A 134,769-nucleotide genomic window follows, 5' to 3' on the forward strand; every position below is an offset into this window, starting at 1 on the left:
TGCCCTAGGTCCTGTACACACACAGAAAGAGAAAGCAGCATAGAACTCAATGAATTTAGTGAACTGCTGCAAAGCCATTGTAGGTCCCAGATAACCCCTATTATTTTCCTGTGGTTAAGCAGTGGCTTTATTTTAATTTATTTACAATTGATAGGACATTCCCTGAACAAATTATAACATTATTTAAATATCAGCTTTGAGGGGCTTGTGTCCCTAAAGATTTGTTTTCTAACTAAGGCTCCCAATAAGGAACAATCAACCATATTTTCCCCTCTCTTTCTTCTTCCCTCTGAAGCGACTGTGTTCCATTCATCTTGAAAATGGAAGAACGCCCAAAAAATGTGAAGTGTTTTGGGTGAAAAGTCATAGTATGGAGCAGCAATGGTAAGAGGGTGTAATTGTCCCAAAAGGAATGTGGTACTGTGAAAAGAGTGCATTTTTCAGCGACCAACACAAGAGAAACCAGTCTTTCTGAGCATACACTAGCAGCTTTGCTTTCTTTTGCTACTTCATTTCAGTCAAGTACTTAAATATTTGCTTTAAGTTAAAGGCCGTGCCCCTGGGTGGATTGCCAGCAGCAGGGATCGCATTGGTACCACTGGTTCTTAAACCATGAGCCTCCATTGCAGGCCTGCACAGCATGCAGCCCGCGGGGGGTGAGTAGGGAAGAGGCAGGCTGGGGCAAGCCAACGGCTGGCTGGCCGGCCGGCGGGTGGGCAGGGTGGTGAAGAGGCCAGTGGAGGGAGGCCAGGTGAGCTGGCGGCGGGGGAGGGGGGCTGAGGAGGCGAGCCGAGCAAGGGGGTTGGGGGGAAATGACGAGCCAAGCGGGCGAGTGGGCACTGGTTGCAATACCGGATTTACCATGGCGCCCCTGGCGCCGGGGTCCCAGCCCGGCCCGCTCCTCTCTGTCCCCCTGCTCTCTCCTGTGGGGGCAGAAGCTTGATGCTGCCGGCAGCTGGGGCTCCTGCTGCAGCAGGGTTCTGCTGGCAGCCAAACTCCTCCCCCACCTCTTCCCCCAGAGTGCTTCCTTCCCTCCCCTCCCTGCCACCGATCAGCTGTTTGCCAGCAGGAGGGAGGGGGAAGAGCGGAGCCTCAGCACGCTCGTTGCTCCAGGGAGGAGGAGGGAGTGTGGCCTTGGGGAAGAGGCTGGAATCGGGGCATACCCCCTCCAGGCCCTGCCGGGAGCACCCCCATGACCCCAGCCCACACCCCCCGCTCACCCTGACCCCTGCACCCCCTCACACTTGGTGGCCGTTTGGCATTTGTACTGATGGGGCTCCAGCTATGTACGGCAATAATGTTGGAGCAGTTACTCGAAGAATTTATCGGGAGACAAATAACCAAACATCACTGCATTATACATCAGCCGGTTTTGTGTAGCAAAGTCTTAAAATTTGAGCGTGTAATGTCAGTGGTACTTTCCATTGTAAACTACATCCGTTCTAGAGGACTGAAACATAGGACATTTCGAGCCTTTCTTGAAGGGGTAGATGCCGAGTGCAGCGAATTAATCTACCATACGGAAGTGAGGTGGCTGAGTCGAGGAAGAGTGCTCCAGCGTTTCGTTGCTTTGAAAGAGGAGGTAGCAAAATTCCTGGAAAAAGGGCCAATAAAATTCCCAGAGCTTGAAAATGAGTCCTGGAGTCAAGATCTCTTTTTCTTTTGTGATATTACAGCACACCGGAATGATCTCAACATTCAACTTCAGGGGAAAAAATCAACCTATACTTCAAATGTGTGCAGCAGTGAAAGCTTTCGAAATGAAATTGAAACTTTTCAGAAGTCAGCTGTCAAAAGGCGAAATGTGCCACTTTCCCACTTGTGCACAGCGTATCCCTCAGCACAAACACGCCGCGTTAGGAGCAAAATACGCAAAGCACACTAATCTTTTGATTGAAGAATTTGACAGAAGACTTACTTTGTCTAAAGAAGAAGACGTCCAGTTGAAGCTGATTGAAGATCCCTTTTCTGTGGATCCAGAGGAAGTGCCACTAGATTTGCAGCTGGAGGTTATTGAACTTCAGTGTTCGGCAGTTTACCGAAATAAGCACAGAGAAAGCAGCCTGCAGGACGTCTACAAAAGTCTGGACAATGAAAAATACAAGAATCTTATCGAAGTTGCACTGAAAACGTTCAGCATTTTTGGAAGCACTTACATATGTGAACAAACATTTTCCATCATGAACACGAATAAAAACAAGCAACGTTCTTCTCTGACTGACAACCATTTGGAAGACATTATGAAAATATCCACTTCAAATATGTCCCCTGAATACGACAAGCTTGTTGCCAAAAAGAGATGTAATATCTCTCATTAAATTTGCAAGGTAATTATGAAAAGTACAAATGTTTTCTTTCAACGGAACAGGCGTTTTTCATTTTTCCATGATTCATGAAAAAAATTTTTTTAAAAATTGTTTGCTTTAATTGAAAAATTCTTAATAAAGTATCACCCCCACCCAATCTTCCTTTTCAGCCCACAGCTGTTTCAGTGGGGCGGCGCTGGGGAAGGAGGGTTTGTTTCCGCGGGGTGGGCGGCGCGGGGGGGGGGGTGTTTCCGTGGGGCCGGGGGTTTCGGCCCTCAGCTGTTTTCTTTGGAGTAATATGGCCCTCGCCGCTTTACGAGTTGTGCAGGCCTGCTCTATTGCATGAGCTAAAAGACGCAGCTCTCTCTCTTATCCAAGGTTGTAGCTGGCTCATCAACCTCTATATGTGGCCTACCCACCACTAGAGGGGGACAGAGCACCACCCTGAGTGGGTATGGGTAACATAAGCGCATACATCAGCATAGCAAGAAAGCCTATTACAAAATTCATCACATGTATGCAGAGTGCAGATTCTACCAGCTCATCACTCATTGACATCTAAACAATTTTCATCACAGCACTGAAAGACACTTCTCAATGGGAGCTGTTTCCCTACTATGGCCCCAATCCTGCAACGAGATTATGTCCCAGCACCTCTATGTGAGTGGAAAGGTGTGACTGAAATCATCTCATGGCAGGGTCAGGGCCTAAATTTTGGATTTTTACTCCTATCTCACTTCTGCTGCAAAGCTGTTCAAAAAGAATATGCAAGCATTATTTTATAATTGTGTGTGTGTGTGTGTGTGTGTATGTATAACATATATCTTTTTGCAGATACAGACTAACACGGCTGCTACTCTGAAACCTATATATAATATATATATATACTTTCCCCACTCTCTTGTTTGAAAATGGCTGAAGAATTTTTGTTCTAGCTTTCCAAAAAACAACCCGCAAAAATTTAAGTGTGCCCATGACACAGAAAAATTTCAGTCCGACGGGGGAACATTTCAATAAGTCCTCAGAGACTAAAGACAGGAGCTTAGAATGGCAACTGCCATGCAATCTTAACTATAGTGGTCACTACATTACAGCAGTGCTCTGGAAATGAGATGTGTATGTGTATATGTAAATAGTTAACAGATAAAATGCCAGTAGGTGCCACTTAAGACTATGTAGCATAGTTCCTGAATTATGTAGGACGAATGAATCTTGTTATGCACTATGAATTGATCTTTCTAGCAACTTATTTTAGTTTCTAACAGCTACTGCATCCACTATAATAGACATTGAGAGGCATTTTTAAAAATAGAAAATGAGGAAAGTTGTGGTTTGCCTGTGAGTGTGGCTGGTCGCTGCATTAAGGCCCCAACTCAGCAAAGTATTTAAGCACATGCTCAATTTTAAAGACAGGGGACCTAAGCATGCCACAAGTCCCACTGTCATCAGTGGGACTTTAGCATATGCTTAACTGCTTTGCCGAATAAGGATGGACTTGAGCACATGTTTAAGTGCTTTGCTGAATTGGGGAGTAAAAAAGGGAACAACAAGGATCAAACCTCTTCATGACAGCAAATAAGTGGCTGTTAATTTTAAACAGCAGGATGGCAGAACATCAAGGACACTTAATCTAATAATCTGTGTGTGGCTGGGATTTAAGAGTCCAAGTTCATTTCCCAGCTGTGCCACAGAATTCCTGTGGAACCTTGGGCAAGTCATTTAATCTACCTTATGCCCCAGTTCCCCATCTGTAAAATGGGGATAAAACATCCCCAGCTCACAGGGATGCTGCGAGGATAAAATCCATTAATGACTGTGAGGTGCTTGGATACTCTAGAGATGAGGGTATATAAACAGAAGCAGAGAAAGAAGATCCTTTCTGTTGGTCAGCAATTGTGAATATGGGGACATGAACTAGTGCGAAGCTACATAAAATACAAGCCGCTTTGTAGTCCTCTCCCCCTCCCACGCCCCCGCCGCATGGCGCAGTCTCTGATCTGCTCTGTGCTGGAAGGAGCGGTATTGTACACAGATGTCTCCTTTGTAGTTAAACTAGTGGGAAGGAGAAGACAGTAAAAGCTCAGCAAATAAAAGCTTTGTCAAAACAGCTATAAATGTGAACAAAAATATTTTTTAAATGTCTTAATGTTCAAACAGGCACTCCTCCAAGCCTGGAGCTTAATCCTAGCTCATTTTGTCTCTGCTCTGGAGATGCCTTTTTTTATAGATTCCTAGATTTTAGGGCCAGAAGGGATCATTCTGATGGGGTAGTCTGACTTAATGCAGAACACAGGCCATAAGCCTTCCATGAATTAATTCCTGCTTCATGTCCAGTAGCAATGGTTGAACTAGAGCAGATCTTTCAAAAAAATCCAATCCTGACTTTCAAATATCCAGTGATGAAGAATCCAGCACAACCCTTGATAAATTGTTCCAATGGAAATTACCCTCACTTTAAAATTTGCACCTCATTTCCAGTCTGAATTTGTCTAGCTTCAACTTCCAGACATTGGTTCTTTGTTTGGATCCTCAGAGTCTGGACTGACCGATGGCTGGAAAATTTCCAATGCAGAAGTTTTTCAATGGAGAGAAAAAGAAGAGCCAAACTTTTGGCAAGAAATTTTCCAATTTTTCCACTAATTCAGCTCGTCCCCTCGCTATGACCTATAGATTTGAATGCCTAAAGGCAGACCTGTGCTTCCTGAACTTGGCTTCTCAGGGTAAAAAACAATCATTAAAAACTCTTCAAATAGAAAAGAGAACCTGCAATCCTAAAAAGCTTTCAATAAATCCAACCTGTTATTGGATACATCCGCCCCAGTCTCTGGCCGCCAGCTGGCAGGCACAATGACGTACACACAACAGCCACTTAAAACTAAATCGGAGCTGCTGAGCACCTCCCGCTCCAATGGGTGTTGAGTGTAGCCAGGGGTGCTGAGGGCATCTGAGAATCAGGCCGTTACAACAATAACTCCCCTTCCAGAAATAAAACCTCTCCCCTAGCAGTTTTCACCCCATAAAGGGAGAAGTGTCTGACACTACATGGAGTCCACTGGGGCCATCACTCAATTCTATGTGGAAGGGGCTCAGATGGAAGCAGGATAAACCCCTACGATAAGATATGACTCCAGCAGAGTTGGGAGGTCACTGCTGCCCATCCAGACAGCAAGAGTCTGGGCCAGCCTGAGCTGTGATTAGCAGCAGGGGGAGGACAGACTTGACATTCATGGCAGCCTTTCAGATTGCAATGACATCTTCCCAGGCTTGGGCCATAATCTTTCCGTTTGTATAAACATTGGTGATAACTCCCCCTCGCCTGCATGGTCAGGCTGGGGCCGAGCTGTACGCCAAGCACATGGGAGGGGGAGGACAGCACCAGCCGCTTGCAGGCCTGTCTGCCCAGGCAACGAGGCTGTGTCTTGAAACAGCTTTCGAGAGCCTGATTCTGAAAATGGATTCAGGTAACCCAGCTGTGTCAGATGGTGTCACCGGAAATCACCAGGTCCTTGGAACCCTTTCCAGGACATGGGCGTGTTTTCTGTGCAGATGGGGCATCAGACCCATGCGAACCAGCCTTGGCCATGGCCTCTGAGGCAGCTGCTTTCCGTACCCCTGGGTGCGAAGTCGGGGAAGGGAGGAAGAGGCCATTATAAACTGTAGGCCTTAGACTATAGAGGTGGACTTCTCCTGAGTCTATCTCAGCAACATCCTACAGGACTTTGAATAACCCAGCAAGGCTGCATCATTTATCCCAGTGCTTTGCCCTTCACCCCTGAGGATCCCCATGGGCTGTAGGGACAGGAACGAATTAAGCCACCATTTCAGAGAGAGGGACACTCGCCGGTGACTTGGCCAGAGTATCAGCCTGACAGGAACAGAACGAAGCTCTCCTGATTCTCCGTGCTGGACTGTGTCTCCCCTTTTTCAGAGCCTCACCAGGCTGAGCACAGGGCTCGCTTATGAACTCAGCACGTGCTACATCCATGCATGGAAAACCACCAGGGACTCAACAAGTGTAGCCAGCGTGTAAGGCAAAATAAGCCCGTGGCCCAGCCAGTGCATCAGACCCCTGCAGAATGCATGTTCTGATGGTCCCATTGCTCAGAAAAGGACGGTGGCATGCAGGGCTGTAACCCTGGGAAGGCAATGCCTCACTCTGGTGGTGGTCTTCTAATATGCCTAACGCCAGGGGATCAAGGCAGATGGGTTGCATCATTGTAAAGTGTGAGTGCCTGATAATTTTATGCTTTTTTTTTTTTGCCTCTTCCACAAAAGAGAGATTAGAATGAAAACTCTTCAGGGCAGGAACTGCCTCTTCCTTTGTATTTGCTGTAGCTACCTGCTTTCCAATCTAAAGAGTGATAATAAAGAGGCAAAGAGAATTATTTTGTTGGATACCCCGGGCTGGCTCTGTAGCCTGCCGAGGTCATATAGCCATGGCAGAATGAGCTGGATTCCCTGGTGGCTCATGCACCATTAACACTTTCCCTCACCATCACTTGTACTACTTGGCTGCCACCATACAGCCCAGAGAAGGCTGCGTTTCAGTGATGTGTCTGTATGTAGCTTACAAAGCACTTTGGATTTTTTTTTTCCACAGTGAAAGCTGCTGCATGTGTTCAAACTATTTCTCATGGGAAGACTTGATAAAGTTTTCTGAATGGTGAAAGCCATCAGTAACGCTAACGGGTTTTTTTCTTCCACTGGAGCAGAGTTAAAAAAACAAAGGGACTTAACAAATTAAATCAGGAAACAATAAGTACAGGACGTGGCTAGAATGACATTATGTAAAGAGTAACACATCTGGAGTAAGTTACTGCACAGGACAAGCAAAGCAGAATCTAAACATGTGCAAGACGTAACCATGTTTGTGTCAGGAGAAGGGTGTGGTTAAAACAAGTCAGGAAGGTGGGACTATGATAAAGCAAATAGCGAGCAAGCATGTTAGCCTAGATAGCCTTTTCCAGCTCCTGCTGTTTGTTATTAACAATTTCCTATTGAGTTGCAGCAATTTCTTTAACTCTCTGTGCTAGATCTACTGGATGTTTCAGCTATGGGAAGACCAGGCTGTAACTGTGAGCCGTTCGGGGGGGGGCGGGGGTGTTAAGTGAACTCCTTTGCCCTTGCTCAGATGATCAAGCAGATTTGCCTGCAGTTTATTTTGTACACACGCACATGACCCTTCACAGCCTTCAATCCCCTTTGGTGAATGTGGCGTCAATTTGGATTCTTCCCTGAGCTTCCTCCCAAGGGGCCCGGAACTGCAGACCGTATGCCAGGCAAGAGCCCACTGAAGAAATGGGAATTTTGCCAGCATGAGAACGGCAGGGCAGAGCAGAGCTTCTAGGAGAGCAGGTAACTAAGACACAGGTGGAAAGACATAGGGTAATCAAGAATCAGGCCCTAACGACCCTTTATGCTGCTCCCAGCACCTGTACCTGCTCACAGACCTGTTGGAGGTATGACTGGCATGCATTGCATTACAGCTGGCCCCTGGGAAGTACAGCATAATTTAGAGCAGCCCTGAGGTTGCTCTAATGTGCACCAGTGACCAGGTAGGCTTCTTCATGGCAGAACGCAGGGGGTGCATGAGTGGTTCACTAAGGGCCAAATTCAGCCTTAGGTTATGCGCTGAGATCAATGAGTGCATGTAACCAAGGGATAGAGTTGGGCCCCATGTCATTTCAGCACCGTTCATTTCCTCAGGCTTTGGAGGCAGGATCTCTGTATATGAATATTTACGACCCGCTTTCCAGCTAAAGCAGGATAAAATCTGCTTTCATAACGCGTTCCCTTTGAAAGATGACAATAAAAAGAAAAAAAATTCCTACCACCCACTCAGTCTCATGCAAATTAGAGCAGAACAAGAGATACAAAATAAAAAAAAAAATCCACCTCCGACTTTGGGAATGAGATGAGGGGGAAGTGAGTGAGCATATCCCTCCGAGACATGCTCTAAATCTTGTTACACAAAGTCACTGCTGGCCTTTTGTAATTAGCAGGTGCAGTCAAAGCTGCATTTGCAGGGATACCGACAGCCAATATAACAAGCAAGAAGTGATTGAAAGCCCACAGGCCTCTGCCCCATGACTGCCAGTAAATAAGGCACTCCTTCTGCAAGCCTTGTTAGCAATGCAGAGTGACCAGATCTCTTCCTGTTACAATATTTGGTATATCTACAGCATTCCCCATCTGAGGATCTCAAAGCCCTTTATAAACTTTTACTAATTAAGCACAGCAATAGCCTTGTGAGGGAAGTCAGGGATTGGTCTAGCAGCTCGGGTATTGGAGCAGGACCCAGTACTGGAGCACGTGTAGGATCTTGGCAAACCACTTCATCTGTATGTGTCTCCATTTCCCCTCTTACCCTCTGTCTGTTTAGATTGTAAACTCTTCAGGGTAGGGACTGTCTCCCACTCTATGTTTGTACAGCACCTTGCACACTGGGCCCCTGATCTTGGCTGGCACCAGCAGGGGCTATGGTAATACAAAGGATAATAATAGAACGATTGTTTTAACCGCTGTGGAAATACAGCTGCAGCGTAATCAAGAAGCGAAGAAGTCAAGGAAACGGTGTCCAATGGAAGCACAGGGAAAATATTAGGCGGGCAGGATGTAATTTGGCCCGGACATTAGTGTCTGTTTCCCCTACACCTTGTGCAGTCATTTTGGCCAGTGTAAGGCGAACACACACCGCTATCAGATCAGAATGGTTGTATTTTACACTCCTTCTGCACCGGTGTGAATAGCGACACACGGCAGTGAAGAATCAGGTCCCGGGACTCTCATTCTCTCGCAGAAGATGCTGTTGGATCTTTTACCAACACAAAGAGGTCAAACTCTGTGCTTTACTTCCTCATCCAGGAAACAGGTTCCACAGTATTGCCCAGATTAAAACTGCTTGTGCTAACCCTCGGAAGGTCTGAGCTGAATCCCCCACTCCATCCTCCCCAGTCTTCTGTGGTTTGATGAAATAACCAGCCTTGGTACCTGGCATGGAGTGTCATAGCCTCTCAGGAGACGTGTCCCTGCATTTCACTGTGAACAAAGACTCACGGGATCCGGAGTGGAGTTTGGAACCAACCAGGATCCCCTGTTTCCAATCAATAGAAAAGCAGCAGTGGAGAAAAGACAATGAGGTTGTGATGTAAGTGTCTTGTCACTGGAATAGGAGGAACCAATATTGTGCGCCAGGTCCTGCCCCTTTAGATTGGTGGAGCCCCACTGAAGTCAGAAGATCTGTAGGGGTGTAAGAATCTGAGATGAAATCCTGGTCCCACTGAAGTCAATGGCAAAACTCCCATTGACATCAGTGGGGCCAGGCTTTCACCCCCATGTCTAGTTTAAGTAACCCATAGACCACTTTTCCCAGGCTCCAGCAATCTTCACTGAAGGGAGGGAAGGGATATTTAGAAAGGGAAGAAACTTGTGCCAACTGGAAACTTACTGCAGCTCTTACAAGGTAACCTGGAAAAAAAAAGAAAGGGAAAAAAAAGCTATTTCAGAATGAAAGCCCCGAGAGACACGGACATTGAACACATCCTTAATTATACAGACCTGGACCTTGTTCTAAATGCATTAGGGAGCTTTGTGTTGGCTATACAAGCATTACAAGGAAAAGCTCTATGTTCCACAGAGAAACCATTTGCAGGATTTCCAACCCCCAAACTTCAGCAATTGTGAATTTTCACCAGGGAGGGTAATTAACCATTGGCACAATTTATCAACGGTCATGGTAGAGTCTCCATCACTGGAAATTTTTAAATCAAGATTTGATATTTTTCTGAAAAATCTGCTCTAGCAATTATTTTGGGGAAGTTCTCTGGCCTGTGTTATGCAGAAGGTCAAACCATGTGTTCACAATGGTCTCTTCTGGCCTTGGGATCTATGAGTGAACCCTCCTGTCCCCCCAACCCATGAGATTGGCTTAAAAACTAAGAGATTTAAAAAATAATAAATTTGGGATGGGGGTGGTGGTATTTGCCTTCTGGGTTTTGAGCCTTTAGGGTTCATGTTTCCAAGCTTTACTCTGCAGCCAGGAGAACTGGAATCTCACCAAAAAAAAAAAAACAAAACCCCAAAAAGCTGGAGTCTGATGGGATCACATGACTCCAGGAACTGGGGCTTTAAAGAAAAACAGCAAATATTAAACTAATGATGAAATGGCAGAGTTGGCAGCACTGTGGGAGATTCACCCCTCCAAAAAAATCTGCTAAAGTTATTCAACAGTACAATGCAATCCATTCTCTAGGGAGGCAGTGTGGCCTAGTGGATAGTGCCCTGAGTTGGTATTCAGGTAGACCTAGGTACGTTCTATTCCTGGCTTGCCTGCTGGGTGACTTTGGCAAAGTCTTTTCCTCTGTGACTCAGTCTCCCCATCACTGAAATGGGGATACTGCTATTGATCTCCTTCGTAACTCGCTTTGAGATGTACTGATGATAAGAACTGGGGGTTATTATACTGCAGCAAAGTCTGGTGCCCAGGTTTAATAGCAAATTACACTGACTGGAAGGAAGTCCCACGTTTACAGTTCTGCCAACACATCCGTCACGTATGGAAGGATGGTCCAGTGACTAGGGTGCTAACGCCTGACTTAAGTGATCTGGGTTCGAGTCCCAGCTTTTCCACATACTTCTGGTGTGAGTTTGGGCAAGTCACTTAATTCCCCTCTGTGCCTCAGGTCCCCATCTGTGAAATGGGGATAACTGCCCTGGCCTGCCTCACAGCGATGGTGTGAGGATACATACAGTAAAATCTGAGGTGCTCATCTACCATGGTGTAAGTACCAGAGACAGCGAGCCATGCACAGGAACTCAACACTAGAAGGCCCCAAGTCAAAGCATCACCCATTCCAATATCTCCTCACTGATCTCCCAGCGCATGGAGCAAACAACCTCAGCAAAAAAAGAACTTGGAAACTGCTCGAGATACGAGAGCAGCTGGGATAGAACAAGTGGAAGCCAAGAAGCTAGGCTGTGGCAGAGCCCTGCAGCGAAGTCTCTTGCGACAGCAGCCCCACATCCCTGCAGGAATATTCAAAGCCAGGTCAGACTCATGCCAACTGGAGCCTCTGTGACCATCACCTAGTGGTGAGACATAAAGTCCACTCTAAGCCACGAGGGGAACGGGCGTGCAATCAGTGGGCCCAAGGAGAGAATCATAGAATCATAGAATATCAGGGTTGGAAGGGACCTCAGGAGGTCATCTAGTCCAACCCCCTGCTCAAAGCAGGACCAATCCCCAATTAAATCATCCCAGCCAGGGCTTTGTCAAGCCTGACCTTAAAAACTTCTAAGGAAGGAGATTCCACCACCTCCCTAGGTAACACATTCCAGTGTTTCACCACCCTCCTAGTGAAAACGTTTTTCCTAATATCCAACCTAAACCTCCCCCACTGCAACTTGAGACCATTACTCCTTGTCCTGTCATCTTCTACCACTGAGAATAGTCTAGATCCATCCTCTTTGGAACCACCTCTCAGGTAGTTGAAAGCAGCTATCAAATCCCCCCTCATTCTTCTCTTCTGCCCACTAAACAATCCCAGTTCCCTCAGCCTCTCCTCATAAGTCATGTGTTCCAGACCCCTAGTCATTTTTGTTGCCCTTCGCTGGACTCTCTCCAATTTTTCCACATCCTTCTTGTAGTGTGGGGCCCAAAACTGGACACAGTACTCCAGATGAGGCCTCACCAATGTCGAATAGAGGGGAACGATCATATCCCTCGATCTGCTGGCTATGCCCCTACTTATACATCCCAAAATGCCATTGGCCTTCTTGGCAACAAGGGCACACTGTTGACTCATATCCAGCTTCTCGTCCACTGTCACCCCTAGGTCCTTTTCCGCAGAACTGCGGCCTAGCCATTCGGTCCCTAGTCTGTAGCGGTGCATTGGATTCTTCCGTCCTAAGTGCAGGACTCTGCACTTGTCCTTGTTGAACCTCATGAGATTTCTTTTGGCCCAATCCTCCAATTTGTCTAGGTCCCTCTGTATCCTATTGCTACCTGCCACCGTATCTACCACTCCTCCTGGTTTAGTATCATCCGCAAATTTGCTGAGAGTGCAATCCACACCATCCTCCAGATCATTTGTGAAGATATTGAACAAAACCGGCCCCAGGACCGACCCTTGGGGCACTCCACTTGATACCGGCTGCCAACTAGACATGGAGCCATTGATCACTACCCGTTGAGCCCGACACTTTAGCCAACTTTCTCAGACATGGAGACCAAGAGACATACACGGGTGAGAAAGAGGTTTTCTCAATCTTAAGCCTTCTTGTCACCAGGCAATGAGGGGACTCTGGGCCTGGCCAAGGGAGAGAGATGGCATGGGGATCTGGAGCAGTACTGCCAAATGGGCTCAGGGGATCAAGCCCCAAAGACTGCGTGCCTCTCTTCTGAGGGGCCTGCCATTTTCTTATATTTTGGCAACAGAAGTATAGCTTGTTTTGCCATTAGAGTCTCATAGGATTGAACTGCCTGCCTCCTGCATGTGAGTGTGTATCAGATACATGTATGTGAGGTGTGTCAAATGCATGTGTGTGTTGGGCTGTGTTCAGAGAGGTACCTGTGTCGGATGTGTGTGTGTTGGGCTGTGTTCAGAGGGGTACCTGTGTCGGATGTGTATGTGTGTCTGAGCTGTGTTCAGAGGGGTACCTGTGTCAGATGCGTGTGTGTTGGGCTGTGTTCAGAGGGGTACCTGTGTCGGATGCGTGTGTGTGTCTGAGCTGTGTTCAGAGGGGTACCTGTGTCAGATGCGTGTGTGTTGGGCTGTGTTCAGAGGGGTACCTGTGTTGGATGCGTGTGTGTGTCTGAGCTGTGTTCAGAGGGGTACCTGTGTCAGATGCGTATGTGTCTGAGCTGTGTTCAGAGGGGTACCTGTGTCAGATGCGTGTGTCAGCTGTATTCATAGGGGTACCTGTGTCAGATGCGTGTCTGAGCTGTGTTCAGAGGGGTACCTGTGTCAGATGCATGTGTGTGTCAGCTGTGTTCAGAGGGGCACGTGTGCCGGATGTGTGTGTGTGTGTGTGTGTGTTGGGCTGTGTTCAGGGGGGCACCTGTGCCGGATGCGTGTGTGTATCAGCTGTATTCATAGGGGCACCTGTGTCGGATGCGTGTGTGTGTCAGCTGTGTTCAGAGGGGCACCTGTGTTGGATGTGTGTGTGTCAGCTATGTTCAGAGGGGCACCTGTGTCAGATGCGTGTCTGTTGGGCTGTGTTCAGAGGGGCACCTGTGTCGGATGCGTGTGTGTTGGGCTGTGTTCAGAGGGGTACCTGTGTCGGATGCGTGTGTGTCTGAGCTGTGTTCAGAGGGGTACCTGTGTCGGATGCGTATGTGTGTGTTGGGCTGTGTTCAGAGGGGCACCTGTGTCGGATGCGTGTGTGTGTCAGCTGTGTTCAGAGGGGTCTGTGAGCTGACACATCTGTCAGAGGGGTGCGTGCTTTGTGCGACTGTGCATTTGTGTCATAAAGCCGATGTGTGCAGGGAGGGTAGGTCAGAGGGGGGTTGTGTGTCAGAGGCATAAGTGGCAGGCAGAGGAGAAAGAGAAGTGTGTGTGTGTGGGTGTGTGTGGGGGGGTATTGAGTGTGACAGAGCCAGCAGAATAAGTGCCCTGTCTCTTTAAAGGCCCAGACACAGCCCCATCTGATGCGGCGGCTCCAATCAGCAGCCCCTGGGCTCTGGCAGCAGCAGGAGCCTGGGCTCTGCATTCCTCCCTCTTCCTAAAGGGCTAACATGGCGATGGCAGGATGAGGGTGAGGTGAAGACGCAGGGGGATGTGAGAGCAGCAGCTGCCCAGACACACACGCGGGGCGGACAGCGCAGCAGGGGGGATTGCAGCTGAGGAAAGGAGAAGGGAGAGGAAAAAAAAAAAAAATAAAAAAAACACCCAACCCAACATTTTCATGGAGAGCAAAAATCCCATGCAAGCTGGGGAGGATCAGGACTCCTTTGAGCTGAGACCCTTGCATCAAAATGGTAGAGCTGCAAACCTTTCCTTTCTCTGATTCTTCCTCTTGTTGATTTCTCCCCGGGCTTTGCAGACTTTGCAGAGGCCTCTGAAACTTGCCTAAATAATTGCAACCACGTTGGGGGAGGGGGTGGGGGAGGGCTGAAAAAGAGGTGCATGGTTTATTTTATGTGCATGCTGCAGCCACAGATTGTGTGAGGGGAAATACAGATCTGTGCACACTATCAAGAAGCAGGGTTGGAGGGGAGTGCGCTCTTATTTCTGGGGGGGGGGGAGGGGGGCTTTGGAAAAACGATGCCAAGAGAGGGGCATCTCTGGATTTTGAAAGTGGATTTGCAAAGTGGGAATGCAGCTGGAGCAACGATAGCTGTCTTGTTGCGTGCAAAGAGTTAAATTCCTTCATAGCAGGCTGATGCCTTTGCAAAGGGTTAGGTCACAATCCAAGCATTTTAATTATAAGTTGATTTTTCTTAATGCCCCGCTGCCCCCCCACCCCCCAAAATGCAGCATTGAGAATTTTGCTTGTAGGTGGGTGCAATAAAGGTAATGACACTCCCACCCCACCCCCCCCCGAGGATCTTGAATTAGAAAGGGCAGCTGTTTGGGAATGAGACTTAGGCTGGGTTATTATTTTTCCGTTGGATTTATTTGCCCTCCCCTGTTTGTAACAATGAGCAAGTTTGTACTGGGTTCCCCCCCTCCCCTTGCAGGAGAGGGGAGGTGGTGGAACTTGCATTGCAGATGTGAGCAAATGGAGGGTGTTGGGGCCTGGGGGGAAGGGGTCAGGTTTCTGCTCAAGGGCAGGAATCGAAACAGTTACTGGCTCTGGCTGTGGGGGGTTTACTTTGCAAACGGGGGATCTTACCTGCAGGCGTCAGAGCTTGTTCTCTGGAATGTGGAAAATATTCAAGTTGGATTTATTTTGTCCCTTTGTGCTTAACACTCCAATAGAGAATTCATTCATCAGCAGCTCCCCCTGTGCCCCCACCCCTTCCATATGGTGCCCTCATTTAGACAACTTTCTTCCCTGCTTCATCCCCTTCATATGCGGTTAGCATTTTTCCATCTGAGTCCTAAGTGCTGGGGAAAGTTCTCTTCTCTTTTCTCCCAGTGCATCTGTGGAGGTGTTTGAGATTTAAAGCCCTGACCGCCACAGGCTTGCTGCCCTGATCTGGATAGCAAGAGGGGCATCAACACTCTGCCATGGGTGGAATGTATGGAGTTGAATGTGGGTTTACATATATCCCCGTGTCATGCAGTGCATTTCACTTTCCATTAGTGTCTGATTTTTAAGTTGATGTGAGATTCGAATCTAATGTGTTGTTCCATAATGGCTGACTTAAGGGCTTCATTCTGATTTCACGCTGGTGCAAATCAGGAGTAAGCACAAGGAAGTTGGTGGGAGCGCAATTGGAAATTGGAATCAAGTTGCAGATGTATATGAGTATGTATAGGCCAGGGGTAGGCAACCTATGGCACACGGGCTGATTTTCAGTGGCACTCACGCTGCCCGGGTCCAGGCCACCGGTCCGGGGGGCTCTGCATTTTAATTTAATTTTAAATGAAGCTTCTTAAACATTTTAAAACCCTTATTTACTTTACATACAACAATAGTTTAGTTATATATTATAGACTTACAGAAAGAGACCTTCTAAAAACGTTAAACTGTATTACTGGCACAGGAAACCTTAAATTAGAGTGAATAAATGAAGACTTGGCACACCGCTTCTGAAAGGTTGCCGACCCCTGGTCTAGGCATTTATCACACAAGTGGTGCTGTATGGATCTGTGTCAATAGCTGCATCGACTTGGCTGGGCTGTTTTGACTGGGGCTGCTAGGAATGCAGATTTGGGCCCAGTCCGAGCAGCAACAAACTTCCTTTGGGGTTGGTGGGAGTTCAGGGTTTGCGAGGGGTGTAGGTCCTGGCCCCGTAATGGTGACATGCTTGAGGTGCAGACTTTTACAGCTGGGTAGTTTATCCTTGCAGAAAGCAGGCCTTCAACTAAGTACTGAAACATGTAAACAGAAATCCAGTTCCCCTCATCTAAAGACAGCTCGGCAGCATATTCTCCGGGAAATCTGCTACGAATGAGGCCAATAATCCATGGATCTCACCAAACAAATACTCTCTAGCTCCTTTTTTTCCTCTCTTTCAGTAAAAGTCTACTATTATGTTATTGCCAGAGCGATGGCACCATGCCCATAATAACACAGACGGCAATTTGAGTAGCTTTTAGGAAATAGCAATAAAGTGCTAGGTTTGAAAATAATAACAACTTGGGCATATGAGTGTGCCCTGCTCTGGTGTGTGTGAGATAATTATTGGGATGTGCCGAGTTGTTTCCTTAACAAGCCTGCTGTTGAACCCGCTCAGCAGTGCACTGACCCGCACTACGGCCCTGATCCTGCAGTGGGGCTCACACAGAGAGGCTGTGTGGTCACTGGTGGGCTCCGTTGAAGTGGGTGGGTGGAAAGGTTGGTCCATTATTAGTATTATAGTAGCACCTAGCAGTCAACCGAGAATGGGGCCCTATTGCGCTCAGCGCTGTACAGAGTAAGAGACAGTCCCTGAAGACACTGTCCTCTGTGTAGACAAGGCAAGAGTGTCAGAGCCTAATCGTAGTGCCTGATTCCTTGCTTACTAAAAATGACCACTGATGGTGCAGTGCAGGAGTGGCCTGGTGAGATTCAGTAGCCTCTTTAGGAGCAGCATTTAGAGGAACGCTGCCGGGTCCTTTCGTGCCCAAGGATAGAGTCCATGAGGTTTTACACAACAAATATGAATAATGTTTTATGACTTTTTTTAATAAACTGAAATGAGAGAAACTGTTTTGGACCCTGATGCTGCAGTCTTGGCTTGAATGGGAGTCTTCGTGGGTCTTGGGCCCCGCCACACGGATCAGATTGCAGGCTTGGTTTGGATTGAAGCATTCCCCCTGCAGAGTCTGCCATCCAAACACCACGGATCCAGCTAAATCCCTGAGAACTGGGAAGTGAAACTGACCAGTTGCGTTTCACTGTCCGGCGGGAGTCAGAGTCAAAAAATAAGCAAATGGTGAAAAGTAAACCAGATTTAAAACACAAAATCTGCTTTATTCGCAAGATCATTAAGTAACGTAGGAAAGCTGTTTTATGGGAAGGATTTTTTTCTAAAATCTTTTAATGTAATGTTTCTGGACCTGAAATAAAACTTTCTGCAATGCAAATGCAATGCTAGCACTCCTACTATTGCAATTTATCCAGTCAGTTGGATCTGGTTTTGAGCTGTAAGTAAATGCAGGGGCACAAGCTTGTGTTGATGTGTTCCCAAAAGGTAACCTAGCAGACTTGTACAATCTTTTGCTTCCTTCTTAGAAACGCAGGTTATCTTTGTTCTCTTTGCAAGGAATTTATCACATATTCGAATGTTGTAAGGCAAATGCTAGAATAATAAAAGTCAAACAGCCCAGTATTTCCATTCCCCTGTGTATAGGAAAGCCAGGTAATGTAGTTTACAAAAGTAACATGGTGCTCTCTGTGAAATTTCTAGTGCATGAGAGATGGGGGAGATTGTTGCTTGTGAGTAGATTAAATATTGGTTATTTTTAAGATACGGAATTAATGTACAGGAGATCTGCTTAAGAAAAATAAGAATAAACCTTTTTGCATATGAACTGAATGTGTCAAAACATCAGCCGTTCTTTGAACATCTTGCATGAAACGCTTTCTGACTGCGTGTACGTGATCCACCGTATCTCACTAGACGATAAAACTAATCAGTCTTTGGAGCTGTTGCATTTCAGTTTGTCAGCTTAGAAGGGCATATGGGAAGGGTGCATCGCTTGGTCTCTCGCCTCTTTATGTATAAACTTTTTTCTTGTTTGTTTTTTTTTTTAAATGCAGCCCAGAGGAAATGGGGAAACTCCCACATCTCTCTGTTACTTGTATCGCAGATTACCTGAGCCCGTGCTGTAGCTTCCTACCCTCTAGTAGTCCCTCTGACGGCATGAGTGAAACTGAAGGATGAGCACGACAGCATAATGTTGTTGCTTTTAGGGTTTGATCCTTCATCTGTCTTTGTCTGTGATAAAGCTCCTATTGACTTCCTTTGACGCTTGGAGATGAAATACTGTATGTGTGGGGAGAAGGGGTGCTGGGGAAACCAGGTATTGTCTGTAGCGTTCCCCCCTGCCCCCCCAACCTCGTGACCTATAGATTCTTCTCATCCCTTCTCCTGCCTGAACAACTTCAGTCTTGATCAGGCGTCTCCTGATGCCCGCTTATATCCAGCAGTTAAGGGTCCATGAAGATGGGAACCCTGGGAAGGGTGATGTGTGTGAGTTGTGGGTGGAGCAAGGAAGAGGTGAAAAGCCAAAAGCTCTGGGGGCTTGCATTTGCACTGTTGAAATCGGAGAGAGTCTTGCCCCTGGCTTCCATGGGAACAGGATTGGTCCTGGGAGAATCTGGCCCTAGCTCTGCAAGCTCTGAGCGCATGAAACCCCCTTTGGAAAGAAAAGGTTTCCCTGGCATAGCTGGGCACCACTCGCTGTACTTACGTGTAAAATTCTCTTGTAGCAAAGAGGACCAGCATCTGGTCTGAGCAGGGGGCAGGGTGAGTCGGGGGCTCCCGAGATCAAATCCTGCCTTTAACTCCTTCAAGTCAGTAAGGTCTTGATCCAGCAAAACTCTTGAGCACATGCTTAGTTCTAAGCATGTGAGTAATGCCACTGAAGTCAGTGGCACTGCTCAGACTTATAGCTAAGCCAGAGGTCCCCAAACTCTGGGGTGTGCCCCCCTTGGGGGGCACTGAGGAACGTTCAGGGGGGACATGGCTGGGGCATGGGCCAGCCCCCACAGGGGTAGGAAGGGAGCTCCACTCAGTTCTACTCCTGGCCCCGGCTGCCAGCCCGAGGCCCCAACTGCTGGCCTCAGCTCTGCTCCCACTTCTGGCTGTGGCCCCAGCCTCGGCCCCCTTGCCCCTGTCCGTGACCCCCCTGCCCCCCGGAGCTGCAGCCGTGCTCCCGGCTCAGGGGGGAGGGGGCGTGCGAACCAGGATAAGGTAAGGAGTGTGAGGTAAAAAGTTTTGGGACCACTGAGCTAAGCACATGCTTAAGTTCTTTGCTGGAGTGGAGCCCTAGCTGCTCTGTGCCTCCGTTCCCCCAGTTGTACAATGGGAGAGATGGTTTGTATTTGACTTGCAAAGGGGCTTGGAAGGTTAGCTCACATCTCACAACGGAGGTACGTAGCGCTGGAAAGCATCACCATTGATTATGCATTTGCTCTGTACAATGTGCAGCAGAAAACCCAGATGCTGAGGGATATGTAAAATGGTGAACAGCAGCTGGCTCACAGACACAGTGGCTGGAATAGAGAAATGACACCGAACCTTGAGGTAGGGGTGGGGCAAACTGGAGAGGGACGGGTGGGGGGAATGATGCTCCGGGGCAAATGCTCTTAACCAGCTGTGCAGAGTGGTTAATTGCAATCAGTAAGAGGCTTTTTTAAATTGTCTTTTCCAGTACCATGCGGCAGTCTGTCCTTTTCTGTGGAGCGAGGATTGTTAACCGATCTGATTAATGTCTCTCTTTCAGAGTTGCTGAATTTGCTGGACAGTGGCAATAAAAAATAAGTTACTCGATTTTTATGTGCCGTCATAAAATTGTTAAACCGTTGACTGGCAGGGGCTGGAGGGAGGACTGGATCATCTTCCAAATACTTCTGCATAGTGAAGGGAAATCTGATTTACATACCTTGGTAGAAAAGGGAGGCTGGATTTTGGATCCTAGCAGCTAGAGGTGGAAAATACCTATTAGGTTAACTCCATTCCACTCCAAGGGCACCTGCAGTCCCCACGTAAAGACGTATCCAATGTTAAATTAATACTCTGGTTGATCTTAGCAAACTGGTGAGTCAGTCCTCTGAGAAGCATCAGCCAAGGTGAAATTAAAATGATGATAAATGGTGTCAGTAGCTGAGACAGATTCCTGTTCTGGGATAGAAAGTTCTGAAGGAGACAAAAGGCCGTATGGAAACTGCAGGCAAGATACCTTTACCTGACACATTCTGTGCTGTAGCTGCGTGTCTGGGAAATTCTGCGCTCAGTCTTTCACCGCTGTAGCGATTTTGTGGCTCTTGAATAGTATATTTTAGACACCAGATAACAGATCTCGGCATTAACTGGCATGTAGCCCTAATCAGAGCCCTAATTAGGTTTGTCCAAACCTTTGATGCATGGAGGCAAAATAAGAACATAAGAACGGCCATACTGGGTCAGACCAAAGGTCCATCTAGCCCAGGATCCTGTCTTCCGACAGTGGCCAGTGTCAGGTGCCCCAGAGGGAATGAACAGAAGAGGTCCTCATCAAGCTCATTCCTAGCTTCTGGCAAACAGAGGCTCGGGACATCATCCCTGCCCATCCTGGCTAATAGCCATCGATGGACCTATCCTCCATGAACTTATCTACTTCGTTTTTTTTTTTTTTAAATCTGTGGTTTAAACATATTTGTTTTAAAAGGACTGAATAATACAGACCATTCTTAGTTGTAATGATGATAAACAGCAATTTAAAACCAACCAACAATTGCGTCTCTGTACGCTGGGAGTGAAGGGAAGGGAGAGCTGTGTGTGTTAAAGAAACGTCTTTGTCTTGTTAAGGTTCTTGGATACCAGAGTGACAAGCCCAGTATAACTCCTTAGCTAGAGGAGTAGTTAAGCCTCATTGCTAGTGGGGGTTAGGAATGAATTCCCTCTCCCTTGCCCCCGCAGCCCTGTGAATAGCAGCATGGTCTAGTGGATAGGGCATCTGGCTATGAGTCAGAAGATCCATAGTCTAGTTCCAGCAATGCCATTGTTCTGCTGTGACATTGGGCAAGTTAAGACCTTCTCTTTGCCTGTCCTGTCTGTTTAGCTTGTAAGTCCTTTGTGGGTAAGGACTGTCTTGTTACATCTCTGTACCTCTCCTGGCACTGTGGAGTCCTGGTCTTGCTCGGGGCTTATATAGACAATATCATAATACAAATTGACCTGGATCATTACACAGCAGGATGGGATTTCCTTCTTACCGTGCCTCACTGACGCCTCTTCCTGCTTCGTATCTCATTCCTGTACCGAACAGGCTCAACCCTGCTTCGCTTGAGATCCCATTCCTAGACGGCCGGGCTACTGTGCTGTCAGAATTGGCGCCTTTGTCCGGTCCACTGGCGGTCAGCAGATCTGTAAGAAGACAGTGAGCACAGAGTCTTACCATGGCCTCTAGTTTTCTCCTTTACCTCCCATCCCTGGCATAAATTCCAACTTAAGCCACTGTAACGCCTTAGGCTGGTAACTAGAGGGGCTGGCATTTCTTTTTTCCGATTTCATACCCTGACTAGCCAGTGGCTGATGTGAAGAATGGAGCCCTTAATTGAGTACCCCGGGGCAGCACTGTCCTCCTTCCCAGCAGGGAGAATTGTAAAATGAAGGCCCAGAGGGGATAGGATTGTGCTCTCTAAATATCACCGGGCAGGGCAGGGGAGCACCAGGGAGGGAGAAGAGATATGTAAGCTAAAGGACAGTGCTGGCACAAGAACAAATGGGGATAAACTGATTATGAGTACGCTGAGTCTGGCAGTCAGAAGGAGGTTTCTAACCATCAGAGGAGTGAGGTTCCGTGAACGGCTTCCCTGTAGGAGCAGTGGGGATAAGAAACCTCGCTGGTTTTAAGATGGAGCTGGATCAGTTGTATGAACAGGATGATATGACAGAACTGCCTGTCAACTTGTGGAACTCATTGCCAGGGGATGTTGTGAGGCCAAAACTATAATGGGGTTGAAGAAAGAATTAGATAAGTACATGGGGGGGATAGGTTCATCAATGGCTATTAGTCGAGACGGTTGCAACCCCATGCTTCGGGTGTCCCTAGCCTCTGACTGCCAGAAGCTTGGAGTGGACAGCAGGGCATGGATCCCTCTATGATTGCCTGTGCTGTTCAGTCCATCTGAAGCACCTGGCATTGGCCACTGTCGGATGACCGGATTCTGGGATAGGCGGACCATTGGTCTGACCCAGTATGGATGTTCTTGCAGCAGGGGACCTGATTCAGTGAGCCAGGAGGTCCCTTCCCGCCCTAGGGAGCTTTCAGCAAACCTAGTCTAAGCATGTCCTCAGAATTCATTGGCTAACGTATGCAGCAAACACCGGTGTGCAGCATTCGTCCAGCTTGATACCCTTAGTGGGCCCGCCAAGCTATGTTTACGCTGCCAGTGACCATCTCACTGGAGCACAGGTAGGTTTTGATTTAGCTAGCACATGGAACAATTATAGTGTAGACATGGCAGCATGGGCTAGCAACCAGAGTATGTTCCCAGATTGCTAGCCCATGCTGAATTCTAAATCCGCCTCTAGGCTACATTTGTTACCCTGCTCGTTAGATTAAAGCCAGCACAGGTATGTCTACCTGTACTACAATCACCCCTTCCCTTGCAGTGTGGCCAGAGCCTACGTGTTTGAATGTATGCTTAGAAATACCAGTGATATTCAGCACATATTTTCAACAAATCTCCTTTCCTGCTTGTTGACGGCGGCTGGCCAGAAAAAAGGAATCATTAAAATTTTCCCCCAAAAACGTATATCTTTTCCCATTTTCTTTTAGCTGATTTTTTTGTTTTCATGGGTCTTTTCTAGCCAGCCCTGGAAAGAAGTTCCTCTTGATAAAAATGAATTAGAAAGTTTGATGCTAATGTCTAATAATGAAGGCAAAGAACTTGGTTGAGTTTACAGAAGTGCCTAAGTGAGTTAGATGCACAAGTCACATTGACTTTCAATAGGGCTTGTGTGCCCAAATCACTTGGGTGCTCTTGGAAAACCTCACCCTTATGCGTTCGCTTAAGTGCATTGCTGAATCAGGGCTTCATGGCGAGACTCCCCCCTTGGCTGCTGGAGAGGACATTTTGTTTTAATCCCCTTTCTCTCTCACATCCCAGCCTTGGGGGAAAAGAGCCATTTCCCTGCTGACAGGTAGTGAGCTTATGAACTGTTCCCTCCTGTTTAGGTGCGTGTGTGTGTGTGCACAGGGTTCTGGTTTCCCTCAGGAGGGGCCAGTGCTTCACACACACTCACAGGGTACATCTACACTGCAATGTGGTGCCAGGTCTTTGAGCCTGGGGCAGCTGACTCGGGCTGGGGCTGCAGGGGACATCTAAGCTGGAGCCTGGGCACCCAGTCTCCCCGCTCCTTGGTTTTCAGAGCCCAGGCTCCAGCCCGAGCCCGAATGTCTACACTGCTGTTATTAACCCCGCCCATTGACCTGGGCTCTGAGACTCAGCACCGTGTAGACATGTGTGTGCATACACACAGCCCTCATCCTCCCCAGCAGGGGGCAGTGCTGCTCACCTCGTTCCTGGCCCACTGACAGCAGGGAGGGTTTGATTTACCAAGGACAAGTCTACATTTAAGAAGTGTTTAGTTAGGGGTGCGTGAGGCTTTTTACTGACACAGCTGTGCTGTCAAAACCCTCCAGTATAGACACAGTTATATCAGGATAGCTTAGGCCAGTCCATAAGCTATATTGGTGTAACCGTGCCCACACTAGAGGGTTTTGCTGGCACAGCAATACTGGTGAAAGCCACATAGATGAAGCCCTCCTTGTGTAGTCAGGATCTTGGGGTCTGCAGGGTTGCTCCCTCAAGCTACAGCCCCCGCGGGTGGCCCCATGACAGCCATGCTGCAGTACATCTCATGGTCCAGCCTGCTTTGCCCGGCTGGCTGGGCTGAGACCTGCACCGGGGTCTCTTCATCAAGTTGTCGGTGATGAGGGAACGCTGGTGTCCTGGTTCAATTTCTGGCTCCATTGACTGCGTGGTCAGAGTCTGCTCCTGTTCCCGCTGAGACCAGTGGCCCAACTCCCCCTGACTGTGAGGGGACTGGGATTAAATCCGATGTGCTCCCTGCACGCATTGCCTTTGCTGTACACACGTAGCCCCGCACTTGTACACGCAAGTCTGAGCAGCTTGTCTGCAGGGTAATGATGCTCACTTGGCCTGTCTGGGCTGGGGGCTTCTGGGGCCGCTGGCCACGGGGATTTTCCCTGTCACCCTGAACTGCAGCCCCAGCTCCACTGACGTGAGGGAGCCATTCGTTTCAATGGGCTGCTGGTACAGCACAGGAGAGATTTGCTCTGTGGAGCCTGCCTAGGAGAGGGTAAAAGGACTGGGACAGACGATTAAGGGGGGGATATGACAGAGGTCTATACAATGATGGCTGGTGTGGAGAAAGTGAATAAGGAAGTGTTATTTACTCCTTCACAGAACACAAGCACCAGGGTCATCCCTTGACATTCATAGGCAGCAGGCTGAAAACAAACAAAAGGCTTCTGTGTTTCTTCACACCACGCGCTGTCAACCTGTGACACCCGGTGCCAGAGGATCTTGTGAAGACCAAACGTGTAACTGGGTTCAAAAAAGAACTAGGTAAATTCATGGCGGAGAACGGTCCATCAGTGGCTATTAGCCAACATGGTCAGGGATGCGACCCCCGTGCTCTGGGTGTCCCTAAATATTTGACTGCCAGAAGCAGGGACTGGATGACAGGGAATGGATCCAGGGGCACCGGAACAGGGGGCTAAGGGAACACAGCTGGGGGGGGGGAGGGTGGAGAGGAGCGGGTGAGGCCTCGGGAAGGGGTGGCACGGGGGTGGGGCCTTGAGGGGAGTGGGCCGTTCAATGGCGGAGACTCTGCGGGGAAGGGACGGTAGTTCGGCACTGGTGGGACCTCCCACTTTTAGGGAGCTTCTGTCACTCCTGGATGGATCACTTGATAACTGCCCTGTTCTGTTCATTCCCTCTGGGGCACCTGGCACTGGCCGCTGTCGGAAGACAGGATCCTGGGCTAGACGGACCGTCGGCCTGACCCAGGATGGCCGTTCTTACGTTTTGATCCTTTTGATGCTTCCCTGTCCGCTGTCTTGTTCTGCTGTCGCAGAGGCTACTTTGGTGCCTAATGGACCCTGCAGGGAGACTGCCACGGTTTGGGAAGCTCTAGGATGGCCATGAGAAGGTTTGTCCCCTGTGGCGTAAGGAGGGAAAATGCTTGAATAGAAATAGCGAAGCCAAGAAATGCAGCTAGGAGAAAGGGGGAGGGAGGATCGCCAGCCGCTGAGCAGCCCAGCATGGTTTTGATTACAGCCCAGCCAGCGAGTGCTGCTCCCCTGTTCTCCACAAGCGCTAAGTGTAACTTGGATGCAGCTTTTAAGTCACTGCAATAAATGGACACCTCTCCAACTCTGGGCAGAGGGCCCAGGATCTTCCTTTGTCTGCCAGCGGCTCTGTAGATTAGACGATGCTTATCTCTGTGTGCGCTGTTAGTGCCCTTTTTAATGTGACTTCTTTGGTTTGGCCTTGGTGAGGGAGGATGTCGCATGCTGCCCCTTGCCTCGCTCTCAGATGCGTCTGGGCTCGGTAACGCTGCGCTGACCTGCTGGAAGAGCTGGGTGCTCAATACAGCTGTTGCAATCTTCCTGTAGCGAAATGAACGTGTTGGAATTCGTCCGGGCGCCAGGTTAAAGGCAGAGTCACGTGGACCTCATTGACTGAGGACTTTGTTGATTGCAGGACGTGACAGATGCTACTTAGGCGGCTTCCAGGAATCCATTCAATTCCTCAGTGATGGGCGCAGTAGGAGAACCATAAATCTGTAAAAGCCACGGCCTTCTCCTCCTTTTAAATCCTTCCTTAAAATCTTCCTCGGCTCTGGTGCCTACGATTGCATCTGTTTGGCTACTGGTCAGGCAAGTGGTGAGCTGGGACTTACTTTGTTTGTTTCATTAGCTCACCCGCTTGCCTGTCCCTGCCCCCTTTGCCTTCTTGTCCCCCCTGTCATGTGCTGTCTGACCGAGGGTGACCAGATGTCCTGATTTTTATAGGGACAGTCCCGATATTCAGGGCTTTTCTCATGTAGGCGCCTATTTACCCCCCTGCCCCCGTCCCAATTTTTCACATATGCTATCTGGTCACCCTAGTCTGGCCCCTCCATGGTGAACGTTCTGGGGTGGGGACTGGCATCTTTATTACATGTCTGTACAGCGCCAAGCACAAGCTAAGTTATCCTTCATGGGGATTCCTAGGTGCTACCCTACTACAAATAATAAGACCCTGAACAGAAAAGGGGTTTGCAAGAATGGGGCTTGGGTTTCGCTCCACAAGGGTTTGCAGCCTCTAGCCCCACATCCTCTTCCCTTGACTGTGAATTCACAGATCTCGCAGTAAAATTCGGTCTGGCTCTCAGAGTTCCCATCTGATTCTTGAGCTGAAACCATGTGGATCTGTGGACACAAGTGTTGTTTTGCTGCAAAACCCCGTCCGTTGGCTCCAGGGTAAGAAGCCTTTTGCTTGAAGTTGGCCTGCGGTTCGTGTGGCTAATGAAAGCAGGCAGGCTCTGTGTGATCTTCGCTTTCTTGGAGAGAGGAGAGCGCAGCTTTAGGTAATGTCCCTAGCGGGACAACACGTCTCCAGGGCTCTCAGTTGGGCACCGTCCAGCGTTTGCTCACTAACAGATGATCAGCACGGGGGTCGTTGATAGGGTGATGGGCTGGGGATGGCGGTGAGCATCGGGCATGGACGTCGCCTCAGCGTGCTGCTATCTGGGCCCTCGTTACAAGGTACCCAGCTGGAGCCTGGGAAGGATTCTCCTCTGCTGGGGCGCACAGGCTCTGTAAAAACCCCGCGGGGGTTCCCCAGAGCAGGCCCTTTGGCCAGCTCCTCCAGGGCTGCATGTGCTCTGACTGCTGCCAGCAGACCCAGAAACTCTGCCTCTGCCTCTGTAACGTGATGGGGGTGAGGAACGGGGTGGTGGTTAAACTGGTTGTGACTTTCGGAGACTTTCCTGACTTTGCTCAGGCTGCGAGAGAGCTGTGGGAGGCCTGGCCCCACGTCCCTTCCTGGCCCATCGCTTTCCAGCACGGCCCCGGGCCGGGAGGGAGGGGCTGGCCTCCTGCTGCCTCTTCCCCGCTGGCCTTGGCCCGCCTTCTGTCAGGGATGGCTGGTGAGCCGGCCTCTCGCTCAGACACCTGGCCCACGGCCCAGGTGGGGGAAGTGCCTGTTGGGTTTTGTCCTCGTTTCCCCCCTTGATCTCCCTCTGCTGCTAAACCTGGTTTTTCTTGGTCCATTAGGGACTGGCCTTTTTGCCATGGAAGGCAAAACGTTCGCTGCCCTTTGTGGGGGCAGGATCTGGGCCTCTAATGCAACAGAGCGGAGGGGGTTACTTGGGGAAAGGGAGCACTGATTACCAGAAAGCCTGTGGTTCTCAACCCTCTCCCAGCCAGCAGTAGGGGAGAGCAGGGTGATCATGATCCCCCCCGCCCCAGACTGAGCACCCCTGAATAAGTGGGTTAAACAGGAGGGATCGCCGCACCTTTAGGGCTCTGTCTGTACTGGCCTCCTCCCTTAAAATGTCCCGCGTATGGTAGCAGTGGGGCAGCTCCTGTGTAGACGGAGAGTCGCTCGTGTGTTCACCCTGCATCACTTAGCTTCCTTCCGCACCCAACTGCGCTCCAGCGGCCAGATCCAGAGCCCACGGAAGCCAGCCGGCTTCCTCCGATAGACTGGAAGCAAATGCAGCTTCTTAATAGCAGCCATATTTAGCACTCCCATAACCGACTGAGTTCAGGGCCCTTCCTTGCCCCCTCCATTTGGCTCCTTACATTCTGGGGACAAAAGCGTTGGCTGTTGAGGTCTGACCTCTGTGTGCCACCCCCTGAAATCTGGGTGGCGACTTCAGCGGCCCTTCGCTGTCCAAGGGTTGTGTACAGGAGCCGAAGCTAATGGGAGCGCTGCCGCAGATTCAAGTGGCATCTGGGTCGGACCCGTGGTTGCGACTGCTCCCAAAACGGGGAATCTCTGCCCACAGCCAAGCTTACTGCACTGGACACAGGAGCATTCCCTGGCTTCCCCCCAAGGATACGGAGACCAGGGGCAGTTGGCATCCACGCCTGCCGATGGGTTCTGAACCCCGCCGCAAGGGGATGGAAAGCCGCTCTGGTGCACACGGGACGAGAGGCAGCGATTTGGTACTGACTTTTGAGCCCGTTTCAGTGCCCTCAAGTAGAACTGTGAACCCCTCCTGTCTGCAGAGGAAGGGTAGCTCACTGGCTAGGGTGCTCACCTTGCACTGGGGAGACTGGGTGCAAGTCCCTGCTCTGCCACAGGCTTCCTGTGTGACCTTGGGCAAGTCACTTAGCCTCTCTGTGCCTTAGTTCCCCATCTGCACAATAGGGACAGTAACACTGCCCTGCCTTATAGGGGTGTGGTGAGGATAAATGCATTAAAGAGTGTGAGGGGCTCAATCCCATGCGATACGTACCAGCAATTTGTGTGTGTGTGTGGAATGGCTAAGCTGCCCGTTCTCAGGCATGGAGAATTCCCTTGGGATGCCAAAGGGGATTTGGGTTGCCTGTTCCAGAACTGAACAAATACTTATTTCTTGTACACTCTCTGTGACAAGCGAGGAGTCCTAGCTAGAGCCAGCTACAGGCCCGATCCAGAGCCCAGTCAGGTCCGTGGGAGCCTTTCCATAGGGCTCGGTGGGCTCCGGCTCAGGCCCTCAGTCAGAGTTCCTGGAGGATGGGCAGAAATGTGTAGCCCTGGACATGAGAAGCAGTTTCTTGTGCGGGGAGCATCTCCGTCGCTGACGAGACGGGGTGTTTCTCGGCTGCTGTGGCTTAAGGTTAATGTCACTTTGGCGACCTTTACAAAATACATTGCAGGCACCTGTAGCTTAGGGCTGATGTTGGACTCCCTGGGGCCTGGATTTCCCTTTCTTGGGGGTTTGGAAACTCTTCCTGCTGGCTCAGTCCTGGGCAGATCCTGCCGGTCAGATACATGTCACTGCTCCTTGTAGGGCTTATTTTGGGATCTGCGCTGCAGGAGCTGCAGTTTTGGCCGGAGCTAGAACTCCGCCCCGACCGCTTCTCACGGCCCTGCTCTTTGCATTGATCGTACTCCTAGCCCTCCCTAGAGTGGCGTAATCACAGCCCCCTGGAGGAAAGTCCCCGGGGGGGGGCTCTGGACACTGACCCATCCTCCCTCTCCTGTATGTGCCTCCCTGCCACGACAGGGCTCTAGCTGGGCACCACACTGGCTCTGCCCTGCTAGGATGGGGTGGGTGTGTAGCCAGCATGTGCATGGTTCCGTGAATTCATTGCTTACAAACTCACGTGTCTGGGGGGGTAAATGGGGGTCACAGCCCCGATTCCAGCAGGGGGTCCAGAGGGGCGGCAGGAGAGGGGCTGCAGAGCACTGCAGTACCTGGGGTGCAGCCCCCTCTTCCAGCTTGCGCAGGCCTGGAGCAGAGGGAGGGTCCTATGCCCCTCCACGTTCCTATAGCGAAATTACAAGATTTGCCAGAGCTCGTGCTCTGTGTGCCGACCCCCAGCCGGTGCAGCTCTTTCCTCCACTGCTCGCCGGGGGCCGGCCCCCCCAACATGACTCTGGCCTCTCACCTTTCTGCTCTGGCTGCGTGGAGGCCACCTCTGAGCTCAGTCTCTCCCCCCCGCCAGTCTCAGTCTCTCCTTACCGCTGGCCTCTCCAAGAGGGGGACCTGCAGGATCAGTTATGGGCAGGGTTGGGGAGCCGTGCAGCTTCCGCGGGCAGAGGGAGGGAAACACCACCTCCGCTTAAAGCCTAAAAAGCCTGGGGGGAAAACGTGGCTCTTAGTCCTGTCTTGCTCCCTTCCCAGGGCTTTCAGCTCCCAGTAACATTGTCAAGTGCTGCCCACCCACAGCCACCTCATTAGCAAGGGGAGTGTTACTGGATCAAACTGGAAAAGTCTCCTACCCCAGATGTGTCCCCCTGGGTATGAACTGTGCTTGGCCCCACCCTGCATTTGCAGCCTGAGAAATAACTTAGGGGCTTGTGAGATGAGAGGGCTTATCCCCATGAGTCCCAAGCCTTCAGAAATCCCGTGGTGTTGGCCGCTGGAGGGACGTTTTGTGCAGCTTTACGTGGACCCTGGCCTTGCAACAAAACAGGATCTCCCAAACGATTCTGTGGAGAGAGCGAATGTTGTTCCAGCAGCACCTAAAGGCCTCCGTTGTGCCGGGTGCTGCACACATGCAGAGCAAGTGACAGGCCCTTGTTTTTTATTACTGTAGCACCTAGGAGTCTAGACATTGGCTGGGACCCCATTGTGCTCGGCGCTGTACAAATGGAGGACTAAAAGATGGTCCTTGCCCCAAGGAGCTGACAACTCAAGATAGATGAAGGTTAGGAGACAGGAAGTATTAGCCCCATTTACAGATGGGGAAACTGAGGCCCAGATTGCTGGACTGGTGACCCGTCCCCATCTCCAGAGAGTTTGAGGGAGTCTCATTCAGTCTGCAGAACCCAGACTGGTCTATCCCCTTGTTACTGCAGCCCCTCAGTATTGTACTGCCCTGCCTGGGTTTGTTCTGAATAACATACACAGACGGATAACTGTGGCTTGGTTGACAGCGGCCTCTGTTCTAGAACTTTCCTATGGGAGGAGGAAGGGAGAGGGAAACAAGTTTGTGGCGTGGTTTAGATGCTCTCCTGCATCCGGGAACTTTGAGGCCAGGGATCCCATGAGCAGAGATGGGCTTGTATGTGCCAGTCCATTCCTACTTGTGACCCACTGGTCCACAGTCCCTTTGAAAGCAGAATTTAAACAAACCCACTCCGTGGGTTGAGGTGTTCCCCCCCCGCATCCCTGCACCCACACCAGCCACTGCCGCCTCCACCCCGCACTTCCCCCAGCTACTTGTGTGCCTGGCACACCATTATAATAACACCCGTCCTGTTCACCTGGCAGTATCCAGAACCTGGGTTCACCAGCACATTGGCCATCCGCACTTGGGAGCCTGCACGGGCCTCGTCATTGTCCACAGGAAAGAAACGTGTGTGGTAATTAGTGTAGTGGGTGTGGCAGGACGGATTTCTCATGAGGCTGGGATTGCTGCATGTATGAATGAGTTATGCAGGTCACCCCAAACGAGTGTGAATAACACCTTTCGTACCACACCGCGCTGCCATGGGGAGAGGTGGCAAACTGACAGAGCTGGAGACGGAAATCTCTCCACAAAACGAGTCCGGATGGACAACTGCGGTGTCTCCTGGATGCCATTGTGTTTCAGCACTGATCTGGAGGGACCACGTCTGTGGCTAAGCTGGATCAGACTCGGTGGCTCATTGAGTCTTTGGCCTCTGCTCCTTAGATGCAGCCTCCTGTACAGTAACCCAAACCGGGCATATTCGTTCAGCCCAGAACGGAGGTTTGGAAGGCTGGGAATTTCTGGATATAGGGAGGAAGGTATGTTTGGGTGGGGAGTGGCTGTTACGATGGTGGTGGATAAATATTGGGACAGGAGTCTTTATTGTCAGATTTCAGTGCTGAAAGCACCTGCTTTCCCAACTATACATATAAAATGATGGGGTCTAAAGTAGCTGTTACCACTCAGGAAAGAGATCTTGGAGTCACTGTGGATAGTTCTCCGAAAACAGCCACTCAATGTGCAGCGGCAGTCAAAGAAGCGAACAGAATGTTGTGACTCATTAGGAAAGGGCTAGATAATAAGACAGAAAATATCATATCGCCTCTATGTAAATCCATGGCACGCCCACATCTTGAATACGGCGTGCAGATGTGGTCGCCCCATCTTAAAAAAGATATACTGGAAAAGGTTCAGAAAAAGGCAACAAAAATGATTAGGGGTATGGAACAGCAGCCATATGAGGAGAGATTAATAAGACTGGGACTTTTCAGCTTGGAAAAGAGATGACTAAGGGAGGATATGATAGAGGTCTATAAAATCATGACTGGTGTGGAGAAAGTAAATAAGGAAGTGTTATTTACTCCTTCTCATAACACAAGAACTAGGGATCACCTGATGAAATTAATAGGCAGCAGGTTTAAGACAAACAAAAGGAAGTATTTTTTCACACAATGCACAGTCAACCTGTGGAACGTCTTTCCAGAGGATGTTGTGAAGGCCAAGACTATAACAGGGTTCAAAAGAGAACTAGATAAGTTCATGGAGGACAGGTCCATCAATGGCTATTGGCCAGGATGGGTGGGGTTGATGTCCCGAGCCTCTGTTTGCCAGAATCTGGGAATAGGTGACAGGGGATGGTTCATTTGATGATGACCTGTTCTGTTCATTTCCTCTGGGGCACCTGGCATTGGCCACTGTCGGAAGACAGGATACTGGGCTAGATGGACCTTTGGTCTGACCCAGTATGGCCATTCTTATGTTTTCCATATGTACCTGGGGTGCTAAAAAGGAGTTTAATATAAAGAAGCAAATCTGCCAGCACCTATTTACAATATGAAACCACCCAGAATGACAAGCATTGAATCGACTGTTGTAAGCTCTTTGGGACAGGGAACATCCTTTTGTTCTGTGTCTGTTCGGCACCTAGTGTAATGGTCCCCTGGCCAGGACTGGGGATCCCAGGCACTGTGGAAATACAAATAACTATGTAGAGGTGCCGTCCTGCATTCTGCAGACTTGGGTGCAGGAGTGGGCCCCAGTACTGACGGGTCTTCGCTCTGGCTCCCAAGAGGAATGGCTGGGGCAGTTAGATTTGGGGAGGGGAACTTAATCGGGTCTCTGAGCTCTGGCTTGGCTTGAGCAGAGAAGTCGGAGCTCAAAGCTGTCCCTGCCAGCCTGGATTGTTTCTCTGGCTCCTACCACAACAAAGCGTTACTGTGGCTCGGGTGCCCTGGGCTGTCCATGCAGAACAAAAGGAGAAAGATACACAGAAGAGCTGGCAAGGAAACGGGGCTTAAAAAAAAAAATGTAACCGACCCTAGTTAACCCTGTGCAGATCACGCTGCTGCGAGATCTCAGTGTTGCTGCGGGCGCTCCCAGCTGGAGTGAAGGGGTAAAGTTCCTGCCTCTAAAACCTTCACCCCCTGCTGTGCATGCAGTTCTAGGGACGGACAAGCTGGCTTAGATAAATTAGCCCCACCGCAACTCCAGCTGTGCGTGAACCTTTCCCCATTTGGATCAGCAGCTCTGGCTCCCCCTCTCCCAGCCCCCCGAACAGGCCTCCTTGCTTTGTTGAGATGCCAAGCTAGATTGCAGCAGGGCTGTCAGCCTCTGCTGGGCTGGCAGATCTTGTGTGTCCTGGGGCTGCATGGCTCGGAGTGCTTGGCAGGAGCTCTCTGACTCACTGCGCAGGAGGGGAGGAGGGGGAGCATGTGTCCTAGAAAGGCTTCGCTTCTCAGGGCCTGCCCCGTGACCCTGTCAAAAGAGGGGAGGGGGCTTCTCCTGGAGGGTCCAACCTGAAGAGCCGGTGGAGCCGAGCCCGCCGGAGCACAGCGTTCTCCTCCCGTTCCCCTCGTGTCGCCGGTGCCCTTGTGCACATGCTGGCGGGGTGGCACTTTACACCCCCACCTTGCACGGGGGTAAGCGACTGTGCCGGGCGAACAGCAGTGGAGGACTGGCCCTGCCGCGCCACTGTCCTGTCCTCCTTCACACAGCTGTGGGAGCTGGTTGATGCTGCACGAAAACGGCTTGCTTGGGGCGTTCGAATTCCAACCCAGTTCCCCTCCGTCTCTTTCCTGCTCCAGAGCTGCTCCAAGCCCTGCCAGGTTGTTTCAAAGAGAGCTTGGCCACCCAACTCCCCCTTCTGCACCCTTCCCACTCTCCCTGCCACGCACCTGCTCACCCTCGATGGCAGGGGAGGACGGCGGCTGTGCTTTGACTAGCACCCCCGCCGCCCCCCCCCCCCCCCCCAAGCTGTGTGGGGAGAAGAACAGGGACCTGTCCAGGTTTTGCGGGAGACAGAACTCGACGGGCTGAGGCCAAGGGCAGAAAGATGGGATCTGGCACAGGGAAGGAAGCAGGGGGACCTGCTGTAAGCGACCAGTGACGAGTGACCCTCTTCTAGGAGCTAGATGGACGTGTTGAGGTTTTGGGGGTGGTAGGGTCAATCAGCCAAAATCCTTTTGAAGTTGGAGAACAGACTTGTCATGGCCAGACCCCAGCAGCCTGTCTCCTCCTCTTCCCCTCTCCATGACTGGCGGGTGAGAGCCACAGAGTCCCCAGGCAAGGTGATCTCTGCCATCCGTTTGTGCCTGCCCTGCGGCTGATCTCTCGGTGAAGAGAGCTCAGTGGAGGCCAGGTTCCTCCTAGCTAGTGTGGTGGGGAAGATCAGGGCTTCCAGCCTTCCGCAGTCCCACCTCTGGAAGCTGGGCAAGCCCCAAAGGCGCTTCAGTCTTTCTTGACCCCTGTGTGTGGTTCCCAGTGGCACCTTCAGCCTTGGAAGTCCCTAGCCACAGGGATCTGAACCCCTTCCTCAAGCATACCTTGAGCAGTGGCTCGCCACCTTGCCAGATTACGGTACCCCTCTCAGGAGTCTGGATTTGTCTTGCGTACTCCCAAGTTGCACCTCACTTAAAAACTACTTGCTTATGAAATCAGACACAGCAATACAAGTGTGTCACAGCCATGCTGTTACTGAACAGTTGCTGACTTTCTCATTTTTCTCATGTAATTATAAAATAAACCAATTGGAATATCGATATTGTACTTACATTTCAGTGTATAGCAGAGGTGAAAGTGAGGGTACGCCCTGGTACGGTGTACCGGCAACAGCCGGTGCGCCGTACCGGGACCGGCTTTCCCAAAAGGCAATTTAAAGCCCTGGGGTAGCGGTGGTGGGGCTCCGGCGGGGATTTAAAGGGCCCCGGAGCTCCAGCCACTCCTACCACCCTTTAAATCCCCCCCAGAGCCCTGCCCCCGCTACTGCCCCGGCCCTTTAAATTCCCGCCGCCGCTACCCCAGGGCCCTTTAAATCTCCACCTGAGCCCTGCTGCCCAAGCCCTGGGGTAGCGGTGGCGGGGCTCCGGAGTGGATTTAAAGGGCTGGGGCGGTAGCGGCGGCTGGAGCCCCGGGGCCCTTTATATCCCCGATGGAGCCCGGCCGCCACTACCCCAGGGCTCAGGCGGGGATTTAAAGGGCTCGGGGCTCCAGCAGCCGCTACCACAGTGGAGCCCCAGGCCCTTTAAAGCTCTGCCAGAGCCCAGAGCCCCGGGGTAGCAGTGGCAGCCGGGAGCCCCCAGGGCTCCTCAGTGATTTAAAGCGCCTGGGGCTCCACTGCGGTAGCGGCAGCTGGAGCCCTGGGCCCTTTAAATGGCCCCCGAGCCCCGGGGTTCCCAGCTGCCTCTGCAGCTGGTAGCTCGGGGGTGATTTAAAGGGCTCCAGGCTCCCGGCCGCCACTACCGCAGCTGGAGCCCTGGCCCTTTAAATCAAGATTTAAAGGGCCTGGGGATTTAAGGGCCTGCCTCTTCCGGTTGAGGCCACGCCTCCTGCTCAGGACTCCGGTGTACCGGTAAGTCCTCTAACTTACTTTCAGCCCTGGTGTGTAGTATATAGAGCAGCATAAACAAGCCATTGTCTGTCTGAAATTTTAGTTTGCACTGACTTTGCTAGTGCTTTTTATGTAGCCTGTTCTAATACTAGGTGAATATCTAGATGAGTTGATGTATCCCCTGGAAGACCTCTGCATACCCCCTGGGTGAGAACCACTGATCTAGAGTACTCAAATGGCACTGATCAAATCACTTTACCTGTTCCCATAGAACTGATATGGGGAGAGAGGGGTGTTCGCCGAGTAGTTTGCACAAATAGGGGTGCTGATACCTGGCACTGATTAATGCAGGCTCAGATTTTCAAGTGTGCACGCCTATGCACCCGCTCAGCGTGCAAATGAGATCTGTGCATCGGGCATTGCAAAAGTACAAGCAGGCCGCGAATTGTGCCTCGTCCCAAAGTGCTCTGCCATGCCAAGCAGCCTGGCTTGTGTCAAGTGTGCTTACTTGCTCGCATTGACTGCTGTGGCTCTGTGCTGGAAGGCTGAGACCACCTGGGTGAGCAGAGGTTGCAGGATTGTTCCCGTAACTTTCACAGCAGTGACACAATGCAGCCAGTTTTGATGCAGGGCATGGCAGCGGCTTAGAAGCCCATGGCAATGCTGCGCAGTTTGAGAGGACTGAGAAGCACCTGAAACTGCAGTGAGGGATTTTGGGAAGCAAAGTATAATTCCCTGAGTTGGGCTCAGGATCCCGAAGCAGCTAACCTCCTTTGCCCAACCAGCCCCACCCACAAAGGGATCTTCCAAGCGTCACCTCCAGCTGCAGGACCATGTTCCCGACCTGGAATGTCCTGGAAGAAACACTCCACTCTCAGTTCTCACACACCGCCTGGCGCCGTGATCCCCGAGCGTGCGGGCGCATCGCTAGACCTGGAGAGCGATCCTGTGCTTTGCTGACTCCTCCTTTGTGCTCTCCTGTGGGTAAGGTCTGGGATAGCCATTGCTGGCCCCTTCCAGGGGATGGATGGACAGACAGACAGACAGCTACTGTCATGCAGGATCTGTGCTACACTGAGGAGGGAGTTCTCCCCTTTCTTCCTCAAGCTGTACGTGGGGGGAAGTGGCCAGACCACTCAACCCTAGCCCAGCTTAGGTGGGGGAGGAGGAAGGGACCAGCTTGCCGGAGGACGGTGCTGCTGTCACAGGAGACGGTCAGGCAGTCGTACCGCTCTGCTCTACGGAGGGCGAGGGCTGGTGCGGTTCAACTTCTCCGGCCATAGCGGGGCTCCGGCTCCTAGCCCATTCCCTGCCCTAGGGCCGGCTCTGGGCTGGAGGAGATCCTGGAAGGCACAGCCCCCGCTCACTCCAGTCCCACTTTACGACCTAAAGTAGCTTGACAGTTCTGCCCCAGCAGAGCTGTGTTTGCCAAACCAGGGGGTAGCCAAGAGCCACACCCTCCCCTTTCCATGCCATGTCCCCCGCTAAGAGGCCGGCAGGCTCCTCGACTGGCTGGGGAATGCTAGACCCTGCTCCCTCTGGAGCCCCGGGGGTTCCTTGAGTGGACTGGCCCCAGGGAATGGGGCTGCTGAGAGGCCAAGATGAGGTGTTTCCCCCGCCCTGAGAGCCTAGGATGAAGTCTGACCCCACTGGCCCCAGCTCTCTCCCTCCCTTCGTAGCTTCCTCTGTCACTGGAGTGAGCAGAACTGGAAGCACTAGCGTAGGGCCGGCCATAGTGTCATCCAGGCACGTCACCTGCCCTCCCTGTACCTCAGTTTCCCCATCCGCAATACCTCCCTCCCCCACCGCAGGGGAATGGTGATTCATTGATGCTTGCTGAGTGCTTGGAGATCTCCAGCTGGCAGGCTCTCTTAGGAGGGCCCAGAGTGTCACAGGAGAGGCACCCGCGCCCCGTCAGACCGTCCTGCCCCGGCCAAGTCACCCTGTCCCCTCGGCCAGATGAACTTTGTGGTGCACAAGAGGGAGAATGGCTCGGATTGGCTGCCAGGCTTGGCTGAGGCGGGCTGGCTGAACAGGCCACTTGGACCTCTCTCCCACTCCAGAGCCAGCCCTGCTCTCCAAAGGCTGTTTATTTTCACACCTGGGACCTGGCTGGAAAAGTTCCTGCCGCACGATAGCTGGCCCGGGTCGAGTAAACAGCAAACCTGCTGGACTCGGCTTTTGCCTGGGGGTCGGGGGGAGGAGGAGGTTTCTCTTGGCGTGAGAGCAGGTGTCTGTTTCCAATCCGCTTACTGGAAAGACGTGTCTTCAGCTGAGCCCAGGGCTCTATAAATATTGAATTCTGGGAAGTAGTGTCCAGCCCCGCCCTGGCCAGCCGGGGTAAACCCAGCTCTCTGTAAAGCAAGGACAAGAGGTTGAGAATTGTTTCTTGTCGTTGTGCTATTCACGGTCGGCAGGCCCTCAATAGCCTTCCCTTCTCCTGCCTCTTATCCCCTTTAGCCTTTCATGGCCAAAGGCAGGCTGGCTGAAACCTCCCTTCTGGGCCACTTGGCTTGGCCGCCGGGGGGTCACTGCAGAGCCTCCCAAAGGGTTCCTTCTCCCTGCTCGCCTGGGAGTGGAGCGAGAGGCCCCCGGGGAGTGAAATAGCTCCAGGGTCTTCCACGCTCTCCAGAGGGCCAGCAGCTCTGCTTGGATCTTCCATGGAATCCGGCCCCAAAAGCTCGTACTGCCCGTAGCTCACGCTGGCTTCGTCGCACCCCGTGTGAAGCAGCTGATGGCCTCCTCCCCAGACGCAGAACCTTGTAGGCACAGAAGTGGGGTGGGGAAGCACATGAAGGGTTGCGCATTCCCAGCACAATCTCTCACTCTGAGCCATTGCTCCTCTCCCGCTATCCCAGATCCACCTATGCTGTTCCCCATAACTTCCCACAGCCAGCCTGCCCTGGGACCCCCAGGTCTAAGCCTGGACCGTGCCTGTCTGCCGGCAGCAGTGTCTGCGGGCAAGACCTGTGAGTGTGGAAAGTCCTGCACTAGGTGCCGAGTGCCCTCCACTCCCCTTGATTTCCTTGGGACTCTGCAGGTGCTCAGCACCCTGCAGGATAGGGTCCAAGGTGGGTGCAAGTTAGGGGCGAAGGAGCAGTGTGTTACGTGGCTCAGCGGGCTAATCGGTTTCCTGCTCTCAGACGCGAGCAGACCCCATTAATGGGGCTGAGGGGAATGGGGCATAAGGCAGCTCGGAAGGTTACGGCTGAGCTGCCTTCTGCATATCCCCTTTTTAAATCCAGTTTTTCTGGAAGGCCTCCATTGGTTTGTCTCCCCCGTCCCGTGTCCTCCCGTTCCCATCGATTCTGTCCCTTCCCTTCTGTCACAGCCTCTGCAGGGGGACCCTGGCTCCCTGTGTGCACGGGCCGGCCCACACGAGATATAGGGTCCCAAACGGGCTGAGGGCCCTTAGCTCCCACTGGCTGCGTGGGCTGAGTGCCGCTGAACATCAAGCCCGTAGCTTGAAGCCCTGATACCTGTTCAGAGACGCTCCCAGCAAAACCCATAGCCAGCCGTAGCTAGTCAGTAACGTGCTCCACTGCGTGTCCGCTGCCTCTTTTACGACCGCCAAAAGTGGCTGACCTTGGCGTGACTGCAGAAGCGCTGAGCTGTCCCCTTTTAACGAGCAGCCCGTTGGTATTCAATCAAACTCCAGTGCTAGCTGCGTTAATGCCTTTCCCAGTCGCCATCTAGATGATTTACTTGTGGACCCATCAATCCACTCCTAAAACTTCCTGATTTTGATTTTCATGTTCAGCCCAGCTAGGATCCGATTCCAGGGCACAGACAGGCATGCGCGCGCTCCATAGCAGCTCTCTATGGCATAAGAAATTCCCTTCGGCTTCCTATGAGGTGGTTGAAGAACATTTCACATTGAATGTTTTGCTGGTTCTGCATACTCTGTGGGGATGTGAGGGGTGGAAGCTGGGTTCCTTGCCTTGAATCCATGGCATAGTCAACCGGGGGGGTTGGTAGTCGCTGCTCTGAGGAGTTTTGATCACCTCTCATGTCTAGAGAACAGCTTCGTCTAGTCATTTAAGACTTAGGCCTCCAGCACTTTGACTTATTTGATCGGTGAATCTGAATAGAAATTAGGGGTGGAAAAGGCCTATCATGGGGAGGATTGTTACCTGCAGTCTATACTGAGGGCTAGCAGAATTGACCCCTCTGTGGCGTATTCCCCAGGCTCTGCACCCCAGCAGGTGATGGGACAGGGCAGGAGTTTCCCCTGTGGTGGATTGTCCAGTGTTTTGTCCAGTTTGGTTTTCAAGTGCTCTATGCTCTGGAAAATGACTGTGTCAGAGGCCCCTGGGCTCCATGCTTAGTGTCTCTCCGGGACTCCAGAGCCTGGGGTGTTCAGCTCCCATGTTTAATCAAACCAACCAGTCATCCCCCTCCCCCTGCCAGCTCTGCTGGGCTGAGCTGAGTGCAGCCCCGTCCATCAACCATGGGTAACGGAGGGCAGGCTCTTCCGCAGGCTTCACTAACATGGGGCTGGAGCCGCCAGAGCCTTGTCTACACTAGAGCTTTCACCGCTACTGCTGCTGGTTGATGGGATGCAGGCCCGACAGGGAAATAACGCTCCACTCTCTTGCTGCCTAAACCCTTCCATGATGAATGTGTGCAGCCCTCTACATTGCACCAGCCTTCTTTGAGGTGGTGTCTCACTGAAAGCCCTGGCTGAGTGTCTCTAATGTACCCATCACCCGGTTGTCAGGATTGAAAAAGTATAGTCTTGTGGTTAAGACCCTGGACTGAGTTCACGGTGTCGCTCTGTGCCTCAGTTTCCCCAGCTGTGAAATGTCTCCTGGGGTGTTGTCTCACATGTCTCATATCCTTGTCTCCGGGGGTGTTGTGAGGATAAGTCCATGCATACTTGGCAGGTATTTGGATCTTACGGTGATGAAGGGGCCTGGGCAGGACATAGGTAGAACAATATAAAATTAGGGCTTGCTCCTGTCCACAAAGAATCCAGATTTGCACGTAGTGTGTTGAGCTATCAGAAATTACACTGGGCTGGTCTCTAGCCCTTGTCTCTGAGGGAGGGGGCTTGTGGGAGTCTGTCGCATGTCACAAGCTATAGTGGCCTCTTCTGATCCTTCGCAGTCAGAGGCCCCTCTCCCTGCATCCCAGCGGTCTCACCGGTGGCTCAATCACCCTCGGCATCCCCGCTGATGGTCTCGCAGATGATGCATATGACCCGTGAGGCATGTTGTCGCTGAGTCCTTAGACACTAGACACCAGAGACTCCAGCTGAAATCAGGGTCCCATTGTGCGAGGCTAAATAGACTAGATGGCGGGTAAGGAGAAAGGGGAGCTGAGGTACGGAGGATAAGTGATGTGCCCATGGTCTGCCGCGGAGTGTGTAGCAGAGCTAGAAATCAAACCCAGCACTCCCGAGTCCCGTTGCTGTGACATAACCCCAAGACGACCCTTCGCCTCGGAACGCGGCTTGTGCCCCGTGCACTGTTCCTGGGACAGCATGAGCTGGTCAAGTCTGAAGACACTGTTGCTGCATTTGTGAGACTGAGACTAGAGCAACTCGGGCAGCCTTTAAAACGGCTGCACATTTTGGTCTCTTGTCTGTGTGGACTTCCCTAATGTGAGCTCCAGCTCTTCCCTGAAAAGCAAAGGGCAGAATAAGCCAGCAGCAGCCGCGGCAGCTAGACTGGGGAAGGATGGAGAGTGACTAACTGTGAGCCACCTGCACGCGGGGGTGGGTGGGAACAGTTCACATCCTAGCAGTAGAGACCACAGTAATTAGCAGACTTTCCACTGCTCTTCACGCTGGGTGTCTGTTCAGTCATGACAATAGCGTTCCCCTGGGAGCAGAGCTGGAGGGAGGCCGGGGTGGAAGTGACCTTGAATGCCACCAGGGGCTCGGCTAGAGCCGACTTTCAGCAGCCATCACCCCATTGCTGCTGTTACTCAGGGCTCTGAGGGGTGGAAGAAAGGCCTCAGAATCACTGAGAGGCTTTGCAGAATTTTACTCCCAGTGCTCTGTGGCCAGCACCTCCCACCTCAGCATCCGGAAGCGCTTTCCCACGGTTCATCAATGCTCCTCGCCCCGCTAATGGAGGAGAAGGGCCGGAATCGTTATCCCTGCTTGACGAATGGGGGAAACTGAGGCCCAGCGAGGGGGAGTGACTTGCTGGCGATCACACAGCAGTTCTGTGGTAGCGTGGAACCCAGCAGTCAGAGGCGATGCTGGGTGGGTGGGTGGGGGGTACATGGGGTCACATGCCCCCCCAGATTTTTGCCAGGGTTTGCTGGCCCCGCTTAGTCACATGGTGCAGTGAGCCGGTCTCATCAGGCACCATCATCTTTGCCAGGAGTCCTGCTGTGGTCTCCCTTTAGGATTGTTGTTTCCCTGTGTACTCAGTACCTGGTGCAGCTCTTGCTGCTCAGCCATTGGTTTTAACCCCTCTGTCCATCACTGTCCATCAGCTTATGAGGCTGTGATGTTCCCCTCTGGTGTTATCTGGACCGGTGATCTGCTTGGTCACTCCAATCCTTGACTCTGGGAGCCAGCCTTCCCCTGCTCTGCTGTGAGAACCCCCACACCTGGGCTGGTCACGCACAGCCTCTGGCATGTAAGCTGCTCCTTGGATCGTTTTGTGCAACTGAATGACACTAGTCAATATCTCCCATCCCAGACCCAACCCTGGGAACCTCCGTCTTGCAGTGTCCAGTTAGGCCCCCTGGACGCTGCAAGCTTATATGAGTTTATCAATTTAACAAAGAAATTGATATGCACCAGGCTTCTTATCCCAGGGGAGTCTCTGACACTCTTCAAACCAAACGCAACTGCTTCAGGTAGAATAAACAAACAGATTTATTAACTATAAAGACAGATTTTAAGTGATTATAAGTCAAAACATAGCAAGTCAGATTTGGTCAAAGGAAATAAAAGCAAAATGCATTCTAAGCTGATCTTAACACTTTCAGTGTCCTTACAAACTTAGATGCTTCTCACCACAGGCTGGCTGGTTGCTCTTCAGCCAGGCTCTCCCCTTTGATCAGCACTTCAGTCGCTTGGTGTGGTGTCTGTAGGTGGAAGAGAGATGAGAGGTGTAGGTGGAAGAGAGAGAGAGAGCATGGCAAATGTCTCCCTTTTATCATGTCCTTTTTTCCCTCTTGGCTTTGCCTCCGCCCCCCACCCCCAGCCCACCGGCTTCAAAGTCATAGAATCATAGAATATCAGGGTTGGAAGGGACCTCACGAGGTCATCTAGTCCAACCCCTTCTCAAAGCAGGACCGATCCCCAACTAAATCATCCCAGCCAGGGCTTTGTCAAGCCTGACCTTAAAAACCTCAAAGGAAGGCAATTCCACCACCTCCCTAGGTAACCCATTCCAGTGCTTCACCACCCTCCTAGTGGAAAAGTTTTTCCTAATATCCAATCTAAACCTCCCCTACTGCAACTTGAGACCATTACTCCTTGTTCTGTCATCTGCTACCACTGAGAACAGTCTAGATCCATCCTCTTTGGAACCCTCTTTCAGGTAGTTGAAAGCAGCTATCAAATCCCCCCTCATTCTTCTCTTCTGCAGACTAAACAATCCCAGTTCTCTCAGCCTCTCCTCATAAGTCGTGTATTCCAGTCCCCTAATCATTTTTGTTGCCCTCCGCTGGATGCTTTCCAATTTTTCCACATCCTTCTTGTAGTGTGGGTCCCAAAACTGGACACATTACTCCAGATGAGGCCTCACCAATGTCGAATAGAGGGGAAAGATCACGTCCCTCGATCTGTTGGAAATGCCCATACTTATACAGCCCCAAATGCCATTGGCCTTCTTGGCAACAAGGGCACACTGTTGACTCATATCCAGCTTCTCGTCCACTGTAACCCCTAGGTCCTTTTCTGCAGAACTGCTGCCGAGCCATTCGGTCCCTAGTCTGTAGCGGTGCATGGGATTCTTCCGTCCTAAGTGCAGGACTCTGCACTTGTCCTTGTTGAACCTCATCAGTTTTCTTTTGGCCCAATCTTCTAATTTGTCTAGGTCCCTCTGTATCCTATCCCTACCCTCCAGCGTATCTACCTCTCCTCCCAGTTTAGTGTCATCTGCAAACTTGCTGAGGATGCAGTCCACACCATCCTCCAGATCATTAATGAAGATATTGAACAAAACTGGGCCCAGGACTGACCCTTGGGGCACTCCACTTGATACTGGCTGCCAACTAGACATGGAGCCATTGATCACTACCTGTTGAGCCCAACGATCTAGCCAGCTTTCTATCCACCTTATAGTCCATTCATCCAGCCCATATTTCTTTAACTTGCTGGCAAGAATACTGTGGGAGACCGTGTCAAAAGCTTTGCTAAAGTCGAGGAACAACACGTCCACCGCTTTCCCCTCATCCACAGAGCCAGTTATCTCGTCATAGAAGGCAATTAGATTAGTCAGGCATGACTTGCCCTTGGTGAATCCATGCTGACTGTGCCTGATCACTTTCCTCTCCTCTAAGTGCTTCAGAATTGATTCCTTGAGGACCTGCTCCATGATTTTTCCAGGGCCTGAGGTAAGGCTGACTGGTGTCTAGTTCCCCGGATCCTCCTCCTTCCCTTTTTTAAAGATGGGCACTACATTAGCCTTTTTCCAGTCGTCTGGGACCTCCCCCGATCGCCAAAGAGTCAGGTGAGCATTACCTCATTGCAGTCCCAAACTGATCAAAGGAAGGGGGGTGACTCACTCGAGAGTCCAACAGATCCTTTTGTTGCTGCCTAGGCCAGCATCCTTTGTTCCTGTGAGACCGGGCTGGGTTTGTCCCATACATGCCCTGATGAGGTGTGAACTGCCTCTCTGCTCTTGGAGAGTTTTTGCCTGGACTTATTTTAAGCCATGAAGACACATTTTCAGCCTCATAACTATATACATGAAATTATAACCTATAACATTACTGTAACAACAGTGCTCAGTGCATCATGAGCCTTCCAAAGACTCCCGACATGACAAACTTTGCATTGGATACCACACGGTCATTTTACAAGGATGAACATGGGGGTGCTGGGTGTTCCCCTGAGGTTCAGAGCGTAACAGAGGCCCAGTGCCCCTCTCAATGCCTGGCTTGGACTGAGTTCATTCAGTTTCTTCCAACCATTTGGATGACTGGGTTTAATGTTCACTAACTTTGCCCCTTAGTCGTTAGGGGGATTTGGGTTTGGGTGGCAGAACAGCCAGGGGCTGCTGGGAGTTGAGAAAGTGGCAGCATGGGTAGGCATTGGCTTGGAAGGTGGGAGAGCTGGGTTCTAACTGCAGCTCTGCCACTGGGCTGCCGGGTGGTCTTGAACAAGTTGCTTCATGGCTCTGTGCCTCAGTTTCTCCATCTGACGATGATGCTGACCTCCTTTTGTAAAGTTCTTTGAGATCTACTGATGAAAAGTGCTACCTAAGAGCTATTATGATCATCTGTGCTCAGGGTGGGGGGCTGCCTCTTGCTGTATATCTGTACAGCACCTAGCACAATGGGGCCTTGATCTCGGTTGGACCCTCTGGGCACAGAGTCCAGAGGCAGGTGGTGTGCCTGGCTGAGCAGTGTTGACTCGGCTGGGGTGGTGGGCTGGCCCTGTGCTCGTCCTGAAGGAATCCAGGCTCTCGGCGATGACCCCCTCAGGGTGAGGAGCCTGGTTCTAAGCCACCAACTGAAATTCCCAACCCCACAGAGCTCGTTGTGTGAGCGGAGCTGATTTTGTTCTGGCCTCCTCAGGTGACCCTGGCCTTGGCCTTCCTTGGGCAGCCCTGAGACTTGAACTGGGGGCGTGGAGAAGCACTCGATGCAGGGAGCAAAGAGGCAGCCCCTCAGCTGGGGCTTCCTTCCCTTGGATGCCATCCTGCTGCGGCCCCCTTTTCTAATCCCCATGCTCCCCGTTAGCCCGGGGATGCTTTTGTATTAAACATGGGGCAGGCACAGGCAGAGTCTCCGGGAGGTGGGATCTAGCTCACACCATGTCCTGGTGATTAACCCTGCACAGCTAATTGAGCTCAGGGAAAACCACCCGCTGCTCTGTTGTGCTACACGACTTCCTTCAGGTTTCAGGGCTCCCGCTGTGGCTGCCCAGGCCCTGGATTTCGCTGTAGACACAGAGCCCTGCCCTGCCCTCAGGATCCCATCAAACAATATTGGAAGGGCTCAGGCGTAAATCCCCCTTGTATTTTTTTTTCCCCATCCAACTTTTCTTCCTTTCCCTTTAAGCGCTCGGCTGCTCTGAGTGTTGTTGGTAAACATTTACCTGAGCGAGATCTGAAGTGAAGCAGCAACAGGTGTGACAATAGGGCGCACGGTCGAGGGGGATGCCCTTGAACAAGATTGCTCTGGGGCGCTGCAGAGGAATCCTAGCTGAAGAGAGACCGATTGCTGACGGAAGCCGATCTCTCACTCCTTAATGAGACAGCTGGCTGTTTTGTAGGGGCACAGGCACCCAGTGTGGGATTTCTACCCCAGGATCTGCTCCCACGTGAAGCAAACTCACCCCCATTGTGCCCCTCCACATTCTGCTTTCCAGTTTCCCTTGCACCGGTTCGCTTGTGAATTCACTGTTTGACTCCGGTGCAAACGTAATTCTTGCTCGGAGCAAGGCAAAGAAAGCCTTCATCTGTAGGAAAGCTTGGGATGCTGGGAAATCCCAGCAAAGATATTCAGTCAACTGGGCTCCTGACTTGCAATCCCAGCCCTGATGCTGGTCTCCCTCTGCCTCAAAACATACAGTTCCTTAAGAAGAAGGAAAATCCATAAGGGGGCGTTTTCCTTTGATTTCGTTATCACAGGGAGAGAACAGGGTGAGCCAGGGCTGGGAGCCGGGAACTCCGCAACCCTGAGTGTCAAGTGCTGACCTTGGCCAAGTGACTTTTCTTGGCCCTGTCTCTGTTTCTCCCCCACCCTCCGTGCAGACAATGCTGATGAGGCCCGACTTCAGTTCTGAATCACTGTAGTGCTGGGAAGGTGCTTGGAGGAGGGAAAGATGCTGAAGAGGTACAAAGAGATGCTGCTTGAAACAAACCCTGTGACTCTGGACTGAGCCTTGGGGGCCTTTGACCCTCAGGCCAGGAGTTTTTTTACTACCATGGCAGCTAGTTACATGTGTCCTGTTTAGAAAGGCACTGATTTTGTTTTTGTGGTAGGTTCTAGCCGTAAGGTGTGGGTGGGAGGTGATCCAGGAGTGGGCAGGGGATTTTAACTTCTAAGTAGGATACTTTAGACTGTCTCCTCTTAATACATGCACAAAGCTTTCTGCAACCTTGGTTGCATGAGTCACGCTTCCTGAGCTTGAAATCCTGTGGAGTAAGCAGTAAAGAGCAGCAGGCCTGCAGGGTCCTGAGGTGAATCTGGGCCTTGCGGGACCCTGTGCGAAGGAATTCCAGCGTGGATTTTTGCTGGCTTTCCATTCTCTCTCCGTACCGGCCGTGCCGCACCATCCCCTCTCTTTGTCGTAAGCAGTCAGATTGTTCCTTCCTGTGCTGAGCAGCTAAGCACAGTTCAGGGTCCCCTGTAGCCTCCTCACTTCTCATCTGCTCCTTCTCCCACCGCGGCTTGTCCAAGTGCTGAATGCTGAGAAACCCGCCACCTGTGACCGGAACTCCCTGTCCTTTGTACAGCTGCGCTCTTTGTGCAAGGAGGAGGGTAGTTTTGTGGCGACAGCCCTGGCCTGGGACTCAGGAACTCTGGGTTCAAGTCCCAGGTCTGCTACAGACTTTCTGTGTGTTCTGGGGCAAGTCACTTAATTTCTCTGTGCCTCAGTTTTCCATGTGTCAAATGGGGATAGTACTACTTCCTTTGTCTTGTCGAGACTACAGCATGGACCAAATTAATCCCTGACAGCCAATTGCAAGCAGTGGGGTTATTATACCAGGAATGAATTTGGCCTCAAATCTTTAAAGTCTCTCTCTAACCAAACATCAGCTCCTCCCATAGCCAGAGCTATTAGGCTGAGTGAATGACCAGGTTAACTAGTTGCCTCCTTCCGCTGATGGACTGTCCTATGGTCAGATCCTAATGATCTCAAAACTAGTTGCTGCCTCAGTCTGCTTGAACAAATGCTTGACACAACTCTTCCTCCCAGGATGGATCTTAGATAGTGTCCTGGTTCGCTGGACTCAAAATTTCAGCTCTGCTGGTTAGCACTGCTTGGCAACATAAGTCATGTGCTGTTGTTTCGTTCTGTTTCGATCTTGAGAGCTGCCAAACTGCAGAATGCTACTAGGTCAGTGTCCACGACCCATTAAATCCTTGCTCTCCTCCCGAAGGGTGGGGTGGGAATTTGGTCCCATTTGTGATCATGACTCTTAATATATGAGGCTGACATCTGCCCCACTGAGGCTTGGGACCGAGACCACCAAGCTAGTTTCGTTTAGGTGCGGGTGTATCATGGTGGTGGGTACCTTGGAGACCGTCAGCATGGGCACCAGGTGCTGCTGTGTTGTCTTAAATTAAACCTGGTAGTTCACTTGGAAATATTGACTGCAACTGTGCTTGTGTTCCTGTCTCTTAGGTAATTGAATGGCCCCCGTTGCTTGAGCGCCTCGGTGTTTAATGTAACACCCCTGTGAAGCAGGGCAGTGCTGTTACCCCCATTTTACAGATGGGGAACTGAGACACACAGAGATTAAGTGACTCACCCAAGGGCATACAGGAAGTTGGTAGCAGAGGAAGGAACAGCCGCCAGGTCTCCAGCTAGAACCCTACCCCTTGGAACGTTCTTGCTGTGTCAGCTGCCTCTTAGCCTTTCATGTTGTGGAGCTGTAGATCCAAAGGTCAGTAAGAGATGGGAAGGGACCTTTCAGCTCTGGGGTCTCTGGTTTTCTCCATCACACTGAAACAGCCAGAAAGCTTCAGTGTCGCTCTCACTGCTGGCAGCAGGACAACAAAACCTGCCCTTGTCATGGGCAGCCTCTGTCTAAACGAGCCAATGGCCTCACCTCTGACTTTCCCCTCCGCTTCCTTTGGTTTGTAGCTTCTGTGTTTTGAGATCCCCTTGTCCTGGGAAGGCTTAAAAAAAAATCATCCCACACGCTGTGTTTCAGCAGCACTTACTAAGCTCTTAAAAGTTACTGAAGACCTAATGCTTTGCTTGTCGAATCCTTGCCTTGTTTGCCGGGTGTTCCAGAGCCAGCGCTGAAAGCAGCCCGCTGTGGGCGCTCTTCACCGGGAGCTCTGAGAGAACAAGGGTGAGCGTGCCTCTGAGAGAAGGCAGGGCGATGCAGCTCTTGTGGTTGCTAGGAGATGGCGGGCCTAAGTGAAACGTGCCTCTGTGTTCCCACCTGTTTGCACCTGTCTATAATGTGTAAGGGGACGACAATCTAAACTGCATGATCATTGGGGATTTCAATTTGAGAGACACATGCTGGAGGTCTCCTAGTGTCAGTGCTAAAACATCCTTGGAATGTCTAAATATTATAGATGACAATTTTCTACTGCAAAAAATTTTTACAGCCAGTGTGAGGACAGAGGTGATGCGTGGGAGGGGCCATGCGGGCTGGATGGCCTAGTGGCTAGAGCCAGAGTCAGAAATGAGAGTCATGGGGCAATCCGGGGTCAGGGTCTTTTCATGTACTTGTGTATATATACCTGCTACTATATTTTCCACTCCATGCATCTGATGAAGTGGGTTTTAGCCCACGAAAGCTTATGCCCAAATAAATTTGTTCATCTCTAAGGTGCCACAAGGACTCCTCATTGTTTTTGCTGGTACAGACTAACATGGCTACCACTCTGAAACCTGTTGGAAGACAGGATACTGGGCTAGATGGACCATTGGTCTGACCTGGTGTGGCCGTTCTAATGTTGTAATAAGCATTAGGAAAACATTTTCCTTGTGGCAGGTTATTCCATAACCACCTTATTCAGGATTTCTTGCACCTTCCTCTGAGGCATTAGGTACTGGCCACAGTTGGAAATGGGCTGCTGGTCTGATCTGATGGAGCACTTCTTAAGTCCCAGTGATATATATTTCAGATTAGAAGTCACTTAACTTTTACGTGCCTCAGTTTCTCCAGGGTCACATGTAAGTCAGTGGCAGGTATGAAAGATATTCAGCTTTCTTGATATTTTGTAGGGTTCTTTTTTTTTTTTTTAATTTGTTTTGTTTTGGAGCCTGGGGCCATGTGAACATGTAAGAATCTCAGCTTTCATTTAAAAAAAGAAAAGTTAGTCTTTCGCCTTCATAGTTGTGACAAAATGCCTCATGACATGACCTAAAGGCTTAGAAAGGAGAGGACAAATAAAAAGACCCCCACGCTTATTGTTTTTTTTAAAAGGTTCGTGGTTTTTTTTTTTAAATCCAATCTAATTTTTCAGGGCCTGACTCACGATTTTTGAATGCTGGGGGGTTGACAGTACTGTAGATGGTGCATGGATTTCCTTGCCTGAGGTCAGCTCTGTAGTGGAGTGGCTTTTTATGCACATGCATCATACCAGGGAGAAATAAACTGCAACAGGAAATTGTATTTCTATTAATAAAAGTCCTGCTTATAGGACTAACAACTTGAGCCGGTTGAAAAATGTTGATGGAACAGTTTTCTACTGAAAAATGTAGCTTTTGTTGAAATCAGAGTGTTTTTGCAGGAACATGGTCATTTCTATGACATTTTAGAAGAGGAAGGGGAATCAGAATGTTTTGTTTAAATGTTTATGCTGTACATATTCATAATATATATAATTATAACATATTCAAGTAATAGTTGCATGTAATATAAAAGTCTAAATGAAGTATTTTGATGTTCCTGAATCGAAGTTTTTAGGATTTCTGTTCTGCGGGAAATTCTGAATTTCGGCTTTTCATTCCAATTCTGAATGGATTATTCTTCCCCTCCCCAGTAGGCAGAACTTCCTGGGGAACAGGAATTCTGGTTCCTGACCACCTCTGCTAGCAATTGTATTAAGAACAGAAAGTGAAAGTTTCGCAGCAGCCTACCCCTGTCTGTGGCTCTGTGTTAAAGCCAGAGCTGCACTAATTTTGCCAGGAGAGGCAAATTAATGTTACTCTTGGGTCCTAACTGTTGTATCCCTTTATTTTACCGTTTAATCCAATCATTTCATTTACCAAGTGGGGTATAATCTGGGCACCCCCTTCACAGGCGGTGTTGAGGCTTGTACCCCATTTAGTAACTTCTGATGTGACTCATGAGCTCCATGTCAAGGGGTATTCATGGTCTCAGCTGCCATGGTGATGAGTGCAATAGTCTTGGCTATAAATAAATAAATATGCAAGCAATGGAGATGTTTCGTGGAGTTGCTTCACCTTTCATGGAGGTAGTATACCTGCTCTTATGTCTTGCTTTGTTCCTGCTGTTGAGATTCATTGATACTTGGGTTTGAGGAGGTTTTCTCCGGGTCACAGTATTTACCACTGGTCACAGACTCCTTGTAAGGAGCAACCACAGGTGCGCAGGCCTGCTGGGTAAGCACGGTGGACCCACAGGGCATGATAACCCTTCATGTATTAGGGTGTAGTTTTTCAAAAGGGCCCACAATTGGCCTATCTCACTCACCTCCCATTGGATTCCCTGGGCTTTTTACCACCATGGGAGAGGTTTGAAGCCGGGGCTGAGTGGTTTTGAAAATCCTGAAGTGTGAGCAGCACTTAATGTTTGCAAACTACTTTGTTGATACTTGCAGTGCCCCTGTGAAATGGATAGGTGTCAGTATGTCCATTTGACAGATGGAAAAACTGAGGCACAGAGAATGACATTTCCAGGTGACATTTTCCATGGGTGGAGAGGAAGCTGGTGTTAGAGCTGGGACTATAACTCAAGAGATCCTAATTCCCAGTCCTGTGTTCAGACCGCTAAACCGGGCCTGTCTCTTGTGAAAGAATAAAATCCTTTAGGAGAACGTATCAGTTTGTGTTTAAATTTCAACTCTTCTCAATGCTCTAAAATCTGCATGGTTGCTTGGATTGCCTTAAAATTTGGTGTGAATCATAGAGCTGCAGGGTTCTGTCAGCGCTCCAACTTTGGGGCCATTTGACTAAGGGGTTCCTGAGATACAACCCCCTGAAAAAAAACAGCTTTTCTTTAAATGTATATAATGTGCCAGTTGGGTCACACCTGGGCTTTGCTTTCTCTGCACCGCTAGCAGGGGTAGCTTAGGTCTGTCAGTGCTGGAGGGGCAGCCCCTGCCCGGGGCAGGCTCCGATCACAAGAACTCAGTCGTGGTTTCAGAGCTCGCCCGTCCCCTTGGCAAAGCGTTGTCTAGTGCATCCCCTGCGGCCACTGCAAGAGCGTTCCCTGCAGTGCATTGCCTCCTGTTCTCAATGCCCTAGCATGGTGGAAGCGCTGGGTGCCTTCTGCTTCCCCAGGAGAGACTCTCCCAGGATCAAATACGTGTCTCCGGTAGCAAACATTTTCCCGATATTCAGCTTTTGCTTTTTCCCTTGTCATCCTGTCGCTCCTGGGCTTTTCTCCCTGTAAGATTAATAGGAGCCAGCTTCCTCGGGCCTCCAAGAGAAGGAAGGAAATCTGGGACTGTCTGTACATAAAAAAATGAAGGGCAAGAGAAATGTGAGTCAGAGCCTGCTCAGCAGTTTGTCCGTAAGTTCACAAGGAGGGTATGACCTTAGCTAACCCCTGGTTGGCGCCCCTCTGCCACCCGAATGCTCTGAGGTTACCCCGAACGTGCAGCAATATTTGGCTTGGCGTACTCTTTCCCTCCACCCTTCTGTGTGTTTCCCGTCTCTCTCACCCGGCCACACTTACATAACGCACATGCATGCATGGAGCTATGGATTGTTTCTCTGCCGTTGGGTAGCATGAGTGTGGAAGGATGGTTATTGCTGGCTCTGATCTGGGTCCCCTCAGTTTCCACATCCGCAATTAACCCCCCCCTCCGCCCCCCACCGCAGGGTGCAGGGGGTATGTGATCCAGGCTCTGCAACGCTGCAGCTTGGGACTCAGAAAGCAAAATGCAAGCAGCTGGACTCACTCAGCTGCCTGCTGATCCAAGGGCTTCAGGCTCCCTTCTCATCAGTTGGCTTTGTCCACGCTTCCTCTGGGTCCTAGAGACTGTCGTTTTTCCAGGTTTGACCTGCTGGGTGTTCTCTGGGTGTTAGCGTCCATGTGGTAAGGAGAGGAAGAGTCGGAGATGGTTTGGGACAGACAGTCAAAGAAGGTTGCACAGATTTGAGTGGGAGGATGGCTTGGAAATGCTCTCACAGGTAAAACTAGAGCTGCAAAGCAGAGATAAATGGATCTTGAGAAAGAGCGCTTGAGGGTCACTGGGTCGGTGCCCTTCCCCTCTGCCCTTCCCTTTGGATCCAGGCTTCTATAGTTTGTTTATTATTGGCTGCCCCCGGGCATGGCGCTGCTTTTCAGTCCCTTTCAGGGGACTTCCAGCTTCCGTCTCCAAAGTGTCAGCACCATGGAAGTACTCAGCACCTTTGACAATCCAGCCTCCGGTTTTGCTGAATTGGGGTTAAATTCCCACTGATTCCAGTAGTGCAGGGTTGCTAGTGAGTTGGAGGGGCGGTGGGGGGATTGGAGGGGAGAGCAGGATTTAAACGAACAGTGCTGGCTGCCCATTTCAGCCTGGTTGGTGTGGAAGTGCTGGGTCTGTTGGTGCAGATCAGGGAATCTGGAATCTACGCCAAGCTGCCGGGGTTTTCAGAGAGTTTGTTTGGTTCATGCTAGTGTGATGGACTGGGAACAGCTCTGTAATAATGCGTGGGTTTGACATGTTCTGTCTGTCATTGCGGTGTTTACTACATGCATAGAGTGAGTGAATTCAATAGCAGGTTCAGCAGAAAATGCAGGCAGGTAGCCCAGATAACATCATCTTTGCAAACACCCGTGTCCTTCGTCTTGATGCCCTGGTGCAACCATGTGGGGAGCTCGCCAAGCTGGTTTTGGGTCCCCAGGCCAAGCGTGGGACCTCTGGCTGGATTTGAAGAGGCCACAAGGATTTGAGGGGCGGAAGCAGGTTGTTGGGGAACAGACTGATGCCCTGTGGTCAGGGCCTGGGATAGGATATCCTTGCTCTTATGTCTTGCTTTGTTCCTGCTGTTGAGATTCAATGATACTTGGGTTTAAGGAGGTTTTCTCGGGGTCACAGTATTTACCACTGGTCACAGACTCCTTAAGGAGCAACCACAGGTGCGCAGGCCTGCTGGGTAAGCACGGTGGACCCACAGGGCATGATAACGTGCAACATGGTCTCAGAGTGGGAGATGCAGGACTCCACTGAGGGGCACAGAAGCATGAGGCCTCTGACTGTGTGTGGGGTGCACTCAGAGAGACCAGGGAAGGGGTCAGAGGTGCAGCTAGCCCTGTAACCATGATGTCAACAGTAGGCCTGGCACCACACAAGCACAGTATGGAGAGAGAGTCCCTGGCCTCAAGAGCTTGCCACTTGAGGCAGGTGTGACGTTATCTGATTAAAATATGACCATGCAAATCAGCCTGTAACGATCCACTCCCACTCTCAGCCGGGGGCCCCTTGTGACTTGCCATTTCTAGAGCTCACAAGAAAATAAAACCCAAGATTCTCTCAAGTACCTAGTGATTTTTGGGTGCCCCATTTGAGATGCCTTTAAAGGGGACTGGCTATCCGAGGGGGGTGCTAAGCACTTTCGGGAATTAAGGCCCTTTTAAGGTGTCTCACGTTGGGCACCCGAAATGATTAGACCCTTGAGAAAACCTTATATACACTGGCATGGTGAATCTGCTTGTCTTGCTGTGTATTTCCTAGTCGCTACCATGCACTGACACCGAACAGCTCCCCTCTTTGTTCTGTATTCAAGAAAAACTCCCACTTGTTCAGTGTGTGCTCTTGAGTGTGGCTTTGCCTTTGATTCTTTAGCAAATGTATTTTTCCACTCTGTAGGTTTCCATTAGTAAATGTACTTTGGCCCCATGTCAGGCTGATATTCAGTAACTGGGCCTTTGCACACTTTTTGTGCACCTGTTTTCATGCACGCTGCTGTATGTGCATTTGCAAATTGGGAATTTGGGTAGGCCAGGTAGGCATCAGTCCGGGCTTCTGCAAACCCATTTCCTTTGCAGGCTCGGGAGTGTTGGTGTGCAATCCACAGAAACAAAGCATTTTTCTCCCTCTCTAATGACTGATCTGTGTCAGTCCTTTTGCTCAAACAGGGAAGGCTGATGCTGTTAGCTCTGAAGGATCTGGGTTCAAATCCTGTTGTCAACCAAGCATGGTCAATTACACATGCAACTTCAAGGGAAAGCAAAATCAAATAGAAATGTTTTCATTTATTTAATTTCTTAGTCCAATAATATTTTAAACTGTCTCCCTCCAGCACTGGCTACAAACAAAACGACTACCACAGGACATGGCTACAAACAAAATGAAACTGCTGAGTCTTGTTTCACTCTCCAGTGCAGAAAGAAAACTGCCTCTGATAAGTAAATTGTCCAGTGCAGTTCCGCTCTGAAAAGCGACCTGGGGAAAAGGTATCAGGGGAATCCACATTGACTGGACCAGATCGTCACCTCGTGTCTGTTGGCACAGTGCAGTGGGAATCACTGGCACTACGCTGGTTTTTTGCACCAGCTGAAAATCTGGTTCATTATTTCTCTGTGACTCCACATCAAACGTGTTTAGTTTACAAGCGAAGCAATGCTTTGTGATAGGGTTTAAATCGCCAGGCCTGGAAGATGTGAACGTCGAGCTGTGCTCTCTCTAGCGCGTAGGTAGCAAAGATTCTGCAAGCCAAATGCTCTGTTACTCCCGTGCAGACCACACAACCACACAAAATATGTGCTGGGCGCCTCACCATGACAAGTGCTGTCACGGCCCTACCCGAAAGAGCGTGCTAACTAAATTAAACATTGCAGGTGAGGATCAAAGACAGGCACATGAGTGCCGAAGTGAGACGGAGGTGGCACTCCCCAGCGGTTAGGACGTTAGAGCAGGGCTTGGAAGACCTACATTCTGTTTCCAGCTCCGCCGCCGACTTGCTGTTTAGCCTTGGGCATGGCATTTTACCTCTCTGTGCCTCTCTTTCTTCTATGGCTTCTTTGTCTTGTCTATTCAGATTGTGCGCTTTTTTGCGCAGGGCCTGGCTCTTACTGAATGTATGTACTGCACCTAGCACAATGGGGCCTGGTTTCCGACGGGGGCCAGCCTCTAGGTGCTACAATCATACCAATATTAGATAATACCAAGGATACGGTGGCAGTCAGACCACATGGTTACTGGGTCAGGCATGTGCCCATGGTGACAATTCAGTTCTTTGTTCCCTGTCCTCCCCTTCTCGTAGGGTTAGCCACAGATGTGAGTTTTCAGCAGGGATCTGAATGACACAAAGGAGGTGGCTTGACCTAAAGGCTTCGTTGAAAGCCTTCCAGTCATAAGGGGGTGGTGTGGAAGTGGGTATGGTGATCCCTACATGAGGCCAAGATGTAGAGTAATGAGGCGGGCTTGCTTGGGGAAGGGAGGAAAGACTCCATGGAAGACCAGGTGGGAGCTGGAGGCAGGGGCCACGTGACATAGGGCAAGGACAGGAAGAGTGAAGCTGAGTGCCATACAACAGGGAGCCAATGCAGTGACTCCCCGTTGATGGGACGTATGCCATGGTCTACGTGATGCACGAGGAAGCAGCAGCATTATGGATTGTCTGGCGAGGCAGTCAGCCAGGTATCAGTGACCCGAAAGAGGGAGCTGTGGATGTGGATGAGCGATTTGGCCGTCAGGACAGGGAGGAAGAGGCAGAGTTTAGCAGTGTGGAAATCAGTGACCTGATTTGTGAGTGGGCCAGGAGAGGAAGGAGTTGACGATAACGCTGAGGTGCTGAGCCTGGGTGGCAGGTAGGACACCGGCATGTTCAACTGGGAGGGAGGCTGGAGGAAGTGGAGAAGGCATGGGAGGAAAGCTGATGAGCTTGGCTTGAGCCACGCTGAACATGAGATGATGATGAGCTAGGTGAGGAGAGGTAGGGACAGAGGGATATGGAGGCAAGAGGTATATTTGAGGGTCAGCACAAAAGTGCAAGCAGGTGAGGTCACCCACGGGTAGGGAACAGACGGGGCCTGAGAACCAAGACCTCTGGGATTACTGCAGCACAGGGGAAGAGGAGGAGGAGCCGCTGAAAGGATGAAGGGCTTAACACACGGGAGCCTCCCATCCACCGCCATCGTGCCCTCGAAAGTCCCCTGGAGCAGATCTTCAGCTGCTCTTCATGACCATAGCCCTACAGACTTCAGTGGCGCTGTGGCCAATTTGCACTAGCTGAGGCTCTGGCCCTCTGGCTTTAGAAATGTTCCCTTGTAACAGTCTGCTCTTGAATCTCTCCTGACTTGCAAAGTAGCCTCCTCTTCCCATCACTCTCCCCTGGATCCAGCTTGATGCAAACTGCCGCCTCTCCCCTCCCAAGCCAGCACCGTCTGGCTCCCTGTGCTCCAGGAGAGAGAGTTCTAGCGTTGTCCTCTTTCACCCCTCTTGATGTTAGCGCTCCATGCCTGTTACTTCAGCTGCGCGAGGGTGTTTTCATATCATTGCCTGCCACGGCAAAGCTACCTGTGCAGTGGTCAGTAGTAAGGCTGCTTAGCGCTTGTATTGTTCATCTCCGAGTGCTGCATGAAGATGAATGCCCCCCAGCGATAGGTAAGGAAGCAGCATGACAGATATTTTACAGATAAGAGACCTGAGGAAGGCAGGTTGAGGGCCTTACAGAGGCTCCAACGGTGATGTGTATCGGAGCTGGGGCTGGGAGTTCCTGGATCCCCGTTTCCTGTGCTTGGATCACATCGGATCCTCTGAGGGGAGGGAAGAAGAGCTGGGGAACCCCTCAAAACCAAGGTGTAGTAATGCAGGGCTGCCACGAGCATGTCTGTTGGCCAAAGTTGTCACAGCCCATCAGCCCGCCTGTGGCCCAGCCACCACGGGAGGGTGACGGCACTACACCGAGCGGGTTATGCTCACTGATCGGAGGGGTGGCGTGGGTGGTAGCTAGGGCTGCTGATTTGGCAGAAATCACAGCGCCCGCATGGAAAATTCAGTCAGAGTCATGGGGTCTGTGACTGCTCTGCAGGTTCAATTAAAAAATACCTTGACAGAGGAGGAGGGACTGACTGCTTCAGCAGTGTCCTCTTCCCCAGCAACCTTAATCCCAGCCCCATGCTGAGGGGAGAGGTGGCCCCGGAGTGGAGAGGGCTGGATTGTGAGCCTGTCCCGCACTCACTCAAGGCATGGGCAGCAGCAGCTCCTGTGTTCCCCCCGGCTTGGGTCCAGCTCCCCACTCTGGGTGTTGCGACCCTGGGCCCTTCATGGTAGAGGGGCAGCTGGGCCAAACTTGAGTGGGGCTGCGACCCTGAGTGCCAAGTCACAGTGCCTGGAGTGGGGAGCCGGCAGGACCCCTGCAGGACAGGAGCTGCGGAAGCCACCGCTGTGGGGTGAGTCATGCAAAAAGGTCACAGCCAAATGGGAAAATCTCACTATATGTGACTCTCTTCCCCACCGTGACATACTTGCAGACCTAATGATATCTCTGGTGTCCCTCAGCACCAGACACGCAGGTCTCTAATCCACTGGGTTTACAGAGCTGCTTGTCCTACCCATCACGGTGATATCATCACAGATGTTGGGCTGAAGTTTTATTCATATACCAGGCTGCACCTAACTCCTGTTGATTTCAGTGGGAGCTAGGCGCCTAAATACCTTTGAGGATTTGGGCCTTCTCTATCTGAGACATCTTAATAACTTTCCCAACCCTGCAGAAGGAGTTAAAGGCAGGGTTAGAACTCGGGATGCTCCCAGTACCTAAGAGCTGTTTCCAGCTACATTAGTGAAATCTGGTGTTTCCAGTGAGGGAGTCCAGATGCCTAGATTGGGTGATTGGTTACAGATTCTGTCCACGCCCGTGCAAATGTATCATGTCTCCAGGATTTTCATGATCCTTTCAAGGTTAGATCGAACTGGCATCAGGAAAGGCCTGCTCAGCAAGTTTGACATCATCCAGGGGCGGGGGATGAATATACAGATCAAGAGTTAAGAACAAAAATTATATGGTATTTTTTTCTTTTATAAGGCACAATATGAAAAAAAAAATCTTTCTCTAACCACAAATGTTCATTGGACATCCCATCAGTGCAGACAGAGTCACCTAGGCTGCTTCGGGAACAAATTTCTCCTGGGAGGAGAAAGTAATTTACTGTCAGAGGTGATTCCTTGGTTGAATCCCTCAATCCTGACTGTTCCTTGGTACATATTCATAGGGCACCAGTTGCCATGCTGTCTGTTTGCTAATGAGGAGCTCGTTGTTTTCTACTGAGTGCAGCGAGTGATGGTTTGATCTGATAGTGCGTATAATAATTTTTTCCCCTTTTATTTTTATATTGTTCTGGCAAAACCTGATTGCAGATTCTTTTCTGTTGTATCCAGCACTCCCTGAGGTAAACTGGCCATAGACCCTGCTGTGTGGTTCTTGTTTGGAAAAACAGAATAAAAATTCTTCTTAATCTAAAGAGAAAAAGAGGAATAGATTTGTGGTCTGGGGTTGCCGTTGGCTGCTATTGGCCATTTGATCTGTTAGAATCCATGTGATGGCTTACCGGATAAATAATTATAGTTCCTTTATCTACACAGAAATATGTTTTAAAGAAATGTTCTATAGTGACATGGAAGTGGTCAAACTCAGTGTGAGCTTATGTTTTAACTAGAGCTAGTCGGAAAATCATTTGGGGTGTTTTTCAGTGAAAATCTGAAAGCTGAAAAATTTCAATTTGGAATTGCTTCTGCAGTACCTAGTGATTTCCTTCCCCTCTCTAGGCTGAGCTGCCTGGTCTGACTGCATTTCCCAGGATGTAACCCAGTCCACCCTTTTAGAGAGAAGAGGTGGTGCATCATGGGAGTCCCCAGTTGTGGTGTATCATGGGAGATGTAGTCCAGCTAGGGAGCCTGGCAAATCAAGGAAAATGGGGCCATGAGACAGACAAACTACAATACCCATGAGTGACTAGCAACATATCCAAATAAAAATATTTTGGATGTTGGCTGCATTATTTAGGTTTTCAGGCTTCGATTTATTTCAAATGTATTTTTCTGGTGGAAAGCAGACACTTTGCACAAAAAAATACTTAGTTTAGTCGAAAACCTAATTTTCCATCAAAAAATGGTTTGGTCAAAAATTTTCAACCAGCTCTAGTTTTCACTTAAAAATGGCAGAGAGCATCCTTGGAGGTGAGTGAAACAGTAAAGCAAGATATTGCTGAGCCCAGATCTCAAACGCGCTCGAGCGTCTTTCTGGGCAGCACAGAATGCTGGGAAAGCCGCTCCGGTTTTCATCCTGTGCCAGAACACCTCTTGCGGATGGTCCCTTGTCACTGGACTTACCGGGGATTTGTGAGGCGTCCATGCAAACAAAGTCAGGGTCTGAGCCTGACTTTCTGAGCACTCCGCAGCTACCCCGGGATGCTGATGAGAGCTCTGAGGGCTCTAACCTCCCCGGGATCAGGACCACTTCTGCATTTCAGCACCCAGAACTGTGCCCCGTGACTATAATAAACACAAATGTCCCTTGGCTGAAGGATGTCCAGAGGGGCACATATTCTGTGATGCAATGGGACTGGCCAGGAGGAGTGAGGGCCTGTGGCTGTGAGCTTATCTCCTCCATTTTCAGGTGCTGGCAAGCTGCAGTTATGCCGCTGCTCTTTCTTGTGGCTCGTTTCATAACACATGCTGGCGGCGGCTCTTTCTTTCTGCAGATGGCTTTAATAATTCCCTCCCGCCTCTTCGGGTTGAATGTATTCAACCCTTCCCTCCTGCCCAATATTTAACGTATTACATCGGTCCCCAACAGAACAGAGTTATTAGGACTCCTGGGAATAGCGCTGCAGATCTGGGCAAGTCATAACATTTTGACGGTGAAGTCAAGTCAGGCCAAGGGGGGAAAACTGGCCCAGCTCCCTCCAAACAAATTGCCAGCAAAGCTCTTAGCTCCAATGCAGGAGGCATGGTGAGCTCAGAGGTCACTAACTGCCAGTGAGAGATGCCAAAAAACCGCTTGCCCCCGGCTCTTCCTTGCTTTGCCTTTTACTCATAGAATATCAGGGTTGGAAGGGACCTCAGGAGGTATCTAGTTCAACCCCCTGCTCAAAGCAGGACCAATCCCCAACTAAATCATCCACATTTTTTTTCTTTTTGCCCCAGATCCCTAAATGGCCCCCTCAAGGATTGAACTCCTTGAGCAGGCTAGTGCTCAAACCACTGAGCTATCCCTCCCCCCCCATAGACTCAAGCCAACGCCAAGCACTGGGCTCAGACCCTGATTTAGTTTGGTCTGTCCTGCACCTACTGGCAAAACCTGCCTGTTCCAATTCGTTTGAAGCTAGTTGGGCTTGAGTTGGTGGCACTGGATTGGGAATGCCCCAGGACGAGGGAGGGTGAGTTGACAATAAAAATAGCAGCACTGGTATTTTGGGATGAATTAAGCTGAGCTGCACTGATTGTATCTCCTAACAATAAATAAGTTAAAAGTAGCTTCTCCCCTCCCATTGTTTCCATGACCTGTATGGGTCCTGGAGATTGGAATCAGTGTCTCTCCAGGTCATGGTGTGGTGGGGATTTGTGGATTGATCTTAACGCTGCCCCAGTCCATGATGCACTTGCTCTGTGGATAGAGAGCTCTTTGGTCTCTGGGGCTACCAATCCAGGCACTGATTTTTTGTTGGTATTGCCAGAGGCTGGCGAAGTCCATTGCATAGAACACAGGTATATTCTCTCACCTGTGAAAGTGACGGGAGGGTGCTCCAGCCAGCTTCCACCGCTTCACCAGGGTTGTTGCTTCTCTCGAGTCAGATGTTTGGTTTATGGACCGGATGGAGGTTCCCTTCTGCCAGGGTCGCCGTGTTCCTGCCAAACTGAAAGACGAATCAAAAGCAGGAGACGGAGGCATAACAAGATCAGTGGCCAGAAAATGAAGTCAGTAAATGCCAAACTAGAAACAGGACCCATGATTTTTTAACGGTGAGTGTCATTACCCATTGGAACAGGTTATCGGATTGTCCCTCACGTGGGTGTATTCCAAATGGAGTGCAATGTCACAGAGACCATGAAAGCATCTGATATTAATAACGAGCAAATCTGTTGCTGAAAAGCAAAGCTTAGGTCATTGGCAGGACGCAGCTAAGACGTGCGTTGTCATCGCTGATTCTGGGATTGATTAGAGCTGCCTGGTGGGATAAAATACGAGCGGGGGTTGCAGATTTCATGTGTGCAGAATGAATTTGTTACGAGGAGCAAGGCAGCACCGAGATGGCTGCAACTGTGGAGGTCGACTTATATCAGCATCACTTGCTTGTTAGTTTCATCCTCACTCAACAGGAGGTTGGCTTATATGTGGGATGAGTTTTACACAGGTCCATTCAGTAAGGTAGGGTCCCCCTCCACAACTCACATAGCATTCCAAGTGTTTCCCTGGCAAGCAGTCTGCATTCTAGATTCTAGTGAATTCCTGTTTTAGTAATGACACAGCGCCTTGCACACGGACAGTGCTATCCAAATAACGATCCTTTTTTAAAAAAAAATACAGTTTATCATCATAGATAGATCCACAGATCTCACCGTGGGTCTGCAGCCTGGTTGCAGCTTTGCGGGCAGAAACCAGAGCTGTCAGGCACTGTCAGTGAGACCTGTCACTCTCCTAAAGAGCCTGCCCGTCTGCTTCTGCCTTCATAAGCTGCAGTGGGGTGGATGATGGATGCCACCCTGGCCCTTTCCCTGCTCCCCCACAGGGCCCTCGGGTCTTTCTTTAAATCCACCCCAGTATTTTCAAAACAATTTCTTAGTGCGGTTGGGCTCGGATTGTTTTTAGTTTCTGGGAGATTTAATCAGCCTCAAGTATTTTGCTTCGATCGGTAAGGGCCTGCTGCTTCACGCTTCTGGCACCTCTTCCACGCCCGAAGCCGCTAAAGGAAAACGGGCAAGAAAAGCTTTGTTCCTCTCCACTAACTGAGAGTACTGGCCTGCCGCATGGACATCCCCTAGGTCTCCTTTGTACAGGTCAGAGTGGAGCCAAGCAGACGTGGAATAGGGCGGCTTGTCCTGTCCCCGCTTTCTGGCCTTCACGCTCGAGCTGCTCAAGAGATGATTTTTATTCCCACCAAAAATGTTGATGAAAAAGTTCGAGTCGTGGAGTTTAAGGCCAGAAGGGACCCCCAGTTCTTCTAGCCTGACCTCCTGTAGATCACAGGCCACCACTGCCACCCAGCACCCGCACACTGAACCCAACAACCAGAATGAGACCCAAGTGTTATAGCCCACAGAAAGCTATTATGTGCCACAGGAAGGACTGAAGTGCCTGAGGCCCCCGCAGTGGCAGGGGAATCCTTAAATGAGATGTACCCAGATAATCCTGGCAGGCGACATGCACCCACACGCTGCAAAAGTGTTTCATTGAAAACCCGACAATTTTTCTGCCCCAAAATCGAAATTTTTCAGGTTTGTGTTTTTTTCCAGCCAACACTCCCTCCCCCCGCCCAAATTCGCACTGAAATGTCTGTTTTGACCAAAAAGCCATTTCTTTTGTAACCCCCTTCCTGCTCCAAACATTTCAAATGAAACCTCTGCTTCAAATGTTCTTCTGTCAAATACGGGAGACAGTGCTGCCTAGTGGATAGACACTGGCCTAGAGGGAGAGGGGGGTTTCTATTCCCAACTCTTAAACTGCACTGCAGTGTGATCTTGGGCTGTTTCCCCCCGATCCCGTTACCTGTCCTAACTATTTATGTCGTGCACTGTTTGGGGCAGGGACTGTGTCTTATTACGTGCTTTGCAGAGCACCAAGCAGGAGTACTTCCAGGCATTACTGTAATGCAAATGAGTAGTGAAGGGCCTCAGAGCAGGCCCACCCAGAACAACTGTCCTTTTATTGGCATATGAGAGGGTCTCGCGCTCTGCAGTAGGCAGCGCTGGTTGTCAGTAGCAGATTTGAAGGTGATAAGGAAAAGGCATAATGAGATTCTTTGGCTGGAAGCTGAAGCTTCAGACTAGAAATAAGGTGCAAATTTTTAACAGCGAGGGAAATTAACCATTACATAAGAATAGGAGCATAAGAACGGCCAATATGGGTCAGACCCATTGTCCATCTAGCCCAGGATCCTGTCTTGCGACAGGGGCCGAATCCAGGTGCCCCAGAGGGAATGAACAGAACAAGTAATCATCAAGTGATCCATCCCCTGTCATCTGGCAGTCAGAGGTTTAGGGACATCCAGACCATGGGGTTGCGAACCTGAACATCTTGACTAATGGCCATTGATAGATCTATCCTCTGTGAACTTATCTAGTTCTTTTTTGAACCCAGTCACATTTTTGGCCTTTACAACATTCCCCGGCAACGAATTCCACAGGTTGACAGTGTGTGGTGTGAAGAAATACTTCCTTCTGTTTGTTTTAAACCTGTTGCCTGTTAATTTCATTCGGTGACCCCTGGTTTGTGTGTTATGTGAAGGGGTAAATAACACTTCCTTAATCACTTTCTCCCCACCAGTCATGATTTTTCCTCTGTTTTTTTTCTGCGCCTCCCCTTTCTTTCTTTTCCTTCCCCGTATATCCTCCCAAGTCCATCGTTAGCCCAGTGATCACCATTGAGTTGCTCACAGTCCCCTAACAGAAAGTGTTTAATTGCTCATAGCTGAGCCTGCAGCCTTCTTCATGCTGCAGCAAGGCCAGTTAGTGCCCTGTCTCGGCCTCTGACAGTCTCTTTTACTCGGCTGCTTAGCCAGGGTGGCATGTTTGGCTCCCTTACTGGTTTTGTTGATTTGGTTCGAGCCTCTATTTTGGTGTATTTAAAGTTTCCATGCAGCTCGCAGGCATTTCACTCTTGTAACTGTTCCTTTTAATTTCCATTTATCTGGCTTCCTCATTTTGATGGAGTTCCCCTTTTTGAAGTTAAATGCAACTGTGCTGGGTTTCTTTGGTATTTTCCCTCCTACAAGGATGCTAAATGTAATTGCATCGTGGTCACCTTTACCGAGCAGTTCAGTATCTTGGACCAGATCCCGTGCGCCACTTAGGACTAAATCAAGAATTGCCTCTCCCCTTGTGTGTTCAAGGACTCGGAGCTGCAAGAAGCAGTTACTCATGGTGTCTAGAAACTTTATCTCTGCATGCCATCCTGAGGTGACACGTACCCAGTCAATATAGGGATAGCTGAAATCCCCCATTATTATGGAGTTTTCTGTTTTTGTAGCATCTCTAATCACCCTGAGCATTTCACAGTCACCATCGCCATCCTGGTCAGGGGGTCGGAAGTATATTCCTGCTGCTACACTCTTATTAGTCAAGCATGGAATTTCTATCCATAAAGATTCTATGGTACAGTTTGGTTCATTTGGGATTTTTGCTATATTTTACTCTATGCTTTCTTTCATGTATAGTGCCATTCCCCCACCAGATTGATCTACCCTGCCGTTCCTGTATATTTTGTTCCTGTATATTTTGTACCCTGATATTACTGTGTCCCATTGATTCTCATCATTCCACCAAGTTTCTGTGGTGCCTGTTATATCTATATGCTCATGTAAGATCAGAAACTCAAGTTCACTCATCTGAGTATTTAGATGTCTAGCATTTGTATACAAGCACTTATAAAATGTGTCAGTATTTAATTCTCTGCCTTCATGTGATGTAATTGAATGGGACTGTTTTTCATTTGACTGTTTCTCTTCAGTTCCCACCTTTACATTACCAATGTCTATCCTCTCCTCTTTACTAGAATACAGAGTATCCTTTTAATAAATCCTCCCCAAAGGGATGTCTCTGTCCAAACCATGTGATCCTCTGCACCTGTCAGCATTCCCTAGGGTTGCCAGTTTTGGTTAGGCGTATTCCCAAAGGTTTCATCATATGACACCATCTTTAATTAAAGATTAATCTTTAATTCCTGGAGACTCCAGGGCAATCCTGGAGGATTGGCAACCGGACTTTTTAATTTTACATGTCAGGAATCTGTTGTTTTAGTTTAGGTGGTGCCCGTTGTTCCAGAGAGACTCCTCCTTTCCCAAAATGTTCTCCAGTTCCTAACAAACCTAAATCCCTCCTCCCAACACCATCATCTCTTCCACATGCTGAGACTCTGCAGTTCTGCCTAATAGGCCCTGCGTGTTTCACTGGAAGCATTTCAGAGAATGCTACTATAGAAGTCCTGGACTTTGCTCTCTTACCTAGCAGCCTAAATTTGGCCTCTCTGTCCTACTTTAGGGTTGCCAACTTTCTGCTCACACCAAACTGAACACCCTTGTCCCGCCCCTCCTCCTAGGCCCCACCCCTTCTCCGAGGCCCCGCCCTCTGCTCACTCCATGCCCCCCCCCACCCCCCGTCGCTCACTCTCCCGACCCTCATTCACTCGCTCATTTTCACCGGGCTGGTTCAGGGGTTGGGGTGCAGGAGTGGGTGAGGGCTCCGGCTGTGGGTGCGGGCCCTGGGGTGGGACTGGAAATGACGAGTTCAAGGTGTGGGAGGGGGCTCCGGGCTGAGGCAGTGGGTTGGGATGCGGGGTGGGGGTGAGAGCTCTGTTCGGGGATGCAGGCTCTGGGGTGGGGCAAGGGATGAGAGGTTTGGGGTGCAGGAGGGGGCTCCAGGCTAGGGGGTGGAGCCAAGGGTTTCGTAGTATGGGAGGGGGCTCTGGCCTGAGGCAGTGAGTTGGGATGCGGGAGGGGGTATGGGCTCTGGGCTGGGGGTGCGGGTTCCAGGGTGGGCCCAGAAATGAGGGTTTTAGGGTGCAGAAGGATGCTCCAGGCTGGGACTGAGGGGCTTGAGGGGCAAGAGGAGGATCAGGACTGGGGCAGGGGGTTGGGGTACGGGGGGATGAGGGCTCAGGCTGGGGGTGCGGTCTCTGGTGTGAGGCCAGGGATGAGGGGTTTGGGGTGCAGGAGGGTGTTCCGGGCTGGGACCGAGGGGTTCGGAGGGCTGGAGGGGGATCAGGGCTGTGCCACTGACAGGACTTTTAACGCCCTGGTCAGCTATGCTGACCGGAGCCGCCAGGGTCCCTTTTCAACCGGGTGTTCTGGTCGAAAACCGGACGTTTGGCAACCCTACACGTAGCATGACCACTGGATCCTCTGCAGCACTGCACATAAGTCTGCCTAGATGTCTCAAGAGGGCTGCAACCTTGGCACCCAGCAGGCAATTCACCATGCAGTTCTCCCCGCCATCACAAACCCAACGACCCCATAACTATTACCTGTCTCTTCCTAATAATGGGGGTCCCTTCCCCAGGAGGGGTATCCTCAGTGCGAGGGGATACCATGACATCATCTGGAAGGAGAGTCCCAGCTGTGGGATCCTTTCCTCCACTCCAGCTTGATGTTCTTCCTCAAGACTTTTATCCTCCCAAACAAGCACAGAGGCTGTCAGTCTGGGGGTCGGACCACTCAACAGTGTCCCAGAAAGCCTCCTCTGTGTACCTCTCTGTCTCCCGTAGCTCCTCCAGTTTAGCCACTCTGGTCTCCAGAGCCTGTACTCGGTCTCTGAGGGCCATGAGTTACCTGCACCAAATGCACACACCTGCCGCCTGCCCACAAGACAGGAAATCACCCATGCTGCATTTGGTGCAATAAACTGGACTGCCCCCACTCTGCTGCGGGACTTCTGCCTGCATTATTTTTACGCTGGCAGGGGTCTTTTTTGTTTGTTTGTTCTTTGTTTTTGGGGGCGATTATTGGCCTAAATTGAGAATTTGTTTGTTAGGTGTATCTGCCCCCCTCGCAGAACTCCCCTGTTTGCTGCTCCTGTTCGCTAGCCATTGGAATACCTTATCTAGGAACACCAGAGACTCTCCATGGCTTGCAGTCTTTAAATGAAGACTGCTCTCTCTCTAAAAGAGTTGCTGTAGCTCAAACAGGGCTGGATGCAGAAATTGGGTGAGGTTCTATGGCCTGGGTGACGCAGGAGGTCAGACTAGATGATCGTCGTAGTCCTGTCTGGCCTTAGGCTGCATGAACGTATTCCTAGAGTTGCTGCTTAAATACCCTGTGCTGTACTAGCTGTGGACAGTCGCAGGTGGCGGACGCTTAAGATGGAGGGGTTTCTCTCTCGCTGGGGGTGATTAGATCCCTGTCTGGCAGTGCCCCAGAGCTGCAAGACACATTGTAGGATCTAGGGACCTTGACCTTCAAAAGAAAAGCAAAGTACAACTAGAGAGGGACCAACCAATTACACTGTTCTCCAGCCTCAGGCTGCTACTAAACAGCTGCAGCCTGGCTTTAAATTTTTCCAGGTGATGCCTTGCCTTAGGCAACAAGAAATACAACAGCTTAAATCCTCCTAACCAGGGCTGATAATGAGGTAAATAATGGGAGTTGGAGTGTTGTGTCCTGTAATTGCGTAATTGCCTTTAACAGGTGTGTGGGTTTGGCAGGCAGAATGCAGCACCTTTTGAGAGACCGCTGCGGGGACTTTTGCTGCGCCCTGTTCTCTGTCCAAGAACATAGAGGAAGCTAGGCCAGCTGCTCTTCAAGTGAGCAGTAAAACCCCCACTGATTTCAATAAATCCATTCTGGGGCTGACCTAGGAGCCCTGAGTGAAAATGTTCCCAGGCAGGTGGCTAAAGAAACCAGACTTGACTCATGAGGCAGAGCAACATCGGCCATATTTTCCATTATTTTCCATTAGCTTGAGAAGTCGCTATTGATTTGTTCCGATGGTTTGCTGACCCTGCTGGGCAGAGGAGTGGGGGACGAGGGGATGAGTTATCCCAGTTGCTTAACAGCACAGCTTTCATTCCCTGCTTACAGCTTTTTTTCTTTTGAGTCTTCATTTAATAGATGCGAAAAAGACCAACCTTTTGGTTTTGAACTCTTCACCGTGCCAGGGGCCCTCTCATTCTGCAAGGTATGTACTTACAGCTAGGGGGTCAAGAAGAGAATGCCATCTTCCATAACAGTGAGAGAAACCATGTTGGATAGAGTAGCCACGTAACTTAGCACTGAAGTGAAGGGGTGGGAGGGAAATGGGAAACATAGCCTAGTAAAAATTAGAAGCTAGTATATGTTGTGATGTACTAGCGTTGGGTGTATGAGCAAGTGACGTTATCCTGTGGGCTCATTGTAGACAAGGGATGTATAACTTCTGTCTGAGGTAGCACAGTGCAGTGGTTAGGGGGCTAGACTGGGACTTGGGAGATCTGGGTTCAACTTCCTGCTTTATCACAGATTTGCTGAGTGACCTTGGGCAAGTCACTTTGTCTTTCTATGTCTCAATTCCCCACCTCTAAATAGAGAAGGCGATTAACCATTGGCACAATTTACTAAGGGTCATGGTGGATTCTCCATCACTGGCAATTTTTAAGTCAAGATAGGATGTTTTTCTGAAAGATCTGCTCTAGGAATTTTTTTGTGGGGGGGGTGGGGGCGTTCTCTGGCCTCTGGGATGCAGGAGGTAAGACCAGGTGATCACAGTGGACCCTTCCGGCCTTGGAATTGACGAAAGTGAGGATGTCATGGTTTCCTGTCCCCGGGTGGAGTTCCCCGTTCTTCCCCTCGCAGACCATGATCTGGTGACACCACCTCTTCCTTTGCAGGTCCAGCTGGGTGCAGGCACCTGATTTTCTTCCTATGGGGAGCCAGTGACCTTCTTAAAACCTTGTGATTTTTATTTAACAGTAGGAACAAGCACTAGACAAAAAATGATTTTACATTAACAAACAGCATATACACGTCTATCTTACCTAAAGGTCTACCATCCCAGAAGGGCTGCCTGGCCTAGAATCTCCAGACACGCCCAGTGGGTTCCTGGGTCTGATTCTAGTTGCCGTCTGGTTTCCGCTGCACTCCCCAAGACACTGTCTGTCCTGTTAAATCTTGCCAGCCTTCTTCGTCCTACAGGAGGCTTATTCAAGTCTTGGTGAGCTTTGGCCCGTGCTGGTCCACCCAGTCAGGTAGGCTCAGTGGGGGATTAAGCTAGCATCACTGGACTAATAATCCTTGCATTGTCCCTTTAACAGTCTTCAGTGTCAGCTGGTAGTTGTCTAGGTCATCCTCTCCATCTTCCCTCTACTCTCGGCTGAGTGAGAAGTACTTAAACCCAAACACGGAAAACACCATCCTGATAGCCAGGCCCGACATGCAGCAGTAATAAATTCTCACAGGGCAGTTCCATATTCATTAGAGGGGATAATACGTTCCCTACCTTACAGGGATGTTGTGAGCAGAAATACAGTAAATAGTGTGAGGTTCTCAGATACCCCAATGATGAGAGCTGCATAATTGCCTTAAGGGCTTTCCTATGTGGGAAAGTTTTAGCAGTTATCCAGGTATCGTTATACTGATTAGAACATCATCTTCAGTGTATAATTGCTCTATTATTCCGCTATATAAAAGGGTTGTTCTCAGTTTAACTTACACACTGTCCCAAGCAGCATGAGCTAAACTGAAAAAAAAAAAAGTACTCTTACACCAGAATAAGTGAATGCCCACGCAGGGGGTTACACCAGGATGGCTATTTCTGGTAAAATTCACACCTTAGGTTATACAGAAAAAACTTTCCCATGTAGACTGGCCATGGATGGATGGATAGATACATATTGTCACCTATGGGCGCTCTGAAGTAATAAGGGCCTGTAATTTTTATCCCCTAGAACTGTAGGACCAGCGTTCTAGCCCCAGCTCCCCACGTGTGTGTGTTTTAGACAATCATTGTTTCTTGTCTGCAGCCTTTGGGTTTATCTCACTGTAACGTGTGTCTGTGTGTGGGTGTGTGTACAGTGCAGTACTTCACTGCAGGATGCAGGCTGACTTGCCGTATGGAACGCTGAGCGCCGCTGAGGTTCTGATCGTGCTAAGCTCAGAGACGCTAAGTAGTAGCAGGGGAGGGAAGCAGCTGAAATCACTACAAGCCTACATGCTCATCTGGTTCCTTTTGTGGTTTGAGGAAAGAAGCCAAATTGACCCTCAGGACTTTTACTATAAATTCCAGCTCTTGGGTTGAGCAGGAACGCTGTGCCTGCTGCAGCCCGCGGTGATGGATGCCGAGGGCACGCTGGCTCTCTTGTGACTTTCCCCAGACTTAGCGTGAGATGTGTGTGGTGTGTGCCCGGTGATGCCTTTCCCCCAGATCCTGCAGTGTCACAGCCCATGTGAAGCAGGAAGGAACATAGCACTTGCATGCTGCCACTCTTGTCGAGTAAATTCTCATTTACGCCAGTGCCCCTTGGCACAGCTCTGGCAGGGTATAGAAGCCTTCAGGTGGGTGTAAGCTTACTCTCCTTGTAAGGCCCCGTTTACACTGCCAGCGTGGGGCCAAGGGGACGTTCGTGTAGATGAGAATCGCGCCCTTGGTCTTCAGAGCTGCTTCTGAAAGAGACAAGGCTTGTGTGAAATGTGGTCTCCCCTCTCCATACGCCCACATAACACCCGTTAATTCCCAGCTGGAGGGGCTGTGCTCTCGCAGCTGGAAAATCACGCTGCCCCCCTGCTCAAGCGATTTAATTGGGGATTGGTCCTGCTTTGAGCAGGGGATTGGACTAGATGACCACCTCCTGAGGTCCCTTCTAACCCTGATATTCTATGATTCTATGATTACCGAGTCGGGGGGAAAAAATTCCCGTCTGTCCGTCATCAGAACCATTTATAACCTTGCTTATAAATGTACCCTCCCGGAGCTGTGTGGAAGGCCCTGCAGTGGGAGTTCTTTCAGCTGGCCACAGACCAGGAATGGCGGAATGCAGAACAAACTGCACCCACGCTGCCCTGCCAACCAACATGCTCTCGAAAAGCCAGGGGCTTTTCACGAGCCGGGAGGGAAGTTCAGTCCTCTGGGCCCATTCAGCTCTTGGAGGCTTTGCTAAGACTGCTGACAAGGGTCGGTGCTCTGGATGACTCTTTCTGTGCAGGGAGGGTCTTGCATACCTGGGCACTCCATATACCTGGGAACGTGGCCACATCCTGTGCTGCTCTCCAATTTTAATTCCTTTTAGCCTCCCAATGCAATTGATGCGTCACTGAGCTAGTGGCTGAAAAACTCCTAGCTCTTAGAAGAGCTCAGCAGGTGCCATGGCGGATGATCTACTACTTGGAGTCTTGGTCGGTGCTGCCTTGTGGATAGACCATTGACCTGAGAATCAAGAGACCTGGGTTTCTATTCCTGGCTCTGCGCCTGGCTTGCTAGTGACTTTGGGCAAGTCACTTTGCCTCCATCCGTCTCAGTTTCCCCATCTGTAAAAGGGGGATATTGATACTGACCTCCTTTGCAAAGGGCTTTGAGATCCACTGATGACAAGCACTGTGTCAGCGCTGAGGATTGTTACTATTTGATTTAAATCCGGATAGGAGGTCTCTCTAAAAGTAAAGCTTTAGCAGCTACTGGGCTTGATTCAGGAATTACTGGGCGAACTTTGGTGGCCTGTGTTACGCAGGAGGTGAACCTAGATGATCACAAAGATCCCTTCTGGCCTTTCCACCATGAACGTGAGCCATTGGCTTGCTCTGGATCTCCTTGTGGTTTGGTTTTGTTCTCCCCTGGCATTACAGCCAACTTACCTCAATTTTGATCTGATGGCACTTTCCCTGTGTCCGTTCATTCAGTCTCTGCTGTTCTACATAGGTTCTTGTACTGCGCTCATCACTGTAGTATCTGAATGTCTTCCAGTCGTGCATTAAGCGACTAACATCTGCCATGTGTTGTTTGTTCTCTCAGCCTCTCCCCGGGGGAGAAGCGTATGCAGTTTGTGTAATTTTTTTTTTTTTTTACTATCGATACCTGTTGCTCTATGTTTTATATTACAGAAGGCCAGGTCTAAGAAATGCGCATTGCACTGGGAGCAGAAGGTGGTGAGGTTTGTAACGGCCCTTAGTTCCTGGGGGAGTTCATTTCACAGTCTCGAACTAGCCCCTCAGAAAGCTGTCTCCTGCAGATGAGCTTTACCCTGATGGTAGAGAGTTCCATTATGCCAGAGGAGCGGCGTTGTCGACCATGGTCTTCATTGTGGAGCTTTAGACGGACTTCTAGATATCCTGGGCCCAGGCCATTGAGCGCCTTGAAGATAAGGACAGAGACTCTGAGCTTGAGTTGCTCTTCTCCCGGTGTAGAGAGCAGAGGACAGGCTGGATGGTTCATGGTAGTCTGTGTTGCAGCGTTCTGTACTAGTTGGAGTTTCCTAAGCACTGAAGTTTTCATGCCCAGGTATATCCCATTGCTATAGACCAGCTGAGAGGTGATGGAAGCGTGAATAACTGAGGCTAGGTCACTGTCTGCTAGGATAGGACCGAGTCTCAGCGCCAACCAGAAGTGATTGAAAGCATTACTCATGGATGCTGCTCTGTGAGAGCTCAGCATCAGCAAGGATTTCAGGAGTACTCCTAAACCACAGACTGAATTCACCAATTGTGGGGATGTACTTTTAACCAAAGGAGACTGCACCGTGCTGGCAGCAGACTCTTCAAAATGCTTTCCTCTGCCCACCAGCATGACCATTGTCTTGCTCGGGTTCAGCTTCAGACAGCTGTTCTTCATCCATGAACTGACCTTGTCCGAGCACTGGGCCGTCTTGGTGGCAGTGGTGTGGTCATAGGGGATGAAGGATGAGGTAGAGCTGTGTGCTTCTCCAAAAGCAAGAACACTGCATGAGGCACCTAGCCAGCTGTGCAATGCTGTGCTCTGCAGTGGTGAAATATTTTCTTCCTGACCCTGGTGGACAGCCCTGAAGCATGAAATCTGATCACCTTGATCTTCTCCTGCATGCTTGTAAAAGTTGTGGGTCATAAAAATGACTTAGCCCTTCTTAAAACAAGAAGAAAAGGAGGACTTGTGGCACCTTAGAGACTAACCAATTTATTTGAGCATGAGCTGAAGTGAGCTGTAGCTCACGAAAGCTCATGCTCAAATAAATTGGTTAGTCTCTAAGGTGCCACAAGTCCTCCTTTTCTTTTTGCGAATACAGACTAACACGGCTGTTACTCTGAAACCTGTCTTAAAACAAGCTAGCTGTAGTATTTTACTTGCTCTCCTGCAACAGTGAGTTCCACAGGGTGAGTAGGTGGCATACGTGTGTATGTTTCCTTTATTTGTCCTAAGGCTAACGAGTAAAATCTGAAAATGTCTATGGGACTTAGGTTTCTGCATCACTTTGGAAAGTGGGACTTAGAGGCTCCTTTGGAAATTTTACCCAAAATGTTCAGATTTGGGTATTTAAAGTTAGGTTCCTAAATTCTTATTTAGACACCTGATTTTCAGAGACTCGGCTCCTCATGTGTGTGACTTAGTCCTCATCATCTCAGAAAATCAAGTTTCTGCAGTAAGAATTTAGGTGCCTAACTTCAGACCACCCAGGTTAGACATTTTTGTTAGGCTTAAAGTCACCAGTTCTTAATTGAATTGAGTATTTAGGCTGTTACACACACACACACACACACACACACACACACACACACACACACACACACACACACACACACACACACACACACACACACACACACACACACACACACACACACACACACACACCAGGAAGATCAATGCCTTAGTGATACCTTGTACCTGGGGCAGAGAAAGGGTTAATCTTTCGAGCATCTGAAATCTTCATCCAGAGTTCTACGTTACTTACATATTCTGACTAAATCTCTCCCCCACTGCCCCTCTGCCAGGACCACAAGAGCCTGGAAGGTAATTGCCGCTCACAGATACGGCTGGAATTACTTTCGCTGGGAGCCCATTGCTGCTTGCGTTTCTCAGAGCAGTTGTTAGGAGGCATCTTTAATCCACGGGTTGCGAATAAAAGGCACAACAGTTCTAATAACGGAGATGAGTTAGAGCTGCATGTTGGGGTGGGGGAGGCCAGCAATCCGGCATGCATGCCTCTCTAGTAGCTAGGCCTAGATTCTCTTGGGCACGCTCTTATCTCATGACTTTATTATGGTGGATTTTTGATCAGCTGAAACAGAGAACCAAGGGGCTAAAGCTATAAAGTGCTCTGAAGACAGCAGGCCTGACTTATGCTAAGGATGCTTTAAGCCATTCCAGTAGCATAGAGGGAGCCTTAAAGTGGTTGGAACAAGCTCTCCTGTGCAGCGAGGCTGCCTGGCTGGTATGTAGTGGCTCTCCGACAGCCTAGCTCACAGCCCCAGCATCGGAGGACTGGGCTGGTGGAAAATTTTCCATCAATACTGTTTAGATGGAAAATTGGGTTTTCAGCTGAATTCAGTTTTTCACAGAAACTGTCTGCTTTCTACACACACACTTTTTGGGGGTGGGGGGGGGTGTCAAAAACTCGCAGACCCAAAAATTGAAATATTTTGACTGAAAACCATAAATGGCATCATGGGGATCATAGAATCATAGAATATCAGGATTGGAAGGGACCTCAGGAGGTCGTCTAGTCCAACCCCCCTGCTCAAAGCAGGACCAATCCCCAACTAAATCATCCCAGCCAGGGCTTTGTCAAGCCGGGCCTTAAAAACCTCTAAGGAAGGAGATTCCACCACCTCCCTAGGTAACGCATTCCAGTGCTTCACCGTTAGGCCAGGCAGGCCGGCCTAGAGAGGAGAAATAAGAGCATGCGGTACGTGAACTACAACTCCCATGAGGCACCAGGGCAGTGTATCCAAAGTGGAATATTTCTGTTTTTGGTTAAAATATTTTGAGTTGTTGCTTTTTTGCCAAGGAGTCAAATTTTTCTGTTGAAAATGTGGGGTTTTGGAGAAAATTATTCTTTTTTTTCATCAAAATTTTCTGTAGAAAAAAGCCCATTTTCTGACCAGCTCTTAACTAGGAAGCAGTTTGGAGGCGTGGTCAGAGAGCACTGCCCCAGGACTGTTCTGTTTTTTGTACAGCCCCGAGGCTGCTCTGCCATACGGTGGGAGCTCGGCAGGTCCCTGAGCAGCCCCACAACACAGGCAGCAGAGCAGGTTGGGAAATGGTCTTTTGTTTCTGCAAAAATTATGATGAAAATAACTCTTGTTTCGTTTTTTCATTGAAATTTTTCTGCAAAAGAACTTTTTCCCCAAATTTTCATCAAAAAACTGGAAAATCCTAATTTTTTGGCCAAAATCTGGATTTTTTTGTTTTGTTTTCAGATGTTTTACAGAAATATTTTGATTTTGGGGCTGAAAACTTTCAGGTTTTGTTTTGACATTTGAGAACCTGAAGAATGTTGTTGGCAACCGATACATCCCATGGAGGTTTCTGTGTTGACAAAAAAGCCATTTTTAATAGGAGGGGAAAAAAAAGTTTTGAATGAAAAACGTTGACCAGCCATAATGGGGAGTGCAAAGGTAGCTTAAAGTCCTCTCTATCCCCTATCTGCATTCTCTGTCCCTCCCTCAAGTGCCGCAAGAGAGCAATTGGGAATTGGGCCCATTCCTTCTGGGCATTTGGGGTCTATCAGGGATGAAGATACTAGTATCTAATGTGCTATAGTGGAGATGGACCTCAATCCGAACCCAAATCCCCCCCACCAGTTGGGGGCATTCTGATCTGTGTCTGAACCAGGCAGCTCTGGCCACGTCTCTGCAGTCATAGTCCAAGTGACTTTGCCCCTTTGCTTAGTGGCTCAGGTGTGCCTTCGTCTCCATTTCAAATGATCATTTAAGCCTATTCAGGGCTGCGTTGGAATGGTAATGACTGAAAGTTGATGGGGTGAGGGTGGGGAGGGCGTTTCACCATTCATGGTGGCGTAGGTTTGGTGTTCTCAATCCAGTTCCCAGAGAACAGGCATCCGTTGAGCCGCAAATTGCGTTTGTCACAAATCGTTGACAGTTTCCGCAGACGGACGAAGGGTTGAACTGGGCCTGAACTCCCCTTTCACACTGTGGATGAGACTGTGTAGCCAAATTCTTGAAGAACTCATATTAACATCAACCTGGGGCTTTGTCTCCCTCTAGTGGCTGGACCTTGTAAGGAGGTTTGAGTCAGCTATTGCATTTATGGACCTGGGCTTTCAGCTCAGGTAGCAGAGCTTCGTGCTTTTGAATCCGGAGGTCCCAAGTTCAGATTGCACAGATAACCAGAGCAGGGTGGGTGGGTAAGGAGATGGGGACAACCCATTCTCTCAGGTTAAAGACCCACGGCAGTGGATCATAATAAAGCCTGATACTTGCAATGCGCTTGTCATCCAGGGATCTCAAAGCACTTTATGGAAGTGGGCAGATATTATTGTTCCCTCTTCACAATTGTGAGGGGACAGACGGGGGAGGTGGTGGAGCCCAGGGCCATGTTACGGAGAAGTTATCAGTCACGGAGTAGAGCCAGGTGTATTCGTTATCAATGTGGTGGTCTGACTACTAGGTTAAGCTGCCTCCCTTGGCATCTAGCTTCTGTTGTGGGAAGGGAAAGGAGGGACCATTTAAAGGAAAAGGTTTTTTCAGTCTTGAATTCTTCCATCTCCTTTCTTCTCTCTCCCTGCAGCTGATAGTTGAAAAGACAACTGACTACCCTTCCGCTGAATACTCTCTGGTGGAGGATGTAGCCCTCCACTTCACGTGTTTGATGGACAGACTGAACGAGCAGCGCCTGTTTCAGCCGGACCTGTGCGACGTGGACATCGTCCTAGTTCAGCAGAAGAGCATCTTCCCCGCCCACAAGGGGGTCCTTGCCGCCTACAGCCAGTTCTTCCACTCTCTCTTCACCCAGAACAAGCAGCTGCAGCGGGTAGAGCTCTCCCTGGAGGCCTTGACTTCCCAAGGCCTCCAGCAGATCCTCAACTTCATCTACACCTCCAAGCTGCTGGTGAACGCCTGCAATGTGCAGGACGTCCTGAACGCCGCCACCGTGCTGCAGATGAGCAACATCGCCTCCTCCTGCCAGGAGCTCATCAACACCAGGTCCCTCAGCCTGGCCATGGCCAGCGACATGGCCCTGCCCCCCGACGCCTGCGGCAACGCCGTCCCACCGCAGTACTACTGCGAGATTAAGCAAGAGGTGGACTCTCCGCACCCCAAGATCTACGCCCGGGAAGGTACCGATCCCTACTCGGTGCGAGTAGAGGACAGGGTGGGTGGAGGCGGCAACCAGCACCTCCCGACTGTGGCTGCCAAGCAGTATTACAAGGAGGAGAAGGACGGTGGCCTGGCCACCATGTGTAAAATAGAGGGTGGGGAGTCGGAGGAGGATCTGGACAGCCAGGGCTCTTACAACCGGGAGCAGATCATTGTGGAGGTGAACCTCAACAACCAAACCCTCAATGTCTCCAAGGGAACGGAAGGGAAGCCCACTGCCAATGAAGCTGCCGCCGTGATCACCCGACCAGACGGGGATGGACGTGACACCGAGGAGGAAGGAGAGGAGGAGAATGAGGAAGTGGGGGAGGAGGAGGAGGATGCTGAGGTGGGGGAGGAGGAAGAGGAGGAGCACAGCGAAGAGGAAGACCTGGAGGAGACCACCGAGGAGGAGGAGGAAGAGGAGGACGACGAAGAGGCGTCTGAAGTGAAAAGGGAAAAATCTGGGCAGCCCCGCAGGGGGAGCAGGTCGTCCAAGGCCACCAAGTCCACCATGTCCACCAGGTCCCAGGATCTAGCCAAGGTGGTGGAGGAAGAGGAGGGCCAGCGTGGGAGGAAGAGGAAAAAGGAGCAGGATGGGCTGGGCCCGAAAGTCAAGCTGGAGGAGAAACAGCAATACCCCTGCAAGAAGTGCCCCCGCGTCTTCAACAACCGCTGGTACTTGGAGAAGCACATGAACGTCACCCACAGCCGCATGCAGATCTGCGACAAGTGCGGCAAGCGCTTCCTGCTGGAGAGCGAGCTCCTGCTGCACCACCAGACGGACTGCGAGAAGAACATCCAGGTGAGCCGCCGTCATGCCCCGCCTGGCCCCAGAGTGCAGCAGAGGGGCCCGGGCACTCTGTGCCACCGCCTGGTGACATGCCAGAGGTACGCGGGGACTGGGCATGGTACTCTCCCAACAGAGCCTCAAGGGATGCTCCAAGTACTCTGAGGTTGCGGCTGGTGCTCCTTATGGCAGTGGGGTTTGTGTGTGTTGTCCTGGGGCTCTAGTGGTACCAGATCTTACTTTAGCTCCCAGTTACCCAGCACAGCCCGATCTCTAGTGGTGAGGAGGAGAGGCAATAAGTGATCTACACTGCATGGCTCTGACCACCTTATAACAGGAACAAAAACACTGAGGTAAAGTAGAGGCGTGGCCCAGGATACTGCTGTGTCCTGTGGGGTTACTATAGCCTTCTGAGCTATTGCTGGAGAGCTTTGTATTTTAAACAAGGGCAGGCAGAGGTGGGGCTCTGTCCAGTTTTCCTGACTGAAAGACTGGGAGGGCTGGGCGGTGGGGATGTCCCTAAATAACAGGGTCTTTGAGTGGCAGGAATAAAAATATAAACATGGGGGTGAGGGTAGCGGGTAGGGAATTGAAAGGATCCTGGAAACTACATGCCCTGAAATGCTGTTAAAGGGGCCCGTAATGAGGATTAAAGGATTGGCCTAGTGTCAGAGAGCACTGGCGTGGCACCTTATAGAGGGCAGGCTGTGGGCACAGAGAGAATATGGCATAGAAAGCTAGGAGGCTTAAGGCTGTGATGAATGGCTGGCGCCAGTGTGTTTGAAGCCCGTGTTAACAGTGGCATTGCAGATCCATAGCTCTGACACCAGAAAAGTTCCCACCAGAAAACATCCCACCGCTCCGACATCAGACCCACGGGAGTTCTCTTACTTTAGGGCAGTGGTTCTAAACCAGGAGTACACGTACCCTGGGGGTACCCAGTGGTCTTCCAGGGGGTACATCAACTCATCTAGACATTTGCCTAGTTTTACAACAGGCTACATAAAAAGCACGACCGAAGTCAATGCAAACTAAAATTTCCTACAGACAATGACCTATTTATACTGCTCTGTATAGTATACACTGACATGTAAGTAATGTTTATATTCCAATTGACTTATTTTATAATGATATGGTAAAAATTAGAGAGTAAGCAATTTTTCAGTAATAGTGTGCTGTCATGCTTTTGTATTTTTATGTCTCATTTTGTAAGCAAATAGTTTTTAAGTGAGGTGAAACTTGGGGTACACATGACAAAGCAGGCTCCTGAAAAGGGGACAGTACTCTGGAAAGGTTGAGCATCCGATGAAGTGAGCTGTAGCTCACGAGAGCTTATGCTCAAATAAATTGGTTAGTCTCTAAGGTGCCACAAGTCCTCCTTTTCTTTTTGCGAATACAGACTAACACGGCTGCTACTCTGAAAACTGCTTTAGGGTGTTGACAGATGTCAGTTGTAGAACTGCAGTGCCAACTGCTGGAAAGAAACTAAATTGCAGCACTGCAGCGAGTGGACAGTGGTGTGCATCCTCATGTTATTGTGTAAACGTGAAATACGAGCAACAGGGAATCAAGGAAAACGCTGCGTTTCTGTTACCCCAAACCACTCAAGCATTTCTCTCCTGTTCTGCAGTCACTGCCCCCTGACCCCCAGTGTGTTACACTGAGACACAAGGAAATTCCTTATCTACCGGTGTGAGTGTCTGGGCAGCAATGGGTTTGTCTGGTACAATTGGAACCTCGAGCAGTAATGACCAAGGATTTTATCAGGGTTGTTTAGTATGTAGACGTGAGGAAAAAGTAAAGCTGATTTCTTTGTGTATACGTACGTGTATACACACACACAGCATAACCCCACAAACAGAGCACAGCCCCGTTCCAACACACACACAGCACAACCCTTGTATCCAAATGCCCTGATCCAAGGAACTGCTAGCAGATCTGTTTCCGATATTCCTTCCCAATTTACCCAAATACATGCAGTGTCACTCAATCAGTTCGGATAATCCATGATGCTACTGTATATAGGTACTTATCTAACGTTTCTTGTACATGTACTTAGGCCTTGTCTATAGTAGAAACGTTGCACCAGTTTATTCAAATTGATTTTAAACATCGGTCAATCAATCCAGTTACATTGACACAAACTCCTAACATAGACACACGTCAGCCAATTTAACCCTGTCTTAAATTGATTTAGCTTAATTTGGAAATTTGCTGCATGAGATAAAACAGCTTTAATTCTTGCTGTACATCGGTTCAGCTTTTGTGTCGACGCATTTCTGAATTCAGCTAACCTAGTTTAATCCTTGCTTAAATCGCTTTAAGTATGCCTGCTTTAGAGGTTTGTACCAATTTAACTAGATTTAATGGATTCTTAAAATAGATTCAGTTAAACCAATGCAACTTTTCTAATATAGACCAACTCTTCTTTAAGACAGGTTTCAGAATAGAAGCCGTGTTAGTCTGTATTTGCAAAAAGAAAAGGAGGACTTGTGGCACCTTAGAGACTAACAGATTTATTTGAGCATAAGCTTTTGTGAGCTACAGCTCAAGTTTATCCTCAAATAAATTTGTTAGTCTCTAAGGTGCCACAAGTCCTCCTTTTCTTTCTTCTTTAAGAGTAATTTATTGGCTGGCTGCTACATTGGAACGTTACAGGTGACATGAACCAATCAGAATCCAGGAAAAGTTTAATAATACTGAATGCTGCAGCTTCATTGGTTAAGAATTTTTAAAAAATTCTCCAGTGAATCTTCTAATCCATGTTGAACTGACAGCATCTTACAAATGTCATTTTTTTTAATATAGATAAGAAAACCCTAGACAGTCCCATGTTATCCTTCCAGTGCTTGAGTGATTTCTTTTTAAATTAATCCAGGTCTGATTTTGTGTGGGTTATCCCTAAAACTATAGCTATGGGCCATGAGGTTGGTGAAGCCGCCTAAAATTCAAACTCTTGCCCTTCCACTACCCACGTGTGAGGGATACTGAGGGATAAGGACTTGGTGTAAAAGATGCAGGAAGTATAGGAGTGCAGAAGGCTTCAAATAAGATAGGTTCACTCCAAGCGTAAATAACATTGCTTATAACCAACTTCTTGTGTCAATATTTCTGGGGGAAATAGGGAGGCTCAGTATAGGCCCACCATGGTTGTGAACCTCCCACAATGGAGAAGCCACATCAGAAGGAGAAAAAATAAATGGTCCATAGTTATGGGTAAGGCTGCGATTTAGTCACAGGTATTTTTAGTAAAATCATGGACAGGTCATAGGCAATAAACAAAAATTCACGCCCCTGACCTGTCCATGACTTATACTATAAATATCCTTGACTAAATCTTGGCGGGGGGGGGGCAGGCACACTGGGGAGTCGCTGCCGGGGGAGAGGCAGGGCCAGCCATGGCACCGGTGGCCGGGGGCTGCCGGAGTAGCGCTGCTCTGGCCACCCTGGAGATCGCTGCTCAGGTGGTCCCCGGAGCCAGCTGCTTGCGTTCAGCCACACTGGCCGCAACAGAAGTCACAGAGGTCGCAGAAAGTCACAGAATCCGTGACTTCCGCAACCTCCATGACAGACACGGAGCCCTAGTTTGGGCCACGTTCTGGTATCCTTACTCAGGTTGAAGAGTAGTTTATCCCAAGCGTTCCTATTGAAGTCAGCAGGCCAGATTGTCACCTGTTGTAAGTCATCATAGCTCCATTGAAGTCAATAGCTACATCAGCTCCACCAGCGAAGGTTCACACCCATTTGCATCCACTCGTGGAGTAAGGCACTGCTCAATGTGAGTTTGAATATCCGAACCTGGTCCTAAGGTCCTGAAACTGAACTTAAAGCAGAATTTAAACTTCGGTGTACTGTATGAATTACACACACACAAACCTAAAATATTAATATTAAAATATTAATATTAAATTAAGTTATTAATTAAAATATTAATATTAAAATATTACAGTTGCAATCTCCATCATTCAAAAATGTCAGAATTAAGGTTGCCTGTGCAACCTTAATTCAGCCCCTTGCATGTATGCATTATGGTACAATCTTTTTAGATGATCAGATACCGTTTTTTTTCCACAGGACCTTTGCCTCATTCCGTGCACAGGACAGTTATTCAATATTTGGTTTTCTCCTCATTGTTCAGAGTGCACCCCTGTGTTATTTTACTGCACACTATTCAAACCCTGCTATGAAGATGAAATCATTAATGCCCTTATGGGCTTTTCTGTGGCCCGCATCACTGTCTGTCCAATTGCTTCACAGACAGTCTATCTTCCCATCACCCCTGGGAGGTGAAGGGATGGTATTATTCCCATTTTACAGATGGGGCATTGAGGCAGAGCGAGATTAAGGTTAAAAGTTTTCAGTGATTTTGGGCAACCAGTCTGAGGCAGCTAGGACCGGATTTTTCAGAGTACTTTGCATTAAATAGCAATTTATGTGTTTAGGGCACAGCTCCCGTTGACTTCACTGGCAACTGTGAGTGCTCAACACTTCTGCCAATCTGAAGATGACACCCAGAAAATGAGGACACGCAATTAGTGGCTGCCTGTGAAACGTTTGATTGAAGTGATTTGTTCAGCATCACATAGGAACTGTGCAGGGATAGAATCCAATTTCCAGGGCAGCATTCAGCTGCCTTAATATTGTAACCACGGGTGTGTCTACACTGCAGTTAAACTCCCGTAGCTGGCCTGTGGCAGCTGACTCAGGCTCGTAGGGCTTGGGCGGCGGGGCTGTAAAATTGCAGTGTTGATATTCGGGCTCAGGCTGGAGCCTGAGCCCTGGGACCCTACGAGAGGGAAGAGTCCCAGAGCCCAGACTCCAGCCTGAACCAGAATGTCTACACAGCAATTTTTAGCCCCACAGCCTGAGCCCTGAGCATGAGTCACCTGACACGGGCCAGCAGCAGCCATGCTGCTGGTCTTTTGTTCCAGTGTAGACATACTCAACAAGGCAGAAGTCCCATGGAAAAAATGGTAGATGATCATGTAATTGAAGATTGTATCATCATGCATACGCACAAGGGAACAGAATTAAAGTTGTACAGACAACCTTAATTCTGGCATTTCCTAACTTTTGAGTGCTGGACTTCAACCAAAATTGCCACTTTTCTGAGAATTTTCAGGCAAATATTTTGATTAGTTTGAATTTAAACTAATCTATTTTATAAATCTACATACAAACTATTGTGCATGTGAAGGATTTTGCCTGGTACTGTTTTCTTGTACAGTTGAGCCATTATTTTAAAATCTTAGTGAAAATCTATAGAAGTTTTTGTGCATTTTTGTGGTAAAATAAGTATTTTGAGCGAATTTATGTTCTTTCTGTGTCTGACAGTGATGCAAAGCTTGTACAGCCGTGAGACGTTCAGTTCTTTGATCTGTGGATTGAGGGGAATAGCATTGTGGAATATGAAGAGTGCTGTGACGTTGTGCCAGGTTGGGGAAAGTACAAGTATCTAACAGGAAGGAGGTTAGAGAGTAGGGCTGATTGAAAACACGCGGATGACATTTTTTTTCAACAAGAAAATGGCTTTCTGAATAATACGAATGTGCTGGACAGTGTTCACAGCATAACTGGGATTGTGTAGTTAATGAGGTTGTTCTCTGTGGGACATCCGGAAGCTGCAGAAGTTGTGTAGTGAATGAGGTAGGGAACTGCAGGAAGAGAAAGGAGGGTCTTGTGGCTAAGGCAAATGCTGCCCTGAAGAATTGGAATCAGTCCCTGCCTCTGCCACTGAGTTACTACATGATGGTGGGCAAGTCACTTAAACCAAACTTCCCAGGTGGCCATTGTGTTGTCTTTAGTTCTTTCTTTCTGGGTTGTCCACCTTCAGACACTTGGGGCGTGACTTGCCGAAGTGCTGAGCACGCCCAGTCTGAAGTCAGTGGGAACTTTGCTTTGGACGTATACAGTGCTGGTAGCTAATGCAGGGGAAGGAAAGCTCGTTCTCGGGAAGGGCTGAGCTACGCCTTGTGGCCAGAGCGCGGAACGCTGAAGACGAGCTGTGAAAGCACTCGGGTAGCGTGCAGGCCTGTTGAAGATCCTGGGAGAAATACGGGGAAGTGAAGCAGCAGACACATCTGATACCAGCCCTGAATGGATCCCACAACACTTTACACACATGGCTAACGGATGTCGAGCGAGGCTGGGCAGCGAGTTGGGCAGGAAAGGGAGAACAGTTTTCCCTCCACACTGAGAATGCAGATACACTGGGATTGACAGAATAAAATGGCCAAAACTGGAGTGAAACCCGGATGCTAGATTTACCACATCAGTGATTACACAAAGTGCCCTGGGGGTCTTCAGTGACCACATATGTTTGATTTTACAAGCCCCATCCAAATTACAGCATGTGCCCCCTCTGCTGGGGCTTTGATTACCTTGGTGAGTCAGTACTTTGTCACGTCTTTCAGCAGTCTCCAGACCTTGGGGTTTGGGGGTTTCCCATCCAAAACCTTGGGGGTTTCCCATCCAAATGCTGGCCACGTCCAACCCCGTTTAGCTTCTGTTCTCACCAGCCCTGGCGGCCAGAGGTGGCGTGGCAGCGGAAGCGGACTGAGCTGGCACCGTGAGAAGCAGAGAGTGGGTTAATCCCTGCAGTTTTGGCCGTGCGTTGAGCTGTGCTCGTTAAACAGGTCTTGAAACCAAATTTGCAGTCAGTCTCCTCGCGGAATGTGACGGATACAAGCTTAGGGGACGTGATAGGGGTGGGGATTAGCAAAAGGAGAGGGACTTGGGAGGCCAATAAAAGAGAACTGCTGCCTGTGAAATGTGAAGGGGCGCTGTGTCCTTGTGTCTCCGTAAATCATTGCTGCTGGGTAAACACAGCGAAGGGATTATAGCAAGCGGCACTATCCGGTCTCTAACTCCTTCATGGTAAAGGTGTGTACAGGACACTGGGATGCTTGATCATCTGAAGTCAACGATTCCTTAGCAGTCCTGTGACTTGCCTATTCCAAGGGGTAGCTCTTTTCCCCCCGGAAAGTTTATCGCCTGGAAGCGGAGCAGAGAGAACTAGAGCCAGATTATGGCTCTGTGAGTAGGGCTAGTGGGGAAATGCACGTCGTTCCTGAGCAGGGTGGAGCAAGGTGATGTGTGTGTGCTTGGCTTAGTGTCTCTAGGGGGGCAGCACCCTGAGCAGCTGATGCGGTGGGGCAGCTCGTATCTTCGCTCTTCCCTGTTGAGCAGGAGATCTCCAAGAGACAGAGGAGCTGCAGGGAGTGGTGTGGTAATCCAAGAGGGGCAATCTTCTCTGGGCGGTTGGTGCTGAGCCAGCGCCCAAGCATGGCAGTAGGGGCATTGTGCTGAGAGGGGCCCTCGTCTGAATGTGACATAAAACTGAAGCTGTAGCCGACTGGCCATTAATGATCCCAAGGCAGCTTTTTGGTCAGATTCCCCTGAGCTAACTATATTCAGCCTCCGTAAATCCCTCTTCCAGTGACAAGTGGGATCGGTATTCTGGCGTTATACTGTGTTAAACGTCTCATCCCCCGACCCAGAGAAGGCTGCAATTCAGCGTGGGGACGAAGTGCTCCCTGCGTGTCCTGTAGCAATGAGTGGGGCTTGTCATGAAAAAGTTTGGTGAAGCTGTATCAAGTCCTGCCCTGCTCGCTCTTGCCCTCAGCGACGGTGCTGCTCGTTCACACTGTCATTCCCCTTCGCGGCAATGGCTCCCCGCGAAAGCATCAGGGGTGCGGTGAAGGTGAAGCCTCGCTCATGGGGCCTGACAGGTCGGTTCCAGCCGAGTCCCGTAGCGAATGAACTCGGGAGCTGCAATGCCTGCTCCTGCAGGAGGGCTGTAACCTGCAGGGCAGCGTGTGATAAGGGGCAGATTCAGGACTTTGTGGGGTTCTTCGTGATCCAGTGCTAGCTGGAAAGGCAGCGAAGGAAACCTGGGCGTGCGCTGGGCTCTGATTGCGAGCCTATAGGCGGTTATGCCATGTGAGCGTTATTAGTTACATTACGGTCGTGCCTTGGAACCCCAGTCAAGGATCAGGGCCCGCATTGTGTTAGGTGTTGTATAGGCAGGTAACACAGACAGTCCCTGCCCCAGAGAATCCATGGTCTTGGCGATTCTGCGCCCAGCTGTTGCTGATGTCTGGCTGGACTCCTTTGGGATGGCTGCTGCTTTCATGCTAGGTCTGAGCCAGCATGGGAGCTGGTAGGGCCTCAGGGGAATACAAGGAGCTTGCATGCAGCAGGAGACTAGCACTCATTGCATGCTGGGATACCACCATCCCCAGCTGGCAGGCAGCCCCAGGGAATCTAGTTCCCAAGGACAAGCTAGTCCTGGTGCAAGTCCCACACTGTAGTGCAGCTAGCAGCTGGAAGGGTGTCTCCAGGCTCTCTCTGTCCTCTGCCTTCCCCCTCCCTAGAGTATGTACAGCCAGGGAAGAAACTGGCACTAGCCTGAAGCTGAAGAGAAAGAAAGGCTGAGTCAGGCCAGTTTAAGAGGTTCTGGCTGAGGTTTGCCCCGTCTTTCGGTTCATTTGAATCCAAAGCGAAGCTCAGGATCCTAATCAATCCTGCAAACACCACTGGGTTTTGCGTCGATGCCCCCCAGCACTGCTGATGGTTTGAAGACATACAGCCTATGGCTTACGTTCAGAACGACACCCCAGGCTTGCTGTGGTCGAGGATATCCATCCCCCTACCCACATGCTGCTGCTTAGTCTGTTCACCGTAACTCTGTTTGCCTCTCTGCTTGCTAAAGTAAAGATGGTAGCGTCCTCTGTCCAAGGGAGGAAAGGGAGGATCCACACAACAGCAGATGCCCAGCCCCACCACCACGCATGTCCCACTCCCTGGGATCCAGCCTGCATGCATCAGGATCTGGATCTACAGCACAGGCCCTCAGCTGCACCCTGTAAACGAGGGCTGGTCAAGAATTTTCCATCAAAACTTTTCTGACCGTAGATTGGATGTTCCGCTCAAGCCGAACGAATGCTTCTGGGTTTTTCAACCAAAGGTCACCGTTTTCTGAGAGAAAATTTCAAGAAACTCATTTGTTTTCATTTTTGTCAAAAATGTTCCGGGGTTATCCCATTTCCCGAACTGCTCTGCTACAACCTCATCGCCCCCATTGCGGTAGCCAGCTCCATTGGCTGGTGCAGAACGGCTGGGCTGAGGTGTTGCTCTTCCATGCGCTCTCCTTCTCCGTTGGAGCACGGTTGACCTTGTATCACACAAGTGGGCAAGAGGAGTGCGATTGTTAGGAGTGCACAGGGGAGGTGCATAGAGTGAAAAAATTCTGTCCGCGCCCCCTATTGTACCCACCCACTGTAAGGCGACATTTTGTCCCATGATGCTACGTTTAATTTTGTAAGCTGGGGCTGTATATTTTTCCCTTCTGGCATATTTCAGCCCCTGTCTTATTCCTCTCTTCCCTTGCAGTGTGTGACATGCGGGAAAGCGTTTAAGAAACTCTGGTCTCTCCATGAACACAATAAAATTGTCCATGGCTACGCAGAGAAGAAGTTCTCCTGCGAAATCTGTGAGAAGAAATTCTACACCATGGCACATGTGCGGAAACACATGGTTGGTGAGTGGATGGGTGTTTGTGCTTGGGCCGCAGGGGCATCGCGCTTAATGGAGATGCAGTTTAAACCTACCCCCAGACTGTGCTGAAGAGTTTTCCCACATATCTCTTAAAAAACTGAAATTAGAGCTGGGCAAATGACAGATTTTTCAGTTCAGTGGCAGTTCTGAAAAGTCGGGAAAAAATAGATTCCGGTTGAATTAAATGTTTCATTGGACAAAATCAGACCATTTCAATTCTGACCATTCTTAATGTACTTGAAATTTTTAAATAAAATTTGTTTCAAGACAAAACATTGAAACCGTTTGGTTAAAAAATGTCTAAACAAAATGTTTCCATTTTTCTGAATTGCTTTCAAATGAACAGTTCAGCAAAACTGACACCTGAATTCGTGAAACGTTTGGGTCTTGTCAAACCTGCGTTTTTGCTTGGAAAAAAAAGAATGGCCAAAAAATTTCACCCTGCCCTGCACTAAATGAAATGTAAGTGTTCTCCAGAGCTAGTTTATGGAGGAGATGAGAGACGGGCGTTTTAGAGACAGTGCTGTTTTCCTTATGCTAATAAAGTTCCTCATTTAGTGTTAAAAGAAAGCAACTCTTATGGTGAGTCTTTACTACTGGCAGGTTGTCACACTTTCAGGGTAACTGCACCTGTACTTTCCCTCTGAGATCCACTTCAGAAGTGCCCAGTCTGGTCTCTGGCCTCCAGTCATCACCTGTCTCTGGGCAGGGACCCTTGTCCCACTCCCTTCTGACTGGCGGTTTATGGCTGCACAGCCCCCTGGCACACCCTATGATATCTCCAGCGGATCTGACAAACTCCTAGTCCCCCGCTGTTTAGTTTCTCTCCAAAGACAATGACAAGGTTGTTGTTTTTTTACCGGTGACCACACAGCTCTTCCAAAGCAAAGTACATTTATTCTTAGGGCAAAAGCATCACCAAGAAAACATATATCAACCAATAAAAAGATTTAAACACTCACCAAACATACCAGGAATCACCCGCGTTCCACATGGAGGGAGCGGTAGTTTTTCCAGTCCTTCCACCAGGTTTGGGGCTGCCCTAAGACCAAAGGTCCTGTCTGTCTGCTGAATCAAAAGGAAGCCTCTTTAAACTCAACCTTTTATACCTGAAGTCTTGCTTTGTCTCCCAGCCTCCTGAAAATGGGCAAAATCAGTCGCTCCCCCAGTGCCCCAGGAGCTCAAGCTTCAAAGGCTGGGAATCTACATAGCCAGCTTTGAGATTTTGCATAAATCACTCTCTGGTGAGTCCGTATTCTGCAGGAAACCAACTCAACAGGCCAAGAACACTCAAATACACGTTGCCTATATCGGTGCATAGGGCTATGAATAGTCTACAGTTCATACTGTTTGGTCCGTCTCAAAAGAATGCCTTTTTGAGGTTTTCCTGATTTAATCATAAAATACAATACGTCCGCCCCAAAGATGATGCATGTAGTTGTAATATCTGTCACAGGTCTCAAGTGGCTTGTGACAGAATTCAAGTGGGGGTCTGCTCAGAAAGGTGACTATATAAATGTGACCCTTTCTTTCCAATGGCTCTCAATCAGAGTCAGAGGAAACTGAGGCAGGACGAGCTTTTGGTGCTTGTTAGCCCTGCAGAGCCAACACAGCTATGGGAGGTTGAGCTAGGGTCTCTTCCTCCTCGTGCATGATCAACAGGATTGTTAATTAAGTTACATGGTCAAAGGCTGCTCTTCAGTCATTGAGGACAGTGGGGCTTGAAAGGAAGTAGGGCAGGCAAATTTTGGCCCGCTCGTTATATGCATGAGAAGGAAAGAATCCAGCTGGACTCTGAGATCCCAGGAAGAGTTTTCAGGGCTGTTGGTTAGGAAAAAACCTCTTTACTGAACAAGTTTGACCTGGATTTATTGAAAGACAGTAGTTACTACTCTTTATTAAAAAGAAACAAAATAGGAGACAGCATAATTTTTTGTTTCATAAATATTGAAAGAGAGGGTGATGAATACAAATGTTCAGAGAATACAGTGGCGGCTAGGCAGCGCGGCCAGTGAGTTATGGGACGTGTGTGTATTGTTTCATAAAAGTTATCACTGTTTTTTAAAAATTACTTCATGCCGTTTACCCCATCTTTCTGAGCTAGCTCAGCTGTTAATTTTACACAGACGTTAAGTAGCTCCATTTCGCGTTCATTCACATGGCAGCCCTCAGAGGCGCGAAGTCCAGATCGCCTTGCTTTGGCGTGCCAGCAATGGGCTCCATCTGGCGGGAGCACCGGCGCGTTCTCACTATTACGGTCATGTTGTATCACCTCCACCTTCAGGTCTTATTGCCTTTTTGTCTTCATTTGTAGCTCACACCAAGGATATGCCGTTCACATGTGAGACGTGTGGGAAGTCATTCAAACGCAGCATGTCCCTGAAAGTCCATTCTCTTCAGCACTCTGGAGAGAAGCCTTTTAAATGTGAGGTAAGAGAAGAAATTCTGCAGACACCCCCTCCGCAAAAAAAAAATCCCTCCCCTCACACCCTCAACATGGTGAGTCACCTGCTTTCTGCTGGAGACTTCTAGTCTGAAATTAGCACACACTCATGCCTGGCCCCCACCACAAGCCCTTCTGCATCTGAACCCTTTTGTGCTAATCTCTTCCATTTCTTGTAACCCAGAGGATCTTTCTGTCATCCAAGCCTCGCCATATGCTTAACAAAGGCTAATTTAGCCTTCCATAAGGCCACTGGGAAGGAGATAATACCTAGCGAACCGGCTAGTCATCACCAGGGATCCTAGTTTTCTGTGATAAAAAAACCAAAATTCTCTAATTAAAAAAAACTAGGGCTGTCAAGCAATGAAAAAAAATTAATCGCACTGTTAAACAATAATAGAATACCATTTATTTAAATATTTTGGGATGTTTTCTACGTTTTCAAATATATTGATTTCAATTACAACACAGAATACCAAGTGTACAGTGCTCACTTTATATGTATTTTTGGTTACAAATATTTGCACTGTAAAAAGCAAAAGAAATAGTATATTTCAATTCACCTAGTATAAGTACTGTATTGCAGTCTCTTATAATGACAGTTGAACTTACAAATGGAGAATTATGTACAAAAAATAACGTCATTCAAAAATAAAACAATGTAAAACTTTAGAACCTACAAGTCCACTCAGTCCTACTTCAGCCAATCGCTCAGACAAACAAGAATGGTTACAATTTGCAGGAGATAATGCTGCCACGTCTTGTTTACAGTGTCACCTGAAAATGAGAAGGAGGCGTTTGCATGGCACTGTTGTTGCTGGTGTTGCAAGATATTTACATGCCAGATGCGCTAAAGATTCATATGTCCCTTCATGCTTCAACCACCATTCCAAAGGACAGGCGTCCATGCTGATGATGGGTTCTACTCGATAACGATCCAAAGCAGTGCGGACCGACACATGTTCATTTTCATCATCTGAGTCAGATGCCACCAGCAGAAGGTTGATTTTCTTTTTTGGTGGTTTGGTTTCTGAGGTTTCTGCATCGGAGTGTTGCTCTTTTAAGACTTCTGAAAGCATTCTCCACACTTTCTCCTTCTCAGATTTTGGAAGGCACTTCAGATTCTTAAACCTTGGGTCGAGTGCTGTATCTATCCTTTGAAATCTCACATTGGTACCTTCTCTGTGTTTTGTCAAATCTGCTGTGAAAGTGTTCTTAAAACAAATATGTGCTGGGTCATTATCCGAGACTGCTGTAACATGAATGTATGGCAGAATGCGGGTAAAACAGAACAGGAGACATACAATTCTTCCCCAAGGAGTCCAGTCACAAATTTAATTAATGCATTATTTTTTTAACGAGCATCATCAGCATGGAAGCATGTCCTCTGGAATGGTGGCTGAAGCATGAAGGGGCATATGAATGTTTACCATATCTGGAACATAAATACCTTGCAATGCCAGCTACAAAAGTGCCATGCGAATGCCTGTTTTCACTTTCAGATGACATTGTAAATAAGCAGTCAGCAGTATCTCCCGTAAATGTAAACAAACTTGTTAGTCTTAGCGATTGGCTGAACAAGATGTAGGACTGCCTGGACTTTTAGGCTCTAAAGTTTTACATTGTTTTGTTTTTTGAGTGCAGTTATGTAACCAAAAAAAAAATCTACATTTGTAAGTTACACTTTCACGATAAAGAGATTGCACTTCAGTACTTGAATGAGGTGAATTGAAAAATACTATTTATTTTATCATTTTTACAGTGGAAATATTTATAATAAAAATAATAATATAAAGTGAGCACTGTACACTTTGTATTCTGTGTTGTAATAGAAATCAATATATTTTAAAATGTAGAAAAACATCCAAAAATATTTAAAAAATTTCAGTTGGTATTCTATTGTTTAACAGTGCAATTAATTGCAGTTAATTTTTTTGAGTTAATTGCATGAGTTAACTGCGATTAATCGACAGCCCTAAAAAGCCCCCATACATATCCGGGTTTTTCTGTGATTAAAATGAAATTTGATGGCCTGAGCCCCACCGTCCGGGGCTGACGGCCCGAGCCCCTCCAGATTCTCTGTAAAAATGCAAATTCCGTGTTTTTCCGGAGCAAACGGATTTTGAGGATCCCTGCTCATCACTAGTGTGAGTGTTCATCACTGCCCCCTTTTGGGTGTAAATTGAATAGCCAACAGTCTCCTTCTAGCCCAGGTAAGCTGTGGTCTATGTGGATGGCCACTCTTGCCATCAGTAGCCACAGCGGGCAGCAGACTAGTTACATTAGTACTGTGCTTATTTTACAGGCAGGGAAACTGAGGTCTTAGAGGTTCTGACTTGCCCAGACTCTCATGAGTAAATAGCCAGGCTGGGGAAGGAACCCAGGAGTCCTAGCTCTCAGTACTGCATCTTACTCACAATCCCATTCCTTCTGTCTGCTACCAGCTTTCACTCATTGTCCTGTGGAGCAAGTTAAGGGCTTAAGCCAACCTGTAACTATTGGGGGTCAGGAAGAAACTTTCCCAGGAGGGCAGGTTATCCCATAAAGTACCTACCTGATCTACCCTTTGAAGCAGCTAGTGCTGATCACTGTTGGAGACAGGATACCGGACTAGATGGACCGTGAGTCTGATCCAGCTTGGCAATTCCTGTGTTTCGTGGAGGAAAGCAGCGGGATGTTTTGGGGATTGGTATTGAGATACAGAGGTTTACACCTCCCAGGTCACCAGTCCACAACCACTGACTGTTTTACGAGGGATCTTTGCCCAGTTCTTATTGGACAGGCATCCATGCCACAAAATCAGCACCGCAACTGGCACTAGTTGCTACCCTCAGTGGATATAGTGTATTTAGGTTTTCAGAAAGCCTTTGTCAAGGTCCCTCACCAAAGGCTCTTCAGCAAAGTAAGCTGTCATGGGATAAGAGGGAAGGTCTTCTCATGGATCGGTAACTGGTTAAAAGATAGGAAACAAAGGGTAGGAATAAATGGTCAGTTTTCAGAATGGAGAGAGTGGTGTCCCCCGGGATCTGTACTGGGCCCAGTCCTATTCAGCATATTCATAAATGATCTGGAAAAAGGGGTAAACAGTGAGGTGGCAAAATTTGCAGATGATACAAAACTACTCAAGACAGTTAAGTCCCAGGCAGACTGCAAAGAGCTACAAAAGGATCTCTCAAAACTGGGTGACTGGGCAACAAAATGGCAGATGAAATTCAATGTTGATAAATGCAAAGTAATGCACATTGGAAAATTATACATATAAAACTATGGGGTCTAAATTAGCTCTTACCACTCAAGAAAGAGATGTTGGCGTCATTGTGGACAGTTCTCTGAAAACATTCCCTCAATGTGCAGCATCAGTCAAAAAAGCGAACAGAATGTTGGAAATCATTAAGAAAGGGATGGATAATAAGACAGAAAATACCATGTTGCCTCTATATAAATCCATGGTACGCCCACATCTTGAATACTGTGTGCAGATGTGGTCACCCCAACTCAAAAAAGATATATTGGAAAAGATTCAGAAAAGGGCAACAAAAACGATTAGGGGTATGGAACGGCTGCCATATGAGGAGAGATTAATAAGGCTGGGACTTTTCAGCTTGGAAAAGAGACGACTAAGGGAGGATATGATAGAGGTCTATAAAATCATGACTGGTGGAGAAAGTAAATAAGTTATTTACTCCTTCTCATAACACAAGAACTAAGGGTCACCAAATGAAATTAATAGGCAGCAGGTTTAAAACAAACAAAAGGAAGTATTTTTTCACACGACACACAGTCAACCTGTGGAACTCCTGGCCAGAGGATGTTGTGAAGGCCAAGACTATAACAGGGTAAAAAAAGGAGTACTTGTGGCACCTTAGAGACTAACAAATTTATTTGAGCTTAAGCTTTCGTGAGCTACAGAACTCGATAAATTCATGGAGGATTGGTCCATCAATAGCTGTTAGCCAGGATGGGCAGGGATGGTGTCCCGAGCCTCTGTTTGCTGGAAGCTGGGAATGGGTGACAGGGGATGGATCGCTTGATGATTAACTGTTCTGTTCATTCCCCTCTGGGGCACCCAGCATTGGCCACTGTCGGAAGGCAGGATACTGGGCTAGATGGACCTTTGGTCTGACGCAGTGTGGCCGTTCTTATGGTCTCATTGCCTGAATGAGCAGAGGGAGCCAAGAATTGAATGGGCACAAGACTGAATGACCGTCTCGCCCACTGAGTGGGTCCTCCTGGCTCTGTGTTGAAGCACCTTGAGAAGGCAGCACTGGGGATAGTTTGCACCACCTCTGCCTCTGCAGTTGCTACTGGGTGGATGCAGAGAGCCCCGCACTGGAGGCCTCTTCGCTCTGGCGTGCTTCTCCATAATGGTTTTTTGTAAATGGTAATAAACATAACACTGTTTGAATTAAGAACTTGTGGGGCCTAGTGCAGGGCTTCCTCTTTGCTCTAGATCGGAGTGGCTGTGCTAATAGTTGCTTATGTTTCCCTGTTACTGCTCTGATCTCAACTTTGGTGCTCAAATGCAATCCCATCGAGTGGAACAATCTACAGAGGTTAGTGGAACTGCCCTCTTTATTTTAGGAGTTTTGGTGTAACCCACATTGATACCAGGATCTTTGTCCCCTCTCTAGCGGCTGGATGACATATAGGCAGTTATGGACTCCTTCCTTCAAGTTAATGGACCAGGTCCAATAGCTCAGGCAGTCGAGGTTAGTGCTTTTAGATCCAGAGCTCTTAGGTTCAGTCCCTGCCAATGCCCCACCCAATTGTTACGTAAATGGTCCTGACATCAGTAAAACACTGCTTCTCCATGTGGTTATGGCTGCTCAAACCAATAAGCAGACAAAATCTCTGCCCTGAGGAGCTTACAAACCACTCTACAGCCAGCGCAGACTAAGCCATTTGGGTACCAGTGTGAGTTGAAAGCAGAAGAATAATCTTGCAGCGGTAGCTTTGGAAATGGGATTTATGTGCCTTTCCATCCACCGCCACCTCTTAAAACTACCTCCCCCTCTTCCCCATCCCCCAGGATATTTTCCCCTAGGATCGGTTGATCTGCTGATTTAGGATGGTGCACGTCAGCAGGCTCTCTGGGTATGTCCACCCTGGAGTCAGAAGGTGTAATGTCGACCTTGAGCAGCCATCGCCGTGCTAGCTCTGATGGAGCTAGCGTGTGAAGTGTATCCGTGGAAGCACAAACGGCAGAAGGGGCAAGCCACCTGAGTACGTACCTAGGCTCTCAGACGGGATCGTACGTGGGTCAGCGAGCCCCTTCCGCTTTTAGCTCAGTCCAAGAGGGATTCTTTCTGGGAAGCTGGAGCCCTTTCAGGATTTAGTGCACTGTGCATGGCTGAATTATTATTTGACCTATTAATCTTCAAGTCTTTAGGAGAGGTCTTAATAAAAACCAAGCAAGGGCTTAATAAAAGTTGAGTAAAGGCATCAGGGTTTGGCCCCCACTCATAAGCCTAGTTATTTGGAATGGCTCATGATAAAATTTAGTTCATAGCTAGGAGTCCCTATTCTGCCACTGACTCCTCGTGAACCTTGGGCAAGTCACTTAATCCCTCAGAGCCTCAGTTTCCCCTCTGTAAAATAGAGATCACCACCCATGACTGAGCTTGAATGAGTGAGAGACTGCTGCAGCTGAAAACTTCTCCACTCCTGTTCTGGGCTATTGCTGTTCAGCCACCTGCCTTTGTCTCTCACTTCATCCTCTCCCTTCCAGAACTGCAACGAGCGGTTCCAGTACAAGTACCAGCTGCGCTCTCACATGAGCATCCACATCGGACACAAGCAGTTCATGTGCCAGTGGTGCGGGAAGGACTTCAACATGAAACAATATTTCGATGAGCACATGAAAACGCACACGGGTGAGAACTCCCCCGACATCCCACTTCCCCACCCCCAGGTATCGGGGGCACCCTGCTTTAGCTTCTGCCTCCCCCAGGAACCTCTTGGGATGTGGAGCAAGGAATATCTCTGCTGCTCCCTGTTAGGGGGCTTATTCCTTCACCCACATACTTCCCTGGTCATTCTCGCATGAACAGAGAGCAACAATACCCGAAGTCCAAAGGTGCAAACAATTCGATGTTTATTGGGGTGAACTTCCAGCAAGCATGATTCCAGTTTCCTTCCTTAGTATCCTCCTTCCCAGCTCTGACACCACAGAGCCTTACACCTATGTCCCTGTTCCCATTCCTGCCCTTAGCCAAACATGATTCCGATTTCCTTACTCCTATTCCCTGTTCCCATCTCCCCCTTTAGCAAAACATGATTCCAATTTCCTTACCCCCATTCCCTGTTCCCATTTCCCCCACACACACACCCACCCCCACCCCCATTCCCTGTTCCCATTTTCCCCACACACACCCACCCCCCCACTTCCTGATTGACTGCAGACTATATAGTAAAACTTGAGTTCTGCTTAGCTATTTCTTAACCAATCACTTTCCTGAAATTTAACTAACCAATCCTAACGTATTGTAACATGATTATGTAACCAATTATATCCCACCACCTTAATTAGTTTACACCCAGCAAAATTAATTATACAGCAGACAGGAACAATCACAGAACCAGACAGAGATTATACAGACAAACAATAGCAAAGTGGGAACTATAATGACAAAACAATACAGAAGTGAGGATTTCACATCCCAGCTATTGATAAGTGAGTTCTTGCCAGACAGGATGCTATCAAACTAAGTTTCCTTTTACGATTTTCTAGGCACTTCCCTTTCTCTGGAGGTGATAGGCACTATCAGGACAGGATTGTATTCCTAACAGCCCAATAGCACCTTCTTTCAATGTGACTAGTTTGGAATGTGAGGATGTGACCAGTCGCTTCCCAGCTTATGGCTGCCTCTGCTGCTTAGCCAAAGGCCTTAGCCTAAGCACAGGGCCTCAGACTGTCGCAGTAAGAGAAGGCGCTTACACCGGCAGACAATGATTTTGATTCTTTCTTTTATACCTCTATAACTAGCCAAGTGATAAGAATACATCTAAATTCTTAAAGTACAGGACTTTGCAGATAGGCCTGAATATCTATATCCTAACACTCCCCTTCCCCCCCGCCCCAATTCCAGTGTGTCGCGTCAGGTTCTGTTCTGCGACGGGCTGTTCACTGGCACCTGGATAATAATGAGATGGGAACGTTAGCGATGCCTAGGAGCTATAGCCGATGAGATCCCGGGATAGCCCTGCTGCTCCCGTCGAAAGGCTGGGTGATCATAAGCAGGCCCAGCGCAAATCTGGCTCTAGGTGTGAAATGGAGCTCGGGATTACTCATCCACCCTACGGAGAGGAGGAACTAACCTCCTAGCCGGAGAGGGAGCTCCCCAGTCTGGGCTCTGTTGGTGAGCTGGGAATGGCATTGATGGGCTTGGGAGGAACTCCAGCTCTCCCGAGCTAAGTGGGGGAGGCTATGGGTGGCGAGGGCCAAGCCCTCCATTGCGGGGGAGATGGACACCCCCACGCAGAGGTGGGAGCGGTCCCTGAACCAGCCATCCCCTCATCCCCCAGGTGAGAAGCCCTACATCTGCGAGATCTGCGGCAAGAGCTTCACCAGCCGCCCCAACATGAAGCGCCACCGCCGGACCCACACGGGAGAAAAGCCCTACCCCTGCGACGTGTGCGGCCAGCGTTTCCGCTTCTCCAACATGCTCAAGGCCCACAAGGAGAAGTGCTTCCGGGTCAGCAACCCCCTGGCTTCGGACACCGCCAACCCCGCCAACAACGGCGGCAGCCTCTCCGCTCCCCAGGGTGCCCCCTTGCCTCACTTGGCACAGCACCCCCACGCCCTCCCTTTGCCGCTGCTCCACCCCCTGCCCCCTCCTCCGCACCTGCCGCCTCCACCTCCCCTGTTCCCAGCCGGGCGGGTCAATTCGAACAACTAGGCCAGCGTGTGCACGGACTGCTCTGCCACGCAGGGGGTACCCAGCGGGCTGCTTGTTCGCATGATGCCGGGAGAAGGAGGGAGGCAGTTAATTCTCTCTCTTTCGTTTTTTTACCCCCCCCCCCATGGTTTTATGATGAGCCCGTCAGCCTTCCGTCAAAAGGACAGGTGCTCTGGGCCACAGCAAGCTCCCAGGCCGCTTGGCGTGCCAGCGTTCAATCAGGGTGTAGACAAACGGCTCTTCCTTCCCTCCTCGTTCCATGGCTTTAGCGTTTCCCAAGCCCTGCTCAGACTCCTCCTCCCACCTCACGAGGCATTGTTTACCTCTGCCGCCTAGTGCACTATTGTATCAGGGTAGCCCTTGCCACAATGTCTTCCCGCTTTCGTGTGTACCTGCATGTTTCGTGCAATTACGTTAGACTAACGAAGTGCACAACTCACGCTCAGCCCCATCAAGCCATTTCCACGAGTTCCTCACGGCAGCAGTAAGGTTTTTTTGGGTGTTTTTGTCTCGTGAGGCAGCACTTTTAGCTTTGCCTCTGGCTATTAGTCAGGAACTTGTCCGCGATGCATCCTGTGCGAAATGTTTAATCAGGGTTCCGCCCCTCTTTAGTATGCTGCTGAAACAACCTGAAAAGACTACAGGTCCCAGCATGCAGTGCTGTTCCGAATGGCTTTCTGCTGGGAAAAGGAAGGAACAGAGCATGCTGGGAGCTGTAGTCTTTGCTTGTTACGCGTCTGTGGTAAAGATAAGGGTTGCCACATTGCACGCTTTGGGATGTCTGTAGTGCTGTCAGAGGTGTCACTGCGTCACCTGTCGACGTACCTGAGCTAGCTTTAGTTAGCTAGCTTGAGGAATGCTCGTAGTGAAACTGCAGGGGCACGGGCTCTGCAAGCCCATCCAGGGTCCTGACGAGGTGCTCAAACAACTAGTCTGTACTGCCGTAGCCTCACCTCTGTTGTTTTTAGATCTAGCTAGATCAAAGCTAGCCTTTGGCATGCCTACATGTGCTGCCGTCACACCCCTCTGATTGCAGTGTAGACCAACCCTTTGGTAACCCTGCTCTAGCCACCGAAATGGAACTTTCAGCCCAAATCATCATCCTCTGGGAAAATGGCACAAGGCATGGGCACACAGAGATGCACGGATGCATGGGAACTAGACTCCCTTTGAGATTGGCCAGCGGGCTATTTCACACAATGAGTCAGCCACAGGAATAGTCACAAGGAAAGGCAGAGATGCTACCTTATTCTGTGCATTGTGGGCGGAGGGGGGTTTCTAAGTGACACAGGCTATGAAAACAAAGGATGGTAATGTTTCATGGCAGTTATGCAGATTAGAGGTAGTGGCTGTTATAGGTAATCTAGCGTATTTGTGCTTGAGCCCGTCCCTTGTCCTGAGAGGCTGGTGCTGCAGGAGAGATCTTTCAATGAGTTCACCACTTCATTACAGGAATCCAAGCCAGGTTAGGGAGGACGAGACGTTACCACTAGCTGGCATCTCCAGTGGCCCACATGACATGAGTTAGGGGGCTGTGTATTCCACGTCTAAGGGCTGTGTATTCCAGTGGCCCACGTCTCAAAACCCACCATCACAGCCTGCTCTCATTAGCAGCCCTTGTTATGTCTTCCCTCCCAACCGGGATTCCACACCCCGCCCCCCGCTTCCTCTGCAATTTCTTAGACTAAAGCCCCAACCCAGACAGCTGGGTTTAATAAAAGGATTCACTAGCTGGATATGATTTTTTCCCCAAAGGGGTTAAGACCCATGATAATCCCAGCTCCAGTGCTAGAAATGAGCTCCATATTTCTAGGAGACGGGCTGGAGCTGTCTGTGGCCGTGGCCATGGAGCTGCAGCGTTCCCGTGGTGAGCGCTCCATTGGTCTTTAGACTAAAAGAGAGGTTGGAAAGTCGCTGCACTCCAGCCTGAACGGAGCAGCAGGCTCTAGTCCTAGGCTGAACTTCCCTGGAAGTTACTCTTCATAATAGTGCCTTACAGTTACTGAAAGTAAGCTCCCGGTGTGTGCTCGGGAGCCTGGTTAGCCTGAAGTCTGCTCATCAGATCTGATAACCTGCCTGTAGGACCAAGGAAAGGCAGTGGCTCAGCTCCTTCAATCTCCTTTTCCTCCTTTCATGTCTTATCTGATAGGCCCTCGACCCCAGTACTTAACTCTCCTTTAGGAGTCTAGTTTTGCCTTCAGTCACAGCACAGTGAGCCTTTGTACACAGGGAGTGCATTTGAGGGCTTTAGCCTGGAGTTGGCAACTAGAGTTCAGTGGCTAGTCAGAGGCTACCTTATTGGTGAAGGGGCCTGGCAAGAAGGACAAGCACCTTATAAAATGTTGCAAGCCCATGTGAGCTTCAGGCCCGGCAAATTTAACTCCCTCGCCTGGCTCCAGGATACTGATGTGGGATTGTGCCACGTTACTTTGAGTGCCATTTCAGGCTAGGGAAGCCTTTTTGCATTGGCCTCTAGGGGGAGATAGCTCAGGCCACTGAAGTTCGGCCGAACAGTACCGATCCCAGCCTCTGCTGGCTCTGTCTGAAGCTGCATCATTCATGTGGGCTTTTCTGTCTCTTACACTGACAATTCTCATCTTGCATTTCACTTATTTAAGGAGCGTTTTGCGCTTGTGGAGTACAGCTTATAACCCTGATGGCAGGTGCCATCATCCCAGAGTGGCAGATCATTTAGGCCCTGTCTAGAATGGCTTTCTTGTTACCTGCCATGGCCTAAAAGTGGGGCTCGCAGTTGTGTGACTTACCCCAGGATAAGCCCTGTTTTGCAGCAGTGCGGTGTCCTGTACTTTAGAAGGTTGCAAGGGTGTAACCACACGGATGTAATTACCCTAGTCTAGTGGCTTTCCCTAGTCCAGACAAGCCCTCGGGGCTAGATCCTGCAAGATTCTAAGCACCTCCTAGGAGGCAACTCCTTCAACTCCCATTGGTGTGTGTTGGAGGGTGTTTTGCACCACTCTAAGAGCTGCTCAGCACCTTGCAGAGTGGCAGAGGGCAGTGCTGACTGTGGTCATTTTATTGCCCCTTACGTGTCTACTTAATGGTCCCAGTGTGTGGTGGAGCAGGATCTAGGAGAAAAGTACATTGGCCAGATTCATCGTTGGCAATGTGAGCACTGCCACTGGGATATGAAGAAGGGAGGCAGGAGGGAGAAGACATGTAGTCAGCTGAAGAAGCCCTTTCTTGTTAGCAGTTTGTTCTGTTGGCTTTATAGCTTCAGTTGAGACACCTACATGCATGGGGATTCTGAGCCGTGTCTGGCTAAGGCAGAAGCTGCAGTGACGTGTCCTTGTAGCCCCAACTCATCACAGCATTTAACACATGCTGAAGGCCATCTTTATTTAACAGCTATGTGTTTAAGCCTCATTGAAGTCAATGGGATTTAACCATGTGCTTAAAGTTAAGCATGAGATTAAGTGCATTGCTGACTAGGGCAAGGCTGCTGACTTGTGACTTTAAATGACTGACCCACTTTTAAATGACTGATCCACTTCCCTCCTGCTTGGCATCCCAAGCGGACCTCCAGTGCTGCCCCCCACACCTGGCACCTCCTTGTTCGAGCACCAGCTGGCACTGAAAGGCACATCGCTTTTCACGTCCATTGACCACTTCTCTCGCCTGTGTCAGCCGCAGCCTCTATATCGCAATCAGTTAACGTCGTGTGTTGCAGATTCTGTGCTCACAGACAGTCTGGTTCTGCTTCATGTAAAGTGAGGCGGCTGCTGAATGGGCTGCCGGTATGGCTGTGAGCACCTTGCAGCTTCTCGGATCAATGGCAGATATCCCATGGGACAGGGTGTCCAACTCAGCTACTTCCACAGGTCCAGCATCCTGGGTTTTGTTAGGACTGTCCAGCATCTTTCAGATATCACATGTGTCTGCAAGGAGACCTGATGGCTCAAGAGCTTGGCAATGAGCTAAGACACTCAGGCATTTAGGTCACTGGTGTGAACCCAACTCACTTTGGTCATGACTGGAAAGTCTTATCCTCTGAAGATGGCTGGCTGAAGGCCTATGCCATAGGGGGTTTGATGGTCTCATCCCAGTGGCTCGGCGTTCGTGTCATTAAAAGCCACCTCCATCATTGTCCCTCTTGCCTAGCCCTTGTGGGCAGTCTCAACAGAGGTCATGGAAGGAAAGGGCCGTGCGCACTGATTTCCCCTGCCACTCCTATTCTTCCACGTCAGGGTTGCGGCAGGTGAGCAGGGCGCTGTGAGGAAAGGTAGCACTGCCCGTAATGGGGCTGTTCCGTGGCCAGAAAATGTAAGCCTCCATGGCCGAGAAACCGGTCCCTTTCCCCAGCACTGAATCGACTCGCACAAATGCACACTATCCAAAAGGGAAAGTCACTAATTGCCTAGAATCTGATCAGAATCGCTCACTTCTCCCCCAGCCTGCTGCAGTTTCTCAGTGTGCCTGTCTCAGCGGCCTGTTCTTCCCCACAAGCAGGGGTAAATCCAGTGGGATGCCATCTGTGTACGCAACACATGCATTGCGTGCACAATTGGCTGTGTATTGTCCAACTGGCAACCCGTGGGATGTCCCCCCGGGGGACCCCATTCTGCAAAACAAAATGGCATCCTCCGTCCAGTGTGCTCTCGCACATGCGAGGTCACGGCGCATGGAGGGCGCTATTTTGGATTGCCTAAGATGTGCAAGTGAGTTGTTGCATGTCTTACTAAAGCTGCCACAGCATGCCACTAGGGGACCTGGACGTGACCCCACCGAAGGCAGCGTCAAACAGGTGTAAGCGGGAGGAGAATTCTGCCACTTGGTGACACGGCTGCTGCAGCTGCCCGGCTTAGACCCTGGTGCATAAAGAACCCATCCACGCCTGTTTGCCCATTTGGATTCATTTTAAAACGTTGCCCAGAGAGCAGCCTGGAGACAGCAGAGCAGGGCATGCACATGTGAACCCCTGGGGAGTCAGATCCCTGGTGCCCCAAGGCCAGGACTGAGAGACGCCTCCAGGACTCCTGCGCCGTCTCCAACCCTTTTGTCTACACCCTTATTGAGTCTAAATGTGTCGATTTGGGTATTTTTGTGACCGTACCAAGAGCTGAAGCGAATGGTTCCAGAAGCGTATTGGCCCCTGTTCATCCCTGGTAGAACTCCTGCAAAGCCTCTTGAGTTCGACCAGGGGAGAAATTCGGCCTGTTCTTGTCAAGCATTTTATTCTTTGAATTCTTGCACCTTAACCCCTCACATCCCTCCTACAATGCACCACGAGTATGAGAGGGGCTTTATTTCCACTAGCAGTTAATGAACGTTCAGCAAACAACTCTGCGCGCACACACACACACAACCCTGCCCACTCGCCCTGCCTCATTTTCTTGTGTTGAACTTGCAGGGAGGGGGCAATTTCCCAGGAGCCTGGTAGGCCAGACCAGTTTGCCTCATAGTGTTCATAAAGCAGGCCTCCCCCCCTGGCCGACAGCCATAACGAGAACGCAGCCAGAGGGGTAAAGGACTGAGATGGCTGTGACACAGTGCAATAGCAAATTGGCATCAGCTGCTGGACAACCTTGATTTTTAACTCTTTGCAGACAAGACAGACACCTTTGGTCCACATGGATGGAAGCCGCTTTCTAGCACAGCCCTGCCTAGAGACACGTCATCCATGAAGGGAAGGGGTGGGTAGAACCTAATAAAAGAACAACCTCGGTAGCATGGAACTTAAAGGAAACAAATGGACAGAAAAAAAAAAAAAAAACCCACAAGCACTTCACTTGCCTCAAACTAGTTTCTAATGCCTGGCGTTTGGCTGTGTATTATTTTATGGCATTCAGTATCTGTTGCCCAAACATGCCAAGTAAAGAGTGTATCGGTGGCTCTACTAGTTGTGAACAAAATAAATGAAGCACTTTATTCTGTGTAGATACGGGGAAGGGGGTCGGGGGAGTTTGGATGCTTTCCAAAAGCATCTTAAGTAATGTTCTAGGAAATGTATTATTACAACGTTTTTTTTTAATGACCAGGTGTAATCAATATATGTTTATCTTTAACTCCAAGTTCGGCAGCACTCTCTTTGGGATGGTCTGAGGTACGGGGAGGGTGGGAAAGCAAAGGTCATCCTCTCTCATGTTGGAGGAGATCATGATGGCCACTGGAAGAGCGCCAGCAGCTACAGCAGTCGCATACCAATATGGCTCAGCCGAGAGCCACATGGGCAAGTTGTTGGGAACCTGCAAGGGTTGCACCAAATTGCCTGAGATCGCAACTGTCCGTCACACTGGAGGGAAACCTGTGAAGAAGACCCCAGGGTGCATTTCCATCCAGGTGGTCTTTTGTTCAGATCGAGGTGCACCATCGCGCTCTGGTAGCTGCCAGCTGCAGCTGCTCAGGGGGAACGGGCACCGCATTGCGCATCTCCCTGGGCTGAATTTGTGGTCACCCTTTGAGACCTGACTCTGACCTCCCACCAGGGCAAATGGGGAGCAAACCCATGGACGTCAAGGGCGTTGCACTGGTGTGTGAGATCAGAATCAGGCCCTTGGGTCTGCACCCTACCAGCAGAGTAATATTCTGACTGTTACCAAAGAGGTCGCAAGAGGAAGGCCTGAACCAATAAACAATCTGCCTTTTATAAAAGAAAGCATTAGCTGTTATTCAAGCCCATCGCTTTCTGTCTCTTGCCCCCTTTTCAGGAAACCCTGTGGCGAAGAGGGGCTCTGGAGGATTGGCCCGTTTGGTACTTTGTGGCCCAATCCTGCTGCACCCACATCAGAACTTCTGGGTCGGGCCCTGAAAGAATAGTGTGTACTGCTAGCTGGTGGCTTGAGAGAGAAGGAGACAGATGCGGACATATTTCTCTGGGGCATTATTGAATGTGGCCATTGAGGGGGACAGTGGGTGGGACCGGCGTATTGTTGTGCTGCTGAGTGGCTTAATGTTTTGTCTCCGTGTGCAGCTGTGACTGGAATCATGTCGGAGCTGGAAAGTGAGACCAGGCAGGTTATTTCGTCTGCCCGTCTGGCCAGCAGCGGGTCAGAATGTCCCTGTTTGAATAACGGCATTGGCCTTACCCAGCCTGTTGGTGCCAGGAACCTAGCACCTCTGGGGAGAATGATCATGTTGTGAATATTTGTTGAGCCATGTCCTCAGCTGGTGATGTGAAGCAGCACAATTCCACTGACTTCAGTGGAGATACATTGGCTTCCACCAGCTGAGGATCTGGCCCTCTTATCTGTAAGACCTTTTCTTTTTTGGGGGCGGGACTGATTCCTTAGCTGAAAAGCCCTAGTCTCCTTTCTGGCCCCTGGCCCTGACTCCTGGAGCTGTACATTGAATTTGAAGAGCAAGGGAATCTGCTCTCATCAGCAGTTTCCATTGCAGGACAGAATTACAGGGTGAGCAGCTGAGGACACTGAAGCTGCCTTACTCAGTGATTCTCCAGCCATGATCCAGGGACCACTGGTGAGCTAAAGAACCATGGGATAAAATATTTTAGGAACCAAGCGGTGTGGAATCAACTGGCTCGGGACGTCACTCAAAAACCTGGTTCTTATTAACTGGTCTTTGGTATCCCAGTGCCAGAAAGGTGTTGGTGGGAATTAACCCTCTTCTAAGGCAAAATGTATTGCCAGAGATCTACTTGATATCATGTACCAGGCTTGGTCTAAGATAATAGCATAGGGAAGGGGAAGGAGATTGGCTTGACTGGCCCACAAATAGCTCGTACTAATGGAGTCTGATCCTCAGTTATCTTTTGCTTTTTTTCTCCACCAATTATAGCTGTGTGAAGTACTCCCCGGTTTATGTTGGCGTGCCCAACAGGTTGTGCCAATGTGTACTTCAACATGTGTTTGGATCCACCAAGGTATGGGGGCCCCAGGTGGGATGAAAAGCTTTTTTCTGAACGCAAACATACACACCTGGGCTGGGAACGGCAGGAGGCAGCCAAGAACTGATGCTGCACCGGAATGCTGCTGAGACAGAGTCCAAGAACGTTGGTCATTGAAAAGAGTATATCTGTGTAGGGAAGGTGGAGATATTCACTAGACACAACCTTGCCTTCTGGGATTAGCAGTGTGTGTGAGAGAAGGAGTGCCTGCACTATGTCTTACCGAGCTGTCTTTGAGTGTCGTTTCGTGTGTTTTTGGTGGTTTCTATGTAGGCCACCTGTACCACCAGGGGAAGCCTCATGAATCACCACAGCCAAAAGCATGGGATACATATTGCAGACAGTGGCTGGGAGCTGGTTGGAATCCAGCTTCCTCAGCTGCATTGGCGGAGCAGGAAACGTGGGATCCTGTGTACTACATACACCTCTAGCCTCTCTCTGGAATGGATTTGCACATGGGCCCATGTGGCAGGGTTTCTTGGAGGAGGTATGTGAAGATCTCGCCTTGGGTGAAGACAATCTGAGATGAAGTGGCTTGGGAGAATGTGAGGAATTTTTGATAACACTTAGAAATTGCACCTTTTGCACAACTGGTAGAGTAATCACCTGAGAATGCCAGTGATTCTAGAAGTTGCTGGTGCTTAAATGGTTTGTCCCTGTGAATTTATGTTCTTAAGCTATCTCCATGGAAAAGCCCTATAGAATTGAATGGAGAATTCTATCTGTGCTGTAGGACTGATTAAACATAACCTTCAGGAAGGACCTCACTGTCCATTAAAATCTATAGGGTTTCAAAAGTGGTTTCTATAGCCCCTACCGATTTCTGCCCTAATACATTCCATAGGACTTTTCCACAAGTGGCCCCTTAGCAGGACATGCTTGAAAGTTCCATAACGCAGAACACTCCTGACCCCCTCCGGTGTTGAACAGAGGCTGCCTCTTCCAGCTGGTGGGACATACTTAGGAAGAGAAAGTCCACTTCACAGCCATTGCCATGTTCCGTTTTGTGAGTTACATCTGAGCTTTCTTGATCAGAGCCATTGAGAATCTCTCCTGGGCTGCATTCCTGATTTCTAGGTATCGCCTCGGTGGGGTGGAGAAGGTGCCTTGTTCTTGCTCTGGGCTGTGGGAAAGTCACTGGGAGTCATGGCCCCAAGAGATTAGCATGTGAGCTGCTCGCTGGGCCTCAGTTCTACCCCAGGGATGTGGATTGTGGAGGCTCTTATGAACTAAGGACCTCGTCCAGTGCCTGTTGAAGTCAATGGGAGTCATTCCGTTAATGTCCGTGAGTGATGGACAATTCTTGAAAGGCCCCATCCTTCAGACGCTGCTAAAGTACAGTAGTATCATCCCAATGGGCCTTGTTCTGCCACTTTTGCCATGCTCCACACCTCGTCTTGTTGATTTCATCAGGAAGACTTGGAGAGTAAGGTATCAGCACGAGCACAGGTAGGAAAACTGGGCCACTGACTTTGATGTAGTGTTCACACTAGTAAGCACTATGCTCAGTAGTTTTCAGGAGGCCGGTGTCCAATTCCCAGCTGGGCATAGTGGGTTCCAGTGTGTGACCTTTACATTGGACACCTCCTGGCTGTGAAGTCTGTTCTGGAAGCAGTCACTTCTTATCAGCACAGCGGCAGTTCTGAATTGGTAACGAGGAGAAGGAGCTGCCTTTTCCTCCTTGGGGAGTGATCCAGTACGTGTGAGAAGGGTTATGACAACAAACAAGTGGGATAAGTGCAGAAAATCCTGGGTCTGCTTCTGATCTCTTGCCGGCATGTAGATCTGGAATCACTACACAGAAATCAGTGGAGTTACTCACTGGAGCTGAGAATCAGACCCAAGAATCAGACCCACTAACTCTGGGACAGTGATAGGGGAACAACATTAGGATGGTCTCTAATCCATTTGTCATATTGGTTGGCTTGTGAGTGCTTCATGTGACTCACCTGTAGCTCACGAAAGCAGATGCTCAAATAAATTTGTTAGTCTCTAAGGTTCCACTTTCTTTCTCCTCCACATGTTACTTATGTCAACCCTTTCCTATCAGTAGAGTTGCTATTGAGAGGTACCTGTTAATTGCGATGCCAACGGGTGGCCTCTGATCATCTGTTCGCATATATACAACATCACAGTGATGGTTTGCATGTCTGTGTAGCCTCCAGCATAAGGAACTATATATATATTTATACCTTATCGCCAACTGACTGGTTTTGAGAGCCCAGCAATAAAAATGAGTGGTTGTGTCCAAATACCCCACAGCTACAGGTGCTCTTCTGCTGTGCCAGGAAATGACTGATTGATGGATTGATTGATTTTATGCTATGCACAGGAATTTTTCTTTCCTGCCAGGAAGCTATTGTATATGTGATGTTTCTTCTCCAGTTAGTTTTGGAAGTCTTCTGTGTCCTCTCGGGAAAAGTCCTGTAGAATTTAATAGAAATGAACCTTTCTGTGGATTTTATTGTTAACCATCCTGTAACATTTAAAAAGACCCAGTCAGCTTGGGTTGGTTTGTTTGTTCATTTGTTTTTAAAATGTTTGTGTTTCTGATTTGATTTTCCTTTATGTAGACTGTCATGGAATGTTTTAAAGATATCCGTGGAAGAAAATCAGGGAGCAGATGCTGATACACTTACATATGCTGAGTAGTATCTTATTCCATAGGTGGGCCCACTGATTTCAAGGAGATTATATCTGGAGTAAAAAGAAAAGGAGGACTTCTGGCACCTTAGAGGTGAACAAATTTATTTGAGCATAAGCTTTCATGAGCTACAGCTCACTTCATCAGATGCATTCAGCGCTGTAGCTCAAGAAAGCTTATGCTCAAATAAATTTATTAGTCTCTAAGGTGCCACAAGTCCTCCTTTTTGTGAATACAGAGTAACACGGCTGCTAGTCTGAAAGCTGTCTGGAGTAAGATACTCAGTGTTGCCAACTCTTGTGGTTTTTATTATGAACCTCGTGATATTTGGTGGGTTTTTTTTTTTGTTTTTTTTTAAAGTCCTTGGTCCCACTGTCATGATTGTGAGAATCTTCCTCTTCTAATATATTTGTAGAACGTTTTCTTGTTACTCTTTCAGTCATCACAGGAAAGGAGGGCTTTAGGAAGATAATGAGTTAGTTTTGCAGATGTTTACGGGGAGCTCCTCCCAAGCATGAGGGCAGCATAAAAGAAAGTGGGAAGGTGCTTGTTTGAATATAACACATAGCCAATGGAGGATGACATGGGCCAATCAGAGGTGGGAACTGACCTTTTGATACTGAATGAGAGAAGGTAGGTTAGATGTTACCTATAAAAGTAGTCGGTGACCACATTTTCAAAAAGAACTTGATTTTCTGAGTTGAAGTTTTCTCCTGTAACATAAATGATACCCTTGCTGTAGGCTGGATTTAAAAGAAGCCTATAGAAAGGATCTCATTCTTTACTGAATTCTGTTGGCTTTTGTTCTGTAGAACCCCATTATTCCTCTGATTCATTTAAGCGCTTAAGCAGGTGCCAAAGTCTCCTTGAAGTCAATAGAATGGGAAAGGCTTAAGAGAGGTAAGTGCAGTTCTGAGTACAGATGGACTTTAAGATGGAGTTTAAAGGCTCTACTGATTTGGGGCCAGTGATGGGGTGGGACTCACCACCATGGCGCCCCCTGCTGGATGTCCCGGGGATCAGCTCTGCTAGCCAGTGCGCCCTCTTCTAGTAACGTCTCGCCACCGTCACTTCTGCTCCAGGCACCCACGTCACTCCCAGGATCGTGGTGTCTTCTTCATGACACTATTAAATTCTGTAGGATGTTCCGTAATGGATCAAGCTCCAGGTCTTCTGTCCCATTTTTTAGGTGCATTGGTTGTGTGCTTATGTTTGCATGTCTGCCTGAATAATCTGTTGCTTGAAAATCTGGGTTAGACAGCTGCAACTATCAGTATCTTGCAAAATCTAAGGAGTACATTTGTCCCCTTTCTGTATGCACCAGTAACCAGCATTGTGTTATCAGTGGGGATTATTATTATTATTATTTAATGTAACACTTAAAGATCACACCAGCTTGGACTCCATTGTGTTAAGTGCTGTACAAACACATCTTAAATGACAGTCATGGATGCACATGAGAAGGGGGGAATCACAGTTGGGTTTGAATTTTGCATAAGCTCATCAGTCCAGTTTTAACTTTTCAAAACAGGGATGGTTTGCAGCAGAGTTTGCACTACAAAATTGCAGTTTGTACAATTTAACTCACTGTACAGAATTTCAGGGGAAGGGTGAACTGGGTTAGGGTCAATTGTTCAGTTTTTAGACTGCTTCTATAGTGAAGGGTGTGAACTGCCATTCCCACCTCCAAAGGGTTTAACAACGGTTTCAGAATCCTTTACATTCAATAAAATGAACATGTAGGATAGTAGGTGTGTGTTATGTGCATGTTGATACACACACATATACCAGAGCTCTGTAAAATACACACTTCCTAATTGCAGAATCTCACATGACAGTTTTCTCCAGTTCAACCAGTTTCATAGCCCTTCAAGTTCTATTTTAGTTGCAGGATTTGTTTTCACTTAGGCAAAAGGATGGAAAATGTTGCATGAAAAACTCAAAAGAGGTGTGTGCTTCTTTTTTAAAAAAAATTTGTTTTATACAAAGGCTGCTCTTGCTCACCAATGGTTGTATATTTGCTTGGGCACCATCCCTAGTCTCACTGGAAAACGGGTTTACAAATTCTTTTTCTTGAAGCTTTGCATTCTGTAGTAAGATTTTCCAGAAAAATGGGATGATTTTTGAGTTTGTAACGAAAAGGGAACCCTCCCTCCCAAACGCTGAAGATTTTCATTTGCTAACAGATATTTTGCACACCTCGAATGGGACGCCCTGCGGTTGTTCTCTGCTCCTGCAAATCATGTGCTCAGCTGGATGTAAAACACATGAGTGAAGATCTGAAAGTCTAGTGCATCTTTCCTTCTCCTCCCCTCTGCCCCCATCACAAATAGTTTGTAATATGATTTTGTTTTATCTTGTACATCCACCATTCCAACACCGGTTGGATGAATTTAGGCTTTAAAGACTCATTGGACACAGTTTTCATTTTGTTATGTTTTAAAGAGCATTGTATCAAATGATCATCTAGGAGACTGGAGTGAATATGCTGCAATTGGAGATGGCAGAGGACTGAATTCACCACCAGTGCTGTCAATTTTTGGCAGTTGATTTTGTCCCATTCCCCCAAATTTGTAGCCACAACACCTGGAATTTTTCACCTGATTTCAGGGTGTTGAGGTGGGATTCCTGTGTAAAATATGCTCTAATTCAAACAGGAATTATTTCAGAGAAGTTCTCTGGCCTGTATTATACAGGAAATCAGACTAGATGATCACAATGTTCCCTTCCTGCCTTGGAATCTGTGAATCTATACCTTATTAACTGTGCTTATTAACTGTGTCCTACTGAACAATCTCCAAACAGGAGCACACGCTTCTGTGTTCATGTGTCACTGATGCTCTCCCAGACTTTTCTTGTTTCCCCAGTTTCTTTATCAGAGTCCGAGCCACCAAGGATAGGTGTGGAAGGTGGAAGAAATAGTCCAAAGATCTGAGTTTTTCAGGAATCAACCACACCGCTGTCGGGGAGGAGAAAGAGGAAGGAGATGGCTTCCCTGGTCCCTCACCTAGAGCTGCCTCCAGGACCCTGGGTTCAGTCCACCCTTTTGTGCCAAACTGTCCATCCTCAGTGTCAAGTGCTTGAAAACCATTTGTGTGTAGATTGCTTTGGGGATGGGGAGGGTGCACTTTAAGAAAGGGCAGGTTGTTTCACATGAGCAGATTTTACCTTCTCTTTGTAAATCAACTCTGCACTTTGGCCCAAATCTTCATCTACTGGGACGCCCCATATCCTGAGCAGCTTCGTCTCCCGATTTACCCCAGCGTAAGTACTGCTTTTTAAAAGAATGGCTACAAAACCAGATCAGCGTAGTCACGTGGGACCTGATCTCCCACCACAGAGGCAAGTGAGAACTTTGCCATTGGCTTCAAAGGCTGCAGAAGAAGCACTTAAGCACATGCTTAATTTTGAGCAAGTGGCCAAGGGCCTGATCCATGCCATGAAGTCGATGGAAAGTCTCCCAGTGATTCCAATGGGCTTTGAATCAGGCCCTTAGGCCCAGATCCTCAAGTTAGGAGCCTAAATTTGCTTCCATGGATTTCAGTGTAGTTTTGCTGAATAGGGATAGAACTACGCATGTGCTTAAAGTTAAGCAAGCAGTCACACCCTGTACTGCTCCAGGATCTCACAGTGCCCCTCCCTAGTTTAACAGAGAAGCCAGTCAGATGTATGTATCCATGATTAATAATTTTCCCTCATAACCACAGAGTTGTGTACATAGCATTATAATGTTAGACTCCTGTAGCTGTGCTTAGACAAAGAGCAGTGGGGGAAGGCATCTCTGTGGGGGGAAGCAGTGGGGGAAGGCATCTCTGTGGGGGGAAGCAGTGGGGGAAGGCATCTCTGTGGGGGGAAGCAGTGGGGGAAGGCATCTGTGGGGGGAAGCAGTGGGGGAAGGCATCTCTGTGGGGGGAAGCAGTGGGGGAAGGCATCTCTGTGGGGGGAAGCAGTGGGGGAAGGCATCTCTGTCCACTGGTGCTAATAATTACTAGTGGTCTGTGTTCGTTCTGTTTTCTCTGATAGTACTGCTGAGTGCATAGCATCTGTCATTCACATGAGACGGAAACTGAATACATTCTTTCAGCGTTAAATAATGAAACTAATGACCGTATATTCGTTAAATGGGGTGCTCACTTTCCTTTCTTTCCTCCTCGATTCAGCTTTGTTTTGACTCCAGGTAAGGACTAAAAGTCACAAAGTTACAAAAATAGTTATTTTGTTTTTGTTTTTAAACTATCCTCTGGGTAGGTAGCGTAAATATGGCCACAAATAAGACTCATTTTCTTTCTTTTGTTTTGAATACCAGGACAACAAGAAATTGCTGAGAATGTTGGCAAAATTTGTTCAGTTTTTCCCGCAAAATCTGTGTGATTTTGTTGTGGTTGTGGGAGTTTTAGGTGCAATCCATACAATTTTGTCCTGGATTTTCTCACTTGGAGCCCAGTCCTGGAATATGGTTATCTCTCTCCACCTTCATCAACCTTGATGTGAGTTTCCAGTGCTCAGCAGTTTGTGGGATCGGGCCCTTACATTTTAGCCCTGCTTCACCTAATTCCCATATTTTAACACTGGATCCTATTAGAAGATGACAGGTTTCAGAGTAACAGCCGTGTTAGTCTGTATTCGCAAAAAGAAAAGGAGTACTTGTGGCACCTTAGAGACTAACCAATTTATTTGAGCATGAGCTTTCGTGAGCTACAGCTCACTTCGTTCCTTTTCTTTTTATTAGAAGATGATACATGGGAGAGGGAGCCCTGATTCCAGTCTCTCACTTGTTCTCCACTAAAGTAAATCTCTTGTTGCCACTTCTGGTTTATGCTGGTAGAAGAAGTAAGATAAGAATGGGCCCAAGGAGAGTAGCTCAAGATATTGGATTGGAGCCACCGAGCAATCATGGTTCCTCTGTTGGGGGATCAAGCGTCTGGTGCCATCCTGCCTCTGTCAGCATGAGAGAGGAAATTAGCTGAAGTAGCCAAGAATCTTCATCTCCTTCTCCTCTGCCTACCATTAATGCGTCTGCATGCTAACCACCATGCAGCTCAGCAGAGGGCGCCCTGTAGCATTGGCCAGCTGGGGGAAACGGGCAGGGAAAGCTACATGTGGTCTATTGATGGGGCTGGGCAGGGAGACCGATCAAAGGGGCAGGGGCAGAGCTGAATAGAAATAATTGGTGGCTTCCAAAGGCTTTGCTTTTCAGGAAGAAAAGAGAGGGAGATGAGAGGAGCAGAGCAGGAGCCATGGTGAGTGGCTGTTAGGCCCACAACTGACCCAATGGCGTGCGCTGGGTTGTTGGGAGCGAGGCACTGTTCTACCTGCTCTGTTCTGGGTGACGTTCTTTCCCCCGTGGCCGGCTAGGCCAGGGGGCGACGCGGCTGAGGTGGTAAATCCCAACCGCTGCTTCTCGGCCACATTTTATAGACCCCCCACCCCCACCCCTCCAAAGCGCCAGGAGTCCAACGCTCTGCCACGGGCTGCGCTGTACGTGTCGTTCAGAGGACAGGACACGGGACGAGGACTCAGGAGACCTGGCCTCTGTTTGTGAGACAAACCTGCAGCCAAACCAGAGCTACTCGCTCAGGTGCTGCGACGAGTCAGCCCTCAGGCAGGCAGCAGCTCCCTATCCCCAAGCAGAGCCTGGGTCAGATGACCCCTGGCCCAGGTATTTCCACAGCCCTGGCAGAGCTGCAGATCAGTCTGAGCAACAGCATTACTTGCCCAGGAACCGTCCTGCTGCTGCCTCGCTCCAGAGACTCGCAGCCTGCTCCTGCCCCAGCCTTGCCTGAGCCCTGCCCTGGCCCCGCACTAACCTCATTCCAGCCTCGCCTCTGACCTGCTCCTGCCTGGCCTCCGCCTCCTGATCCTCCCGACACCCTCGGACTCTCCCTGGCTTTTGACGTTTGACGCGTGTCTGGACCCTGGCTTCGGTCCCAATTTGGCCTGTCCCTGGATCTCGATTCCAGGTCCACCCTTGGTTCAGGCCCAACCCTACACCTCGCTGTGACCCATGCTCCAACCACTAGGCCTGATTGTCAGAGGCAGTGCCTGACACTGTCCCCAGCTCAGCCACTGACTGCCTGTGGGTCTGGGAGCAAGATACTTCACCTACCTGTTCCCCCTCCCACCCTGTGTCTTGTCTATTTAGATTGCAAACTTTTTTGGGGTAGGGACTGCCTCCGACTATGTACAGCAGCCAACACAGTGAGGCCCCAAGCTCCACGGGGGCTTCCAGTTGCTACTATGATGCCACCGATAAATATAATAATAGGAATTAGGTTGGTATAAAAGCTTAGATAGATGATGTGTTCTCCTCAACTTGTGCATGAAGGAAGGGTGACCTCAGATAATCAAGGTCAAGGTTGCTGGCACAATAACCAATGCACTGAACTGACTTTTGTCATACTAATGTAGGCTGCCAGGTGTAGGCGGCTGACCTAGTGGATGGAGCAGGGCCCTGCCTGGTGGGTGTGGCGGCAGTGTGGAGGAATGGTGAAGGTAGATCCAGGAGTCAGGTCCCGGCCTGAGGATGAAGCCAGAGTCTGGGCCGAGGAGCCAAGCTGAAAGATCAGAACCAGAGTCGGGATTGGGAACCCCAAGCTGAAGTCGGGTGAGGAGCCATGCCAAAGATCAGAGCCTGAGTCAGAATGAGAGCAGGAAAGGAAGGACTAGACTGAAGTGGGCCAGGGGCAAGGCAGGAACAGGGCTGGAGCAGGAAGTGGAAGCAAAAGCAGAACACGGCATGGTACACGTTGAGCAGCCACCGTGCTGCTGAAGCTGCCAGACTCAAGTAGCGGGCTACTGGCTCCTGTGCCCAATTAGGAAGCAGGACCATTTGAAGAAGGCTCAATGGGACCAGCTGAGCTTGCTGGGTTGCCTAGCACCCAGGCTCAGAGCCAGCTGAGCTCATGACAATTAGTTTCCAACCTGTTCAATGCAGCCGCAATTTGATTCTAATGTTTAGTTGCTATGAAATGGTCACAGAATCATAGAATATCAGGGTTGGAAGGGACCTCAGGAGGTCATCTAGTGCAACCCCCTGCTCAAAGCAGGATCGATTCCCAGCGAAATCATCCCAGCCAGGGCTTTGTCAAGCCTGACCTTAAAAATACCTAAGGAGGGAGATTCCACCACCTCCCTAGGTAACCCATTCCAGTACTTCACCACCCTCTTAGTGAAAAGTTTTTCCTAATATCCAACCTAAACCTCCCACACTGCAACCTGAGACCATTGCTGCTTCTTCTGTTATCTGGTACCACTGAGAGCAGTCTAGATGCATTCTCTTTGGAACCCCCCTTTAGGTAGTTGAATGCAGCTATCAAATCCCCCCTCTTCTCTTCTGCAGACTAAATAATCCGAGTTCCCTCAGCCTCTCCTCGTAAGTCATGTGCTCCAGCCCCCTAATAATTTTTGTTGCCCTCTGCTGGACTCTTTCCAATTTTTCCACATCCTTCTTGTAGTGTGGGGCCCAAAACTGGACACAGTACTCCAGATGAGGCCTCACCAATGCCGAATAGAGGGGAATGATCACGTCCCTGGATCTGGCAATGCTCCTACTTATATCTCTCATCTCTGTCTGTCACACGCACACACACACACTCATAAACACACTGTGTGTCTTTCACATTTTTTATTGTAAAATACAACACTGGTCAAGTAACATAGGAGTCCTTAGACTTTCACTTCAACAAAGATTTGTGTCTACTAGAAGTATAATTGTGTTTCTACCAAAAATTGTTATTGGCGCCTAAAAAATGCACATTTCATTGGTAGGATGCTTCCACTGATTCAAAAGCTGCTGAGATCTTGATTTTTACTGATCTATTTTGCAAACTGTGATTTAAGAGAAAATAAGGAAAGGACATTACAAATTTCCGTGACATCGTAAATATAAAACAACCCCATGAAAAATGAAATTTGATGCAACAAAGCCTTTCAAAGTTCTGTGTGTGTTGCAGTCTGTGACTTGTTGGTTCTATTATTGTGAAGAACAGGGTGATGCAGACTCCAGGTAGTTAATCAAACTGAACAGAAATAAAACTACCGGGACTATAGGGACAAGTCAACTGCTTCTGCAGCTGCTACCACAAATATAGAGGATTTCTCCCACGTTGTAGCCCTCACCTCCTTGGAGCAGGCATCAAAGTACTGCTCTTAAGCAAATAGAAATATCAACTTGTTATAGATCTTTACCTTTACTTTTTACGCATTGGTGCAAAGGAAAGATAGAAAGAATAGTAAAAAGCCAATATGGCTCCATCAGGAGGTCTTTAATGACCAGAACATCAAAAAGGAATCCTACAAAAAGTGGAAACATGGATGAATTGCTAAGGAGGAGTACAAAAGAATAGCACAAGCAGGTAAGGACAAAATCAGAAAAGCTACGATACAAAATGAGTTACACCTAGCAAGGGACATAAAAGACAATAAGAAGAGGTTCTTTAATTACATTAGAAGGAAGAAAAAGATGAAGGTCCTCTACTTAGTGGGAAGGAGAGCTAATAACTGATGACATCAAGAAGGCATTTTTCCCTTTCTGCCTCTGTAACAGTTGCTCAAAGGAAGCAGAAACTGAGCATCTGAATGCAAAGATTAAATGAGGCCCAGGAAATAAAACTCAAAAGGCAGGTGTGGAGGTCAGTCTGATGGTGTGTGTCTGTCCTGAGACATCTATCACCATGGTCTGGTCTGGTCTGATTGCATCTGTTCTTCAGTGCTCACTTCTTTTAGCCCTATCTTTCTCGTGCGCTGTTTGCTGTTCCAGCATGCAAAATCCCCCTACCCACTCCAACACTTACTCTTTTCTTTCTATGGTGAGTTCCACTCAAAAAAACAGCCAAGACTTCTCACTTGGCTTAACGCTACATGCTTCAGACCAGCTCCAAATGCCTACAGCACAGACCTCCTGCTTCCCTTGCTGCTGACAACTGACCCCTGTGTGGTAAGGCTGGCTACCGGGTGTGGGGAGGAGCTGAGTTTGAGATTCCCTTGCAAGGGGGACCCTTGTGCCATTCTGGCTTGCTCCATTCTTTTGGGATCGGCCTCCAGCCTTCCCCAGTCAGAAGAGTGGTTGAGATGATGAAGGGCCTTGTTGGATGGAGGGAGAAAATGGGGAAGGGGAGGATGTGAATTCCTGGAAAACAGAGGATTCTGCCCTGAAGGGAAAATGTGGTTACTGTTCCTTTCCTGACCAGGAAGAGGGAAACAAATCTGTTCCGAGAGACAGAATGAGTCCAGTGCTCAGGCCACTACAGTTCCTTGCGTTCTCCAGATCTGGGTTCTAATCAGTGCTTTAGCCTTTAAGCTCCTGTAAGGGTCCATTCTAATTCTTTCCCTTCCCCTTTCCCTGCTGGGTGAAGTAAAATGGCAACAAATCACAGATATAATGTTTCTCTGGCTTAACCAATAAAATCCCTCCCCACCCCATTCACATCAATAAATGTGAACTTAGAAAAAGCCAGGGACGACATAAATCATCACATCATTTACATCTTTGTTAACCGTAAAACATTCATGCGCACGGGAAGGAAGGTGGCGCCTGAGGCATACTGGATCTCTCTGAGGACACCTTCCCACTTCTTCCCTTCTTCGTCATACCTGAAGGGAGGGAGACAAAATATTATGGTCAGCAAAGAACTCTATTCTCAACTGTGTTCCCCATCCCAGCTTTGGCTATGACAAATAGTCAGATTCAGTGTTGCTCTAGTGATGTGTTTACTTGTAGTATGTTGTTCAGCCACTAGATGTCTCTGTGTGTAGAGTTCCAGACAGAGTGCGGTGTCTGGTAAACAAGAGAGACAGAAGTGGAACTCAAGCAGTGTGGAAACCTGTTTGATTGTGTCAGTAGCTGTAGTTTGTTTTCTTTAATACATGCCTCTTGTTTAAGGACTGTGATTCCATATATCATGACAGCTACCAAGATTGGTAGGAAGGACTTGTTTGGTCAGTATCTGTCATTTGAATATCGACTTAGGCCTTATCTAAAGTCCATTGAAGTCAACAGACTTTGAATTTGGCTCTTAGAGCTGATGAAAAATGCCAGACTGACAGTTCTGGAGGCTTGAGTCCACTCCACAGAACTGCTACAGTACAGGCATCAACTAGCAAATTTCCTTATGATACCCTGCCAGTATACCTGCCCCCCTGCCCCTGATGGGGCACATTTAGTGGGGAGGGATAGGTCACTTCCTAAGGACTGAATGGCAGTGGTCTCTCTGCTGAGATTGCTGACGAGGGTGCCAGTTAGAGCGGTCTTGGGGAAGTAGGTATTTTTCCACTGGGGACTGGACTGAGGCCCCCAAGACTCAAACAACCCCCATCGCTTGGTAAATACGCACCTAGCTTTGCTATGATCCCGTGCCAGAGAAGTGACAGAGCCAGATCCTCAGCTGGTATAAAATGCCAAAGCAGCTCGTAGTCAGTCGTAGTCAAATGAAGTCAGTGGAGCTCAGGGAATTGACACAGCTGAGGCTCTCATCCTATAGATCCCTCTCCTCCCAAGTTTGTTAGGTCTTGACAATCAACCTGCTTTGGAAGCGGACTCGCATTTCATCTTGGTTCAAAGCAGGTTTGGTCAGAATTGCACTTAGAACACTGAGTTGCCTTTTGGCACCAAGATTAAGCACATACCAGTGGGACTCAACCCCAGAGTTAGCAATAGCGGGAAACTTTGTGCAAAATTTCTCTAGTGCAGACAAGGCCTTGGTTAAAGGGTGATTTAATTTCCAGTTTCATAGACTTTGAGGTCAGAAGAGACCTTTATGATCAACTAGTCTGACCCCCTGTATAACACAGGCCATATACTTTCACCCAGTTACCCCAGTTTTGAGCCCAATAACCTGTGTTTGGCTAAAGCGTATCTTCCAGAAACGCACCTGGGCTTTATATGAAGACATCAAGAGATGGAGAACCACCACTTCCCTTGCTAGTTTGTTCCAGTGGTTAATCACCCTCACTGTTCAAAAACAAAAATGGTGCCTTATTTCCAGTTTGAATTTGTCTGGCTTTAACTTCCAGCCATTGGCCCTTATTCTGTCTTTCTCTGCTCAATTAAAGAGCCCTTCAGGACCTGGTATTTTCTCCCCATGAAGGTGATACCCTGTGCTTGTCATTTCCCAGTCGTCTTTTCTATAAGCTAAACCAACTGAGCTCCTTAAATCTCTCACCGTCAGGCATCCTCGGCAGCCTCTGAATTGTTTTTGTGGCCCGCATTTCTGTACCCTCTTTCATTTTTTAAATCTTTTTAAAATCGCTGGGGAGAAGTGAGTATTGCTTAAAGGCAAGAGATTAATGGATTTTAAACCATTACTGGTTAAAACCCCAGAAGAACTCAGCCCCCAGCCATGCTCTTTGCTCGCAATGGCTACGTCCCTTACCTCCAGATGTCATTGAGCTCGGTTGGCACCAGTTCTCCTGACTCCGTCTCCACTGTGGCAAATCCACCAAGTAAATACAGACTGCCAGCCAGACTCACCAGGCTGACAGAGCTGCGCTCCTGGGGGAATTCAGTGAAGGGCTCCCACCTGCCGGGCAGAAAGGTTAGACTTGTTAGCAAGGTGTTCTGGGCACCCTCTATCAGTGCAGCTACGTCAGCATGGATGTGGGCCTGGAATCTGGTGAGTTCGGAGCACTAATCCCAGTAGTGTGACTTGCCGGCTTGTGTGGCCCTCAGACCAGCTGCTAGGTCCAGTTTTTTCAAAAGCAGCCTCCAGTTTTGGGTGCCCTATTTCAGACATCCACAGCCTGATTTTCAGGAGTGCTGAGCACCCACAACTCCCCTTGGTAGATGCAGAAGACCCTGGATACACCAGAAACAATCTGTCCTATTCTGATCTGTATAGGTTCTTATATGCCCCAGTAAGGAGTGCAGCATGAGTGTCTGCCTGTCATGCTTTACACAGTGTGACTGGTGGGCTTCTGCTGAGTGTGTGTAGGAGGGGAGAGGGGAGAGTTTGCACCTTCTTGCATACTACAGAGCACCAAACTCACCAGGGGCTTTTGGGGTAGGGCAGTGGAGTGGATCTAAGACTACACAGAACCATGGAGGGGCAGCGTGGTCAGTGTGAGGGCTACTACAGCCCTTGGGAGGATTCCTCCCCTTCTGAGTTCCTAGAGCTATACGGCCTGTGCATGGAGCGCTCTCAGGGGTTGATCTCACGCCCATTGAAGTCAGTGGGGATCAAGCTGTTAGTGAGCAGGAAGGAGTCAGAAATCTCCCCTCCCAGCTGAGTTTCATTCAGACCCTCGCCAGGCTGAGAAGTGAGAGTTGCCCCTGGAAATTGCAATATATCCTGATATCCGGACAGGAAGGCGACCCCATCCCAATGCCTGGGGATGCAACGGCTCAGGCCTTCTCCTCCATCCTGGTTGAGTGACCCCACTCTCCAGGCTCTCTGGGCATTCAAGCTATTGATATCTCCCCAAGCCTCTGGCGCTAGACAAATGCCCCCGGCCCAGCACTGGCAATTGGCAAAAACTAACACCAGACGAAGAGGTGCATCAATTGCACAGGGAACTGAATGGATGGAACCAAGACAGCTTCAAATCATTGGCTGATTGGGGGCAAGTTGTTTCCTACATTCCTGCAACTGCTCCCTAGAGCATTTTCATCCCGAGGATGAGCCGTGGTACGTACTTGTTAGCTGCAATGTCATATGCTTCCACCGAGTCAGTCAAGCCAGAGTCGGTCACGCCCGTTGCCACATAGATCTTGCCATTGTGTACGGTTGCTCCAAACAGAGAACGGGCAGTTTTCATGGGAGCCAGCTCCTTCCACTCAAACTTCTTCGGGTTGTAGACGCACATCTTGTTCAGGCACTTCCTGCGAAAGGGCAAGAGGGAAAAGCAGCCTCACTGAATTATTACATGGAATAATAATAATAATTATTATTAATTATTACATTATTACATCCTCACACACAGGATGGAATTATTGCATTGTGCCAAGGGATGGGAATTCTGGAGTATCGATCTAAGTCGGCAGCTGGTTGTAACTTTCAGACTCTGCTGCTACACTTGAAATTGGGGTCGGTGCATTTTACTGTTGAGCCCAGTTCAATAGATGCCTTTCCTTTGTACGACATGCACCTTTCTTGTGTACACGCCATTGACCATGAGCACCCTGGGGTTGTGTATGTAACATTTCACTCCATATTCTTCATGAAAATATGCTGATGGTCTGGATATGACATAACTGAGATGTACCTTATGCAAGATGGGTCTTGTAAGATATCATTGGAAAGGTTATGATTTACTGAATGCAATTATCCAGTTTGTATGCCTGTATCATTTCTGTATCTGAAGTTAGGAATATTGACTATGTATCTGTATTTCAGCTATGCTGCTTTGGGTAATGCCCACTGCTAACACTTCAGGTACAACAATGGAAAAGCCAGACAGGGCTGATGGCCCATCAGAGAGGACAATGAATTGTGAAAAGGCTTGGCCTTCCAGCGGACCTTCCATACTGCCACTGACTCGTGGATGCTGTGATTCTACAGAGTCAGGTGGTCTTGTCACCTGATACTAAACATTACCTTGGACTTCTTGTAACTTTCCACTGGAAGGGAAGGAGGGTCATCTTTGGGAAACAAAAGATTCCCACCTTTGTAAATCCTATTTAAGCGGGGGGAGGAAGGCAAATGGGACTCCTCCTCTCCAGACCTGTCTGCCCAAGAAGAAAGACTGAAAAAGACACCTGAAGGGAAGACAAGGGGGAGTCCAGACTGAGCCAGGGGTGACTGAACCAGTCTGAAAAGGAATGTAACTGGAACTCTGAAACACAGAAACTTTGCAACCTGCCTAAAATAACATTTAGGGTAAGAAATTACATTTTGTAACCTGTTTCTTAAGTATATTGAGCTTAGCTTGAATACTTTGGTTTATTTGCTCAGTAATCTACTTTGTTCTGTCTGTTATCTCTTCTATTCACTTAAAATTCACCTTTTGTAGTTAAACTTATTTCTTGTTCATAATTCAGTTTATGTAATTTCTAACTGGGGGGTGGGGGGGAGAAGTTGTGCATATCTCCCTCCACATTGAGGGAAGGGGCGAATTTCATAAAACCTTTCGGTTTGTACCCCTTAAAGGGAGTGGGCACCAGAGTGCTGGGGCGAGCACTCTGAATCATCCCAGAATGGATCTCTGTCTCTCTCTACAGCTGGGCGTAGCCCTGCCTGTGTGCTTGGCTGGAAGAGGCATGTAAGCCTAGCCCAGCAAGGCCAGGTAAAGGGGACCCAGGCTGGCAGAATAGGGTGGCTTAGTGGCATCCCAGCACATCAGGTGACACCCCAAAGGGTCCAAACCCGTCAGAGTGTACACTCATTACTAGCTATGTGTCTGTCTAGCTATATGCAAATCAGGGATCTGTATGCATGCACCCAGCAGCAGGCCTTATTTGTTAAGTACGGATGATGAAATTTGATACTGTACCAGAAATTAATAAAAAGAGTTCCTGCCCCAAAGAGCTTACAGTCTAGGAGGTATATGGCTGTGTATATACCCTCTTTCCAGACTGTAATCTCTTTGGTGCAGGGCCTATCTTTGCTGTGGTAGGCCAGGCTTATTTTGTCAATATTTATTTTTGCTGTTTTACAATGGCTGGAATTTTCATTTAAGGTGGCAGGTTATGCTGAGGCCTTGTTCCCTGCAGATAATAAATGGCAACTGGGCGTGAGGGACTGTTTTGTGAAGTTGTTTACCACCGCTGCGGCTGCGACAGCTGGATCTTGCTGTGCCAGACCAGCCTTCTCCCAGGCTGGACTCCTTGGTTTGATGACAGGCAGCTTCCCTGCTAAGGGGATTCTCATGTCTCTTCTGTCCTCTCCTGCTATTTGTTATGCTTGTTTACATGGGGAAGGAGGAGGATATCCTTTCTCCATTGTGGCCTTATATTGTCCTTTTTCCTTGTGCAGATCACCCATTGATCTCAATGGAGTTAGACAGGCAGTCCAAGGGCCCTGAGAGAAACTTTAGCAACACAATCAAGGCTGGACTCAGACCAGAAGCCTGGAAGTGAAGGGTTCCATGTCTTAGGCCCCCCCACAGTCCCATTTGATCCGTCTGTTCCCCTTCACTCCTTAATCTTCTGGTACCCTAGAATGCTACTTATGTACCCAACAGAGCTCCTTCCACAACTTCCTTCTTGTAGTCATGACCTAGGGTATGAAAGCAGCCAAACCCACGTGCCATCAGAGGTGTTTTGTCCCTCCCACTCCTTTTATATCCCTTGCTCTTTCACTTACTTGTCACTTCTTTTGCCTCCGATGACATAGATTAGATCCTTGTCTGATACCACAGCATGGCCATAGACTGCGTAGGGGAGCGGATCTGACTCGCCCCATTTAAATGACCTGTATCAGGATTATGAAAAGCAAGGGTATTATATTGTTTAGATGGGGGTAGCATCCAGAAGACACGAGGGGCTTTCCAACCCCATAGGTAGATGGATGCAGTTCCTGCCCAAAGTGCATGGAGTCTAAAAACTCATTAACAAAAGTCAGAGTCAACCACTAAGAAAAAGAAACGCCATACGGGATACTTGCTATAATACGCATTCTTTTCTGTAGCATCCTCTCGGCAGCTTAGCTTGTTGTATTTGGCTTCATGTTTATACAGCACCTTCTATCCCAGGATCTCAAACACTTTGCAAACATTCATTGATTGATACCTCTGTAAGGTAGCTAGTCCTGCATTATCCTTGCTTTACAGAGGGGGAGGCGCTGATGTACAGAGAGGTTAAGGGTCACATTTTCAGAAGTTACCGCTAATTTGGGGGTAGCTCAGTTTTCAGGTGCCCTACATGTGACACTCAGTTGGGGTTTTGGGTGTTCGGCACCTCTTAAAATCAGGCTCTCGTTCTCTAACGTTGGGCACCCACATATGGAGGCACCTAAAATTCAAGCCCGCATCTGAAAATCTGGACCTAAGTATCTCGCCTGCGTTCCCAAAGCAGGTCACAGTCAGAGCCCTGACTAGAATGGAGATCTCTTGACTCCATCTTGTTCTGTAGCCACTCGACCATTCTGTACAAACACTGCACACACCACTCCCCCATGCTGTACAAACAATCCCTCACACACAAGGACAAATTTCTCTTTCTACAGACTGAAGACCAGAGAAAGGCACTTCCATAGAAACCGAAAAGTTCTGGATTGAATTGGCCTTAGATCTACCAAGTCTAACCCCCTAATTCAAGCAGGAATAATCCATCCATCATTAGATAAGACTGTTTGCTGAAATTTCAGCTGTCAATAAAATGGGGCCGTGTATGATTATTGTGCTGGTCACTTTGAAACCCAGTTGCATAGAAGACGGTCTGAAAGCTCTCCCTGGTTATAATCTTTTTCAGCTACATGCACTTCAGGCCACTTAGCAAAGAGAGCCCCCGCCCCCAAGAGAGTTTTAGGGCACAGATAAACAACATGCTTGATAGGAATGGGAATTGGTTTGAAATCTCTGCCTATGAAACAGACATGCCTAAAGAAAACAGCCCAGACATGTCTAAATATAAACTGAGTAAAAGACTCCAGCTCACTAGCTATTCCAGCTTATTGCAGGCCGACAGGGAGATTGTTTGGCATTTCTGTTTGCCTTTCAGTGAGATTTAATACTTCAGGCAGTTCATAGTTCAGTATACAAAGCATATGCTAAGATTAGTCTTAACCACTGTGGGGAAGCCGGGCAGCTCCTGTAATTCCAGATTAGTGGGAAAAGACAGTTTGATGCTTTTTTCCAATGAGAAGAATTTACAGTGCATGGGACATGTGGCTTTCTGCAGAGTAGATTAAAGCTAGGTATTGGGAATGGGTATGTTATGATTCACAGATTCATAGATGATCAAGCCCAAAGGGACCATTGTAATCATCAATTTTTCAAACTGTGCATCATGGCTCTCAACCTAACTGGAATGCAAATACCTCGAAACAGAGAAAGGGAAATACTTTCCACAATGTATTATTAACCCTGGGAATTCCCTGCTGCATGATATTAATGAGGCAACTAGCTTTACAGGGAAATGACTGGTATGACACCACTTTCTCTGCTCCCATAGACGAAGGAGAATTTGGTAGGGTGCGCTCTCCCTTTCTGGTCTCATTGCCAGAGGGGAGGGAAATCAGGCTGGTCCTTTTGGTGCCAGATCAGGCCTAAGCAGTCACTTGCATCGCTTATTCTTGTCCACAGCTACGCTCGCTGGGATTGAGATGGCAAGGGCAATTGATGTTCATGCTTCTGAGCATATGATGTTCAACAGCTGGGTGGCAAAGGATAGCACCCTATGGGGTGTATTGGGGTCAGGGGCTGCAATCCTCCAGGAAAAGGGTCATTTCAAATTTGGTTGTAAATAGAGGCCAACAAATTCTCCATGAGCCTGATCCTCTGAGTATCCTCCACAAAACCTTGAAGGATCTGGACCCTTGAGAGGTCTGGGTTTGAGAGATTCTGAATCCCTTTATTGGCATCATTCTAAACAGCGGTTGTGACCAGAGTCCAGTTTTGTTGCCCGTGACCATCTACCAGGGGCATGTTTGCCGATGGCTGCCCTCTTAGGGCTGTTACACACCCATGAGACTGCCCCGGCGCCCAAAACATTAAGGGCCATATCCTGCCTTCTGAGATCTCCGGGCAGTTCCTGTGTGAATATAGCCAAAGGCACAGTCTGGCCCTTGATAAAATTAGTGTTGATTGGCTGCCCCTTAGCGGCCTCAATCCCCTTTCCCTTGGCGGTTTCAATTGCAATAAACCCAACAGATGGTACCGGAGATGGATCAGAGCCGCAAGGGAGGGATTTGGATTTGGGACAATTCCACTTGCTGGGTGACTGGATCTAGCATTCAGAGACTGTCTCTAGATGTTACGTCAATTTTTAGGTCCCTGTACAGATCGATTCATTCTCACACCCCAGCCTAGCTGCTTCGCTTCTCAGGCACTTACAATCGGTCGTAGCACATGACGGAGTCCAAGGTCTGTTCTCCTTCTTTCAGTTCTTTCCCTCCTACCACGAAAATGGAGTTTTCTGCATCTCCCAGGCCAAAGAGACAGCGGGGGGAAGGCAGAGGGGGCATGCCCAGCCAGTCAGAGTCCAGGTGATCATACTGCAAGGAAACGAATAGCCATGAGGGTACAGTATGCACTGATTTAGTTGGTGTTGGTCTTGCTTTGAGCAGGGGGTTGGACTAGATGACCTCCTGAGGTCTCTTCCAACCCTGATATTCTATGATTCTATGCACCAGTCCCTCTCTGACGTATAAATGGATTTGCTTACTCTGTCAATTTGTTAAATTAAAATAAAATATCAGGGACCAAGTGTGCAGTGACAAAGCACTGAGCCCATTCCTTCAGGTACCAAAGGGCACGCCCAGTTCTGCAGCCTCCTGCTAAGCAGCCCCAGGGTGGAGATTCTCTGCGGATCCTTTCCTTGCTTGTTTCCATGTGCTCCAGTTGTATCCACCTGCTGGTTCTTGTCTTATACTTAGCCTGCAAGGTCTTTAGGCAGGGACTGTCTTTTTGTTGCGGGCTCATACAGTGCCTTGCACAGTGGGGTCCTGCTCCATGATGGGGGCTCCTACACGTAAGGTGATAAACAGGACCCAAGTGCCCTGTAGAAATGGCCTCTTCTCTTTTCACGGAAGGCTACTCGACGATGACTTTGCACGTTTCTATACAGCTCAGTCTCCTTGGGCTGAGCTGGTCTCAAATTTTTCGGTTACTGAGCAATCGTGCCAGGAGGAGCTCTGATACCATAACCACCTCAGCTTTAGCTCTGTCTCCCAGCCTTCAAAAGAGATTTCATCAGAATAGTTTTTGGCAATGGGACTTAACTGTGCATTTTCTGTAATGCAGCCCACTCCCCCGAGTAACGTAAGAATAAAATGATGGTTCCGTGCTTTTCCCACCCCAGCACTGCTCACCAGGGCTGCAAAATCAAACAGTGCTTAGCCTGGTGCCAGCTCACAAGACAAGTTGCTGTTAGAGAGGGACAAACCAGCTTTGAAATAAAAACCTCCCTGATAGATGTCAAGGCCAGCAGAGACCATTATGATCATCTAGTCCAACCGCCTCATAACACAGGCCAAAGATCCTCACCCAGTCGTCACCACATTAGCCCTATTTGGAAATTCCAAACTTTTTACAACACATCTATCTATCTCCATACACTCTCTCTCTCTCTCTCTCTCTAATTTGTCTGTCTCAGAGTTTTCTATAGTACCATCATGTGAGTATCTAAATATTTTCATGGCCTACATATTACTATGTAACAAGCCATTGACTTAATGCGTAACAGCGAGCCGTATTCAATCACTCTCCACAATGTCTGACAGAGCAATAAAATGCTTGTGGCATGCATTTTTATAAGGGACACACAAGCCAAATACAACTAACACACATGACAGTGAGTTGCATTGGCTTTGTGCTATGCAGAACCTAAAAATCAGCGATCCTTCTAGTGGACCATAGAAGCAAAAGAGTAATGAAGCCGGTACCTGTAAGAAGTAGGAGCTCATGGGGTCCTCTTTGTTGTCCTCATTGTAGTACAGTCCCCCTGCTATGAAGATCTGGTTCTCTTTGGTTACCAGACTGACATGATTCTTTGGGATCTGAGCCGAGATGGAGGCAAAATAGCACTCGTTAGCGCTGGGATCATAGGCCACCGCCCCAGCACTGCTCACCATGAAAATGAGGTCCTGGAGGAACATCCCAAAGCGCATTGTGTCATTTAAGATCCCTGGGAGGACATCCTCCTCATTATCATCTCCCTCGGCCACTTCTCCATTGACAGCGTTGTCCCCAGCTGTCGTCTCACTGCTTTTCTTCACCTTCTTCTTTTTCACCACCATGAATTTGCCTTCGTTGGCGTCCTTCACCACCTGGAGTTTCTTGAGCAGCTCCGGGATGGACTTCACAATGGGGTGCTTCTCCACGTGGTCCCTGATGTAGTCCTGGGGCAGGAGGCGGAAACGGATGCTCTCGAAGACCACCGGCAAGGCCTGGATCCGGCTCTCGCGGTCCTTGGCTTCCACCCACTTCATCACCGTCTCAAAGACCGCCTCCTCCTTCTCAGTGTTAAGGGAGTCAGTGGATATGACAGCAATGAGCTCATCAGGGGAGAGCTTGTAGAACTCCTCATCCCGGGAGACCAGGGCAAAGCGGTCGCAGATGAAATCCCGGGCGGCCACTGCCAGGCGGGCACAATCCAGCATCAAGCCTAGCCTGAAGATCGCCAAGCAGTTGCTGAGGCAGAGACGCTTCTGCAGGAAGGAGACACAGACTGTGAAGATGGAGGGGATCTGGAACATGTTGGCCACGGAGAAAATGTCCTGCACGTTCTGCTCGGTGAGCTCCAGCTCGGAGGTGTAGATGTAATGGAGGATCTTGCGCATGACTTCGGGGTCCACGTCCTCCAGGTCGATCTCCCTCTTCTTACTCTCCTCCATGTCTGAAAGGAACATTGCCCGGAAATAGGGGCTGCAGGCTGCCAGCACCAGCCGGTGGCAGGGGAATTCCTTCCCCTTGACTTTCAAGACACAATCCAGGAACTTGTTGTGGTCCAGCATGTCTTTGAGCCCATCCTGGAGGAGTGTCTGCTGGTAGAGACGCAGCTCTTCTGCTTGATCTATAGGCAGTGTCATGCTTGAAAGTAATGGCTTGTTTGCTCTTCTCCTTTTTTTCCCCCCCTATCTCCCAGCTGAGAGACTTCCCCGAAGCAGTGCAGCTCTCCCTTGCTTCCTGACAGCTGGAGCCCTAAGAATGTGAAGCACTTGCTGCTAATACAACTGGCTGCAGCCTCAGCGAGGGGCTTTATATATAACCGCAGCCTCACAAAGCTTAAGGCCCCCATATTGGAGCATGTGTAAGCCGATCACCCTCTCATAGGACACATTGGACAACCGGGAAGGGAGGGGGCTGGAGGAACAGCTGTACGTGCAGCCTGGACCCATCAGGAATGGTCTGTCCGCTCATGAATCAGTGCTGGGCTTTTCCGGAAGGCCAGCGTGTGACTGGCAGCCTTCGTCATAGCGTCAGATGAATCAGAAAGGAAAAAAAAACAGCCTCCAAGCCGGTGAACTGTAGGGTTTGTTATCCCTCTTCCCCCTCCCTCTCTTCAACCTCGAGTGCAGGACTCACCTGGCTAAAAATACACTATGACGCTAAATCTGGAGATATGCAATGAGGTGTCCTATCGTACTGTCATTGTGACGCAGCTAAGGCTGTCCCGGTCATTTGGACGGTTGATTTTCTGGGGGGCAGAGGGGAAGGGAAGGGAGACATTCCAGTGACCTGCTCCAGGGTAACTGTTGGTGGGGGGAGGAGTGTTTTACATGCTCAGCTGTGTGTCATAGCCCTCTACTGGAAGCAGCTAAAGGAGGTTCTTCCACAGAACATATGGTAGGGGCCTGTGGTTTTGGAGGATGCGGCTCTGGGGTCTGATCTGTCTGTGGTATTTCTATGGAACCCCATCACTGTTGTGTCAGAACAGGCCCCACAGTTTTAATGTATTTTTCCTCCCATCCCCTCTGGGAGGCAGGGCAGTGCTACTATCCCCATTGTACGGAGGGGGAACTGAGGCACAGAGAGATTAAGTGACTTGTTCAAGGTCACACAGAGTCTGGTGGAGCCGGGACGCAAGACTGGCGCCCTACTCACCGGGCTGTCCTCCCTCTCTGTTGCCCACTATTCCCCGCTATCTAGAGCCAGCTGGAAAAAATTCACAAATTTTCAATGGGAAAAAAGGGCCGCACGTTTCATAATAACTTCTGAGAAAGATGATCCAGTCTGGGGGCCAGCTCTGCTGCTGTCTCGGTGGCGTTCCCAATGGCCAGGGTATGTAGCATCAGGACACCTGCGGTGCTCCGAGGTGGCTGCCAAGATATAGTGACCATAATAAAGCAAAATTGTGACAGCTCAAAAAGCTCATGGGAGCGTTTTACAATGGATGAACCAGGCAGGGGAACTGTTATAAATACCAAAAAGAAAAGGAGGACTTGTGGCACCTTAGAGACTAACCAATTTATCTGAGCATAAGCTTTCGTGAGCTGCAGCTCACTTCATCGGCTGCAACTCTGAAACCTGTTATAAATACCGTTATGTTATCACTATATAGTGATAGTTTTTACTCAGACATCAATTTGCACTGCAACGTTTCCGTTACAAAGGTCAATCCCTGCCCCCTAACCTGCACCTCTTTCCCTCCCCCCTCCCAACTATTATGAACGGTGCGCCTACCTTGTACAGTTAACCCAGGCTTTTATCCAGATTTTAGCCCTAACCCCTCTCCCATCCGCACAGAAAATCCTTTGACCCGGGTCCGGAGGTGCTTGACACCTGAGCTAGCTTACCCAGCAGGGGGTGGGGCTGGAACCTGAGCTCCGCTTTACCTCAGCCTGCCTCTGCACTGCAAAATGGGCAGTCCCAGCCTAAGTCCCTCGGATGCTGATGGTGCTTTAGTGCCTTCCAACAATTCCCCCAAAGGACAGACAAGTTCGCTGGCAATGAACACAAGAATCCTGGCTCCAGAGGGGTAGCCGGGTTAGTCTGGATCTGTGAAAGTGGCAAAGAGTCCCGTGGCACCTTCTAGACTCACAGACGTATTGGAGCATGAGCTTTCGTGGGTTTTCGTGGCATCCGGCGAAGTGGGGGTTCACCCACGAAAGCTCATGCTCCAGTATGTCTGTGAGTCTAGAAGGTGCCACAGGACCCTTTGCCGCTTTTACAAGAATCCTAGAGCGTCTCTGCACAACCACCCTTGGGATAGGCCCCCAGACACCAGTGACAGCAGAAGCAGTGAGGACTCAGTAATTTGGGCAGGGATTGGCCATGGGGCTGCTCACGCCTGGGCTAAGCTAACCTCTGTGCTCAGACCTGGGTGCTAATAACCTGGGTTAACTGTGCAGTGTAGACCTAGCCTAAAAGACACAAAGGCCCTGTCTGAACTGGGGACATTTGTATCAATATACGTAGATGTGAACCCCAAGTGCAGATGTGCTGCGTTAGTGTAATCTAGAGTTTGCAACGGTGTGGTCTACCCCTACCTCAACCACAAGAGCCCTGCGCGGATACAAATTTATATCTGCGGATGCGGATATCCGCGGATATAAATTGGTATCCGCAGAACCGAGGGCTCTCCTGGGAACCATAGCGGTGAAAGGAGCAGAACATGGGGCTGCCGCTCCCAGGAGCCAGTGCCCCATGCTGGCAGCTCTTCCGGCATGGCAGCCCTGGCCCCAGCCCTGCCCCCCCGTCTGTGTCTCCCATCTGGGGGAGTGTGTGCTGCTTGAACACGAGAGCACAAGCAGGGATAGCTGCTGGTGAGCCTGGTGCCTGCCCCAGCGGGTAGGGTACTGGGGGCAGTGCAGCCCCGCCGGAGGAGCTGCTGGCGTGGGGGATGAAGACGGGCACTGGCTCCTGGGAGCGGTGCCCCCACGTTCTTCTCCTTTCCCCGCTGCGGTTCCCGGGAGAGCCCAGCGGGTCCACAGATATCGATTTATATCCGCGGACGCATCCGTGAATATAAATTTACATCCACGCAGGGGCGGTGCGTGGGTCAGGCCTTGGGGGCAGCCCAGTGCGCGGGGAGGGGGGGGGTGAGCTTTGTGAGGCTGCGGTTATATATAAAGCCCCTCACTGAGGCTGCAGCCAGTTGTATTAGCAGGGTCACGATTTCGGCACCTGTGGTCCCCCAAATTTTAGGGTGCTTCTGCCACTCCTACTTTCTAGCCTTACTTATGTTTATGAATCAGTACAAATACCCCCAGTATAGACAGGCCCAGAGAGGAGAGAAGATCTCTTCTTCTCTCAGGGTAAGGGGAGGGATAGCTCAGTGGTTTGAGCATTGGCCTGCTAAACCCAGGGTTGTGAGTTCAATCCTTGAGGGGGCCATTTAGGGATCAGGGCAAAAATTGGAGTTTGGTCCTGTTTTGAGCAGGGGGTTGGACTAGATGACCTCCTGGTCCCTTCCAACCCTGATATTCTATGATCTTGGTTTTCGCTTGTGTTAGGTCTTCTCCACTGGGACAGAACATCCTTCTGGCATTGTCACATCAGAGGAACAGAAAAAAGCCTGATTGAAACTCATGGGGATACATGCTGGCTCCTCCAAGCAGTTCTTGTAATGGAATAACAATGTGTAAACAAAACAAAGATAGATAGAAGGAAAATTGCTGTGTACCTGAAGATTGTGACGAGGTAAATTAGTTTTGACAGACTGACGTGAGGAGAGTAACTACAGTATAACAATTCATAGCTCTTGTAAAATTGGTACATAAGTTTCTTTTATTTTCTTCCCTTAATCTATAGCCTCAGGGGTGGTCTGCACACAGAAATTGCACCAATTTAATTAAATCAATGTAATTAAATCAGCACAAAGATATCAGCCACTCTTACTGGTGTAGTTAAAGCAGTACAACCCATTCCCTGCAATGTGGGCATCGTTATATTCGTATAAAATTGCCTTATGGTTATTCTCCGACCTGAAGGGGGGCAGCTATCTATACTGGAATAACTACAGCCATGCTACTGGTATAACTAGTTCAGTGAAAAATCACAGCCCTCACCGAAATAGCAATACCAATAAAAAAAACTGGGGTAGACCAGGCCTAAAATGATTTAAGAGTGTCCACATAAGAAGAGTGCACCGATTTAACTAATTTTATGTAGAGACAGGTTTTCTTAACTTGGTGCAATTTCCACATAGACTGTGCTTTAGATTTGAACTTACCGCTGTTGTATTGGAATCTGGATGGCTCCAGACCGAGGAGGGCCTCTTCTCCTAGATTTAATCTGGGTGCAGTTTAGAGGTGGCAGAGCTCTCCTGAGTTTTCTATCATTGATGGTGGAAGCCGCCTAAGATCAACTGATCTCACCAAAGTGTTGTCATTTGGGGATGGAGGTCTGCGAGAACAGCTCTTGAAACTTCGGTGCCATCAAAGCCAAAACCCTGGTTTGGCCTGGAGTCCAAACACCAGACCCATTATTCAGAAAGGAAGCAGCTGGGTGGTTGAGTGTGTGTGAAAATCTGGAACTAGGTGACCCACCCAAGGTTACACAGGAAGTCTGAGGCACAGCCAGGAATTAAGCCTAGATCTCCAGCTTATTATATGTGGAGCAATTTGTCCATCCAGAAGATGGAGGGAAACATCCAGTTGATAATGAGCTGAAATGAATGGAAGACAACAGAGACTCAACAGAGACTCCTCAAGACTGGAACCTTGCAAAGTGTCACCGAGATTGTGATAACAACAGTCTCAGATATGACCCTATCTGTCTCGTCGACTGACAATCAGTTTTTATTACAGACCAAATACAGCTGCATCTCATTCTGCTCACGCACCAAAGCTGATGGAAACGGCACACTGTCCTAAGGGCTGCCCCTGGACTGGCAGAAGCTCAAGGAGTCTGTAAGCCAGGGACCTGGATGTTTCTTATCTGCTGTTGGAGCACTGGCTCCGTTTGGCTCAGGTGGGTTTAAGCTACGCAAGCAAGTTCCTACAACTGTACGGTGGGAAAGAGGGCATCGTTGCAGAGCTCTTCATCTTCTTTGTTTCTATTGTTATGTTTCTGCATCTTGGGGTTCGAGAGAGACACAACCCATCACGATGCAATGCGTGCTCTTTAGCTGGCTGTGCGTGGGCTGCATGGCCGTTTTACACACAACATCTCTGATGCCATGGTGATTCCTGCATGCCCAGCAGCCCGCTGCCTCTGCTCAGCTACTTTGATTGTCTTTTTCAGGCAGCGTCTTCTGTGGCTTTTAAACTGCAGCATTTTAGGAGCTGGTTTTGTAAGCTGTGTGTCCGTTGGAGTGTTGCTTTTTGGGGCTGGAGGCTGTGGCTGCTCAAAGCCAGGTTCCAAATTCTCCCTGCCACCGAATATCTGGGTTTTGGATTATTTTCCCCCTTATGCATTAGTTTCGACTTTGTCAATATGAATCTCATTTTTTACCCATGTCTTTAATCTCTCTAGATCCTGTTCTTTTCTTTGTCCCTCTTGAATGGTATCATCTCAGTTTTATTAGCGTGTTGTTTATTTATACTTCCGGGTCATAAGGTGAAGCAATTCATTGAGACTGGACCTAACCCAGTTCCAGAGAGCAGCACATAAGAATGACCACACTGCGTCAGACCAAAGGTCCATCTAGCCCAGTATCCTGTCTCCCGACAATGGCCAATGCCAGG

General features: G+C 49.1%; 2 protein-coding genes across 5 annotated transcripts; one reads left to right on the top strand and one right to left on the bottom strand.

Annotated features, from left to right (window-relative positions):
- The first annotated feature begins 7,338 nt into the window (after positions 1-7,338).
- On the top strand, positions 7,339-104,125 carry ZBTB47 (zinc finger and BTB domain containing 47). 4 transcript variants are annotated; one of them, XM_037891217.2, is made up of 7 exons: positions 12,385-14,283; positions 24,540-24,701; positions 76,845-78,218; positions 87,597-87,744; positions 90,076-90,191; positions 95,933-96,077; positions 97,729-104,125. In XM_037891217.2, exons 3-7 carry the CDS (start codon positions 76,926-76,928, stop codon positions 98,100-98,102), a joined length of 2,076 nt encoding a protein of 691 aa, XP_037747145.1. In that variant the 5' UTR covers positions 12,385-14,283; positions 24,540-24,701; positions 76,845-76,925; the 3' UTR covers positions 98,103-104,125. The 4 variants fall into 4 exon arrangements, with proteins under 4 accessions (XP_037747143.1, XP_037747145.1, XP_007072777.3 ...); XM_037891215.2 differs by lacking the exons at positions 12,385-14,283; positions 24,540-24,701 and adding an exon at positions 7,339-7,661; XM_007072715.4 differs by lacking the exon at positions 24,540-24,701.
- A 12,091-nt stretch (positions 104,126-116,216) lies between these two features.
- On the bottom strand, positions 116,217-129,543 carry KLHL40 (kelch like family member 40). The gene is made up of 6 exons (XM_007055551.4): positions 128,083-129,543; positions 126,533-126,693; positions 123,844-123,951; positions 121,236-121,421; positions 119,977-120,123; positions 116,217-118,198 (listed from the first exon to the last, which is right to left on the bottom strand). Exons 1-6 carry the CDS (start codon positions 129,226-129,228, stop codon positions 118,087-118,089), a joined length of 1,860 nt encoding a protein of 619 aa, XP_007055613.2. The 5' UTR covers positions 129,229-129,543; the 3' UTR covers positions 116,217-118,086.
- Between the last annotated feature and the right edge of the window lie 5,226 nt (positions 129,544-134,769).

This window comes from Chelonia mydas, chromosome 2, assembly GCF_015237465.2.
Source record: "Chelonia mydas isolate rCheMyd1 chromosome 2, rCheMyd1.pri.v2, whole genome shotgun sequence".
NCBI classification, from domain to species: Eukaryota; Metazoa; Chordata; order Testudines; family Cheloniidae; genus Chelonia; species Chelonia mydas.

What these genes read in the sequence shown, in the direction of transcription:
- KLHL40 (XM_007055551.4), bottom strand. Translation starts at nt 129,228, where the DNA reads ATGACACTGCCTATAGATCAAGCAGAAGAGCTGCGTCTCTACCAGCAG. An exon ending in TGAGCTCCTACTTCTTACAG is followed by an intron (nt 126,694 to 128,082) that starts GTACCGGCTTCA and finishes GTTTCCTTGCAG; the next exon opens with TATGATCACCTGGACTCTGA. An exon ending in GAGCTCAATGACATCTGGAG is followed by an intron (nt 118,199 to 119,976) that starts GTAAGGGACGTA and finishes CCCTCCCTTCAG; the next exon opens with GTATGACGAAGAAGGGAAGA.
- ZBTB47 (XM_007072715.4), top strand. An exon ending in ACTGCGAGAAGAACATCCAG is followed by an intron (nt 78,219 to 87,596) that starts GTGAGCCGCCGT and finishes CTTCCCTTGCAG; the next exon opens with TGTGTGACATGCGGGAAAGC. An exon ending in GCACATGAAAACGCACACGG is followed by an intron (nt 96,078 to 97,728) that starts GTGAGAACTCCC and finishes CTCATCCCCCAG; the next exon opens with GTGAGAAGCCCTACATCTGC.